Raw genomic sequence first — 144,179 nt, 5'->3', positions numbered from 1 at the left:
GGTAGCCATGAAGATCTTGGCAAAGAAATCTGCAGGCACAAGAGCCTACACGTGGAGTGTCCTAGTGGCTGGAAAAGGCTTTCTGGGTCAGAGGAAAGAAAATTTGGCCTTTAAGTATTGAAACCTGAAAGCATGTGGCTTTCTGTATATCAGAATTGCTATAGACCTCTGGTTACTATGTGTTTCTTTTTATAAAAAGAATAATTTATTTTAATTGGAGGCTAATTACTTCACAATATTGTAGTGTTTTTTTGCCATACGTTGACATGAATCAGCCATGGGTGTACATGTGTTCCACATCCTGAACCCCCCTCCCACCTCCCTCCCCATCCCATCCCTCAGGGTCATCCCAGTGCACCAGCCCTGAGCACCCTGTCTCATGCATCGAACATGGACTGGCAATCTGTTTCACATATGATAATATACTATGTGTTCCTTATTCCTTCCTCTTTTGAACAGAGTGTTACTGAAGTTGTATTATCTCTTTATTGCATGCTGGGTGCTTGAGAGTTAGCTCACTTGTCTTTTAACCCCACAGGTCTCTAGATCAAGAGGACCCACCATGAGCTACTATACTTGTGGATCCTCATCCACATTTAGACCTGATTCAATCCTGGTGTCATAATTGGATACAAAGTGATTAGAAGCAGTGTGTTAGAAGGAGAGAATGTATTTTGTAAGTAGGAAAGATGCAAACATGCAAACATCTGTGCTCCAAAGGCAGATAGATTTTTTTTTTAATAGCCATAATAATTCCTGCTATGCCCCTTTCTGACTTTACCATTCTTATAAAACTTTAGAGCCTATTTCCTCTGCTCTTGAATTACGTCTGACATCCTGACTTGTTTTAATGGAGAGAAGCTTGCAGAAGTGACTGAGACTACCTTGGATGTTGGTCTCTTTGAAGATGAGAGTCCACATGGAAATGAAGTGGAGGATGCAAGTAAAACAGAAGAGGTGGAGAGACAGAGAGAGACAAAGGGAAGGAGAAGAAAAAACCTCCAGCTACTGGCCATCTGAGAAATCCCACTTATAGCACCAAATATGTGAGTGAGGTCATCTGGTATCCACTCACTATAGTTGAGCTGTCAGATGACTACAGTTTCATAAATGATTTCAGAAAAGACTGGCAGAAAAACTGCCCAGATCTGAACATGAGAAGTATGAAAATGTCATTTTAGCCATTATGTTCTGAGGCTTCTTACTCAGTAACAGATAAATTTTAAAATTCAGTTGATGACTGAATTTAGTAAAAGTCCAAGAAATGATACTACATTAAGGCTTATCAGAACCCTTAATTATGTCAAAAACATTTTTTTTCAAACTTCAGAAGTGTCTAAAAACATATGAAATGCTCATTATGTAAACTTCAAGTTGTAAGACTAAAAACTGATTTAACGGTCATCTGACCAATGAATTTTATAGCCATTTTATAGAAATTATAAGAAGAAGAAATATTAACACTTTAGGGAAGAAATAACATCTTAATTATATTATTGAACATTTAATTACATAACACTATATGACTGGTACTATTTTACATGCCTTAGGTAAATACATTAATTTATTAAACCTATTGAAACTCTATAAAGTACCTAATATAATCCCTCTAAGAAGTTGACTGAGAATTTAGGAAATGTGTCCAAATTTACATGGCTAATAAGTGAAGGAGTCATGTGTCTAAGCCAGAGGGCCTAATGTCAGAGTCTGGGTCTTTCCCCCAAACTCTGCTAAGTTATATTAGATTTTATCACCAACACTATCAGGTGCAGTAAAAGTGCAGCTTAAAATGAAGTCAGTTGGTATCACTACTCTCAGTAAATTCCATGGATCTGAACTTTGCCTTAAAATAGAGGCAGGTATCTAGTGTGATATATACTCTCATCATATATTATTTGAGGCTTTTGACAGTGACACAAAAATTGCTTTGACAGATTGACAGCAAAGATTCATTTTGCTGATAGTCTACTTAAATATTTAAACTGGAAGACTATCATGGCCTGGATTAAAATATGAGCAAAGAATTTTGAGTAAGGGATTTGGAAGCATTTATAAATGGAAACAAAGGATTTAATATCAGATGCAGTTGCAAGAAAAGACTATTTTTTTGTTTCTTGTTTCCAGTGGCAAATTGCACCTGAGAAGTCTACTTACCATCCTTGACACATTTCATAACTGGAATCTCATTAGATTATCACTATGTCATTATTAGAATCTCAGGCACTTAAAAATACATTTGCCTATTTTCTTAACTCTGCTAATCTTAAATGTTTGCTCCCTCTTTAGGGAACAGAATGATATGTATAATTTAATGAAGTAGTTCATTTCTTGATGCTTTAGTAAAGTAACGATATAGTATCCTTTAACTGTCAGCAGAATACGTACCAGCTTTTCTTCAAAAAACCGTTGGTTTATTACAATTAGGGGCTTCCCTGATAGCACAGTTGGTAAAGAATCCACCTGCGATGCAGGAGACCCGGGTTCAATTCCTGGGTTGGGAAGATCCCCCGGAGAAGGGATAGCCTACCCACTCCAATATTCTTGGGCTTCCCTTGTGGCTCAGTTGGTAAAGAATCTGCCTGCGATATGAAAGACCTGAGTTCGATCCCCGGGTTGGGAAGATCCCCTGGAGAAGGGAAAGGCTACTCACTCCAGGGTTCTGGCCTGGAGAATTCCATGGAATGTATAGCCCATGGGGTTGCAAAGAATCAGACGACTGAGTGACTTTCACTTTATTACAGTTATGATCACAGTCAAATTTTCATATTTAATTGGCACAAGTAAACAATCCATTGGCTGACCTAATATCAAGCCACTGATATTGAGAAAAAGCTGGAACCAACTGAATGTGATTCAATTTTAAATTGAGCAATTCAACATTATCAACCTGAAGTTATGATTCTTATTTACTATGCCTAGGAAATCTTGGTTTTAAAAAGAGTTTCAACTTTGTGGAAGAAACTCTTGGAATATACAAAGTATCATTACAGTACCATAAGTGACCAATGAAACAGCCTACTCACTTGTACTTACCTCAGCAATTTTGAATATATCAACATAAATTTATTTAGTATCTATGAATATATTATAATATATTATATATCAATATATTAGAGTTTCTGAGGATTATTATAAAGTAAAATATATATTTTGAATCCAATTCTCCCAGCCATGTTCTTAGCACATATCTATACAACTTTCAACACCAGTAATCCATGCATTCTTTGGTCCTCTTTAATTTTAATTTCTAATCTGCAGAGCTATAATTTTACTATGAAACAGCTGTAAGCAAATGATAGCATTCTCTTTTATCTAGTATGTGATATCACCTCCTTGATGTTTTTATACTAAAGAAGGGGATAAGCCAATATGGAATCAATGTGTAACAAAAGGTGGCATTTCAAAAAATCATCAGTAGAAATTATTTACATTCATTGTACACTCACCACTTTATTAAAAATTCAACAATTATTTCTTGAACCCATATTGAGCAGTTGTTGTGCTACACATGAAGTTAACAGGGGAAAAGAAAGACCCAAGTGGCAAGATATTCCCAGTCTACTATGAGAGAAGGGTGATGCCTTTCTTTGTGAATTGATACTGATGTACAGCTCATGTGGTAAGAGACAATCAGTTCTACATATGGAAATCCTAGATCAGTCTAGTCTTAAACTACAGCAGGCACTTCCATCGTGTAAGATGATGGCTGAGCTTTAGGACAGAAATTTAGAAGTCATTTTCACACACCTTTCTTCCTTTGATAGGACAGATATCACAAGCTGTATTAGAGTTGAAATTATTTGCAAAGTAGCACTATACATGGGTTTTTATTACATGTGTAGTTAAGGCTAATGGTTACCAAATAAAAACCAGGGAAAAAATTAAAGGATGTAAATTGTTTCATTTTTATTTCACTGGCTAAGAAATTGATTAATAAGTGGTCATACTTCTTCAACCTTTAGCATATTTTATATGAAGGCCATAAACTAAATCCCTCCTTACACGTCTACAACTTTAAGCTTCAAATATCAGAGCTATTTCCTTTCATTAGATAGCTAATTACTTCTTTATGCAATTCCCATTAAAATCAGAAAGTTACACTTTGAAAATCTTTCACATTTCCGAGCCGGCACACTTAAGCGCGGCCTAGAGGAGCTACCCCACGTCTGAGGTCGGGGCAGCGGCCTAGAGTGCCAGGCTAGGACAGCGCAGGAATGCCCGAGAGGAGCTACCCTGCGTCCAAGGTCAGGGGCAGCGGCTGACAGGAGCTACGCCGTGTCCGAGGTCAGGGGCGGCAGTCGGGAGGAGACACCCCGCATCCGAGGTCAGAGGGGGTGGCCGGGAGGAGCTACCCTGCGTCCAAGGTGAGTGGCAGCCAGGAGAAGCCACCTCGCGCCCGAGGCCAGGGGCAGCAGCTGGGAGGAGCAACCCAAGGAGCAGTGGCTGCCCAGGCACAGGAGGGCCTAGAGGAGCTATCCCACACTGAAGGTCAGGAATGGTGGCGGTAAGGAGATACCCCTCGTTGAAGGTAAGGAACAGCGGCTGTGCCTTGCTGGAGCAGCCGTGAAGAGATACCCCACGCCCAAGGTAAGAGAAACCCAAGTAAGAGGGTAGGTGTGGTAAGAGGGCATCAGAGGGCAGACACACTGAAACCATACTCACAGAAAACTAGCCAATCTAATCACACTAGGACCACAGCCTTGTCTAACTCAATGAAACCAAGCCATGCCTGCGGGGCAACCCAAGATGGGCGGGTCATGGTGGAGAGGTCTGACAGAATGTGGTCCACTGGAGAAGGGAATGGCAGGCCACTTCAGTATTCTTGCCTTGAGAACCCCATGAACAATATGAAAAGGCAAAATGATAGGATACCTAAAGAGGAACTCCCCAGGTCAGTAGGTGCCCAATATGCTACTGGAGATCAGTGGAGAAATAACTCCAGAAAGAATGAAGGGATGGAGCCAAAGCAAAAACAATACCCAGTTGTGGATGTGACTGGTGATAGAAGCAAGATCCGATGCTGTAAAGAGCAATATTGCATAGGAACCTGGAATGTCAGGTCCATGAATCAAGGCAAATTGGAAATGGTCAAACAAGAGATGGCAAGGGTGAATGTTGACATTCTAGGAATCAGTGAACTAAAATGGACTGGAATGGGTGAATTTAACTCAGATGACCATTATATCTACTACTGCGGGCAGGAATCCCTCAGAAGAAATGGAATAGCCATCATGGTCAACAAAAGAGTCCGAAATGCAGTACTTGGATGCAATCTCAGAAACAACAGAATGATCTCTGTTCGTCTCCAAGGCAAACCATTCAATATCACAGTAATCCAAGTCTATGCCCCAACCAGTAACGCTGAAGAAACTGAAGTTGAACGGTTTTATGAAGACCAACATGACCTTTTAGAACTAACACCCAAAAAAGATGTCCTTTTCATTATAGGGGACTGGAATGCGAAAGTAGGAAGTCAAGAAACACCTGGAGTAACAGGCAAATTTGGCCTTGGAATGCGGAATGAAGCAGGGCAAAGACTAATAGAGTTTTGCCAAGAAAATGCACTGGTCATAGCAAACACCCTCTTCCAACAACACAAGAGAAGACTCTACATATGGATATGACCAGATGGTCAACACCAAAATCAGATTGATTATACTCTTTGCAGCCAAAGATGGAGAAGCTCTATACAGTCAACAAAAACAAGACCAGGAGCTGACTGTGGCTCAGATCATGAACTCCTTATTGCCAAATTCAGACTCCAATTGAAGAAAGTAGGGAAGACTGCTAGACCATTCAGTTATGACTTAAATCAAATCCCTTATGATTATACAGTGGAAGTGAGAAATAGATTTAAGGGACTAGATCTGATAGATAGAGTGACTGATGAACTTTGGAATGAGGCTTGTGACATTATACAAGAGACAGGGATCAAGATCATCCCCAAGGAAAAGAAATGCAAGAAAGCAAAATGGCTGTCTGGGGAGGCCTTACAAATAGCTGTGAAAAGAAGAGAAGTGAAAAACAAAGGAGAAAAGGAAAGATAAAAGCATTTGAATGCAGAGTTCCAAAGAATAGCAAGAAGAGATAAGAAAGCCTTCAGCGATCAATGCAAAGAAATAGAGGAAAACAACAGAATAGGAAAGACTAGAGATCTCTTCAAGAAAATTAGAGATACCAAGGGAACATTTCATGCACAGATGGGCTCGATAAAGGACGGAAATGGTCTGGACCTAACAGAAGCAGAAGATATTAAGAGGTGGCAAGAATCCACGGAAGAACTGTACAAAAAAGATCTTCACAACCCAGATAATCATGATGATGTGATTACTAATCTCGAGCCAAACATCTTGGAATGTGAAGTCAAGTGGGCCTTGAAAAGCATCGCTACAAACAAAGGGAGTGGAGGTGATGGAATTCCAGTAGAGCTGTTTCAAATCCTGAAAGATAATGCTGTGAAAGTGCTGCACTCAATATGCCAGCAAATTTGGAAAACTCAGCAGTGGCCACAGGACTGGAAAAGGTCAGTTTTCATTCCAATTCCAAAGAAAGGCAATGCCAAAGAATGCTCAAACTACCACACAATTGCACTCATCTCACACGCTATTAAAGTAATGCTCAAAATTCTCCAAGCCAGGCTTCAGCGAAACGTTCACGTGGGGATTGGTTCATGTGAACCATGAACTTGCAGATGTTCAAGCTGGTTTTAGAAAAGGCAGAGGAACCAGAGATCAAATTGCCAGCATCTGCTGGATCATGGAAAAAGCAAGAGAGTTCCAAAAAAAACATCTATTTCTGCTTTATTGACTATGCCAAAGTCTTTGACTGTGTGGATCACAATAAATTGGAAAATTCTGAAAGAGATGGGTATACCAGACCACCTGACCTGCCTCTTGAGAAATCTGTATGCAAGTCAGGAAGCAACAGTTAGAACTGGACACAGAACAACAGACTGGTTCCAAATAGGAAAAGGATTACGTCAAGGCTGTATATTGTCACCCTGCCTTATTAACTTATATGCAGAGTACACCATGAGAAACACTGGGCTGGAAGAAGCACAAGCTGGAATCAAGATTGCCCAGAGAAATATCAATAACCTCAGATAATGCAGATAACACCACCCTTATGGCACGAAGTGAAGAGGACCTAAAAAGCCTCTTGATGAAAGTGAAAGAGGAAAGTGAAAAAGTTGGCTTAAAGCTCAACATTCAGACAACTAAAATCATGGCAACTGGTCCCTTCACTTCATGGGAAATAGATGGAGAAACAGTGGAAACAGTGTCAGACTTTATTTTTCTTGGCTCCAAAATCACTGCAGATGGTGAATGCAGCCATGAAATTAAAAGACGCTTACTCCTTGGAAGGAAAGTTATGACCAACCTAGATAGCATATGAAAAGCAGAGACATTACTTTGCCAACAAAGGTGTGTCTGGTCAAAGCTATGGTTTTTCCAATAGTCATGTATGGATATGAGAGTTGGACTATAAAGAGAATTGATGCTTTTGAACTGTGGTGTTGGAGAAGACTCCTGAGAGTCCCATAGACTGCAAGGAGATCCAACCAGTCCATCCTAAAGGAGATCAGTCCTGGGTGTTCATTTGAAGGACTGATACTGAGGCTGAAACTCCAATACTTGGCCACCTCATGCGAAAAGTTGACTAATTGGAAAAGACCCTGATGCTGAGAGGGATTGGGGGCAGGAGGAGAAGGGGACGACAGAGGATGAGATAGCTGTATGGCATTACTGACTCGATGCACATGAGTTTGGGTGAACTCTTGGAGTTGGTGACGGACAGCGAGGCCTGCATGCTGTGATTCATGAGGTCGCAAAGAGTCAGACTGGACTGAGTGACTGAACTTAACTCAACTGAACTGAACTGAATGAGGTTGTTACGCATGACAAAATACCAGATAATTATTGCATAACAATTTGTTTTTAGAGCTCTTTATAAAAGCTTATTATTTAGATTAATATTCTAATTATATTTAAGTTATTCTCTCCCTAATATGATTACAAACTTCTGTAAAACAGAGACTGTGTTCTATTCTTTACCCCACATTTTAACAAGTACAGGGTCAAAAATGAAACAGTTATTATATGTCCTGGGCAACAAGTAAAATGCTACCACTGCAAGGAGATCCAAGCCATCCATCCTAAAGGAGACCAATCCTGGGTGGTCATTGGAAGGACTGATGCTGAGGCTGAAACTCCAATACTTTGGCCATGTCATACGAAGAGTTGACTCATTGGAAAAGACCCTGATGCTGGGAGGGATTGGGGGCAGGAGGTGAAGGGGACAACAGAGGATGAGATGGCTGGATGGTGTCACCGACTGTGCATGTGAGTTTGGGTAAACTCCAAGAGTTGGTGATGGACAGGGAGGACTGACGTGCTGTGGTTCATGGGGTCACAAAGAGTTGGGCACGACTGAGTGACTGAACTGAACTGAACTGATACTCTGAAACATCCTGCCTCTCTTGAAAGTATTGAATTCTTAGCTGTCTTGTTTCTTTCATGGTAAAAGTCCCCCTTGCTATGACTGATGAATCCAGAGGATGACATATAACACAAACTGGGCTTGCCAGCATTATTCTCTAGGACATTATCTGAGATAGATAAAAGATCAGGCACTCTCCAGACAGTGTAAATAGTTACAAGTAACTCAGGCACTCAAAACAGTCTCTCATAGTAGCCCAATGACTGTGTATTGGTTAATTGATTTATATCTTTAGAATAATGAAAAAGATATACCATGTTTTTGGATTGGAAGACTCAATATTGTGAAAATGACTACACTACCAAAGGCGATCTACAGATTCAATGCAATCCCTATCACATTACCAATGACATTTTCCACAAAATTTTACAATTGACATAGAAATGCAAACTACCATAAATAGCTAAAGCAATCTTAAGAAAGAAAAATGGAGCTGGAGGAATCAGGCTCCTGATGTCAAACTGTACTACAAAGCTACAGTAATCAAAAGAGTATGGTACTGGTGTGATCAGCATGCCCACTCTCTAGGTCATGTGTGGCTCTTTGGAACCCCACGTACTATACCCACAAGGCTTCTCTGTCCATGAGATTTTCCAGGCAAGAATATCACCCTGGGTTGCCATTTCCTTCTCCAGGATATCTTGAACCCAGGATAGAACCTGTGTCCCTTGCATCTCCTGTTTTGGCAGGTGGGTTCTTTACCACTGAGCCACCAGGGAAGCTCACGATACTGGCACAAAATCAGAAATATAGTTCAATGCAATAGGATAGAAAGTCCAGAGATAAACCCACACACCTATAGTCAGCTAATCAATGACAGGAAAGAATATACAATGGAGAGAAGACAGTCTCTTTTATAAGTGATGCTCTAAAACTGGACAGCTGCATGTAAAATAATATAATTAAAACATTAACACCATAAACAAAAGTAAACTCCAAATGGATTACATACCTAAATATAAGTCTGAATACTATACAATTCTTACTGGAAAGCATAGCAGATTACTCTTTGACATAAATCACAGAAAGATCTTTGTTGATCAACTTCTGGAGCAAAGAAAAACAAAAATAAACAAATGGAACCAAATTAAAGTTAAAAGCTTTTGCATAGGTGGAGGAAACCATAAATGAAATGACAACTCTCAGAATGGGAGAAAATATTTGAAAACACAGCAATCAACAAGATATTAATTTCCAAAGTATACAAACAGCTCATGAAGCTCAACATAAAAAATCAAACAACCCAATCAAAAAATGGCTGGAAGATCTAAATAGGCATTTCTCAAGAGAAGACATACCATATAGATGGCTAAAAATCACATGAAAATATGCTCAGCATCACTAATTATTAGAGAAATGCAAATCAACAGTACAGTGAAATATCACCTCATAGTGATCAGAACGGGCCATCATCAAAAACCCTACAAGCAATACATGCTAGAGAGTGTGTGGGGAAAAGGAAAACTTCCTACACCCTTGGTAGGAATGTATATTGGTACAGTCACTATGGAGAATAGAAAAAAACTAAAAGTAAAACTACATTTGATCCAGAAATCCAATTTTGGAGCATATATCCAGAGAAAACCACGGTTCAAAAGAATTCATGCACCCCAAAATTCACTGCAGTGCTGTTTATAATATGCAGGACATGGAAGCAACCTAAATGTCCATCAATAGATGAATGGATGAAGAAGATGTGGTCCACATATATAGCGGAAATATTAATCAGGCATTAAAAAGAATGAAATATTGCCACTTGCAGCAACATGGATGGACCTAGAGTTTATCATACTGAGTGAAATAAGTCAGAAAAAGACAAGTTATCATGTGGTATCACTTATACATGGAATCTCAAACAATGATACAAATGAACTGATATATAAAGCAGAAACAGACTCACAGACAGAGAGTGAACTTATGGTTATGGCAGAGGAGGGGGAAAGGGGGGAGAAAAGATAGATTGGGAGTTAGAGAATGACATGTACACTCTGCTACATTCAAAATAGACAACCAACAAGCACCTACTGCATAGCACAGGGAACTTGGCTCAATGCTCTGTAATAACCTAAATGGGAAAAGAATTTTTAAAAGAATAGAAACATGTGTATGTAAAAAAATCATTAGAAAAAATACAGAGATTTTATAAATAAAGATTTCAAATGTTCAAAAACTGGAATTTTCTTTTTCCTCTCCGAAACTACTAATTTTAAAAATTAAATTAAAAATCAAAGTAGGTTTGTTCTTCCAATTATAGACATCCTAGAAAAACATAACATTTTCTAACAATATGCTATTATAAAAATTCAGTTAACACAGTACATGCTGAAAAATCTGAAAACAACCTATAACCATACTATGTAGAAATATACTATATTTTTTCCCTAGACATACACCACCACATTTTTAAGGGAAATGGGATTATGTACTACATGTTTTTGGTATAGGCTTCCCTGCCAGCTCAGCTGGCAAAGAATCTGCTTGCAAAGCAGGAGACCCCGGTTCCATCTCCGGGTCAGGAAGGCTCCCTGGAGAAGGGATAGGCTACCTACTCCAGTATTCTTGGGCTTTTCTGATGGTTCAGATGGTAAACAACCCACCTGCAATTAGGGAGACCTGGGTTCAATCCCTGGGTTGTGAAGATCCCCTGGAAAAGGGAACAGCTACCCATTCCATATTCTGGCCTGGAGAATACCATGGACAGAGGAGTCTGGCAGGCCCCAGTCCATGGGGTCACAAGGAGTTAAATACAACTGAACAACTTAGACTTTCAGTTGAACTTTTCCTTTATATTATTAAGAGAACATATTTTTAGGCCAGCAAATGTACATCTTCATCATTAATACCTAAATTTACGTTGCATTAAGTGGTTGATGTTATAATTAACTTATCAAACCCATATTTTGAATATTCAAGTAGTTTCAATATTCTAAGAGATTTCTAAAGGAAGCTGAGGATTACAACAAAAAAGAAAGGGAGGTACAGAGATTTCCAATATACTTCATGCTCCCACATATGCATAGCCTCTCCATTACCAAATCAATCACCATATGGGTACGTTTTCATTAAGACTTAGCCAACATTAACACATCATACTTAATCGAAGCCCACACTATTGGTGTTATACATTCTTTGGGTTTGAGTGATGTATAATGACATATATCCACCATTATAACATCATACAAAGTGTTTTTACTGCCCTCAAAATCCTCTGTGCTTTGCCTATGCACCTCTTCCCTCATTCTGATAACCAGCTATCTTTCTGTATTTCCATCATTTTGTCTTTTCCAGATTATGTGGTTGGAATCACAATTTGAGCCTTTTTAGATTGGCTTACTTCACTTAGTACTATGTATTTAAGTTTTTTTCAATGTCTTTTTATGACCTGATCAGTTCAGTTCAGTCGCTCAGTCGTGTCCGACTCTTTGCGACCCCATGGATCGCAGCACGCCAGGCCTCCCTGTCCATCATCAACTCCCGGAGTTCACTCAGACTCACGTCCATCGAGTCAGTGATGCCATCCAGCCATCTCATCCTTGGTCGTCCCCTTCTCCTCCTACCCGCAATCCCTCCCAGCATCAGAGTCTGTTCCAATGAGTCAACTCTTTGCATGAGGTGGCCAAAGTACTGGAGTTTCAGCTTTAGCATCATTCCTTCCAAAGAAATCCCAGGGCTGATCTCCTTCAGAATGGACTGGTTGGATCTCCTTGCAGTCCAAGGGACTCTCAAGAGTCTTCTCCACCACCACAGTTCAAAAGCATCGATACTTCAGCGCTCAGCCTTCTTCACAGTCCAACTCTCACATCCATACATGACCACAGGAAAAACCATAGCCTTGACTAGATGGACCTTAGTTGGCAAAGTAATGTCTCTGCTTTTGAATATACTATCTAGGTTGGTCATAACTTTTCTTCCAAGGAATAAGCGTCTTTTAATTTCATGGCTGCAGTCACCATCTGCAGTGATTTGGGAGCCCCCAAAAATAAAGCCTAACACTGTTTCCACTGTTTCCCTATCTATTTCCCATGAAGTGATGGGACCAGATGTCATGATCTTCGTTTTCTGAATGTTGAGCTTTAAGCCAACATTTTCACTCTCCTCTTTCACTTTCATCAAGAGGCTTTTTAGCTCCTCTTCACTTTCTGCCATAAGGGTGGTGTCATCTGCATATCTGAGGTTATTGATATTTCTCCCAGCAATCTTGATTCCAGCTTGTGCTTCTTCCAGTCCAGCGTTTCTCATGATGTACTCTGCAGATAAGTTAAATAAGCAGGGTGACAATATACAGCCTTGACGTAATCCTTTTCCTATTTGGAACCAGTCTGTTGTTCCATGTCCAGTTCTAACTGTTGCTTCCTGACCTGCATACAGATTTCTCAAGAGGCAGGTCAGGTGGTCTGGTATTCCCATCTCTTTCAGAATTTTCCAGTTTCTTGTGATCCACACAGTCAAAGGCTTTGGCATAGTCAACAAAGCAGAAATAGATGTTTTTCTGGAACTCTCTTGCCTTTTCCATGATCCAGCAGATGTTGGCAATTTGATCTGTGGTTCCTCTGCCTTTTCTAAAACCAGCTTGAACATCTGCAATTTCATGGTTCACATATTGCTGAAGCCTGGCTTGGAGAATTTTGAGTATTACTTTACTAGCGTGTGAGATGAGTGCAATTGTGTGGTAGTTTGAGCATTCTTTGGCATTGCCTTTCTTTGGGATTGGAATGAAAACTGACCTTTCCCAGTCCTGTGGCCACTGCTGAGTTTTCCAAATTTGCTGGCATATTGAGTGCAGCACTTTCACAGCATCATCTTTCTGGATTTGAAACAGCTCAACTGGCATTCCATCACCTCCACTAGCTTTGTTCGTAGTGATGCTTTCTAAGGCCCACTTGACTTCACATTCTAAGATGTCTGGCTCGAGATTAGTGATCATATCATCATGATTATCTGGGTCATGAAGATCTTTTTTGTACAGTTCTGTGTGTTCTTGCCACCTCTTCTTAATATCTTTTGCTTCTGTTAGGTCCATACCATTTCTGTCCTTTATCGAGCCCATCTTTGCATGGAATGTTCCCTTGGTATCTCTAATTTTCTTGAAGAGATCTCTAGTCTTTCCCATTCTGTTGTTTTCCTCTATTTCTTTGCATTGATCGCTGAAGAAGGCTTTCTTATCTCTTCTTGTTATTCTTTGGAACTCTGCATTCAGACGACTTGATAACTCATTTATTATATATATATATTTTTTTTAGTGCTGAATAGCATTCCAGTGTATGTATATCCCACTTTATGGGCTTCCTAGGTGGCTCAATGGTAAAGAATTTGCCTGCAATGCAGGAGACCTGGGTTAGGACCATCTGTGGGTTGGGAAGATCCCCTGGAGAAGGAAATAACAACCCACTCCAGTATTCTTGCTTGGAGAATTCCATGGCCAGAGGAGCCTGGTGAGCTACAGTCCATGGGGTCACAAAGAGTCAGATGTGACTGAGTGACTAACATTTCCACTTGCATTTATCTATTCACCTACTGAAGGCTATCTTAGTTGCATCCAAGTTTTGGCAATTATGAACAAACATCAGTGTGCAGGTTTTTGTGTAGACATGTTTTCAGCTTTTTCAGGTGAAATTTTCTTTTAAAATAAGGAATTCTCAAATTAATGTTGACAAATTCAACTCTTTTACATCAATTTATACCTTGACTTTAAGAATAAAAGCTGTAACAATCATTGAGAAAATACCATTGGCTCTCTTAAATCTCTTTTATTTGTCAGAACACGAGGTGTTCTAAAATTTGCCTTGTGTGGATTTAGTTTTACAAAAAACTTACTTTTGCCACAGCAAATTACTTTAAGCATTTGAACCTGTTCATCTTCAAGTTATTTAAATTCCTCTTTCCCTCTTTTGAACTTATTTTCTAAGCATCTGTGTCATGTTTCTTTGAACTCTGAGAGCAAATTCTAACTTACAAAATTGAATTCCTTTTGGTTTATTGAGAGACCACATAGAGATTATTGAGGGATTGTCAAAGCCTTTTGACTTTCAATATGTGGAACCTATCAAAGTATTATTTCTATTTACTAAACTCTGCTAGGCATTTTGGGAACAGGATGCTCTGGTGATATTTGTTTGGAGTGATTTCCTGTTTATTCTGGCACAGCGATAACTGAGTGAGTCAGACTGCAGTGGGGAAACATCACAGGCTGTGTGATCTAACAGCTCTTCCATGTTCTCAAACTCTTGCCAGTAACAGGATTGATGCCATGTTTACCACTCAGCTTTCGAGTTGTGACACAGTATACAGACTTCGGCATCAGATTGGCCATCTGAGCTTCTTCATGTGAGATGCAATGATCTTTTTTTTATTGCTATTTAATCACATTGACTATTCTAAGGAGTCTGTTTTTTGTCCACCTGAGGACCTTGCTTTTCTTTTTGCAGCACTTTTATTGTATTTTTTCAAAATTAATGTTATGGTAGACAGTTGGGCATATATCACAAAAGGACTAACTTTACCTCATGAAAATTGTAAACATTCAGAACAAAAGTACCATGTTGGCTGAGAAAAGATGGCTTGGGGGACTTAAGTAAGATATATTTTACAGCATTTTGAGTTTATAAATAGTTCTTATAAAAATTAAACTATAGGTATATGTACATTGAGGAAAGTCATATAAATATATATTATTTTAAGATACTTTATAGAGTTTTACAAGAAGGAAGACAGATGACTATTTGTTAGCTATGGTTTTAGACAAATTCCTACTCTTATCACCAACTTTTTAAAAGCTTCTATCCCCAGTATTAAAGATAACAAATTCTATGATCAGATTTTAGAACACTGAGTACAATCTGGTCTCTATGCCAAAGTGCAATACCACAAAGATGTATAAGACCCTATGTCTTACTAGTAATTTACTCTCCAGAGTAAATCAGATTAATATATCCTCTTATGACTTTGATAGAACCCATGAGGACTCTGAGTGCCTATTAAGAAGGGAAAGTCTGCCAATTAGAAATGGGATTGGAAGAGAAGGAGAAAAATGAAAGAAAGGGACTTTTTAAAAGAATACTTACCTAATTTGAGCTTTCCCCAGAAAGAATCTGAGACAAAGATTCATGTGTAAGCAGTTGATTTGGAAGGGAATAATTTGGGAGGCTTCAGAAAGAAAATAGGGAGTGAAAAATGAAAGAGAAAGTATATAAGACAGGAGGGCCAGAAACTAAAGCTTCCTTAAAGATACTTTGAGAAGTAATCACTAATAGCAGGCGTGAAGAACTGTGGGAGTGAAACAGGAAGGAGAAAATAATAACAGAATTTATTATTAAGGTGGACGGAAAACTGGGCTCAGCATCTCAGGACCTTCTAAGGAGTCTTCTTAGATGCACCGCGCATCTGTCCCTCTGTCTTTGTGAGAATAAAAAGAGGAAGCATTGATCTATTTACAAAACACAAAGCAATGTGGTGGGAAAATAAAAGTTTTGGAGTAAAATAAGCCTGGGTTTATAGCTTGGTACTGCTTGCTTACTAGCTATGTGGAATAGTTTTAAAACCTTCCTGAGAGTTTTATCTTATATGTTTAAAACAAGGGACAATACTCTTTTTTTTTTTTTTCTTGGTAAAATCCACAGAGCTACTTCAGAGTTTTCCAACAATGAAAAATTCTTCTAAATGTAGATCTCAAATTATGTTTGTCTAAGAATAGCAAAGAGGAAAATATTTTACTTTGAGATTCAAACTTTTCTCTTGTGACGCAAAACCTGAACTCAATTATTGAACACAGTCATTAACTTTATTACTGCTTTAGCCTTGTATCGTTTTGATGGAAGTAGGAATGTAGAAGAAAGCATGAAAAAAATGATACTAACTAATTACATTTCATTAGCTTCAGTGCTTTTTAAGATCTTCTCCATATACATTGACTGGTAAATATAAAACTAAATAGTGTTTTATTAATTATATAAAAGTAGTTGAACAACAATTTTAGAAAAAGCCAAATATAGTATTAAATATAGATATATTAATATATCTATAAATTCTATAAAGGAAATATGGTTAAGAGACCATGGCATTTGAGATTGGCTCTACAATAAGCTCTCTATTTCTGATGTCTGCATTCAAGATAAATAAAACCATTTAACTTTGCAGCAGGCTCTACAGAGCCTGTTAATCATTGTGAGTTGTTTTCTATGAGTCTGTGAAATGCTTTCCCTCACTTTGGACACTTTCTGGGAGGGTGACCATAGTCTACACGTGCATCATCAGTCGCATTTGCTCATTTTGACCCTATGGCCTCTATCCCACCAGCCTCCTCTGTCCATGAGGTTTTCCTGGCAATAATAGTGGAGTGTGTTGCCATTTCCTCCTCTAGGGGATCTTCCCAACCCAGGGATCTAACCTGTGTCTTGTGAGTCTCCTGCATTGGCAGGTGGATTTTTTACCACTGAGCCCCTGGATTAGCTCTGCAAACTGTAATATACATACAGCCATAATATACATACCTAAGAAATCAGACATCAACTTTGATAGTTAAACAACACAAATATTTAATTATTAAAGACTGCAGCCATGAAATTAAAAGACGCTTACTCCTTGGAAAGAAAGTTATGACTAACCTAGATAGCATATTGAAAAGCAGAGACATTACTTTGCCAACAAAGGTCTGTCTAGTCAAGGCTATGGCTTTTCCTGTGGTCATGTATGCATGTGAGAGTTGGACTGTGAGGAAAGCTGAGTGCCAAAGAATTGATGCTTTTGAACTGTGGTGTTGGAGAAGACTCTTGAGAGTCCCTTGGACTGCAAGGAGATCCAACGAGTCCATTCTGAAGGAGATCAGCCCGGGGATTTCTTTGGAATGAATGATGCTAAAGCTGAAACTCCAGTCCTTTGGACACCTCATTCAAAGAGTTGACTCACTGGAAAAGGCTTTGATGCTGGGAGGGATTGGGGGCAGGAGGAGAAGGGGACAACAGAGGATGAGATGGCTGGATGGCATCACTTTCTCGATGGACGGGAATCTGAGTGAACTCCGGGGGTTGGTGATGGACAGGGAGGCCCGGTGTGCTGCGATTCATGGGGTCACAAAGAGTCGGACACGACTGAGCGACTGAACTGAACTGAACTGAATAAAACAACTATCCACAACAGAGTGCTTTAAATTTCTCATTCTTTTAGTCTGCTTCTTTTAAATACGAAGAATTTCATTTATGTGCAAATAGATGTTCAACCATTTTACAAAACTTAGTGGCTAAGGAGAGAGAGTGAAAACAAAACTCTGTGAGTGTTAAGTCTTAGATGTAATTACTGCCTTTTCCACATCTCACACTAGGGAGGAAAAGTCCACTCCCAAGGGGCACATCATCTTCACTACACTGTCTCACTCATTGCAGAGATTTTTGTAATATAACAAAAATCTTTGCTCCAGGGTAAAGCAGCTGTTCTGGGTGCTTGCCAACTGAAGTGATGGTCTAACAAAATCTGTCATCAGAGAAAACACACCACATCTCCTTCCTTGTGTGGCTGCTTTCTCTTTCCTCTTTCAGCATACCCCTTGGGACACTAACTTATACAGAAGGCCAAAATGGGTGACATATGTGTGAACATGAGGCACTGCCTTCCTGGGGTAATGTACATGGAAGCATATGGTGCTGCCCTCTTACTCGGCAACACAGGAAAAACTGCCATAGTTACCTTGTTGATTTTCCATATGGTTCTGAATTGTCCTTGCAAGTGGATAGTTTGTGTTCATTTTCCTCCAAAATCCTCTAGCTATAAAGGAATGTTTCAGCTGTATAAAATTCAGTGAGTATTCATCTAAATGTATATATTTCTAAAGCCATAGATGACTATAGTCATATATATTCATATATATGAGCATGTATATGTATGTGGAGATATATACACATGCACATATATGATGTGTACTGCATGCACACACACAACCCTAGAAGAAAAAAATGACATTACTTTTATTTTTATATTTCATTTTTTAAGGTTTTTATTTTGACATATACTATAAAATAATTTTTAGTTCATTGCTCTTTCTCACACAATATTCTACATTCAGGTATTTTCATCCTCTGTAATTTACTGTGGCCTTCTGATTTTCATTTAGAACCAGTTCTAAGAATCCTGATAACCTAATAGATGACTCTTGCAGGGACTGTGATAAGACTGTTCTTCATCACCATTGTACTCATTGCCTAAGCATTAAATGTTGTTAACCACAACACATAATCATCATGGTGAAGAGATGGTGTCTACCAATTTTCATCATAGTGCTCCTTTCATGACTACTGTGGGTCCAAACAAGAGTTAGGTGATCAAAAAATATTAGCGGATGAATGAAGGAATGTATTCATATAGGTTAGAGATTATAAAGACCTGAACAAATAGTAATTAAGATAGAGACACAGATGTATAGAACAGTCTTTTGGACTCTGTGGGAGAAGGAGAGGGTGGGATTATTTGGGAGAACGGCATGGAAACATGTATAATATCGTATAAGAAACGAATCGCCAGTCCAGGTTCGATGCAGGATACAGGATGCTTGGGGCTGGTGCACTGGGATGACCCAATGGGATAGTACGGGGAGGGATAGGGGAGAGGGGTTCAGGATGGGGAACACGTGTACACCCGTGGTGGACTCATGTTGATGTATGGCAAAACCAATACAATATTGTAAAGTAAAAAAATAAAAGAAGAAGAAGAAGAAGTTAGGACATTTTGTATAAAGTTTAGCATCTAGAAACTGGTTGGATATGGAGATTAATTTTTAAAAAAGCAGAATCAAAAAGAAATCTGTTTCCTAGCATATTATAATGAAGAAAAGAAATACAGAGATCTGTATTTTTCTTGTATGGTGAGGAGAGAAGTGAGGCTGATATTTCCCCTTTCTTCTGCCTCCAGAGGCTAAATATGCTCACTTTCTTTCTTTCCAGCATTTGGTATAAGTGACCTCATATTATAAGAAAATGATTTGTTGTCCTGTCTCCTCATTTCCTGCTGGTATGATGATCTGTGGTCCCTTGTTGACCTGATTCAATCTCAAGGTTATGCCAATCCAAAATCTGATGCTGACAAACCAAACACCCTAAAGATTACACAAAGTTGAGACTCTCCACTGATGTGTACTTTCTGTCTCTAGTAGATAATGTTGTTCTTTCAACTTCATGGAGCTGTCCTAGAACATTACTCAGTGCAACATCATTCTCGTTGCCAAGTGAAACTGGAAGTCCTCAGTCATGCCCTATTCTCTGTGACTCCATGGACTGTAGCCTGCCAGGCTCCTCTGTCCATGGAATTCTCCTGGCAAGATTACTGCCGTGGGTTGCCCTTCCCTTCTCCAGGGATCTTCCCAACCCAAGGATTGAACCCAGGTCACCTGCATTGCAGGTAGATCCTATACCATGGAGGAACTGTATTATTTGTTGCTGCTTTGACAGTATTTTTGACTGCACTTTAAAAAAAAAAAAAAGTAAACAGGTCATTTGTTATTCATTGATTTCCCAAAAGAAACTTTAGTTCAGGAAACAATATGATGATATATTTAAAATATTGAAAGAGAAAAAACTGTCAACCAAGAATAATATACATGACACAACTGTCCTTGAGAAATGAAGACAAGATAAAACCCTCTCAAACAAAAGCTTAGGGAGTTTATCACCACTAGACCTGCCTTACCAGAAATGCTAAAGAGATTTCTTCAAGTGGAAATAAAAAGATGATAATTAATATTGTAAAAGCAGATGAAGATTGATATAAATAGTAATGGTGAATATGTAGTCAAAGATGGATTTTCTAATATTTTAATAGTGCTGTATAACTTATATCTCTAGTTTAAAATAAGAAACACATGGATTAAAAATAGCAAAAATTTATTATTAGATACATGATATAAATATGTAATTTGTGACATCAATAACCTAAAATATGAAGGGAGACAAATAAAAGTGTGAAGTTTTAAAATGCTATAGAACTTAATGTTATTGAAGTAAAATAGGGTGCTATAAATATAATATATTTTATATAAGCCTTTGGTAACCGCAAAGGAAAAACATGTAGTAGTGTTGCAGGGAAGACCCAGTTTTGACTCCTTACTGGATCTGTGTCTTTGACTTTAACATTTGCTTTTTGTTGGTTTTTGTTACTATAATTAAACATAATGGTCTGCCTCAGATGTTCATGTCTGACTCTTGCAACCCCATGGACTGTAACCTCCCAATCTCCTCTATCCATGGGGTTCTTCAGGCAAGAATACTGGAGTGGGTTGCCATTTCCTTCTCCAGAGCATCTTCCTGACCCAGGAATTGAGCCTGGGTCTCTTTCATTGCAGGCAGATTATCTACCTACTCAGCTATGAGGGAACTATTAAAATAAAAGTGCCTTTTATCAGCTCATATCAGATAATCTGACCCTGCCCACCTGTGAATGGCTGCAAATATGAAGAGATTAACATATTCCCTCCCTGAGACTGAGATATTTGTAAGATAGTGGCCTTTTTACTTTACTTCCTCAACTCTCCCCTACCCCACCCACTCTCTGTTCTATAAAACAACCTGGCATCCAACAAAATGGTTATTTTGAGACATTAGTCTCAGTCAGCTGGCTTTCTGAATAAAGTCATATTCCTTTCCTCAACACCTCATATTGGTTAATTCTTTTGTTGTGTGGTGAGCAGAGTGAGCTTGTACAGTAGGTAAACAAAAAATTATAATAAATAAGTCAAAGCCTACACTATCAATGTCATCATTTATAGGCAGACTCTATATCTATGGAATACGTAAAAGGACATTGACAGCTCCCACAAATGCAAATGCACTAGTTCTGATAGCTATGCACATTGGAGGCAAGAATACACAGGAGTAAGATCAGATTAGAATCTGAGATGGCCACACAGCAGGTCCAGAGATAGGAAGAGTTTTGGAGGGCATCCCAGGAAAGTGAGGTGGACTGTGACTCCCAGGGAGGGAAGGACTCTGACAGCAATGACTCAAGAAAGCATTTATTATTCTTAATTTTGACTAGTTCTGTAGATTCTTTTGAATATTCCCCCCCCCCACACACTTTTGTTGTAGTTGTTGATTTTATTAGCAGTATGAAATCTAATTAAGCTTTTGAGCTTTATTTTTTTTTCTAAGTCACATTTTTTTATTGTTGCTGTAAACCTCTGCCTCTTTGGGGGCTTTTGCAGTCCTGTGGCCATTGCTGAGTTTTCCAAATTTGCTGGCATATTGAGTGCAGCACTTTCACAGCATCGTCTTCCAGGATTTAAAATAGCACAACTGGAATTCCATCACCTCCACTCCCTTTGTTCGTAGTGATCATTTCTAAGGCCCACTTGACTTCACATTCCAAGATATCTGGCTCTAGGTAAGTGATCACACCATCATGATTATCTGGATCATGGAGATCTTTTTTGTACAGTTCTTCTGTGTATTCTTACCACTTCTTCTTAATATCTTCTGCTTCTTTTAGGTCCATACCATTTCTGTCCTTTATTGAGCCCATCTTTGCATGAAATGTTCCCTTAGTATCTCTAATTTTCTTAAAGAGATCTCTAGTCTTTCCTATTCTGTTGTTTCCCTCTATTTCCTTGCATTGATCGCTGAAGAAGGCTTTCTTATCTCTTCTTTCTATTCTTTGGAACTCTGTGTTCAGATGTTTATATCTTCCCTTTTCTCTTTTGCTTTTCACTTCTCTTCTTTTCACAGCTATTTATAAGGCCTCCTCAGACAACCATTTTGCTTTTTTGCATTTCTTTTCCATGCAGTTGCTCTTTAATATATATAAATCTTATCTATATTTAACTTTGCATATCTATAATTTCTTTCTTTCCTTCCTCTCAACATATTTGTTAGTTTTATTTTCATTGCTTTATTCCCTAATTGGCACCTTGCTTTAGTTTTGTTTTCCTGTTTGTGGTTTAGTTGGCTTTGTTCTTAACTGGTAGATATAGTTTTTGGTTTTATTTGTTTGCAGGGTTAATCTATTCTACTTTATTTATTTTTTTGGACTGTTTTTATTTTGCTTATGGGTGTATATGTATAGTGCATATTCAGTCACACTTTTTATTGTTATTATAAAACTCTCTTCTACATTGGGCTTTTGCAGTTTTGTGAAGTTTTCTTTCTTTCTTTCATTCTTTTTTTTTTTTTTTTGGTTTCTTTTTTCTTTTTCTTTTCTCTTTTTATAATTTTAATTTTTTAAACCTATTATTTTTCTTCACTTATTTCTTTGTTTGCCTTTCCTACTGTTTTTTCCCTTGCAGTTAATCTTTAATGTATATAAATCTTCTTTATCTACCTCTATTGAATGTTGCATATCTATTCTTTCTTCCTTTTCTTTCTTACCTTTCCTTTCCACATATTTGTTAGTTTTGTTTTAATTGCTTTATTTCCCACTTGGCACCCTGCTTTAGTTTTGTTTTCCACTTTGTGCTTTAGTTAGTTTTGTTCTTAACTGGTAAATATAATTTTTGATTCCCTTTGTTCCCTAGGTCAATCTACTGTGCTTAATCTTTTTTATACTGTTTTGAGTTTGCTTATGACTGTATGTGTATATCGGAGAAGGCGATGGCACCCCACTCCAGTACTCTTGCCTGGAAAACCCCATGGTATTATCTGACTGATTTTGTAACTTCCATTTGTCTGGGGTTCATCTTTGGCTTCTCACTTTTGGGTTTTTGTTTTAATCTCATGTAATGCTGTAACAAACCACATGTGAAATCTTAGTTCCTGACCAGAGTTCAAGCCCTGTGTCTTAGGAGTGAGAGCACTGACTCCAAGACCCTAGGCTACCAGAGAACTAGCCCTAGGAAGTATCAAATAGTGAGAACTCACACAAAGGAAACCACTTGAATACAAGACATGCCATCACTCAGTCACCATTAGCACCCTGTGTATTGGCATCTAAACAACAAACAAAATAATACAAACTCAATCATCATCAGACAGGATTACCATCTCACTCAGGCTTGCCCATCAATGAAAAACAAGCAAACAAACAAACAAAAAACTCAGCACAAATCTCACCCTATATGAAGCTTTCACAAACCAATGGGCCAACCTTAGGAAGGTAGAAACCAAAAGGAAGAAGGAATCAACCTTGAAGCCTTGGAAAGGGAGACCTCAAACACAATAAGTTAAAATATATATATAATGAAAACACAGAGAAATACTACACAAATGAAGGAACAAACTAGAAGCACAGAAATCCAAATAAATGAAGAGGAAATAGGAAAGCTACCTGAAAAATATTTCAGAATAATGATAGTAAAGATGATAAAAAACCTTGAAAGCAAAATGAAGAAAATGCAAGAATCAATTAACAAAGAGCTAGACAAATTAAGGAATAAACATACAGAGACAAACAACACAATTACTGAAATTAAAAATACTCTAGAAGGAATCAATAGCAGAATATCTGAAGCAGAAAAATGAATAAGTGAGCTGGAAGATAAAATGGTGAAAGTAACTTCTGAAGAGCAGAATAAAGTAAAAAGAATGAAAAGAACTGAGGATAGTCTCAGAGACCTCTGGGAAAATATCAAATGCACCAATGTTCAAATTATAGGGGTCCCAGAAAAAGAAGAGGAAAAGAAAGAGTATGAGAATTTTTTTTGAAGAGATTATAGTTGAAAATTTCCCCAACATGGAAAAGGAAATATTCAGTCAAGTCCGGGAGGCACAAAGAGTCACATAGAGAATAAACCCAAGGAGAAACATGACAAGATACATACTAATCAAACTAACAAAGACTAAACACAAAGAAAGAATATTAAAAGCAGCAAGGGAAAAGCAACAAGTTACATACAAGGGAAACCCCATATGCTTAACAGCTGATCTTTCAGCAGAAATTCTGCAGACCAGAAGGGAATGGAATGATATATATTTAAAGTATTGAAAGGGAAAAACCCACAACCAAGGTTATTGTGCCTAGCAAGGATATCATTCAGAATTGATGGAGAAAAAAAAGGTTTTCAGACAAGCAAAAGTCAAGAGAATTCAGTACCACCAAAGCAGTTTTACAACAAATGTTAGACAGACTTATATAGTCAAGAAATATAAGAGAAGAAAAAAGATCTACAAAATCAACCCCAAACAATTAAGAAAACAGTAACAGGAATATATATATCAATAATTACTTTAAATGTAAATGGATTAAATGCTCCAATCAAAAGACACAGACTGACTGAATGGATACAAAAACAAGACCCATATATATGCTGTCTACAAGAAACCCACTTGAGACCTCCAGACAACTAGACTGAAAGTGAGAGGATGGAAAAATATATTCCATTCAAATGGGAAGCAAAAGAAAGTTGGAGTAGCAATCCTCATATCAGACAAAATAGATCTTAAAATAAAGAAGATTACAAGAGATAAGGAAGGACACTACATGATGTTCAAGGGATTAATCCTAGAGGAAGACATAACACTTGTAAATATCTATGCACCCAACATAGGAGCACCTCAATACACAAGACAAACACTAACAGACATAAAAGGAGAAATTGACAGTAACACAGTAATAGTAGGAGACTTAACACCCCACTCACACCAACGGACAGATCATCCAAACAGAAAATTAATAAGGAAACACAAGTCTTAAATGATACATTGATGAGAAGGATTTCATTAATCTTTGGGACATTCCATCCAATGCAGAAGAATACACCTTCTTCTCAAGTTCACATGGAACATTGTCCAGGATAGACCACATCCTGGGTCACAAATCAAACCTCAGTAAATTTTTAAAAAAATTGAAATTATATCAAGCATCTTCTCAGACCACAAAGCTATGAGACTAGTTATCAATTACAAGAAAAAAAAATTGTAAGAAACACAAACACATGGAGACTAAACAATACATTTTTAAATAACCAACAGGTTACTGAAGAAATCAGAAGGGAGATCAAAAAATTTCTAGAAACAAATGACAATGAAAACACGGCTGCTCAAAACCTATGGGATGTAACAAAAGCAGTTCTAAGAGGGAAGTTTATAGCAATACAATCCTACTTCAAGAAACAAGAGAAACATCAAATAGACAACCTAACTTTACACTTAAAACAACTGGAAAAAAGAAGTACAAGAAACCCCACCAAAATTAGTAGAAGGAAAGAAATCATAAAGATCTGAGCAGAAATAAATGAAAAAGAAATGAAAGAAGCAATAGTAAAGATTAATGAAACTAAAAGCTAGTTCTTTGAGAAGATAAACAAAATTGACAAACATTTAGCCTGACTCATCAAGAAAAAAAGAGAGAAGAATCAATCAACAAAATTAGAAATGAAATAGGAGAGACAATTCAGAGATACAAAGGATGATAAGAGACTATTATAAACAACTATATGGCAATAAAATGGATAACCTGGAAGAAATGGACAGACTCTTAGAAAAGTTCAATCCTCCAAGACTGAACCAGGAAGAGATAGAAATTATGAACAACCCAATTACAAGCACTTAAATTGAAGCTATGATTTTAAAAATCTCTCAAAAAACAAAAGCCCAGGACAAGATGGCTTCAAGGAGAATCCTATCAAATATTTAGAGAAGAGCTGACGCCTATCCTTCTAAAACTCTTTCAAAACATTGCAGAAGGAACACTTCAAATTCATTCTTGGAGGCCACCATCACCATGATACCAAAACCAGAGAAAGACAACACAAAAAAAGAAAACTATAGGCCAACATCACTGATGAACATAGATGCAAACATCTTCAACAAAATTTTAGCAAACATATTTCAGCAACATATCAAAAAGCTCATACACTCTGATAAGTTGGGTTTATTCCAGGAATGCAAGGATTCTTCAATATATGCAAATCAATCAATGTGATATACCATATTAACAAAATGAAAGATAAAAACCATATGGTAATCTCAGTAGATGCAGAATAAGCCTTTGACAAAATTCAGCACCCATTTATGATTAAAGCTCTTCAAAAAATGGGCATAGAAGGAATCTACCTCAACAGATTTAAGGCCATATATGATAAGCCTACAGCAAACATTATTCTCAATGGTGAAAAACTGAAAGCTTTACCTCTAAGATCAGGAACAAGACAAGGGTGTCCATTTATACCACTATTATTCAAATAATTCTGGAAGTCCTAGCTACAGTAGTCAGAGAAGAAAAATAAATAAAAGGAATCCAGATTGGAAAAGAAGAAATAAAGCTCTCACTGTTTGCAGATGACATGATACTGTACATAGAAAACCCTAAGGATAGTATCAGAAAACTATTAGAGCTAATCAGTGAATTTAGCAAAGTTGCAGGATACAAAATCAATACACAGAAATCACTTGCATTTCTGTATACTAACAATGAAAAATCAGAAAGAGAAATTAAGGAATCAACCCCATTTACCATTGCAATAAAATGAATTAAATATCTAGGAATAAACTTACCTAAGGAGACAAAAGAACTGTACACAGAAAATTATGACACTAATGAAAGAAATCAAAGATGGCATAAACAGATGGAGAGATATTCCATGTTCCTGGGTTGGAAAGACTCAGTATTTTGAAAATGACTATACTACCAAGTGCAATCTACAGATACAATGTGATCCCTATCAAATGACCAATGACATTTCTCACAGAACTAGAATAAAAAATTTCACAATTCATATGGAAACACAAAAGACCCCAAATAGCCAAAGCAGTCTTGAGAAGGAAGAATGGAGCTGGAGGAATCAACTTTCCTGACTTTCAATTATACTACAAAGCTACAGTCTTCAAGACAGTATCGTACTGGCACAAAAACAGAAATATAGACCAATGGAACAAGATAGAAAGCCCAGAAATAAACCCAAGCATTTATGGGTACCTTATTTTTGACAAAGGAGTCAAGAATATATAATGGGGCAAAGACAGCCTCTTCAATAAATGGTGCTGGGAAATCTGGACAGCTACATGTAAATGAATGAAATTAGAACACTTCCTAACACTATACACAAAGATAAACCCAAAATGCATTAAAGGCCTAAATATAAGACCAAAAACTATAAAACTCTTAGAGAAAAACATAGGCAGAACACTTGATGACATAAATCAAAGCAAGATCCTCTCTGACCCACCTCCTAGAGTAATGGAAATAAAAACAAAAGTAAACAAGTGGGACCTGATTAAACTTAAAATTTTTGCACAGCAAAGGAAACTATAAGCAAGGTGAAAAGACAACCCTCAGAATGGGAGAAAATAATAGCAAATGGAACAACCGACATAGGATTAATTTCCAAAACATGCAAGCAGCTCATACAACTCAATACCAGAAAAACAAACCACCCAATCAAAAAGTGGGAAAATTATCTAAACAGACATTGTAAGAAGACTTACAATGGCTAACAAATGAAAAGATGCTCAACATTGCTCATTATTAGAGAAATGCAAATCAAAACTGCAATAAGATATCACCACACACTGATCAGAATGACTATCATCAAAAAGTCTACAAACAATAAATGCTGGAGAGGGTGTGGGAAAAAGGGAACACTCTTGCAGTGTTGGTGGGAATGTAAATTGATACAGCCACTATGGAAAATGGTTGGATATTCCTTAAAAAACTAGGAATAAAACCACCATGTTACCCAGCAATCCCACTCCTAGGCATATACCCTGAGGAAACCAAAATTGAAAGACGCATGCATCCCATTGTTCATTGTAGCACAATTTACAATAGCTAGAACCTGGAAGCAACCTAGATATCCATTGCAGATGAATGGATAAAGAAGTTATGGTATATATACACAATGGAATATTACTCAACCATAAAAAGGAACACATTTGAGTCAGTTCTAATGAGGTAGATGAATCTAGACCCTATTATACAGAATGAAGTAGGTCAGAAAGAGAAAGATAAATATCATATTCTAATGCGTATATACAGAATCTAGAAAAATGGTGCTGAAGAATTTATTTCAGAGAAGGCAATGGCACCCTACTCCAGTACTCTTGCGTAGAAAATCCCATGGACGGAGGATCCTGGTAGGCTGCAGTCCATGGGGTCGCTAAGAGTTGGACACGACTGAGCGACTTCACTTTCACTTTTCACTTTCATGCATTGGAGAAGGAAATGGCAACCCAGTCTAGTGTTCTTGCCAGGCAGCAATGGATAAACAGACATAGAGATAGCCTTATGGACCTGGAGAGAGTGGAGGATAAGGTGAGATGTATGGAAAGAGTAACATGGAAATTTACATAACCATTTGTAAAATAAATAGCCAACAGGAATTTGCTGTATGGCTCAGGAAACTCAAACAGGGGCTCTGTATCAAGCTAGAGGGATGGAATGGGGAGGGAGATGGGAGGGAGGTTCAAAAGGGAGGGGATATATGCATAACTATGGCTGATTCATGTTGAGGTTTGACAGAAAACAAAATTCTGTAAAGCAATTATCCTTCAATAAATAAATAATAAAAAAAGAATCCTGGAGTGGTTTGTTGTGCCCTCCTCCAGGGATTGAACCCGACCCAAGGATCAAACCCATGTCTCTTATGTCTCCTACACTGGCAGGCAGGTTCTTTACCACTAGTACCACCTGGGAAACCCTAAAAAGCATTAGAGAAACTGAACAGATGTTTTTCTAAAGGAGACATTCAAATGGGGAACAGAAACATGTAAAGATGTCTAACATTACTAATCATCAGCTAAAAGCAAATCAAAGCTATAATATGATACCACCCAATTTTTAGAATGGCTCTTCACTAAAAAGATAGGAAAAAACAAATGCTGGTGAGGATGTATAGAAAAGCGAACACTTGTACATTGTTAGTCAATATGTAAATTGGTATAGCCTATATAGAAATATATATGGAAATTGCTTAAAAAATTAAAAATGGAGCTACCATATCATCTAGAAATTCCACTTGTGTGTGTGTGTGTGTATATATATATATATGAAGGAAACAAAATGGATATCCTGAGAGGCATCTGCACTTTCATTTTCATTCTGGCATTCTTTGCAATACCCAAGACATGGAAACAACCTAAACGTCCATCACTGGACAACTAAATGAAGGAAATGTCACACACACATACATACACATGCAAAAATATTAGTTAGCCATAAAAAATAAGGAAATCCTAACATTTGAGAGGACAAGCATGGACCTGAAGGGCATTATGCTATGCTAAGTCATACAGAAAAAGACAAATATGACATGATTTCATTTACATGTGAAATATAAACAAACCATACTTATAGGAACAGAGATCAGATTTGTGGCCACCAGAAGTAGTGGGGCTGATGTCGGGGGTTGGGTGAAGGAGGTCAAAGGTGCATAATATGATAATAAGTTTTAAGATTGCAATGTACACCATGATGACTATTGCTGCTGCTGCTGCTGCTGCTAAGACCCTTCAGTTGTGTCTGACTCTGTGCGACCTCTTAAATGGCAGCCCACCAGGTTCCTCTGTGTCTGGGATTCTCCAGGCAAGAATACAGGAGTGGGTTGCCATTTCCTTCTCCATTCTATAGCTAACAATACGTTTTAAAATATATATTTAAAGTTTGCTATGAAAGTTATTCTCACCATAAGAAAAAAAATTTTGTAACTGTGTGAGGTGATGTATGTTAACTGAACTTACTGTGGTAATCAATTCACTGTAAATTCTAATATATCAAATCACTTATATGTTATGTCAATTATACCTTAGTAAATTGGATGAAAATTTTCAAAAAGAAAATCTTCATATTTTATTACATTCTTTATGTACTTTTAACATAATCATTGATATGCCTGGGTTAAATCTATTATCCTGCTATTATTATTTAATTTTGGAAACATATGGTCTTTCTTACTTTTCATGCTTGCTTTTGTCTGTTGTATTAGTTATTTTTTTAAAATGATGTACAACTTTACTTTTAATGTAGGGACATTACAATAGCATACTTCCTTTTCCTTCTTCCTTTACTTAATGCTGTTGTCATACATGTTATTTCTTCATATTTGTAAACCCAACAAGACACTGTCATACTTTTAAATAAACCTTAATTTTAGAACAGTTTTAGATTTACAAAAGTATTGTGATGATAGAACAGAGTTCCCATATAGCACAAATCTAGTTACCCTGTTATTAACATATTAGTATGATTCATTTGTCAGAATGTGCTTTAAATCAGATATTTCTAATATTTTAAATCATAATTAGAAAGAGGTAATGTCTAGTCAGGGACTTCCCTGGTGGCTCAGATGGTAAAGCGTCTGTCTACAATGTAGGAGACCCGGGTTTGGTCCTGGGTCGGGAACATCTCCTGGAGAAGGAAATGGCAATCCACTCCAGTACTATTGCCTGGAAAATCCCATGGACAGAGGAGCCTGGTAGGCTACAGTCCATGGGGTCGCAAAGAGTCGGACACGATTGAGCGACTTCACTTTCACTTAATGTCTAGTCAAGGCTATGGTTTTCCCTGTGGTCATGTATGGATGTGAGAGTTGGACTGTGAAGAAGGCTGAGCACCGAAGAATTGATGCTTTTGAACTGTGGTGTTGGAGAAGACTCCTGAGAGTTCCTTGGACTGCAAGGAGATCCAACCAGTCCATTCTGAAGGAGATCAGCCCTGGGATTTCTTTGGAAGGAATGATGCTAAAGCTGAAACTCCAGTACTTTGGCCACCTCATGCAAAGAGTTGACTCATTGGAAAAGACTCTGATGCTGGGAGGGATTGGGGGCAGGAGGAGAAGGGGACAACAGAGGATGAGATGGCTGGATGGCATCACTGACTCGATGGATGCGAGTCTGAGTGAACTCCAGGAGTTGATGATGGACAGGGAGGACTGGCGTGCTGCAATTCATGGGGTCGCAAACAGTCAGACATGACTGAGTGACTGAACTGAAATGAACTGAACTGAATGTGTTATTGGGAGAATGTTCCCAGAGATAAAGTGTCAACCTTCTTACATCATATGAAGAGTTCATAGCATCTCTATAACTTACTTCTGTTGATGTTAACCTTGATCACCACACTTCAGATATGTTTTTAGGTGTCTCCTCTGTAAACCTACTTTTTTCCCTCCCTCTCCATACTGTGCTCTTTGAAGGAAAACACTACAGGCAGCCAAAACTAAGCAGTGAGGAATTCTGTTTACCTCCTTGAAGGTGGTTAGGTGAAATTCTTCTGCTAGGATGTTTGCTTCACCCATATATTAATTCAACATTTATTATTTATTCAATAATTTATATCAGTATAGCTTCACAGGTATTTCATATTTTGAGCTATAATTTAATATTACTTTATATATCTTGGAGCTTCCTAATGGTTCAGATGGTAAAGAGTCTGCCTGCAATGCAGGAAACCTGGGTTCAATCCCTGGGTTGCGGAGATCCCCTGGGGAAGGAAATGGCAACTCATTCCTGCCTGGAAAATCCTATGGATGGAGGAGCCTGGCAGACTATAGTCCATGGGGTGGCAAAGAGTATATTTTGAGTATACTTTATATATCTTGAGATATATAAAGAGGATACTTTATATATTTTGTTGATAGATGTCCACATTTGACCACTCATAGCCTTTTTCAGTTGTCTCCTGTATCCCTTTGATATATCCTCATAATTGCAGTTCTGATTTTTTTTTTTTTTTTTTTTTTTGCAATTTCTTATTTTCTGGCTTATTTTATTTCCTACCATAATCCTGGAATCAGGACTAGTATAATATATCTCTACTAAGTCCTACTTTAAAAAAATTGGAACATAATAATAGAAATTAAATCTGAGCACTAGGTGTGTGTCTTGCTACTGGGGTGTCATTCCTTCCAGGTCCTTTCAGCTGACAGATGAGAGACAGAGATGTATCCATATGTATGTGCATGTGTGCTAAGTAGTTTCAGTCGTGTCTGACTCAGAGACCCCATGACTGTAGCCCACCAGGCTCCTCTGTCCATGGAATTCTCCATGCAAGGATACTCGAGTGGGCTGTCATGCCCTCCTCTAGGCAATCCGCCTGACACAGGGATGGAACCCTCATCTCCCTTGGGCCTGCATTACAAGGATTCATTACTGCTGAGACACTGGGAATATTCATATGTATATTAACCCACATATATATCCTTCATAATTGTCCCTCATTTTCAACTAAGTCTTTTGATTCTGGATGATGAAAACTTAAATTATACATAAGTAATTATGGGAATTATTATAGTTGTCTTAAACTTGTAATTGCTCTTTCCACAGAAGTTAATTCTTTGATCAGTTAGCATCGTGGAATTTTACCCTATGCATATTCATTTTGGCAGGTGATCAAAATTAAATGAAACTCCATAAAGCTTTCTAGAATATTTCTGTGTTTAGCTGTGTTCTCTCTGGTATACCACTATCAAAATTCTAGTCCCACAGTCTAGCCCACCCTGCCCAAATTACAGTATGTCTCCTGAAATACTCAAGAATGTTCTCTTTTGACTGGTGTCTAATTTTTGAGCAGGAGTTTAGAAATTGCCACCATGCATAAAGCTAGGGTGAGCATATGACTCTCACCATTTGTTTGCCTTTTCTTCAGTTCAGTTCAGTCACTCAGTCATATCTGACTCTTTGCAACCCCATGGACTGCAGCATGCCAGGCTCCGCCGTCCCTGGGATTCTCCAGGCAAGAACATTGGAGTGGATTGCCATTTCCTTCTCCAATGCATGAAAGTGAAAAGTGAAAGTGAAGTCACTCAGTAGTTTCCGACTCTTCGCAACCCCATGGATTGTAGCCTACCAGGCCCTTCCGTCCATGGGATTTTCCAGGCAAGAGTACTGGAGTGGGTTGCCATTGCCTTCTCCAGCTGCCCTATTGATCATCAACTCCTGGAGCTTGCTCAAACTCATGTCCATTGAGTCAGTGATGACATCCAACCATCTCATCCTCTGTTGTCCCCTTCTTCTCCTGCCTTCAATCTTTCCCATCACCAGGGTCTTTTCCAATGAGTCAGTTCTTTGCATCAGGAGGCTAAAGTGTTGGAGTTTCAGCTTCAGTATCAGTCCTTCCAATGAGTATGCAGAATTGATTTCCTTTAAGATTGACTGATTGGATCTCCTTGCAGTCCATGGGACTCTCAAGAGTCTCCTCTAACACTACAATTCAAAAGCATCTTTCTTCAATGCTCAGCTTTCTCTATAGTCCAACTCTCACATCCATACATGACTATTGGAAAAACCGTAGCTTTGACTAGATGGACCTTTGTCAGTAAAATAATGTCTCTGCTTTTTAATATGTTGTCTAGGTTTGTCATAGCTTTTCTTCCAAAGAGAAAGTGTCTTTTAATTTCATGGCTGCAGTCACTATTGACAGTGATTTTGGAGCCCTCCCCCCCCCCCCCAAATAAAATCTCTCACTATTTTAATTATTTCCCCATCTATTTGCCATGAAGATATGGGACTGGATGCCATGATCTTAGGTTTTTGAATGTTGAGCTTTAACCAGCTATTTCACTTTCCTCTTTCACTTTCATCCAGAGGCCCTTCAGTTTCTCTTCACTTTCTGCCATAAGGGTGGTATCATCTGCGTATCTAAGGTTGTTGATATTTCTCCCGGCAATCTTGTATCCAGCTTGTGCTTCATTCAGTCTGGCATTTCACATGATGTACTCTGCATATAAGTTATACAATGTACATCCTTGATGTACTCCTTTCCCAATTTGGAACCAGTCTCTTGTTCCATATCTGGTTCTATCTTGACCTGCATACAAATTTCTCAGGAGGCAGGTAAGATGGTCTGGTATTCTCATCTCTTAAAGAATTTTCCAGTTTGTTGTGATCTACACAGTCAAAGGCTTTGGCATAATCAATGAAGCAGAAGTAAATGTTTTTCTGAAATTCTCTTGCTTTTTCTATTATCCAATGGATATTGGCGACTTGATCTCTGGTTCTTCTGCCTTTTCTAAAACCAGCTTGATCATCTGGAAGTTCACTGTTCATGTACTGTTGAAGCATGGCTTGGAGCATTTTGAACATTATTTTGCTAGTGTGTGGGATGAGTGCAATTGTGCAGTAATTTGAACATTTTTTGGCATTGCTCTTCTTTGGGATTGGAATGAAAACTGACTTTTTCCAGTCCTGTAGCCACAGCTGAGTTTTCCAAATTTGCTGGCACTTTGAGTGCAGTACTTTAACAGCATTATCTTTTAGGATTTGAAATAGCTCAACTAGAATTCCATCTCCTCCACTAGCTTCGTTTGTAGTGATGTGTCCTAAGGCCCACTTGACTTTGCATTCCAGGATGTCTGGCTCTAAGTGAGTGATCACACCACTGTGGTTATCTGGGTCATGAAGATCTTTTTTGTATAGCTCTGTGCTTTGTTATCACCTCTTCTTAATATCTTCTGCTTCTCTAAGGTCTGTACAATTTCTGTCCTTTATTGTGCCTATCTTTGCATGAAATGTTCCCTTGGTATCTCTAATTCTTTTGAAGAGATCTAATCTTTCCCATTCTATTTTTGTTTTTCCTCTATTTCTTTGCACTGGTCACTGAGGAAGGCTTTTTTATCTCTGAAATGTTGCTGAACCACAAAAAGACACAGAGATTCTTGGCCTCTGGAGAAGAATTCAATCCAGGGCCAGAGACAAGGCTTGATCGCTCAGAGCTTTTGTGTAATAAAGTTTTATTAAAGTGTAAAAGAGATAGAGAAAGCTTCTGACATAGACATCAGAAGGGGGCAGAAAGAATACCCCCCTGTTAGTCTTTAGCTGGATGTTATACAGCTATTAGCAGTCTGCTAATTGAAGAAAGGAAATGTCTCAAAACTCAGAGAATGGCACCAGGCCCCTCACCCACAAGATGCATTCTGAGATAATCTTGGCACCAGGTGAGTCATCCCGGGCCATAAAACGATTGACATGAATCTTAAAGAAAGGCAGATTCCCGTACAAAGATATAGTTTCATTAACAGAGATTAAGACAACAATGTATGAGCATAACATATGGTTTGTCAAGTCAGTTCTGAGCCTTTAGGTGAACGGACTTGAAGACAGAGTCTGCGGTAAAGGCCTAGTACATTAACATAGCTTAAGACAAACATTTCCATAAGAAAAATGCAATGGTTAACTCGAGGTTTGAGAAAAGTTAAGTTCAGGTGAAACCAGGTGTCATTATGGCAACACAGTATTTTAAGAGAAACCTCTTTTTAAATTTGTATAGAGAAGGAAAAAAAAATATATAGATATATATATCACGAGTTTGTTTCTTCCTGCTGTGTAAGAGAGAGATTAAAAATTGTCTGACACCTGCAGCCTATTTCCTCCATTTGGAGACCCCTGGCCTTCCTGCCTGTTTCCCTCTCATCTCCTTGCTATTCTTTGGAACTCTGCAGTCAAATGGGTATATCTTTCCTTTTCTCCTTTGCCTTTAGCTTCTCTTCTTTTTTCAGCTATTTGTAAGGCCTTCTCAGACAACCATTTTGTCTTTTTGCACTTCTTTTTTGGGGGACAGTCTTGATCACTGCCTCCTGTACAATATCACAAACCTCTGCCCATAGTTCTTCAGGCATTTTGTCTATTAGATCTAATCACTTGAATTTATTTGTCACTTCCACTGTATAATCATAAGGGATTTGACTTAGATCGTACCTTAATGTGGTTTTCCCTACTTTCTTCAATTTAAATTCTGAGTTTGGCAATAAGGAGTTCATGATCCGAGCCACAGTCAGCTCCCTGTCTTGTTTTTGCTGACTGTATAGAGCTTCTCCATCTGTGGCTGCAAAGAATATAATGAATCTAATTTTGGTATTAACCATATGGTGATGTCCATGTGTAGAGTCTTCTCTTGTGTTGTTGGAAGAGGGTGTTTGCTATGACCAGAGGTATGACCAACAAAGCCAGAGTTTTGTTGGCAAACTCTGTTAGCCTCTGCCCTGCTTCATGTTGTACTCCAAGGCCAAATTTACTTATTACTCCAGGCATCTATTGACCTCCTATTTTTGCATCCCAGTCCCCTATGATGAAAAGGACATCTTTTTTGCCTTTTCTTAGTAATCATGTATTATGTTGCACTATGTGCAGTCTGAAATGTCAAAACATTTGTATAGTTTTCTAGATATTTATGGTAGGAAATCTATTTTTCCTCATTACCTGCTTATAACGTTTTGACTTTTAAAAATTGCTCCTTCAAAAGAATAGATCAATTAAAAATTTTTATAGACTTTCCTAACCTAGCATTATTAAAACATCCTAGTGTTTCTTGAGATTCAGCAAATTTTCAAAATGGGAACTTTGTCCAAATACTTTTGGGAAACTGTAGATTAAACCAGATTTTAAAACTCCTTTATAATTAATTCTTTTTAGAGTAAATCTCTAAAGTGAATATGCAGAATTCATTGTGTTCCTACTGACTTACTTAGGGAACCTTATCTATATAATGGGAAATCTCATGACATCAGTATTTAGTACACATAAGATGGGTAACACTTGTCACCATTCCCCTGCATGGTGAATCAAAGGCAAAGGTTTCACAGATTATAAAGATGTGACTTTAGGAATTGAAAATTAATCATAAGAAAATATTTACTAAAATTTCTAAAATTTTATTATTCTTCCTGCAAGGAAAATTTTAATAATCAATTGTGTTTTATTTCCTTCTTTTTTCCCCATTGTGTATGTCACTTTCATATACCAAAATCATGGATTTCTTTTCTCTCCATTTCACTTCCTTGCTTCTCTAATATATTTTTCTAACTTGAATGGGCAAACACATTCATTTTTCTGAACTCTGTCTTCATCTCTCTACAACACTGAAGATTATTTTGATTAAGTTTGCTGCTTTGACTGTTTCCTTTCTCTAGTCATTCTCCTTTGTGTTGAGCAATGAGACTCCAATGTTTTTCTTTGACCCTAAGATTCTGTCTTTCACTTGATGTATTCAAGTATCAAGCAACTTAAATACTACTTAGATATACATTTATCACAGGAATTTGACAGCTCACTATCTCCTCAGTGGCCTTTCTGTACTCTCAGACACAAGACTCTGTGAAAATATTATATCTACAAGAATACTGTTTCACATTTATATTCATTTATTCTTGCCCCTAGAGCTAACTTTGTTGACTCCAAATGGCTTAGTGTCTCCTTAACATACAACTATATCCTTTTAGATAGTCACTTCATTTCCAAATAATACTTAAAGGCTCTTTATTCTTGGCCTACTGACTGGTATAACTGCAAAAACAAGCCAGAGAATATCGCAATTTTGTCTAGCAAGCTCTTTCGAAATAAATTACAAGTGGCTACATATCTAAAAGCACACAGAGTATTCTTTTGTTGCTCATGTCTGAATAACTGTTCAATATATCTGTTGCCAAGGTCTTTATAATCATGGTTCCAAAAAACATACATGTAGTTTTTACTGACTTTGCCTTTGAATTTGATTCTTAAAATGGAATTGCTCTTCACTGGATTGTCCCTGAGCTCAATTGCAAACCACATAGAGTTTATCTTGGGCACACCTGTCCTCCCCTATTCTCATTCTAGTTCTCCTACTGTGAAATACAGCCTTCTCTCTGTGTGTTCACTTTTTGTTCCTCGTTATCCATCGTAATCTCCTCTCTGGAAAGTAGCCCTCCTGCCATTCATAAAAAAGGATAGATAATTCAATATTTTAGATGTATTGGAGGCTCTTAAATGTAAAGCAGTGATTCTAGTCATATAATAAATGGTTTTGTTCCATGGGAGTTATAGTTCAAGTGGAATAAGTGGTAGAAAACAGTGGTGATGGTGGGACTTCTGACTAACTTGATAAACACGTCATCTCTTGAGCAAACACATCTCTGATTCCAAGCTAGTTTGGTCCTCTGCTTTTCAACAAAGGCTGAGACAATATCCTTTATCTCATCCTATGGCTCTCTTTCTAGGCATTGTCACAGTGCCAAAATTCTAGTGAGAACACTTTCTTAGGAAAGAAATATTGTTAAGAGCACAGATTCTAGAATCAGCTGATCTGAATTTCTGCTTTTTATTTACTCTTTCCCAGAAGCATATTCTTTGGTGAGATATTTAACTTTTGAAAGTTGCAGTTTCCCTATCCCCAAATGGATAAATTACTTGAAATACCCCATAGAGTTCTCTCAAAATTTAATGAGACAATTTATGTAAAGCAGTTAGCAGAAAAATCTCACAATATGTGCTTAACACATCATAATTATTATTTTCATTCTTTTTTAGTCATATATTGATGGTAATAATTTCTTGTACTTTCTTTTGAAAAATGAATTGCAAGTCTTCAACTAACACTGGGTAGACTTTGACTAATTACCATCAAGGGGAAATATCAGAGCTATATTTTTGTCCTCTATGTTTTCTTCTTCACACTATGATGTTATGGGTTCTATGTTTGTAACTTAAATATTAACCTAAATTTATGCTCAGCATTGCTGGAAAATGGACCAGTCACAATTCAGATGCGATTTCAAGGGCACCATGGAGTCTCATACTAAAATTATTACTGTCCCCCAACCACAAAAGTGATGTCTGAAAGATGACACTAGTAAATGCATAGATTTATAAAAGTTTCAGATTGTAAGAAATGTCCAAATCCTAAAGAGATTTCAACCCTATAGGGAAGAAGAGACATGGTTAAGTAGTATATCTATTAGTGTCTGTGTTTGACAAGAAAGCAGATGTCATGAATCCAGTTTGGTATTTTTTCTATCATGCTATTCTTTTGCTCAAGGCTTATCAATGTATGTCTCTTGGGTGGGTGTTGGGAAAGAGGGTGTTTCATTGTCAGTGAAAGTGAAAGTGAAAGTGTAGTCATGTCTGACTCTTTGCAACCCCATGGACTGCAGCCTACCAGGCTCCTCTGTCCATGGGATTCTCCAGGCAAGAATACTGGAGTCGGTTGCCATTTCCTTCTCCAGGGGATCCTCCTTGTCAGTGAGGGATGCCAAAATCTAACACTTCAACAATTTAGAATACTAATAACAAAAAGAATTAATTTTACAATTTGCCTAAATCCTCTACTTGTGATCTTTTTTCTTACTTCTTATTTCTTAGCACTCTTTGGCTCCCTCCATGATACCTACACCTTGCTACCCAAACACATATCTCTTTTCATGACTTAACTTATTGCTATCTGACCTTTTGTTTGGTCTTGACATATTTTTCCTTAATCATTTCCCCACTTTCCACTCCTTTCACAAAGTAGCTACATCTTTTGTTTCTTTGACTGAAGTTGTTAGAGTGGTATAGGGCTTGGTATGTTGTTTGTGATTGTTTGTGGGTGTATAGAAATGGGAGGAAATTGTTTTACCAAAATCTTCAGGAAAATTTGCCTACAGGGAGCTAATCTTTATTATTGTTTTTTTTTTTTTTCAAATAATAAGTTCAGTAAAGGAACTATTCAAAAGAAAGAGGGTTAAAAAAGTGAATGACTCCCTCATACTATTTTATCTTAACTGTTCATCTTGATAATTCCTATTGTCCTTTCTGCAAGTTCACTGATCCTTTCCTGTGTTCTCTCTATTCTGCTATTTAAGTCATCCACTGAGTTTCTCATTTTGTGCGTGTGTGTGTTTCAATTCTATAATTTCTGTATAGTTCTTTATGTCTCCTATTTCTGTGCTGAAATTTTCCATTGTTTTGTGGATATTTGCTCATTTATTTTATGAAGGCTGAGTTAAAATATCTGTCAGATAATTAAAAATCTGTGTCATCATAATGTTGGTATATTTTATTGTCTTTTCTTACTCAAGTTATGATTTTGCCAGTTCTTGGTGTGATAACTGATTTTTTATTGTATCATGGGGGCATTTTGGTTGTTTTGTTAAGAGAATTTGAGAATCCATTATCTTTGTTTTTCCCCTTGCCTCACCAAAAATGTACCTCTACACTTTCTCATTTCTTTTCTGCCCCCACACTCCAATATGAATATTGCCTATGTGAGAAAATCACCACACAAAGCTTCCTTTCAACCCCTACTGTAGCACTCCTAGTCCTTGATTTTAGTCTATAGTTTCTCACCAAGCTTTCCGTTCCAATATTCATGTAGAAACCAATCATCTCTTTCCTGTCAACCTCCCCCCCAAAAAAGTCTTTCAAAATACTAAAAATTGGACTAAATATTTGTAATAATGGTTTCCACATTATTAGACTTCAAGCAGTAAAGGACTGATTCCTGCAAGATGTGCAACAAATATAGTGATTCCTACAACTGCTCAAACTACTGCTTGAGAAAGTTTTCAGGTCACAAAAAATGCAGGAAGAACCAAGGAGGATCCTAGGCGTTTCCCTGAGCTGTGGAGACAGACCTCAGACTCCAGTGGTCTGATATGACTACAGTTTACAGGACAGAAAACTGGAGAGAAGAGAGGTGAACAGAGGTAATGCTCCGGAGACATGCAGAGAGTCTTCTTGAGTTCTCAGCTGAAAGCTGGTCCATTCTTGCATCAGAGGAAATCGAACTAAACTACACTAAACTAGAAGGTAAAGCAATCAAAAAGGATTAGAAGGGGCAATCTGTATTGCTCATTACATGAGCCAAACCAACCAAAATGCCTTTTAAATTTAGGGTGACATTGCATAGAGTACTCAACAAGATCATTTAGCAAAAATAGGGGAAAATTGACTGTAGGCTAAACCTGTTTTTGTCCATCCATTAAAAAAAAGAAAAGACAAAACAAAGTATTCTTGCATAATAACCTCACCACACAAAAAAGTTCAAGGGTATTTAGAGGAAATCAAAATTAGGAAGCACTCAACAAGATAAAATTCAATACATCTGATACCTAATTTTTTAAAAAAGGAATAAGTAGCTTATTGTGAAGACAAACTATCAATTAAAAAATAACAAATCAATAAAGACAAATCAATTATTGATACATGAAATAAAAACAAGAAAAGAGCCAGACAAACTAGGTATGCACTGTTTGATTTCATTACTATATATTTTTAGAAAATATAAGATAACTTATACTGAAAAACAAATTAGTCATTTCCTGTGTACTGGGCTTTAGGGAAGGAGATATTGCTGTTGGGTGGAGGAGACTTCTTTGGAGAGTGATGTTTGTTGAGTTGACTGTATTGACGTTTACGTGTATATATATACATAAAAACATATCAAATTGTATACTTTAAATATGCGCAGTTCACTCTTTTTCTGTTATAACTCAATAAAGTTTTTTTTTTTTCTTAAAAGCAATAAAGGCAATAATTAGAAATTTCAGCCAAACTCAGAACATAACAAAGGGCAAAAAGTAACAATGCATTTTCCTGAAAATTGCAAGGATTCCCACCACATACACCAAGGAACATTGTAGAGTCATAAGGGTTGCCTCACCAGATGACAGGAGCATTTTTTATTCACTAAGTCTGGCCATCGTAGTTGTATGCCTACCTCACTCAGGTAGAAATGGACTACTCAGATTAACTGAGAAGTGTCCCATTTATGAATTATATATTGTATTAGTGAGCCACAGTATTAGTTTATTTTAGTGTGCAAACAGTAGATAGACCTTCTGAATAAGCAAAGAGTAGAGGGCTATGGAATTACATGAATTATAAGAATTAAATAGAAGTCTGGTAAACAAAGGGCTTCCCAGGCAGTTCAGCAGTAAAGAATTCACCTGCCAATGCATGAGACACCAGAGATGCAGATTCAATCCCTGGGTCAGGAAGATCCCCTGGAGAAGGAAATGGCAACCAACTTCAGTATTTTTGCCTGGGAAATTCCATGGACACGAGTCTAGTTGGCTCAAGTCCACGAGGTTGCAAAGAGTCAGACATGACTGAGTGCACAAACACACACACACACACACACACAGAGTAATCACATAGCAGAATCTTTGACAAGCATTTTTCTTACTATTTTCTTACTTGTCCCTTTCATTACAAATTAATAAATTATATTTTGTATTGCAATACATATAAGTTTTCTTAAACACTAGAGTACAAAAAATGACTATTTACTACAAATAAATATAAATTTGTACCAAAATGTGACAGTTAATTTCATTTTGTATGCTTTACAAATTAATTGGTCAAATCTATTTACTAAAGCTTTTTAGCAAAACCTATATTTAGAATTTTAAAGAGAAGATACTATACAGAAATATATGTATTTGGCACTGGTGATTTTTTTTCTCTTTAGCTCATTAGATTATTTTTTGTAGGTATTTGTAGTGATTACAGTGGTGACCTCAATGGAAGTTGAAAAAAAAATTCCTAAATTGGGTTCACTTTTTATTCTATTTCACTATTTATTCTATTTAAAACAACAAGCAAAAATGTCTAACTGATTGTAAATTTATTAAGTGAATCAAGTGTATAAATGCTTTCTGAAGAATTAATCTATTTGATGATTCAATTGAAATTTCAGTATTTTTGAATTTCCACTAAGATGTAACAAATATCATCATGTAATAACTTATGCCACTGGGATCAATATCTTAAAGTTTAGGTTCAGGTGTATCCAAGTAAGCAAACACAAATAGGCTTGAATTTCATGATGGAATTATTAAGAGTCATCTTCAGCTCATTGTGACCTTGCCAGATTTTCATTTTTTATTTTCTGTAAAAATGTCTATAGTGCATACAGCTATTTATAATATGAAAAGTCATGGTCACCATGTAGTTGATGGTCTTTAGTTGTTATAAAGGATTTGACATATGCTCCAATCAGTTAGCAGTGATAATTGTCAGTAAATCCAAATGTTACTGGATTGTAATATGACTATTCCTAAGAGATCCTCAAATCTTATATACATTAGTGATTGATATTCAAAACAGGAAGCAAAATGACAACACATTAGATGATGTAGTAAAGCACTGCTGTCATAAGTCATCTTGTTATATAAAACATATTTTTCCCTTTAGTTAAGAAAATAAATAGGGGATGATGATTTTTTTTCCCAAAGTCAAGAAATGAAATGGTGCTAGTTAGTGGTAAATAAAGAACCTGCCTGCCAATGCAGGAGATGTAAAAACCACAGGTTGGATCCCTGGGTCAGGAAGATCCCCTGGAGAAGGGCATGACAACCCACTCCAGTACTCTTGCCTGGAGAATGCCATGTACAGAGGAGCCTGGAGGGCTGCAGTTCATAAGGTTACAAAGAGTTGGACATGACTGAAGCAACTCAGCACACAATATCTTCATAAGTGATCATGGATAAATGTGCTGACATTGCTCAGATCAACATTTTGAAAATCTAGTTACAATTTCTAAACTTATAAAATGCTTAAAATTATAGATTTAAAAATGTATAGCAAAATTACATATAAGAATAAGCAAGCTAACTTCAAAAACACAAATATTTTTCATTCACTGATTTTGCTGCATATAGATCTCTCAAATTTATAGTGGGATATAATGTAGTATGTCATTGCATAGCTTTATGCATAAATATATATCTTTCAAAACTAAGTTTCCTTATTAAGGAATAGTTTTATTTGAAACATAACTTAATAGTTTGTGTTTTCAATTACTCTTATTAAGGTTTTAAGTGTATGTATGTGAAAATGTTGGTTGCTCAGTTATGTCTGACTCTTTGCCACCCTGTGGACTTGAGTCTGCCAGGCTCCTCTGTCCATGGGATTCTCTAGGCAAGAATACTGGAGTGGGTGGCTGTGCTCTCCTCCAGGGGATCTTCTGAACCAGGGATTGAACCCACATCTCTTAAAGTCTCCGGCATTGGCAGGTGGGTTCATTACCATTAGTGCCACCGCTAGAAGCTCATAAACATGTATACACAAATATAAATACATGCTTATATATGAATGCATTATAATGTATTGTAATATATGATACATATTAAAAGTACTAAAATTATATATGGCTAGCAAATAAAAGTATAGGTTGATGCTGCTTCAGAGCCAACAAATGAATTTTGAAATGACCATATATATAGCTGAAGGGATCAGTGAAAAAGACTAAGTAATTAGATGAAAGATACTGATAACAATGTCATCAATTAAATTCTGATTGAAGAAACCTTCTGTGCATAATAAATATGTGTGTTCCCATATCCTTGACAATACACAAGGTAAATTTATCTATTGAAGTCTTCAAGGGAAGAAGCAGACTGAATTAATAAGCAATTATGCACAGTAACAGAAGAGTTTGGTATGATATTAGATTGAAGTCAAAATTTAACTTGAATAAGAATTTAGCATTTGTGATAGTCTTCCTTTTTTTTTTTAATTTTATTTTTACTTTATTTTACTTTACAATACTGTATTGGTTTTGCCATACATTGACATGAATCCTCCACGGGTGTATACGAGCCCCCAATCCTGAATCCCCCTCCCACCTCCCACCCCATATCATCTCTCTGGATCATCCCTGTGCACCAGCCCCAAGCATCCTGTATCTTGTATCGAACATAGACTGGCGCTTCGTTTCTTACATGATAGTATACATGTTTCAGTGCCATTCTCCCAAATCATCCCACCCTCTCCCTCTTCTTTAAGGGCTTCCCATGTGGCTCAATGGGTAGAAAATCTGCCTGCACTGCTGGAGACTTAGGAGGTGAGGGTTTGATCCCTGGGTCAGGAAGATACCCTGGAGAAGGGAGTGGCAACCCACGCCAGTATTCCTGCCTGGAAAAACCCATGGACAGAGGAGCCTGGTGGGCTACAGTCCATAGACTGGCAAAGAGTCGGACCTGACTGAAGCTATTGAGCATAGCACAGCAACAACTAAATCATATAACTAACATGTTTTGTTGAATGAGTGAAAGTGGAAATGAGCTGAAGCAACATATGAAAAATGCAACTGATTTGTAATCTGGTAAGAAATTATTTTCTAATGTACAACGATTACAAATGGACAAGGTCCCAGTGGCGTTATCACATGCAATGTTAGATACTATGTTACCTGGACAAAATAGCATCTTTCTTAGGGATATTATGATGGAGCAATAACGTTTTGTGCTTAGTTATCATTACTGACATTATATTTTTAGCAGGAAATTTTAAACATGAAAAAAAATCACTAAGAGTATAGGGAAGCAAACCTCTTTTCACATAGATAGCATTTTATAACAGGAAACAATGATAGGATATTGTAAACATCTTCTTTTGCCTACCTTTGTATTTTAGTAGTTCAATATAACCACATTTCTCCAAAGACTCATTCTGTTATTGAAAGGTAATGGTGGGAACCAACTTAAGAACATGTAAAATGCAAGATTTTTTAATCAATGAGGAGCTATTAATTTAACCAATCCTTCCTGTAATAATATTGAGACAGACTGTCTGCCTGTTTTTACATTATAGCAAGCTTTGCAATCTACATAGAATTTAATGAGGTGTGTAATTTTGTGAACTTATTGATTCAGAGAGATTCAAAGATTTTAATGCTACTGAACTTTAGTATTTTTATCTTTCATTTATCTTGTATAAAGATGATAATGTTTTAGTGCCAGCTGTTGATCGCTTTGCATTGCTCTTATTATACATTAATTACTTTTCTCTAAACATACATGAAATATGTATTTGGAAGAATATATAATTTAGTTTGTCCCTCTTCCTATTAAAAGTCTTCCATATTCTATATTCAAATATTTCATAGTTCAGTTAATTTCATTTGAGATACATTATCTAGAACTACTGGGCTTGTATATAGACCTATTCAGTTCAGTTCAGTTCAGTTCAGTTCAGTCGCTCAGTCATGTCCGACTCTTTGCAACCCCATGAATCGCAGCACGCCAGGCCTCCCTGTCCATCACCAACTCCCGGAGTTCACTCAAACTCATTATATATTACTTATTCATTTATATAAGAACTACACAGCTTGTCTTTCAATAGTATTTTCATGTTCTGGAAAATTAAGACAGTGTCTGGGTCACTTAAGGTGGCATGCAGTTCACAAGTATATGAACTAGTGTACCACTGACTCTTTTTACTGGTTCCAGGAGCCCAAGCAGATATCAAAGTTCATAAATTTTCAAGTTCTTTATATAAAATAGGGTCAAACAGTCAGCCCTCTATACAGAAGGGAACTGCATTGCAGATTAAACCAAAATTCAATTTCTGATTGGATGAATCCATGGATGTATTAACCAAGGATACAGAGGGCTGACTATTCTCATCTGGTAGTGTAAGAAGTCTGATTTGGCGAAACACTTCAATAAATTACATGAAAAAAATATGTATGTTGAAAATCAGCTTTACACAGTGTATTTAACCACAACACAATATTAATGGTAATTTATCCATAAAAACTAGAGAATGTTGTGGTGGTTTGCTTTATTTTACAAAGTATTATTTGAATAATGCAAGTATGATATCTGTGATATTTGCAAAATGATAATGTTCAGTTTTTAATATACTCATTAAAGTATTCAAAGAAAGGTTGCTCAAATTCTACTCATAGGCTGCCAGAATTAAAGTTAGTGACTGCATGGCATGTTTTCTTGTCATGCTAACCCTGAAATTCCCCAAAGAGAAGAGATCTTGCTGGTAATTATAGGCAGAGATCAAAACTATTTTGCTTTAATTTTTATTTAGAGCAATTCTTGGTAAATTTTCATTTTAAGGAAAATAACGTGGCAGAGAAAAGGTAGGTCCCCTGCTTAAGAGATTTAAAAATCTTTCATTTAGTGACTGTTGATACCTATACTTTAATTCCTTGGGGATCCATAAATTAAAAGTTGAATAAGTAGTCCAGAATTTCTAGTTTGATATACAAGTCCAACAAACAAGAAAACCCACATATACCTAATGGAGGGTTGATGGGTTTAATGTCTGTTTCTTACTGATAACCAAACATCCCCTCTGTCCCTTATTGACTCGATCTGATCAATAGCCTTTAGTGTAGAACCTTATCTAAGGCATTTTAAACATCAGAGTAAGTTACATCTCCTCTTCACTGTTTATGTGTCCAATTGTATAATTTTCCAATGTTACTTAGGCATATTTTCCCTTATAGAAATTAGATTGCCTTTTCTACTAAAACAATTTTCTGTGATCTTACCTATTGTATTCTTTGTCAGGTGTTCATTATGAAGAATGTCTTTGGTTGCCCAAATTCCTTTTGGGAACTGATAGGTTAGGATTCACAATGACTAGTCAAACATATCATGAATATTTTATCAAATTATTCCCCCAATAAGTATAAGTTTCAAGTATGCAAAAAGAAGGTGTATATGTAAAGGCTCTGGGAATTCAGAGGTAAGAAATATTGTTTTCATTTTGGGAGATCAGAAATGCTTCATGAAGGAGGTGGCCTGTCACTGTTTAGTTACTATCTTACCCAAATAATAAATAATAAATTTATAAAAATAATAAATTTTACTAATTTAGTTACTATTTTACCCAAATGAATAGGTGGTACTTGTTTATAGGTTCTCCATCTTTAATATGAAGCTGAATCCCTTCAGGGGAGATTCCTGGGCTCAACCTGCAGAATTTGTTATTTGGCATTTTTGGGGGGGCAGTTCTGGAAATTCCCTTTTTTGTCCAGTTCTCATGTGGTGCTGATGCTGCTCATCTGGCTAACATTTTGAGAACATTCAGTATAGAGCTAGATAGTCCATCAATTGGACTAAGCTATCTGTCTTTAATTCTTGAAGAAATCTTAGGCTTAATATTCCCATATGATCCCCAATTCATTTCCATCTTTTCCCTTTATTATATTAAAAAACTGAATATTTACTATGAATTTTTTTGAAATCAGACATTAGTTCTCTTTTGGCTAAAGAGATGCTTTTTCTTGGTTTCAACTTACTCTAATATTTGCTAATTATTATGTTTTTCTAAATGCAGTTTGTATTGTTTGTTTCATGGCAACCTATTTATTAATTTGTGTTTTTAAAAATAGGATTCCTTATACTAGGTTAAGAAGAAGAGAGAAAAGAAATAATTTCCATTTTGTGGTATTAAATTACATGAAATACCTACACTTAAAACATATTTTTTCTGACTACAACAGGGATATATACATATCTATATATGCATACATATGCATATATATAGTCTTAGCCTGGTTTTCCCAGAAAGCAGAGCCTTAAGTGAAGGATTATGGTTCAGGGGTAAAAGAAAAAAGAATGTGGAAGAGAAGGAGAAAGAGCCAATAAGAAGATGTGTTTTTAACCTGGCCAGCACTTGGATATCAAGGACAAACACTCAATTTTCTGGGAGGTCTTATAAATGACTGCTTTTTACAACAATTCATCAAAAAGAGGAGAAAAAAATAAATTCACCAGCTCCTTTCTTTCAAAGGTGAGCCCCACAGAGTACTAAGTTCCCCTGTACTTCCTGATTTTGTACATGTGATCTCCATGGGACTTGGTGTTCAATGCCTCACTATCAAGGGAAGCTCCATAATTTGTACCCACAAAAAGATGCTCAGAAATCATGGAGAAACAAGCTTGCCCAGGCTGGAACAGTTAAAAATGGTCAAATTCCCAAGAAACTGTTTTGAGGCCAAAAGAATCATAAAGTGGTTTATAACAGATGCTATGAATACTCATTGTAGAATATTATCCTCCTTGTTCCATCTGCTGTTTCATGAGGGAATCGAACAGTTTCTGTTTATCAAATTCACTGTTGCCCTGCTCTATGGGAAAGCAATCTCTCTTGATTCTGCTCTTAAATCTTGAAGACTCCTTATCAGTCTTTAATGTGAGCACCCTTTATGTGGGTGACTTTTCTTTCACATAGCTCTTAAACATTTTTGGGGTTTCTATACCTGATAATCTCTTCTCACTTCTACTTTCTCTTGATAATTTCATCTACTCATACCTTTAACTGACAACTATATGCTTGAAAAGTGAAAGTTAGTCACTAGTTGTGTCCGACTCTTTGAGATCCCATGGACTGTAGCCCCCCACCCCAGGTTCCTCTGTCCATGGAATTCTCCAGGCAAGAGAACTGGAGTGGGTTGCCATTTCCTCCTCCAGGGAATCTTCCCAACCCAACTATGTGTTTAATGCTCCAAAATATATCTCATGCTGAGATCTTGTTAATGAGCTGTGGACCCATGTATCTCATGGCATGCTCTCTGTTCCTACCTGGATGTTTTGCAGACATTTCAACATTTTGAAGTTTAACAAATTAACTTCCACCCCAGGATTTCTACCATTTCTCTTGAATTTCTTAATGTACCATCAGCCTTCACCTTCCCCATCCAAACTTCATATAGTGGGGACAGTGTTCTGTTGGTTGGTTGGTTTTTAATTTCTTGAATCTGTCCAGCCCTCCCCATCTGTATTACTACTATGCTTATGTGGGTCACTGTCATCTCTAGCTGGGATTACTGCCCACACTTCTAATGGAAATTGATAACTCCTATTTAAATTTTCCTCTTACTCTACTGCTCAACATTCTTCAAATGCTCCCCATTGCCATTAGGATAAAGAGCAAACATCTTGGCATGTCTTTACATGATTTGCTTTTTACTTCCTTATTCAGTTTAAATATTCACTACTCCTAGAGAGTTGCCCTAAGTATCACACCAGGTCAAACTAAGTCATTTTCAGTTCCCTGAATCTGCTATACTCTGACTTACCTTCAGGTCTTTTGATTCCTTTTACATGAAGCAATATTAAATTCACTGTGACTCATGTTTAAAGATTTTTTTCAATATTCAGCTTTTGTAGGAGGTCTTATCTTAACAGTCCTACCACCAACCTGGAATAGTCATGGTTCTTGTATATTTAATGTTTTTGAACTGGTTGTTCTGTGTCTACTCTCATCAAAGTATATAGAAAGGCAATCTGTATTCTACTCTGCTGTTTACTTGCACAGTCCCTTATTTACATTTTGAGTTTGAGGGCTAGAATTGCCTTGAATAGATCATGACCCATATTAAAAAGCCAAAACATGCTTGAATAAGTTAATAAATAATATTATTTTAATGACAAAGTAATTTGCTGCATATGTTCTGTAAGTTATCTCATATTATTCTTTTTTTTTTTTTTTGGCTAAAGAAATTGAGTTAATAAATACATTGCCCAGAGTCAAACCACCAGTAAGTGACAAAGCCTGATTCCCCTTCAGGCATATCTGATTCCAGAACATTTGTCTTTACCACAGAGCTACACTGAAGGTGCTAGGGTTCAAGTTCTAACTCTGCTCCTTGCCACACTAAGAGTTTACTTGGCCCTTTACAAAGCTGTGTTTCAATTTGCCATCAATGGAAAGTGACACATGTGACAGATTCTTTAGATAAATAAGAAAACATTCCATAGTGTCATAGAGTTAATAGTAAACATTTGCTATCATTCTTATTATTTAACTTTTTTACTTAAATTTTAAAAGAGCAAGTATGGGGAATATAGATCACTTAATAGGTACAGATCACTTAGTAATCATGAATGGACTTAAAAATTCATAGTTCATTTAAATTTAATAAAATAAGAACGTTCTACTTTCCTAAAAATATGAGAATTAAAAGCAATTATATTATGAATACTACACATATCAGTGAAATCTTTGAAACTTATAGGAAATTACTGTAGAGAAATAATACTAAGATGAAGAATCCTCAAAGGCAATGCATCAAGTTATTGTAAATTTACACCTTCAGATGAACTGACAAAAGCAAAATTGTGTTACATTTACCTAGGTTGAACACCAAGGGGGACCAGTAGAATAACATTTAACATTGAAGACCTAAGGAAAGCCACCTGAGGATCGCTTGCTGTTGATCTTTATTTTTGATATATTTTTCCTGGGAGAGCTGAAGAATAATATCTTTACTGATGCTGATTTTTAATGGTCTCTGTTGAAAGATTAAGATGTGTATATATATATATATATAAATATAAAATTATATATATTTGTATATATACATATACATACATACCATCCAACAGTATATAAGTGAAACATTTAACAATCCTTCTAATTTTCCTTCTAATTTAATAGAGTTCAATAAATGGAAAACTGAGTGGTCAGAATAATGAAAAGAGGACACACTTTATCTTATTTTGTTGTGTCCTTTCTATGTTCTTTTGTCCTTTGATTGCACTGGTAGATAATATTATTTTGTTCCCAAGGAAATATGTCCCTTTGATTAGGTTGTAGATATTCCCTCATTTGTCACTGTTCTATCAAGCTATGCCATGTAACAGCAGGAACTCTTGATTATTTAATTGCTTGTAAGAACTCATTAAATCTGACTATCAATCATGGGACATATGGTAAACATCACCCAATGGCGTGAGAGGTTGTAGCAATGATCTGTCACCAGGGCAAACCCTCTTTTCAGCAGTACAGACTTGGTTTACTTATCTGATCATGGTTAATTTTAATAGATATTGATTTATAAGTCAGGGTTCATCCAGTTGTCTTAATCCACACTTTGAAGTTAATAACATAAGCATTTGTAATTTTATTAGAAACATACTCAAATGAATCTTTTCTGCTCCATACCTTATTTTCTCCTGAGTAATTGAATTTATCCTTTTTCAAACAGTGCATAATAACTTTTGAAATCTATTATTTTTCTCTTGATACAATTCAAGTAGTATTCCTTAATAAATAGAGTTTACAAAGTCAATATCAATACTTGGTTATAATCCACTGTGGGGAAGCAGCATCTGTGATTATTTCTGAAATTGTCCTTTTCAAATCAGAGAACATCAAAACAGCTATTTTTCTAGAACTGAAATTGTATAGCTTAAAATTAGTGTATTTTTCATTAAGTGAGCTTAATTTTTAAAAATGTGTGTTTACAGTGAGGTTTAGATGCATCCAGCTCTCCATGTATTCAAGACCAGTGTATTCAGATGTCTTTAGGAATCCGGTGTAAAGCTAAATTTAAAGTAAAATTCCAAGCCATTAACCCATTTTCTAGAACACTATTCATCTATTGGTTAGCTAAATCATGTGCACTTAGAGCTAAGAAAAAATAAAGTCCCCATCTCTCTCTTCACATGGATTAATATGCACTGCAGCCATTAGGGAATCCTCATGTAGCAGCCTTTAAAATTATATACCAAAAAGAGGAGCACATACATGTGGAAGAATTAGTTTAGATTCTAGTTGTGAACTTCCTCAGTACCTCCTGTAACAAATCTCTGATGGTTGCTTCAACTGCAGAAATGGATGAAGCACGAGCTAGAGTCAAGATTGCCAGGAGAGATATCAATAATCTCAGACAGGCAGATGATACCACCCTATGGCAGAAAGTGAAGAGGAACTAAAGAGCTTCTGGATGAAAGTGAAAAAGGAGAGTGATACTAACACATATATATGGAATTTAGAAAGATGGTAACGATGACCCTATATGCGAGACAGCAAGAGAGACACAGATGTATAGAACAGTCTTTTGGACTCTGTGGGAGAAAGCGGGTGGGATGATTTGAGAGAATACCATTGAAATATGTATATTATCATATGTGAAACAGATCGCCAGTCCAGGTTTGATGCATGAGACAGAGTGCTCAGGGCTGGTGCATTGGAATGACCCTGAGCGATGGCATGAGGAGGGAGGTGGGAGGGGGGTTCATGATGGGGAACACATGTACACACATGGCTGGTTTATGTCAATGTATGGCAAAAACCACTACAATATTGTAAAGTAATCAGCCTCCAATTAAAATAAATAAGTAAATTTTTTAAAAAAGGAAGAGGAGAGTGAAAAAGCTAGCTTAAAACTCAACATTCAAAAAACTAAGATCATGGCATCCAGTCCCATCACTTCGTGGCAAAGAGATGGAGAAACAATGGAAACAGTGACAGACTTTATTTTCTTGGGCTCCAAAATCACTGCAGATGGTGACTGCAGCCATGAAATTAAAAGATGCTTACTCCTTGGAAGAAAAGTTATGATCAACCTAGATAGCATATTCAAAAGCAGAGACATTACTTTGCCAACCAAGGTCCATCTAGTCAAAGCTATGGTTTTTCCAGTAGTCATGTATGGATGTGAGAGTTGGACTATAAGGAAAGCTGAGCACTGAAGAATTGATGCTTTTGAACTGTGGTGTTGGAGAAGACTCTTGAGAGTCTCTTGTACTGCAAGAAGATCAAATCAATCAATCCTAAGGGAAATCAATCCTGAATATTCATTGGAAGGACTGATACTGAAGCTGAAACTTCAATACTTTGGCCACCTGATGTGAAGAACTGACTCAATGGGAAAAAACCCTGATGCCAGGAAAGATTGAAGCAGGATGGCAAGGTTGGATGGCATCACAGACTCGGTGGACATAGTTTGAGCAAGCTCCAGGAGTTGGTGATGGACAGGGCAGCCTAGTGTGCTGGGGGTCCATGGAGTCACAAAGGGTGAGACATGTCTGAACAATTGAACTGAATTGAACTGAACTGAACTGATTTACTGTGTTTACAGGTATAGAAGAAAAAGAATAGAAGCACCACAAGGGTGAAAGCTGGTCACATGATTTTAGCCATAAAGAGTAGAATAAACATCATCAAGGCTGTATACTGTCACCTTGCTTATTTAACTTATATGCAGAGTGCACCATAAGAATGCTGGGCTGGAAGAAGCACAAGCTGGAATCAAGATTGCTGGGAGAAATATCAATAACCTCAGATATGCAGATGACACTACCCTTACGGCAGAAAGTGAAGAGGAACTATAAAGCCTCTTGATGAAAGTGAAAGAGGAGAGAGAAAAAGTTGGCGTAAAGCTCAACATTCAGAAAACAAAGATCATGGCATCAGGTCCCATCACTTCATGGGAAATATATGAGGAAACAGTGGAAACACTGTCAGACTTTATTCTAGGGGGGGGGCTCCAAAATCACTGCAGATGTTGATTGCAGCCATGAAATTAAAAGATGCTTACTCCTTGGAAGGAAAGTTATGACCAACCTAGATAACATATTGAAAAGCAAAGACATTACTTTGCCAACAAAGGTCCGTCTAGTCAGGGCTGCGGTTTTTCCAGTGGTCATGTATGGATGTGAGAGTTGGACTGTGAAGAAATCTGAGCCCTGGAGAATTGATGCTTTAGAACTGTGGTGTTGGAGAAGACTCTTGAGAGTCCCTTGGACTGCAAGGAGATCCAGCCAGTCCATTCTGAAGGAGATCAGCCCTGGGATTTCTTTGGAAGGACTGATGCTAAAGCTGAAACTCCAGTACTTTGGCCACCTCATGTGAAGTGTTGATTCATTGGAAAAGACCCTGATGCTGGGAGAAATTGGGGGCAGGAGAAAAAGGGGACAACAGAGGATGAGATGGCTGGATGGCATCACCGACTCAATGGACGTGAGTTTGAGTGAACTCCAGGAGTTGGTGATGGACAGGGAGGCCTGGCATGCTGCAATTAATGGGGTCGCAAAGAGTTGGACACGACTGAGTGACTGAACTGAACTGAACTGAAACATGCAAGTACCTTCAGTAGAATGAGTGAATGAATGAGTGAATTTTATGTCAAAGTGTTTCTTTGGAAAAATAATGTGCTTTTTTTGTTTTTAAGTTTCTGCTGAATACTAGGTTAATACTAAGGCTGTTAACCAGTTTGTTCTATAATATGCCAATATTTTACAAATAGTACTTCATTTAATCATGTAGGAAGTTAACATTAACATATATGGTTATATGTGGCAGGCACATATATTATTATTATTCAGTTCAGTTCAGTCACTCATTTGTGTCTGACTCTTTGCAATCCCATAGACTGCAGCATGTCAGGCCCCCCTGTTCATCACCAACTCCCAGAGTTTACATCAGGGTCTTTTCAAATGAACTTTTCAAGTGAATTATAAATAATATAATTATTAGCATAAGCATATATGAAGTAGGTACTGTAGCTTCATTTACGGTAAAGCAAACTATAGTTTAGTGAGCTTAAGCAAAGAGATACAACTAGCAAGTGAGAGAGTCCATACTGGAATCCAGGGTTGTTTCACTCTGGGGTCTACACTCAGTTCTAATCTAGAGCCATTAATTATGGGGCCTTGTATTGCTATTCTGTTTCTAGGTTATAAGCATGTCCTCAGAATCCTCAGCTTGGGGCTCCCTGTAGGCACTGCCCTTTGGTGTGGGAGTTAAACCATTTCACTATTCATGTGTTCTAAACCAGTAGTAACCACTAACAATACAGGTACAATTACATTTATGTCAGTTACATAGAAACAAAGCAATTATGAGCTGAAAATGAGAAGCAAAGATAGTAAGCTATGATACTGTGTGCAAAACTATGAATGGTTGAATTTCTTCCACTTTCTCTGTAACATTAAAATCCTGAATTGCATACAACAAACAATGATCATTCCTCATTTCACACCAGGCAAGGGTTGAACCTAGAGAAGAGTTTATAACCCTGAAGCTCACTCAATCTTTATTTTTGTTGGTGAGATGTGACTAAACACACCCGAAGAGCTTATTTTGCTGGGAAAACCAGTATGATTTTTCTTCCTAGGAGTTAATTCTTGAGTTACATTTTTTCTTTAATATTAATCCATATAAGAACTGGACATGGAAAAACAGACTGGTTTCAAATAGGAAAAGGAGTATGTCAAGGCTGTATATTGTCACCCTGTTGATTTAACTTACATGCAGAGTACATCATGAGAAATGCTGGGCTGGAGGAAGCACAAGCTGGAATCAAGATTGCCAGGAGAAATATCAGTGACCTCAGATATGCAGATGACACCACCATTATGGCAGAAAGTGAAGAGGAACTAAATAGCCTCTTGCTGAAAGTGAAAGAGGAGAGTGAAAAAGTTGGCTTAAAGCTCAAATTCAGAAAACTAAGATCATGGCATCTGGTCCCATCATTTCATGGGAAATAGATGGGGAAACAGTGTCAGACTTTATTTTTTTGGGCTCCAAAATCACTGCAGATGGTGATTGCAGCCATGAAATTAAAAGGTGCTTACTGCTTGGAAGGAAAGTTATGACCAACCTAGACAGCATATTAAAAAGCAGAGACATTACTGTGTCAACAAAGGTCCATCTAGTCAAGGCTATGGTTTTTCCAGTGTTCATGTATGGATGTGAGGGTTGCAATATAAAGAAAGCTGAGTGCCAAAGAATTGATGCTTTTGAACTGGGGTGTTGGAGAAGACTCTTGAGAGTCCTTTGGACTGCAAGGAGATCCAACCAGTCCATCCTAAAGGAGATCAGTCCTGGGTGTTCATTGGAAGATCTGATGTTGAGGCTGAAACTCCAATACTCTGGCCACCTGATGCTAAGAGCTGACTCATTTGAAAAGACCCTGATGCTGGGAAAGATTGAGGGCAGGATGAGAAGGGGATGACAGAGGATGAGATGGTTGGATGGCATCACCAACTCAATGGACATGGGTTTGGGTGAACTCTGGGAGTTGGTAATGGACAGGGAGGCCTGGCATACTGCGGTCCATGGGGTTGCAAAGAGTTGGACACGACTGAGCAGCTGAACTGAACTGAACTGAAGATCTTATCACTTGGACTACAGGATTTAATGTCCCTTGTTTATGAAGAATGGCCTAGTTCCTCACTTGGTGATCCTATAATACTTTGATCTTCAAACAATTATATCACTTATACTTGTATATACAAATTATACCTTATATTTCTATCACCCCTCAGAGGCTCTGAACTCCCTAAATTAATTTTTTTAAAGTCATGTCCTATCTATATTTACACAAGTTTTGCAGTGTTAATTTCACCTTATCAATTCTAATGTTCCCTTATTGAATGGATGGATCAGTGACAATCTTAATACACTTCTGTTCTAGAATAGGCTGTACTACACTTTTTATTTCATCCTCTAATTATCAGTTTCCATGCTTGATTTTCTTCTCTCATCTTCAGATTGCCTACAGGCACATATATTAAAGAGGCAACAATCAAGTGTTTATTACATTGAATAAAACCCATTTTCTCATCATTAACCCACATATTATCAAACTTAGGATATGTTACCTAAGCCAGTCATGCATATTGCCCACAGTTCCTAGATATGCAATTTCTTGTTGATTGTTTAGAAATATTATGAAGATAAAATCAAAAGTACTTGAATTGTTAGGGTAAATAATAAGTAGTAGATCCTAATAAATCTATATGGGTTTTTCTACTCAAAACATGTTTATGGTTTACTGTATTAAGAAACCAATGCTGCTATAGGGAATCAGTGAAAATTACAGAAATAATACAAGGTGGTCCTGTATTTATAGCACAGGCACCCTGAGATGCACTTGTCTTTTTATGATTAATTTAGATATTTTCACTAATAGATTCAGAGATAATTGCAGATAAACAGCTGTGCTATCCATATAACAGGAGAGGAAATGAGTAAGGGATATTAAATACGGAAAAATGTTGCTCAGGTGCATTAATCTGGAATATGAAGCTCATTGTAAGATGTTCTGTCTTCCTCGGTATTTGAATTTAAAAACTGAAGTATTAAGGCATAACGACATGACAGGGCATCAAGAAAACAAATAATCTCCTTATGAAACCAAGTGACTATAATAATATAATTGTTCATGGGTGAAAGAGTCTTGCCTTTTCATTATTCAGTCTTTTACTAAATCTTACAATATACATAAAAGGAAATGTTTAAAATATTTTTTCCCAAAGTGTATAAAGCCTGAGTCAAGCATGTTTCAGAGAATGCTAAAAATATAAGAATATTTGCAGTAGATGTTCTCTTGTTTAACTCATTTTTATTTGCAGATAGGAGTATTTGTGATTGTCCAAGTTATAAAGTCCGAAACCATCAAGGACTTCAAAATTGTCTATTTGTATTTTACAATCAAACTCCTAGAAAGTACATATCCTATTTGTAAATCTGGAAGAGACAATCAGTCAGTATCATCAAATTTACTAAATTTGATTTGATGCCAAACGTAAATAGAAAATTGAATTCAGTAGTTGCCTTAATAAGTTAAGTAATATCATAGATGTTTGGTAACATTTGTATGAAATTGTTTTCCTGTTCTGTTTGCTTGCTGGACTTTTCATGAGTTAGTGCACCACTGTACTTTTAAAAAAATCTTTGCACATGTAAACTATTAACTCAGGCCTTTATAGACTTAGTATATTGATGGGAACTGCATTATACTAATTTTATGACTTTCAGATAGCTTAGTGCCAGTGAGGTCAGCCCAAGAGTAATGAATGCCATTTTAAAAATACCAAGAAGCATGATCATCTTCATGCTGATATTGCTGTGGAAAAATACCAAAGAGGCTGTGAGATTATGCCACAAAGTATAGAAATTGTTCCAGGAAGTAAGTGCATAAACTCGGCTGTGTAAGTGTACAGAAAAACACATTAAAACCCATTAAAAGGACCCAAACTATAGACAGAATATAAAAAAACGATTGATCAGCTGCATCCATGAAAGCAATAGATTGTCCATTTGTTAATTAAAAGTACATTTTTATATATTGTGATGTGATAAATAGTTTGGCTGTATAGGTTAATTTCCTCAGATCTGTACCAAGGGCTGTTAGCATTGATTAATTACGCACTATGACATTTAACATTTCTGATAGATGGTATAAAGGAGTGCTGTACCTGCAGCTTTGCTTCTGGTATTTACACAGCAGTTTTTTCTAGCTATAGTTAATTATGACGTGTTCTTAACGCAAGTGGGACCATACCTCAAATAAGCATGTGTTTTGTGGTTGTGTGATTCTATTCTAGAGCCAGAATTAAGTCTCTTGGAGCATAACTGTCCTGATCACCACAGAACACAAAATTTCTTTCCCAGGTATAAACATTATTGGGTATCATTGGCATAATGATGCTAAATATCCCAACACATAGGATGTAATACATAATACATAATGTGGAAATTTTATATATCTGTAATTTATATACTTTATTTTTCTGGGCTCCAAAATCTCTGCAGATGGTGATTGCAGCCATGAAATTAAAAGACGCTTACTCTTTGGAAGGAAAGTTATGACAAACTTAGACAGCATATTAAACAGTAAAACAGAGATATTACTTTGTCAACAAAGGTCCATCTAGTCAAGGCTATGGTTTTGCCAGTGGTCATGTATGGATGTGAGTTGGACTATAAAGAAAGCTGAGCACTGAAGAATTGATGCTTTTGAACTGTGGTGTTCGAGAAGACTCTTGAGAGTCCCTGGACTGCAAGGAGATCCAATCAGTCCATCCTAAAGGAGATCAGTCCTGGGTGTTCACTGGAAGGACTGATGCTGAAGCTGAAACTCCAATATTTTGGCCACCTGATGCTAAGAGCTGACTCATTTGAAAAGACCCTGATGCTGGGAAAGATTGAGAGCAGGAGAAGGGGACGACGGAGGATGAGATGGTTGGATGGTATCACCAACTCAATGGACATGGGTTTCAGTAGCCTCTGGGAGTTGGTGATGGACAGGGAGGGCTAGCATGCTGCAGTTCATGGGGTCACAAAGAATCAGACATGACTGAGCAACTGAACTAAACTGATATACTAGTTGATGGACAGAGGACCCTGGCAGGCTACAGTCCATAGGGTTGCAAAGAGATGGACACAACTGGAGCAACTTAGCAAATATGATGGTACCAGCTTATTTTTTATAATTTGCCATATGAATATTATCAAAAATTTCTTTGTTTTTCTTTTTTGTCTGAGTTTTTTTTTTTTTTAAGTCAGTATCTCTATTAACTTTTCTTAATTAAAAATACGAGTTTAATAGTCTGGTAACACAAGTTTTTTATTATTTTTTTTTTATTTTTTAAAAATATAAATTTATTTATTTTAATTGGAGGTTAATTATTCTACAATACTGTATTGGTTTTGCCATACATCAACATGAATCTGCCACAGGTATACACGTGTTCCCCATCCTGAACCCCCCTCCTTCCTCCCTCCCTGAACCATCCCTCTGGGTCAAAACAACCTACATGTTACAAGTATCTTTCATTGGTATTATATGTCACTTTAGTATTTCCATTAACTTTTAAAAAAGATGTTTGCATAAATTTTTGATCTAGATAAAGTTTGAAAAAAATCTATCCAAATATTTGTTTGAAGGGCCTTGCTTCAAAGACTTGGTAGATACAAATGATTCATTTGAAAAAAGTGAAACACATAGTAAAGAAGAATGAAAAAAAGAAAACCATCTACTAGAAAAAGAATGAAAATAATATATTTAAGACATTTTTCAATTTATAAAAGAAACTTCACCTTTAATATCTTAATCTTATAAACTATCCCCCAAGACATAAAAGTTTCTGCTTTCTTTGAATATATAGAAGAATAAGACTTCAAGAGTTTAAATGGTTTGCGAATGCTAGTAGGTAGGAAGCAAATAACCAGAATCCAGGTAAATCCAATTCTGTTTATGGCCTTTTCTATTGCAGTACACTGTCTTTTTAATGTCAAGGGTGAACAAAAAAAGATGAAAGGTAAATGATAGGTATTGAGTGTTAAGCATATGTTAGGAATAACTTGGAGATGGCAATGGCAACCCACTCCAGTACTCTTGCCTGGAAAATCCCATGGATGGAGGAGTCTGGTAGGTTGCAGTACATGGGGGCGTGAAGAGTCAGACACGACTGAGTAAGTTCACTTTCACTTTTCACTTTCATGAACTGGAGAAGGAAATGGCAACCCACTTCAGTGTTCTTGCCTGGAGAATCCCAGGGACAGCGGAGCCTAGTGGGCTACCATCTATGGGGTTGCACAGAGTGAGACATGACTGAAGCGACTTAGCTTATCAGGAATAGCTTTAAACATCCTCTTTTATTTAATCCCAATAAACCCAATCTCATTAGCTCTATGAATTATTCCATCTAAATGCAAACATAACTGTGGACATCTAGAATGATGGTTGTCAACTTGGCAACACAATACGTGACACATGGAATCATTAAACTTCAGTGATGTGGGGATATCAGTTGAATTCAGTTCAGTCGCGCAGTCATGTCCGACTCTTTGCGACCTCATAAATCGCAGCACTCCAGGCCTCCCTGTCCATCACCACTCCCAGAGTTCACCCAAACTCATGTCCATCAAATCTGTGATGCCATCCAGCCATCTCATCCTCCATCATTCCCTTCTCCTCCTGCCGCCAATCCCTCCCAGCATCAGGGACTTTTCCAATCAGTCAACTCTTCGCATGAGGCAGCCAAAGTATTGGAGTTTCAGCCTCAGCATCAGTCCTTCCAATGAACACCCAGGACTGGGCTCCTTTAGGATGGACTGGTTGGATCTCCTTGCAGTCCAAGGGACTAGCAAGAGTCTTCACCAGCACCATAGTTCAAGAGCATCAATTCTTCAGTGCTCAGCTTTCTACATAGTCCATTTCTCGCATCCATACATGACCACTGGAAAAATCATACCCTTGAATAGACAGATCTTTTTTGGCAAAGTAATGTCTCTGCTTTTAAATATGCTATCTAGGTTGGTCATAACTTCCCTTTCAAGGAGTAAGCGTCTTTTAATTTCATGGCCGCAATCAACATCTGCAGTGATTTTGGAGCCCCCAAAATAAAGTCTGACACTGTTTCCACTGTTTCCCCATCTATTTCCCATGAAGTGATGGGACCAGATACCATGATCTTCGTTTTCTGAATGTTGAGCTTTCAGCCAACTTTTTCTCTCTCCTCTTTCACTTTCATTAAGACACTTTTTAGTTCCTCTTCACTTTCTGCCATAAAGGTGGTGTCATCTGCATATCTGAGGTTATTGATATTTCACCTGGCAATCTTGATTCCAGATTGTGCTTTTTCCAGCCCAGTGTTTCTCATGATGTACTCTGCATATAAGTTAAATAAGCACGGTGACAATATACAGCCTTGATGGACTCTTTTTCCTATTGGGAACCAGTCTATTGTTCCATGTCCAGTTCTAACTGTTGCTTCCTGACCTGCATATAAGTTTCACAAGAGGCAGGTCAGGTGGTCTGGTATTCCCATCTCTTGAAGAATTTTCCAGTTTATTGTGATCCACACAGTCAAAGGCTTTGTCATAGTCAATAAAGCAGAAATAGATGTTTTTCTGGAATTCTCTTGCTTTTTCCATGATCCAGCGAATGTGGCAATTTGATCTCTGGTTCCTCTGCCTTTTCTAAAACCAGCTTGAACATCTGGAAGTTCATGGTTCACGTATTGCTGAAGCCTGGCTTGGAGAATTTTGAGCATTACTTTACTAGTGTGTGAGATGAGTGCAATTATGCAGTAGATTGAGCATTCTTTGGCATTGCCTTTCTTTGGGATTGGAATGAAAACTGACCTTTTCCAGTCCTGTGGCCACTGCTGAGTTTTCCAAATGAGCTGGCATATTGAGTGCAGTACTTTCACAGCATCGTCTACAAGATTTGAAATAGCTCACCTGTAATTCCATCACCTCCGCTAGCTTTGTTCATAGTGATTCTTTCTAAGGCCCACTTAACTTCACATTCTAGGATGTCTGGCTCTAGGTGAGTGATCACACCATTATGATTATCTGGGTCGTGAAGATCTTTTTTGTACAGTTCTTCTGTGGATTCTTGCCACCTCTTCTTAATATCTTCTGCTTCTGTTAGGTCCATACCATTCCTGTCCTTTGTCGAGCCCATCTTTGCATGAAATGGTCCCTTGGTATCTCTAATTTTCTTGAAGACATCTCTAGTCTTTCCCATTTTGTTGTTTTCCTCTATTCCTTTGCATTGATCACTGAGGAAGCCTTTCTTATCTCTCCTTGCTATTCTTTGGAACTCTGCATTCAGATGTTTATATGTTTCCTTTTCTCCTTTGCTTTTTGCTTCTCTTCTTTTCACAGCTATTTGTAAGACCTCCCCAGACAGCCATTTTGCTTTTTTGCATGTCTTTTCCATGGGGATGGTCTTGATCTCTGTTTCCTATACAATGTTATGAACCTCAGTCCATAGTTCATCAGGCACTCTATCTATCAGATGTAGTCCCTTAAATCTATTTCTCATTTCTACTGTATAATCATAAGAGATTTATTTAGGTCATACCTTAATGGTTTAGTGGTTTTCCCTACTTTCTTTAATTTAAGTCTGAATTTGGCAATAAGGAGTTCATGATCTGAGCCACATTCAGCTCCTGGTCTTGTTTTTCTGACTGTATAGAGCTTCTTCATCTTTGGCTACAAAGAATATAATCAATCTGAATTCGGTGTTGACCATCTGGTGATGTCCATGTGTAGAGTTCTCTCTTGTGTTGTTGGAAGAGGGTATGCGCTATGACCATTGGGTTCTCTTGGCAAAACTCTGTTAGCCTTTGCCCTACTTTATTCTGTATTCCAAGGCCAAATATGCCTGTTACTCCAGGTGTTTCTTGACTTCCTACTTTTGCATTCCAGTCCTCCACAATGGAAAGGACATCTCTTTTAGGTGTTAGTTCTAAAAGGATATATATGCTTATATATAACCCCAAGCATAAGAAACATGAAAAGAAGTACTTCTAAGCAAATTATAAGCAAATTTCATGAAACAAACTGTAAAGAGAAAAATCATAAAACCATCAAGAGAAACAAGAAACATTACACAGAAAATACCTCCTTAACTTCTCATTGAAACACAAGAACACTTGTTAAAGACCTGAAAACAAACTCATCAAAACATTATAAATGTACAATTTGTCATCTAGCAATAGTCTGTTTAAAAATAATGATTAACACACAGAAATCCCTTGCATTCCTATACACTAATAATGAGAAAATAGAAAGAGAAATTAACAATCCCATTCACCATTGCAACGAAAAGAATAAAATACTTAGGAATATATCTACCTAAAGAAACTAAAGACCTATATATAGAAAACTATAAAACACTGATGAAAGAAATCAAAGAGGACACTAATAGATGGAGAAATATACCATGTTCATGTATCAGAAGAATCAATACAGTGAAAATGAGTATACTACCCAAAGCAATCTATAGATTCAATGCAATCCCTGTCAAGCTACCAACGGTATTTCTCACAGAGCTAGAACAAATAATTTCACAACTTGTATGGAAATACAAAAAAGCTCGAATAACCAAAGCAATCTTGAGAAAGAAGAATGGAACTGGAGGAATCAACTTGCTTGACTTCAGGCTCTAATACAAAGCCACAGTCATCAAGACAGTATGGTACTGGCACAGAGACAGAAATATAGATAAATGGAACAAAGTAGAAAGCCCAGAGAAAAATCCACGCACCTTTGGACACATTATCTTTGACAAAGGAGGCAAGAATATACAATGGAGAAAAGACAATCTCTTTAACAAGTGGTGCTGAGAAAACTGGTCAATCACTTGTAAAAGAATGAAACTAGAACACTTTCTAACACCATACACAAAAATAAACTCAAAATGGATTAAAGATCTAAACGTAAGACCAGAAACTACAAAACTCTTAGAGGAGAACATTGGAAAAAACACTCTGACATAAATCACAGCAGGATCCTCTATGACCCACCTCCCAGAATATTGGAAATAAAAGCAAAAATAAACAAATGTGACCTATTTAAAATTAAAAGCTTCTTCACAACAAAATAAACTATAAGCAAGGTGAAAAGACAGCCTTCAGAATGGGAGAAAATAATAGCAAATGAAGCAACTGACAAAGGACTAATCTCAAAAATATACAAGCAACTTATGCAGCTCAATTCCAGAAAAATAAACGACCCAATCAAAAAATGGGCCAAAGAACTAAATAGACATTTCTCCAAAGAAGACATACAGATGGCTAACAAACACATGAAAAGATGCTCAACATCACTCTTTCTCAGAGAAATGCAAATCAAAACCACAATGAGTTACCAATTCATGCTAGTCAGAATGGCTGTTATCCAAAAGTCTACAAGCAATAAATGCTGGAAAGGGTGTGGAGCAAAGGGAACCCTCTTACACTGTTGGTGGGAATGCAAACTAGTACAGCCACTATGGAGAACAGTGTGGAGATTCCCTAAAAAACTGGAAATAGAACTGCCTTATGACCCAGCAATCCCACTGCTGGGCATACGCACTGAGGAAATCAGAATTGAAAGAGACACGTGTACCCCAATGTTCATCACAGCACTGTTTATAATAGCCAGGGCATGGAAGCAACCTAGATGTCCATCAGCAGATGAATGGATAAGAAAGCTGTGATACATATACACAATGGAGTATTACTCAGCCATTAAAAAGAATGCATTTGAATCAGTTCTGATGAGGCAGATGAAACTGGAGCCGATTATACAGAGTGAAGTAAGCCAGAAAGAAAACCAGCAATACAGTATACTAACGCATATATATGGAATTTAGAAAGATGGTAACGATAACCCTGTATGCAAGACAGCAAAAGAGACACAAATGTATAGAACAGTCTTTTGGACTCTGTGGGAGAGGGAGAGGGTGGGGTGATTTGGGAGAATGGCATTGAAACATGTATAATATCATATAAGAAACGAATCGCCAGTCCCGGTTCGATGCAAGATACAGGATGCTTGGGGCTGGTGCACTGGGATGATCCAGAGGGATGGTATGGGGAGGGAGGTGAGAGGGGTTTCAGGATTGGGAACACGTGTACACCTGTGGTGGATCATGTTGATGTATGGCAAAACCATTACAATATTGTAAAGTTAAAAAATAAATAAATAAAAATCAAAACACAAAGATATAGAGATATATAAACTGTTCTATCACATCAAGAAAATGGAATTGCCTTTAAAACATTCAGTTTTATTAAGTAAACTGAAAACTGCTAGTAATTGAATAAAAACTTTGAAACATTAAAAAAAATAATGATCATTATACAGAGTGAAGTAAGCCAGAAAGAAAACACCAATACAGTATACTAGCACATATATATGGAATTTAGAAAGATGGTAACAATAACCCTGTATGCAAGACAGCAAAAGAGACACAGATGTTTAGGGTAGTCTTTTGGACTCTGTGGGAGAGGGAGAGGGTGGGATGATTTGGAAGAATGGTATTGAAACATGTATAATATCATATATGAAATGAATCATCAGTCCAGGTTCGATGCAGGATACAGGATGCTTGGGGCTGGTGCACTGGGATGACCCAGAGGGATGGGATGGGGAGTGAGGTGGGAGGGGGTTGAGAATGGGGAACACGTGTACACCAGTGGCGGATTCATGTTGATATATGGCAAAAAGAATACAATATTGTAAATTAATTAGCCTCCAATTAAAATAAATAAATTTATATTAAAAAATAATGATCAAAGAAAGATTGTTTTCAGATATACAGAAGTTGAACTAATTCATAACCATTAGAAATGTATCCAAATAAGTATCAAAGAAAGTCCTTCAAGCACAAAGAAAAGGAATATATGGATCAATAAAAGGACCAAACAGCATCAAAAATGGTGATTGCATTGGAAAATGTATAATATCTAAAATATTTAAATATCATTCGTAGCTAGCTTATTTTTACAACAAATATAATGCTAATTTGGTTTATAACTTATGTAAATGTAAAATGTATCACAAATTGATTCAAAGGCTAGGAAGGGAGAAGAGGAAGGATACAGTCTTGAGGTGCTTTATATCAGAAATGAAATGGTTCGGATATACTTGAGAGTAGACTGTGATAAGTTAAAGACATGCCCTATAATCTTAAAAGAACTACTAAAATGACAAAGATCTATAGTTAATAAGCAAATGCAAGACAGAAAAGGAATCATAAATAATAAAACAGGAAAAAAGGAAAAAAGTCAACAAATGAAACATATTGTAAAATTACAGATTTAACAGTAACCATATCAATAATCATATTAAATGTCAATATTCTAAGTTCCCCAAATAAAAGCTGGAAATTGTCAAACTGGATGGAAAAAATAATATCCAACCACTGTTAATATGTATTTACAAGTAGAGCACACTCACAAACAGGCCAAAAGTAAAAGGATGGAAATATAAATTCCAAGTTAACACTAATATAAAGAAAGCTAGAATGATTATAATATTAGACAAAGGCAAATTTCAGAGCAAAGAAAAAAAAAAAACCTAAGCATTTATGCATCTAGTAAAAGTGCTGCAAAATACATCAAATACTGACAGAACTTCAAGGAAAATAGACATATTCATAATTATAGTGAGAGAATATCCCTCTCTCATAAAAGACAGAAGTAAGCAAAAAAAGAAATGAAAAAATCAGTAAGTATATGTTAGTTTTCAGCAGTACTATCAGCCAACTTGACCTAAGGGATATTTATAGAACAGTCTTCCCAACAACAGTAGAACACCCACTTCTGTCAAGCACATAGATAATTTACCAAGATAAACTCTATTCTAAGCCATAAAACAGGTCTTGTATTTCAAATAATCAAGTCAACTAAAGTATATTCTCTAGTCACAATAGAATTAGAAATTGAAACAGAATGATATCTGGAAAGTCACAAATGTTGGAAACTGAAACTATTTTTAAATAGCCTGTAAGTTAAAGGGGGGAGAAAGAAGTAAAATGAGCATTTGTAAATAAATGAAGCCACAATGCATCAAAAATTGTGAAATGTAGCTAGACCAGTACATATAAGAAAACAATACATTTAATGCCAATACTAGAAAAGAAGGAAGGTCTCAAATCAATGAAAAACTAGAAAAGGACAAATCAAAACTGAAGTGAAGAAATCAGGGAAATCAATAGATATAAAAATAAACCTTTATGAAATAGAAAGAAACAGTCAAACCAAAGGTTGAAAATTTGGGGAGATGAATAAAATCCATATACTTGTACTCAACTATTAAGAAAAAATAGAGAGAAGATGATGAAATTTAAACAATATAATAATGAGACAGGTTATATCACAATAGGTTCTATAGTTATAAAAAAGATCAGAAAATATTATAAACAACTTTATGTTAATAAATTCTATTTAGATGACAAACTGCTTCAAATTCAGGCACAAGTGAATACAGCTTATTCAAAACAAAATAGATAGCTTGAGTTGCCTTAAAGTTATTAGAGATTAAATTTATGGTTAAAAATTTTCCCACAAAGATAACTCTATACCTCAATGACTTAATTCATAAATTCTACCAAACATTTAATGAATAGTACTAAATTTGTATAAAAATCTTCTAGAAAGCTCAAGAAGGAAATGTTTTCTGATTCATCCCATTAAGCTAGCTTACTCTGATACCAAAAATAAATAAATAAATAAAATAAAAGAAAGAAAACTATAAGAAAAGAAAACCACAGACAACCTTCTGAAAATACACGCAGTAATTCTACACAAAATTCTAACAAATCAAATCCAACATTATGTAAGAAGGATAATATATCATGGTGAAGTAAATTTTATGGAATGCACATTTGGCTTAATATTAAAAATTTAAAATGATTCACATCAATAAACAACAAAAAAAGATAATCTCAGCAAATTTAAATACTCAACAGATGAATGAATAAAATCTGTGTTATAGCCATACAATGAAATACTACTCAGAGATAAAAAGCTATGTGAACTTTTGATTCATAAGCACATATTAAAATAAATGTGCTAGAAGAAAGCCTGCCAAAAGAGAATGCTGTGTGATTTTACATACATAAATTCCCGGGAAATTCAGATATCTTTAGTGACAGAATGCATATTAGTGGAACCGCAGGGAAAAGTTAGGTGAGGGAGCAAGAGGAGGGGTTAACGGAAGAGCTAGAAAAGATGAGTTACACATAAGCACAGAGACACTTTTGCGGGTGATGGATATACTCTTTATCTTGACTGTAGTGATATTTTCATGGGTATGCACATGTCATGTGTTAAATTGTACACTTAATACATGCAATGTATTGTATATTGATTATATCTCAATAAAGCCGTTTACAAAAGAAAATCTAGAATTTCTAATCCATCTGACATCTCGAATCAGAATCTCCAGAATCAATGTTAGTCCCACCTGGCGGATGGAAGGTAGTCTTTAGTACTAGCCTCTGCCACCCCCTTTCCCCCGCATTTTCAACACTCTTACTTGATTCTGGGGAGAGGGACAATTTTAATATTTTCTTTAAAGTTCTTTTAAAGTGCTATGTGAGTCAAACTTCAAGAGAATCCTTTGTGCTACCGTTGACCTGTTACTTGTAAGAATCACTTGTGAAAAATTCAGGAATCACCAATTTATCAACAAATGTATACTTGAAACCCATGGCAGGAAATTCTGCCTTGTCAACAAGATTGACACAGTGTCAAAGAAATTTCACCCCACATAAATATGTAGCATGACAATGAAAAAATTAATGAGCATATTCATAGAAACATTATTATAGTAAACCCAATGCTAAATGACCAGTGTCCAATTTAGAGCATAAGTAAATAGTGACATATTTATTTAACAGAATACTATACAATAATGAAATGTTATACAGCTACACTAAAAAAAAAATGGATGAATTCTATAAATATAATATTGAGGGAAATGAACTAAACACAAATATTATATAATTCCATTTTTTATATACTCCAAAAATGAGAAAATTAATAATGTTAAAAATTGAGTATTCACTTTTGGATAGGGAAAAAGAAAGTGACTGGGAATGGGGCTTAAAGTAGCCTTCTGGTGTGATCAGCAATGCTCTATACTTTTGCTAATTAGTGATTACATAGTTTGTTCATTTTATTATTCATTTAACCCTGTGCTTAATGACACTTGTTCAGTTCAGTTCAGTCGCTCAGTCATGTCCAGCTCTTAGTTCACTAAAGATAAAAACATTGTAAAAAGTCATATAAAATTGGCCTATGAAAAAGAGTTACTAAGGGATATGACTAAATCAAGGTTTCATATTTTTTAAATCAAATTTTAACTCAGGTTGTGTGTGTGTTCAGTCACTTCAGTCATGTCAGACTTTTCGTGCCCCTGTGGACTGTAGCCTGCCAGGCTCCTCTATCCATGGGATTCTCCAGGCAAGAATACTGGAAGGAGTAGCCATGCCCTGTTTCAGGGTATCTTCCCAATCCAGGGATCAAACCTGCTTCTCCTGTATCTCCTGCACTGCAGGCAGATTCTCTACCGCTGACCCACTGGGGAAGCCCCCTAAGTCAAGTTAAAATATGGGAATTAATAATCAGTTCAGGTGTTATGTTATGATCCAGATTAGTTACAGATGTTACCTAGAATCATGGAATTCTACTTGTGAAAAACATTACAGGTTAACAGAAATGTGTATCAATTGCTTTGATCCCGTTAGCTATGCCAGTCAGGTGGTTGCTATATAACTGGGAATAATTTACTGGATTTCCAGGCTAAGACTTTTATAAAATGAAAACCAACATAACGTATAGATTATGGGCCTTTGTTTTTGCATGAACACTATGATATCTAAGTTATATCTAAATCTTATCATTGACACATATTATATTTATATAAACAACTATGCACCGTCATTCCTTGGCTCACATGAATGGGGACACACACAAGAGAAGTGTGTTCCCTGTGACACTGATGATATCATTTTGAAAACTTTTATTTCCTTTGTACATCTCCATTTTTTATTTCTTCAGTGTGGTGAACAGACTTCTGTTGTTGCTTCTATTTATTTGCTAAGTCATGTCCAACTCTGTATTATCCTATGTACTGTGCCCACCAAGCTCCTCTGTCCACGAGATTTTCCAGGCAAGAAACCTGGAGTTGGTTGTCATTTCCTTCTCCAGGGAATCTTCCTGACCCAGGATTTGAACTTGTATTTCCTGCATTGGCAGAGAGTTTCTTTTCTACTAAGTCACCAGGGAAGCCTGAAGAGATATCCAGCTTGATTCATATTAATGGCTCAATCTCTTAGAGGCTCACACTTCTCAGCTTAAAAATAAAGATTATAAAATCTTCATATGATTTTAAGGAATGTACATGGTATCATGTATAAGTTATCTAGTTAAATAATTGGCAAGTAATAAGTACATAACCAATGTTTAGAACTTCTAAAGGTAGGGGAGGCACAGGAAAGGAGGAAGGAGAAGCGGATAAGGGGGTAATAGAAAATATTATATAAATAGTATAGCTTACTAATAACCTCAATAACCTCATATATGCAGATGACACCACCCTTATGGCAGAAAGTGAAGAAGAACTAAAGAGCCTCTTGATGGAAGTGAAAGAGGAGAGCGAAAAAGTTGGCCTAAAGCTCAACATTCAGAAAACTAAGAATATGGCATCCGGTCCCGTCACTCATGGCAAATAGATGGGGAAACAGTGGAAACAGTGGCAGAATTTATTTCAAGGGGGGGTGCGGGGGGGCTCCAAAATCACTGCAGATGGTGACTGCAGCCATGAAGTTAATAGATGCTTACTCCTTGGAAGGAAAGTTATGATCAATCTAGACAGCATATTGAAAAGCAGAGACATTACTTTGTCAACAAAGGTCTGTTTAGTCAAGGCTATGGTTTTTCCAGTAGTCATGTATGGATGTGAGAGTTGGACTATAAAGAAAGCTGAGTGCCAAAGAATTGATGCTTTTGAACTGTGGTGTTGGAAAAGACTCTTGAGAGTCTCTTGGACTGCAAGGAGATCCAACCAGTCCATTCTAAAGGAGGTCAGGCCTGAGTTTTCATTGGAAGGACTGCTGTTGAAACTGAAACTCCAATACTCTGGCCACCTGATGCGAAGAGCTGACTCATTTGAAAAGACCCTGATGCTGGGAAAGATTGAGGGAAGGAGGAGAAGGGGACGACAGAGGATGAGATGGTTGGATGGGATCACTGACTCAATGGACATGAGCTTGGGTAAACTCCGGGAATTGGTGATGGACAGGGAGGCCTGGCGTACTGCGGTTCATGGGGTCGCAAAGAATTGGACACGACTGAGCAACTGAACTGAACTGAATATGGAGGAAATGATTAATACAAAATAAGGAATATAAAGCATTATTTCAAGAATTTAATAGCTTGTCTTTTTACCCAGGTTGATTATAAGAGGGGAGTTTTTTGTACTACTATGTGACAATACCTAGAACATGGGGCTTCCCAGGTGGCTCAGTGGTAAAGAATCCACCTGCCAATGCAGGAGACACAAAAGATGCAGATGTGATATTTGAATCAGGAAGATCCCCTGGAGAAGAAAATGGCAATCTACTTCAGTATTCTTGCTTGAAAAATCCCATGGGCAGAGGACCCTGGCGGGCTACAGTCCATGGGGTCACAAAGGGTCGGAACCTACTGAGTGACTAACCATGCATGTGTCCAGAACATACTTTTATAATAGATATATAAGTTCTTTTCACATGTCATAGAACTAATCCCTAAGATAGTTTTAAATATTTCATAAATATTTTTAGCATCTTAGGGTAATAGAAAAATGATACCTTGGAATTATTATGTTGGTAGAGACAGAATATGGGAAAGTGATGAGCAGAACAGAGCTAAATTATGTTTATTATTTTAAAACTAAATTATATTTACAAAAGGCTAGAATTATATAAGAGGAGAAGAAAAAGGAAATAGTGGAGGAGGAGGAAGGGAGAGGCGAGGGAGAGGAGCATTCACAATAAAAAACAACAGGATGAAAGGAGTATACTAGCTTGTAGTTCACATCAGAAAAGGAAGCTGTGGAAATCTTGTTTGTGCTCATTGTTCTTTTCACAAACCCTGTCTCTTTTGTTGATAAGCAGGTAATTAATTCTGTTTGATTTTCATACCAAGCTTGATGAAAAATGACTCTATTGGTGACAGGAAAATTTTTCTGAATATTTCCTGGTTCTCATAAGGTCTTTTCTGTGTATTATTACTTGACATATCTTGATATCTGTAAAAGTTACCATTCTGTTTCGGTGTTGTGAGAAAGTTACCTTGAAAATTTGTTACATCTATTAACCTCAACCCCAGGTTCAGTCTTTTATTACTTTATAAATGCAAAAAAATCCTTATGGATTTTATTTTATTTTTAGATCTAAAGATTGGTGAGAAACCATGAAGTGAGAAACCACTTACTGCAAACCCATGTGCAGTAAGTTGCCTGGATATTCCAGTTTCTTACTATTGGACTTTACATTATTGGTTTAGAAAAGGCAACATAAATTTGCTATAGAAGCATATACCTCAAATAAGTGCTTATAAAAAGTGTACCTTCTATTTGCTGAAACTACATGTCGAAGGTAGCTTTTACTTTTGAAAATGAAGAATATTTTAAAAATAAAGAACTGAAAGAGAACAGAGCTGTGTAGCTGCTACAATGAGCTCAGAGTCATATCTTTCATCCATTTTTCCAGAAGGGCAACATAAAGCTATATATACAAATCAGATCCTTAAATAGAAGGACTTTAATGAACACATAAGATTTCTCCTTGTTCCATTATAAATTATACATTAAATTTAGAGCATACATCTGGAATTTTAGTTGAGAATATACACATAAAACAGTTTTAAGGTAAAGCAGAAATGGGAAAATGTTATACACAATATAAAAAGGAAAGTAAAAATATAAAATGTAGGTGATTTACTTCATGATGAATTTCTCTCAGATTGTATCTTGCCTTGAATGTATGTCTAAATATAAAATTTAATAAACCATTTAAAAATCTTGTTAAAATATAATTTTAAAAGATTATGGAAAAAGTATGAAGATTAGTAAAGTCTCACCCTGTCACTTTTGAACTGTGTAAACATGAGCCTATGATTTCCAATGGGATTAGCAATATCACACTTGCCAGATTGTTCTGCAAAGTGAAAGAGGTAGCATGAGAAAGCCTAAGATATCAAAACGATGCTAGATAGATTTCTGAATGACTTCTCTTTTTGAATAATTTCCTCAGGTTAATTTCTGGCATATGTTATGTTGTTTTAGTCACTAAGTCATGTCTGACTCTTTTGTGACCCCATGGATTGTATCTTACCAGGCTCCTCTGTCCTTGCGATTTCCCAGGCAAGAATACCTGAGTGGGTTGCCATTTCTTTTGCCAGGGTATCTTCTTAACCCAGGGACTGAACCTGCATCTCCTTCATTGGCAGATAGATTCTTTAACCACTGAACCACCTGGAAATCTGATATGTGTACATGCATGCTAAGTCACTTCAGTCACGTCCAACTCTTTGCGACCTTATGTACTATAGCCTGCCAGGCTCCTCTGCCCATGGGATTCTCCAGGCAAGAATACTGGAGAGGCTTGTCATGCCCTCCTCCAGGGTGATAGTCTGGAGGAAGACTATAGTCTGGAGGAATTAATTCCTAAAATCCTGATACAAAAAAGTCCCTCCAGCATAGATCGCATCTTGTGTATGGATTCTGATGGCACTTGATATCATCAGGCCATTAAGACATGTGGGAGTAAGATTTAAACAGAGCTGGACAGAGTTAAAAAAAAGAGAGAGAGATGCAGAGAGAGAGTGAATTAGCCTCAGAGTGAATATTAGGACAAAGACCCTGATAAAAAGGACACTAAGAGCTAGCATTTTTCATATGCATTATGAACAACTGAAATAAATATTCAAGTTTTATTTGGCACATTTTTGGCATCATTTCTCTGTACACTATCTCTAATGGGTACAGGGCATGGCCTTATTAGAATCCCACAAGATGTTTTCATAGCACTGGGCTGAAACTCAAGTAGGTTTTGAGTGTGGGTGAGAAGGATGTTGTCAGCCAAGAAATAAAATAAAGAATTTACTTTCCGTGAACTCATCAAGGAGTTTAAAATAGATCAACATTTATCTTTAATTCACTTTCCATTATTTTTATTCACTTTATGTTTCTTATTTGGTGGAATGTCACTTAAAATGATATGACTACTTTTGATCATGATGATAGACGGTATAAAGGAAACTAGACAAAATAATAGTATTCTATATCTAGTACATTTTAAATTGCATTATTTTAAGAAAATTAGTTATATTTATAGCCGGTAATATGAGATAAATGAAGGCTTTTCACAGTATCATTAAAACTAACATTACTTGATTAACAATAATTTTTGTGAATATGAATTGAGTAATAGTTAAGACTTAATATGTGCACTTTTTATTGCTTATTAACTATTTTGCACTATTTTATCATGATCTTGACATTCAATAGTCTATTAAAGGAAAGCTAGCTTATTTTAATGTCTTCAGGGACATTCTCAGAATTGTAATATATATGGAAAATATAATAAAGATTTATTTATTTACTCTAGGGTATGTAGTGATTAAAAAGACAAAGAATAACCAAGTCTCAAACCTTAAATCTGATCTATAGTAATTCATTGAGAAAGAAAATTTGAAAGAAAGGAACAGGCAAGAAAGAAAGGGGAAAATGGTGTACACTGGTGCCCCATGTCTGATAAAGCATGGGAGTGGAGTGGAGTGGAAGTAAGGTCACTTTTCTGGCACTGATTTAATCTAATCTTCCTTTCTATTGCAATTGAATATATGTTTTAGTCAAGGAAGTTTGACTCAGAATTTACTATAACTGGACTATATCTATAATAACTGAATAGTGCCAGCAAATCATTAGTGTTATAAATATTGCTCTGGAAATTATGGGTAGGAAGCCTTAACCCAGTGGAAATACATCCACACATATTAACAGAGTAGGTACTTAAACTTTTTGATTGCAAAGCTTTCTATTTTGGCCTAAAACTATGACATCCAATTGAATAGTCTCTGCATCAGTGTTGCAAGATATTAAATTTTTATTAAGACACATCATGCAACATAAGGCAGGTAAAATACAGGTTAAAAAAATGGAATTCAGTACATATATGGTCAATAAATGCTTCAAAGTAGAAAAAATTACCTGTTTAGGAGAATTGGAAATTTCTCAGTGATTTTTTGTACTCATAAAATTACTTCATACTAATAGTTCTCATCAATGAAACAAATTCCCATTGAATACTAAGTCATAAAAACTTTCACATGTATATATTTCCATCAGTTTCATCAAATAGGCTATCCATTGGGTATAAAATTTGATTTTACCTTAGTTATCTAGTTAGAAAGCTGATTTGAATGGTTTAATGTATGCTGGCAAAACTTCTAACTAGCTAAGAGGCAAAGATTTTGTACTCATGGTGCAGAAATCAGCATGAACATCAGCATCTTTAGATTTATCTCTTTTCCTCCAGTCCCTAATGTGTGACATGATTTGGCCCAAATAAATGCTATGTGCAAGTCACTATCTGTCACAGGCTCAGGGACCTTGAACTTGGAGAATCTATGTCTTGCTATTATGCAGTAAGCAAGCCTGCTCCTGGTTGGGGGATGGGAGGTAGAGGGTGAGATCAACATTTCTTAAGGGTAGCAGCAGTGTGGACAACATTGAGAAGAGCTGTAGGTGAAAGAAAAGGCATCTAACTTTACCAGTTCACAAGAGCCAGTCATGCACATCTTGTCCCAAACCCACACTCAGTAAGGTCACTTCAATAGCTGGAAATCAGACATAGTAAGAGTTTTACACTAGGGAAACCAGGAAACATTAAATACCAGGGCTTTTTTTTTTTTCTAACAGAGAGAGTTGTTAAACATTCAAGAGCATATCAGTCTACCTCCATCTCAGTTGTTGATATTTTTTGGACAATAGTTTAAAGGAGCATATACTGTACATTCAGTTCAGTTCAGTTGCTCAGTTGTGTCTGACTCTTTGTGACCCCATGGACTGCTGAACACCATGCGTCCTTGTCCATCACCAACTTCCAGAGTTTACACAAACTCATGTCCATTGAGTCAGTGATGCTATCCAACCATCTTATCCTCTGTCATCCCCTTCTCCTCATGCCTTCAATCCTTCCCAGCATCGGGGTCTTTTCAAATGAGTCAGCTCTTCCCATCACATGGCCAAAGTATTGGAGTTTCACCTTCAATAGCAGTCCTTCCAATGAACACTCAAGACTGATCTCCTTTAGGATGGACTGGTTGGATCTCCTTGCAGTCCGAGGAACTCTCAAGAGTCTTCTCCAACGCCACAGTTCAAAAGCTTCAATTCTTCAGCACTCAGCTTTCTTTATAGTCTGACTCTCACTCCTATACATGACCACTGGAAAAACCATAACCTTGACTAGACGGTCCTTGGTTGGCAAAGTAATGTCATTGTTTTTTAATACGCAGTCTCGGTTGGTCATAACCTTCCTTCCAAGGAGATAGTGTATTTTAATTTCATGGCTGAGGTCACCATCTGCAGTGATTTTGGAGCCCAAAAAAATAAAGTCTGACACTGTTTCCACTGTTTCCCCATCTATTTGCCATGAAGTGATAGGACCGGATGCCATGATCTTAGTTTTCTGAATGTTGAGCTTTAAGCCAACTTTTTCGCTCTCCTCTTTCACTTCCATCAAGAGGCTCTTTAGTTCCTCTTCACTTTCTGCCATAAGGGTGGTGTCTTCTGCATATCTGAGATTATTGATATTTCTCCTGGCAATCTTGATTCCAGATTGTGCTTCTTCCAGCCCAGTGTTTTTCATGATGTACTCTGCATATAAGTTAAGTAAGCAAGGTGACAATATACAGCCTTGACGTACTCCTTTTCCTATTGGGAACCAGTCTGTTGTTTCATGCCCTGTTCTAACTGTTGCTTCCTGACCTGCATATAGTTTTCTCAAGAGGCAGGTCAGGTGATCTTGTATTCCCATCTCTTTCAGAATTCTCCACAGTAATCCACACAGTCAAAGGTTTTGGCATAGTCAATAAAGTAGAAATAGATGTTTTTCTGGAACTCTCTTGCTTTTTCCATGATCCAGTGGATGTTGGCCATTTGATCTCTGGTTCCTCTGCCTTTTCTAAAATCGGCTTGAACATTGGAAGTTCATGGTTCACGTACTGTTGAAGCCTGGCTTGGAGAATTTTGAGCATTACTTTACTAGCATGTGAGATGAGTGCAATTGTGTGGTAGTTTGAGCATTCTTTGGCATTGCCTTTCTTTGGGATTGGAATGAAAACTGATCTTTTCCAGTCCCATGGCCATGCTGTTTTCCAAATTTGCTGGCATACTGAGTGTAGCACTTTCACAGCATCATCTTTCAGGATGTGAAATAGCTCAACTGGAATTCCATCACCTCCACTAGCTTTGTTCATAGTGATGCTTCCTCAGGCCCACTTGACTTCACATTCCAGGATGTCTGGCTCTAGGTGAGTGATCACACCATCGTGATCATCTGGGTCATGAAGATCTTTTTTGTACAGTTCTTCTGTGTATTCTTGCCACTTCTTTTTAATATCTTCTCCTTCAGTTAGGTCCCTACAATTTCTGTCCTTCTGAGCCCATCTTTGCATGAAATGTTCCCTTGGTATCTTTAATTTTCTTTTAGAGATCTCTAGGCTTTGCAATTCTATTGTGTTCCTCTTGTTTCTTTGCACTGATTATTGAGGAAGTCTTTCTTATCTCTCCTTGCTATTCTTTGGAACTCTGCATTCAAATGGGTATATCTTTGCTTTTCTCCTTTGTTTTTCTCATCTCTTCTTTTCATAGCTATTTGTAAGGCCTCCTCAGACAGCTATTTTGCTTTTTTCCATTTCTATTTCTTGGGGATGGTCTTGCTCCCTTTCTCCTGTACAATGTCATGAACCTCCATCCATAGTTCTTCAGGCACTCTATCATATCTAGCCCCTTACATCTATTTCGCACTTCCACTGTATAATCGTAAGGGATTTGATTTAGATTATACCTGCATGATCTAGTGGTTTTCCTACTTTCTTCAGTTTAAGTCTGAATTTGGCAATAAGGAGTTCATGATCTGAGCCATAGTCAGCTCCTGGTCTTGTTTTTGCTGATTGTATAGAGCGTCTTCTTTGGCTGCAAAGAATATAATCAATCTAATTTTGGTGTTGATCATCTGGTGATGTCCATGTGTAGAGTCTTCTCTTGTGTTTGAAAAGGTAGGTGCTAATTCTAGTTAATTATCAAAAGATGTGTGTGTGTGTCTGTGTGTGTGAGAGAGAGACAAAGAGAGCGAGAGAGAGAAAGAAAAAAAGTTCCAGTTGAAAAATAACCTGATGGTTGACACAAAACCTCACATCTCAGAGGGACTCCAGGGATATTCTACATACTGAAACTAAAGAACAAAGATTCTGAAATTGCATGGGATGTTTACCAAAAAGCAACAAACTATTATGGAAATTGAGGAAAAGAAAAATGTGTCTTCAAACATGTGTTATAGAAATCAAACTTAGACCAAATGAATTAATAAGGGAAACTTATAACTCTGTAGATTTTTTGGTTTAATACATTCATTAAAACTTAGGGAGGGACTCCTAACCTTCATTAACTTTTGAGGACATTTGGAAGAGTCCCAAACAGTGGAAACTGGTTTTTAAAACTGAATTATTTTTTCTGATAAAGGATACTGTTGTTGTTGTTGAGTTACCAAGTCATGTCTGATTCTTTTGCAACCCGATGGATTGTAGCCTGCCAGGCTCCTCTGTCCATGGGATTTCCCAGGCAAGAATTTGCCACTTCCTCCTCCAGGGAATCTTGGCAACCCAGGAATCTAACCTGAGTCTCCAGCATTGGCAGGCAGATTCTTTACCACTGAGCCATGAGGGAAGTTCAATAAACGATATAGGTGCAATAAAAATGTTAAGCAAAAAGTTAGCATTATCTCCCAATTATGTTAATGAGTAATCAACAAAATATTCTGAAGAGCTAAGAAAAGTCATTTAGAAAGGTCATTTAGACCTTTTCTTTTCAACAGTCTCAAAAATCTTTGTCTTGGGTAACCCTACTTAATCTCCTTACCAAGACTTTAGCATTTATATTTCATTGACTACACCCCCTCATCACCATCTACTTGTCTCTAATAGCTTCTCATTAGATTAGTTTACAAAAATCATTTAGGTTTCTTTAGAAAATGCATCAGGATGCAATGAATCTAAGCGAGTTTTATTTCTCAGTTGATCAGACTGCTGGCACTTTAGGAGTTCAAGAAAGACCAGAAAAATCTTGAAAACCTAAAATCCTTGAACTTTACAAAGAAAAATGTGATTTAGTAGTGCATGCTATTAGGAACAGAATTGTACTAAGAACTCAAGTCTCTCAGCAGAAAAGCCAGCCCTCCTTCCTTTCAATACACTTCTTTGAAGACCAGCTTGCATTTCTGAGGTCCTGGGGCTGTGAGCACGTGGACAGCAGCCTGCTGGTGTCTATTTCTAAAATCAATATTATCTCAATTTATGAACAGTTTAAGAAAATAAATTTCCAAGTGTGACCTGATTCACTTTCTTGGAAGAATTTGCATTCTTGTAAATTCTGCAGTGAGTCACTCAGGGCAAGAAAACTGACTGACATCTACTGGCCTTAGTTTTGAACCAAGGGGGGGGGGGACTCCGAGGTAAATTCCAATTCTTTAGACTGCATTAATAAATGTAAACAGGATGTTTTAGCACAGAAAGCATAAAACTGCCTGATACATGCAAGGCATACTTTTAATAATGTTTAAAAAGGAGCTAAACATGTCCCTGGGAATTCTTAAAACATTTATCTTTTAGGCAGTTATTTAGTTTCACAAGTCTTTGTTGTTTAACAAGCTGGAGAAAATAGGTCAGCTAATGTTATATTAATCAGTAAATTAATATTTTAATTTGATTTTCTTTCTAGTTAAAATGCTTGCAGCTCTTCCTTTTTTTTTTTATCCCCCTTACTTCGGCACTGATGCTAAATGGTATCATTATCATATCGTACCTTGGGGTTGTGAGATAACAGGGTCCAGTGATAGCTCTATTCTTAGAAGAGTGGGAGGTTTATCATGCCACTTACACATTTAAAATGACACTCCATGTCTCCCGTGCAACAAAGTGTCTTAGAGCTGAGTCATAGAATTCTCCAAGTTGTGCTTTTCAAGTCACAGTCTAAGATTGTACCTTTCAAATCTAACTAGAAAATAAATTTGTGCTTAATAGAAATTCTGTCTTTAGTCAAAGGAAAAAAATATTGCTCAGAATATCTGAAGGATATAAGTGTGAGTTTCAGAGTCTAGTTTCTTGTATTAACTGACAATTCAACAGATACTTAGATTCAAAGGATTTGGTGGTGTATTCTTTGAAAATGAATAAAGACCTATTCAAGTTTTACATTAGAAATTTAACATAGGCTAGGTATTTTTATTTTCAATTTCTCAAAAACAAACAAACTCTGTCTTTGTTTTTGTTTAATATATATTGAGGAGCTAAAACATGCTAGGAGCTGTGTAATTTTGTATGACATTATTTCTGTGGTGATATTAACTTTCTTTTCATAGCCATCACCATAAAATTTTATTTATTTCTAAGAACCCAAATTTAGTATGATTAAGGGAGATTAGCCATGCTGCCTCAGAAGAGATTAGCTGAGGTTAGCAATAGAGAATGTTCTTGAAACATTTATGTTAGTTCACTGTACACTTTAATATTTCTAATGAAAAGTATCATACTCACCCAATGTTTTGCACACTTCCTGAATTTCAGCTGGAGTTTTGCAGAAAGAATGCTAAACTAATTTACTGGTATTCAAAAATACATATATATTAATACTAAAAAAAATTAAAGTAGCACAATAAAATATCACAATGTAATTTTATCTAAGATGTATAGCTAAATCTATCAATAGGAAGCTTGCCTATAATTGATCTATTTTCACCTTATGGTCCTTTTCCATTGACATAAAACTTTAAGTCCTCGATGTATAGATCCACAAAGTTGTTTACATAAATTTAAACATAATCTAATTGTAGAAAACTCAAATCCAGTTAGCAAACTCTATTTAATTTTCTTAAATTAATGCCAAACTCATTACTTCCATTTTGTCCATTTTTGTTCCATGATTTTCTTGTCTACCAGGGAGAAAAATGCCAATCATTTTGCTTATATGGACAACTGCTGCTGCTGCTGCTGCTAAGTTAGCTGCTGCTAAGTTAGCTGCTGCTAAGTTAGCTGCTGCTAAGTGCGACCCCATAGACGGCAGCCCACCAGGCTCCCCCATCCCTGGGATTCTCCAGGCAAGAACACTGGAGTGGGTTGCCATTTCCTTCTCCAATGCATGAAAGTGAAAAGTGAAAGTGAAGTCGCTCAGTCATATATGGACAAAGCCATATGCAATTCTCAGAGAAATATTCATTTATATTCTAAAATGAAGTATGTTCACTTATCTTACATAAATCTGTTATATATATTATCTATATATAGATTTATCTGTATAAATCTGTAATATACATTATTACTATTGTTATTTATACTATTGATATAAACAAATATTAGAAATTACAAGAATGTTAACTATGCAGAACTCACGAGAAATAGATTTGATCAGTTACTTTGTTCAGTCTGGTTAAGTGAAAACTTTTTTTACAGGAAAGTTTTCAATGAAAAGAGAAAGTTTATGTATAGAAAATCAAAGATTGTTGTTTGAAAAAAAGCATAGAAAAATAGATTCATATACATTGACCAAAAATGATAAATAGCTTAGAGAAAAGATAGAGAAGATAATCTGTATTTAAGCTTTCCCTGGTAGCTCAGCTGGTAAAGAATCCACTGGCAATGCAGGAGACCTTGGTTTGATCCCTGGGTCAGGAAGATTCCCTGGAGAAAGGATAGGCTACCTACTCCAGAATTCTTGGGCTTCCCTTGTGGCTCAGATGGTAAAGAATCTGCCCACAATGTGAGAAACCTGGGTTCGATCCCTGGGTTGGGAGATCCCCTGGAGAAAGGGAATGGCTACCCATTCCAATATTCTGGCCTGGAGACTTCCATGGACAGAGGAGCCTGACTTGCTATAGTCCATGGGGTCACAAAGAGTTGTACACAACTGAGTGACTTTCACTTTCAATCTCTATTTGTGAACCATGAACTGGAGACCACGTCCTTTACTAAACACAATGTTTGAAAACAACAATATATCTTACGTTTACTGAATGCTTAGATCCCCTGGATCTCAGGAAATGGCAACCCACTCCAGTATTCTTGTCTGGGGAAATTCCATGAACAAAGGTGCTTGGCAGGCTATAGTCCATGGGGTCAAAAAAGAGTTGGACACAATTTAGCAACAAACAACAACAACATATGCAAACTGCTGTCCAAGTGTTTTATGTATTAGTTTATTTAATCCTTACAATCCCATGGATGAAGTTACTATTCGTTATCCTTGTCATACAAATTAATAAATCAAAGTCAAGAGGTTAAACAACCTGTCTAAAGTCTAAACAAGTGTAAGATGTAGTTGAGACTAGATCAAAGTTCTTATTCTTGGTTAATACTCTTAATCACTAGGATTTCACTCAACTGCTTATTTTTCTTCATTTTAAAATAATATAACTAGTCAGGTAAACGGAGAAGAAAGAAAAGTTAAAGACATGATTGCTCATTTCTAAACCTTTACAATTTTCTTACAATATCAAGACTACCTCTGCATCCAAATTTTAACTACAAGCTTTGACTCAGTTTATTCAGGGCTAGAATTCTTTCTACCCATGAGCCCCCCAAAATATCTAGTGGAAACCTTAATTTACAGTAGTCCTGGGTTGAGAGCAGCCTATTCCGAAATAACTCAGCATAAATTCTCCATAGAAAAATGCACCCTCAACCTCAAGAGCAAAGTTTACCTGTAGTTAAAACTCCAAGAAACATGAGTTCACAAAAATTGTGAACAGATTATATGGTCTCAAACCATGTAAGTGAGAATTCGTGAACTCTTCAAACTGCATGTTCAAACTCACAAAGCATACAAACAATTGCACCATCAAATACAAAATGTAAAATATATTTTTACATATGGGGAAAGAAAAGAAAGCCCTAAAAATATTAGGAAAGACAAGTCATTATCAAAAGTGAGACAGAGTTTTAAAAGATCCGTTTATAATAATCACAGACGAAGTCCACAATAATTGAAATTAGAAACACAGTGGATGGGTTAAGTAGATCAAACATGGTTGAAGGAAAAGTTACTGGATTTGAGTAAATGTTCAGAATAGAACTTTAAACCAAAAAGTATCATGGCTTTGGAAAAAAACATACTTTTAATTGGGTATGAATTGCTGGGATTGAAAGAAGTAAGGGAAATTTCCAAGGATAACTCAACTAAACCAAATCCTGAATTGAAACTAGAACAGAGTTTGGAGATGTGAAAAACATGGCAGCTGATTAAAAGAGCCCATATTACCCCTGCAATAGAGAGAGTCAGCCTTGATGCAATTGCAAGAAGGAAGAGATAAAGTGAGATGCCCACAAACCAGTGCCCTTGAAGAGAACTAGCATGCTCGTATGTTGGCAGCCTCCTTTCGGTTCCTGACAGAGCTAAGTGTAAATGTAAACCTGGAAATATCTCCCTCCATTCTATACATTTCCTTTTTGTTTTGTTGATAGTTTCCTTTGCTGAGTAAAGCCTTTTTTTTTTTTTTTAATGTAATCCCACTTATGTATTTTTGCTTTTCTTGCTGTTCCTTTTTGTGTAAAAAATCATTGCCTAGAGTGCTGTCAAGGATCTCATGTCTATTTATGTATGATATTCACTCTTTTTTATATATCTCACAATATATAAGCTGAAGCATTGAAGTATAAATAAAAATTGGTTGTATGAAAATTAGAGAGACAGACTTGAAGACACATATTTGCAGGAAATAAACCCAACAATAATTAAATATTATAAACAGAAATGTTCTAAAATAATTCATATATTACATCATTTAATCCTATCAACAGCCCAAAGACCTGCTTCTCAGATGAGGTAATGGAAGAATTAAAAAGATCAACTAATTATCCTGAGGATATACAGTATTTAGATGGTACAACAAGAATGAGAAGTCAGGTGGTCTGGTACCAGAATCTATTTTCTTTATCTGCAAGATATGTTACCTATCATAGGAGAGGTCAGTCTCTATGGCATCTGATAGTGAAATTAGAAAACAGAGAAAGTGAAAGTGAGCCATGCTGGCTGCTTAATTCTCCTCAGGATCTGCATAGAATATTGTCTCTGCAGAACATATTTCTGGTTCTCACTTAACTAACAAGTTATGGTACCTAGGGATTTCCCTGGTAGCTCAGCTAGTAAAGAATCTGCCTGCAATGCAGGAGACCCCTGATCAATTGGGGAAGATCCACTGAAGAAGGGAGAGGCTGCCCACTCCAATATCCTTGGGCTTCGCTTGTGGCTCAGCTGGTAAAGAATCCACCCACAATCAGGGAGACCTGGGTTTGATCCCTGGGTTGGGAAGATCCCCTGGAGAAGGGAAAGGTTACACACTCCAGTATTCTGGCTTGGAGAATTCCATGGACTGTATAGTCCATGGGGTTGCAAGGAGATGGACATGACAGAGCAAATTTCACTTTCACTTTATGATACATAAGTCAGCATGTTAATTTATTAACTATAAAAAATATATAATTCTACTAATATTTGTGTTGTGGTCTGAAGTATCTGCTTTCTAATTTATGGTACCTTGGGGGATAATTATGTGGTTGTTTGGTAATCATAAAATCAAAGTAAATGCAGTTAGATATTTTTGAGAGATATTTTATCCAAAATGTGGATGAATATATGAAAATCTATTGTAGAAAACATGGATCCATCCATCGAATCCTTATCAATGTGTCTACATGTTAGCTTAGAATTTTAACACTTAAGGTTAAATTCCATGACTATTTATTCTGTATCTACAGGACATAACTTAGGGCCTAGTATAAAGTAGGTTCTTCAAAATTAATTGTTGAATTTACTTTTGTGTTCTCTCTCTTTGTCTTCTGATTTTTAGATTTCTAGATTCCATTCAACCTTGTCTTTCCTTATCCTACTTTTTAATTGAGTAACATCTTTTCCCCTACTGAGCACATGTCTGTCATTTCTGTTTTAGGATAAGTCCTTCTTATCCACCAAGTATTCACACTTTTGAAGTTATGCCTTAAAATGCAGCCTAATCATTTGGTAGCCAGTCTTACGGCTCTTTAGTGAACCAAAGAGGAAATGAAAATAAGATTCATGAGCCAAGGAAGAAGTTTGAGAAGGTGGTCATGGCAGTTGGGAATAAGAGGAGGAAAAGTCAATGTAAGAACTGGATGGAAGCGGTGAAACAGAATTTTGCATTCAAAATAGAAATGGGATTGAACCAGAAAAGCAAACATTTCTTGAGGTTGAGGGACTTGTTCTGGGCCTGGAAAGGGAAACATTGTTAATATAATGCCTACTACCTAGTTAGCAGTCATAAATACTTTTCTAATAAATTAACAATTAATATAAATTGGAGGGTTGAACACAGAAAAAGTGCATTGTAGTCAGGCATAAGCATTTAGAGGCATAGAGAAGCAGAGAAAAATGACACAGCATTTGATCCAGAGAGAAATCCCGAATCATCAAGAGCTGAAAAGTGTACTGCACATTATCTAGGATGAAATACCATTCATTGACCAAATTCCCTTGTGGGTAGCAATATAAGGTTACTTAACATTACAGGTAACCTGATTGAAACATAAATGTGAACTGACTTTCCAAGATCAATCAGAGGTCAAGAGTTTAGTTCCATCTCTTAGGCTCCCAAACTTGTTCTTAAGTCACAGGGACAGGTGTTTCTAAATTCTACATTGACTCTTTGATCTGAACCAGGATAAGCTCAGCAGGTCCTTACACCCCCATGGTGAGAAAATGTATCCTTTACTGTGTTTGAATTCAAGGCAGAGTAAAAGTTGAGTGGGGCAAAATGAAAAGATCTTCCAGATTCACAGTGATGTGGAAGACCCATATTCGAGAGAGATATACCAAAGCTCAGTCAATAGGCAGCTAGAAACATAGAAAGATAAAGTATCTGTTTAAGTTCATGGTCTCCATGTAATCTAAAATCCTCTATTTGGAAGCTATGTTTTGATATGATAAATTTGTTCTCAAACAAAAGAACTACTGTTGTGATTGCCATTTAAACAAATAATATTTATTAAAGTTGCTGTTAAAATCCCCAATTTCCTGACTTCTGGATCACCCTTGGAATAATATTTTTAAAAATATATCCTTGTAGTTTCATTTGTGGTCTAAAAAGTGTTTGACTTACGAAGGTTGAATGTCAGGTAATTTTATTTAATGTTCACATTTAAAAGAGAAAAGGCGGAGAAAGATTTAGATGAAATGTAGAGTGTGTGACCTTAGAAATATATTTATAAGGTCTGACTGCAGCAGCCAAAAATAATAACCATTGAACCTAGTGAATAATTTAAGGCCAATGAGCTAACAGTGATCTTTGCAATGGGATATTAATACGTAAATATTTTAGTCAGCTTTTTCACACCCAGCATAAAAATGCCTTGTATTTTATCTACAGTCTCACTCTAGGTAAAATTTCAGAGAGATTCTTGAGTTCTCACTGAAGTCTTTATATACATATTCACACATTATAATTAAATGATTTTACTACCCAAATACATTCAAGAAAAAAAAAGAGATTTTATTTTCTAAAATATGCAGTGATGATTCCCAAGGCCATGTATCATTTTACACTTTGGGACAGTGCTATACAAGAGTTTGGTTCTTTTATCTGTATATACTTGCTATAATATTGTGATTTATTGAAGATTAGGATCATTCGGTTTTCTAACCAATACTTAACCTTGAAATATAATGCTAAAATTGATGAAAATAATAAATATTTGTGAGTTTTTCAAAATGCATTTGCTCTTCACATACCTATTGAGTCACTCAGTCGTGCCCAACTCTTTTGCAACCCAATGGTCTGTAGCCTCTCCAGGCTCCTCTGTTCATGGGATGGTCCAGGCAAGAATGCTGGAGTGGGTTGCCATTTTCTTCTCCATCACATACATATAATATATAGATAAATGTTCATATAATTATGTGCTTAGTTGCTAAGGCATGTCTGACTTTTTGTGACTCCATTGACTTTAGCCCACTAGGCTCCCCTGTCCGTGGATTTCTCAGGCAGTAATACTGGAATTGGTTGCCATTTCCTTCTCCATCATATAATTATATCCATATTAAACTAGAATGTGTTGTTAACCTCTTTGTGTTTCTTTGATGTTAGTAAGCTTGGAATGCAAGGATATCCAACCAGTCCATTCTAAAGGAGATCAGTCCTGGGTGTTCATTGGAAAGACCGATGCTAAAGCTGAAACTCCAATACTTTGGCCACCTCATGCGAAGAGTTGACTCATTGGAAAAGTCTCTGATGCTGGGAGGGGTTGGGGGCAGGAGGAGAAGGGGATGACAGATGGCTGGATGGCATCACCGACTCGATGGACATGAGTTTGAGTGAACTCCGGGAGTTGGTGATGGACAGGGAGGCCTGGGGTGCTGCTATTCATGGGGTCGCAAAGAGTCAGACACGACTAAGCAGCTGAACTGAACTGAACTGAACTGAGCTGAGGCCAAAGAAATGGCTCTGCTTTTCAAACAAATTATTTATTTTTGCCAATTTTTTAACTCAGTAGTTGTATTAAGGTAGGGCTATTTGCTAGAAACTTAAGATGAATTTTGAACTTAACATGGGAAAGTGAAAGAAAACTAGAAAGAGCATTAGGTCTTAATGTAGCAGCTTAGGTTCTGCTTACCCACAAATTGAGCAAGTTACTTCACCTGCTCAATTCATTTTTCTCACCTTACTTGTGAAGATATATTTGGCTAATTGGAACTTGAAAAATAAAATCATGTTTTAATGACTAATAAAAATCAATGTGGTGAATTTGAGTAATACTCTACAGGTCACTCTTCTGCCATGTTTTACATATCCTTTCATAGAGTATGGATTTTCATAGGCCACAAACTTGGATTTTAAACACAACTACTTTCATTTAAATCTATTAGTAAAATTTAAGACTATCTGAAGCCTAAATAGAGGAATTTGTCATAGATTTAGAATTTCACAGTCAAATGGATTTCTCTATACCCATCTAAATTCTTCTTGACAAAAATAAGGTTCAGGCACTAGAGGAGGGAACCATCTGTTGAGTTGTTTTTATACTTGAGCTCTAAACCAACTAGAATTGCTCAAGCAATCTGCAGGTGTTTAGTCTTTAAATCCTTAGAGGTTACAGTCCCTTTTTCAGTCTTTCACACCTCCTCATTTCCAGCAGCTATCTCTTTTTCTGTTCCCATTTGATGTCTCCCTCAGAGTCTCAGAAAATATTTGGAATACCCTGTAAAAATGTTGGTAGTTGCGGGAAATTAGGGGGTCTATTTCAACCCACTTGTGAGGAGGTACTTCATCACCATGTCAATCCAATAGCTGCTGTATTGCATCTGGATGTTCTCATAACTCTGCAAGGCTTGTCACACCCCTATGCTTGCTTGGGAAGCCAAGATAGAAGTTTTCATTCTTTTCCAGTTCAGTCACTCGTTGTGTCTGACTCTTTGAGACCCCATGGACTGCAGCATGCCAGGCTCCTTTGTCCATGGGATTTTCCAGGCAAGAATACTGGAGTGGGTTGCGAACTCCTCCTCCAGGGGATCTTCCTGACCCAGGGATCAAACCTGCATCTCCTGTGGCTATTGCAAGCAGATTCTTTACCTCTGATCCACCTTGAAAGCCCATCCAATTATCTACATTTGGTCAAAGCAAGGTCAACTTGCTACTGTAATCCAAGCAGTAGCATAATGTGATTTGAAATATGATTAAGAAAAGTAAACCATGTCATACAAAACAAAACAAAAAAAATAATAAGGCTTCAGTTCATTTTAATGAATGGTTCCAGAAAGAGGTTAATTGATGTAAATCATACACAGTTGATTGCTTAAATCCATTAACTACATATAGTCAAATTTCAATGGAGAAAAGAAAATTATTTCCCTGTCCTCTTTTGTCCTCTCCCATCATTTAAGAATTCTTCAGGTCTGATTTGGCCACACTTGCAAAACCCATGCACCAATGGTCATTAGATAAAAAACAAAACAAAACAAGACAGCAAAAAATTATTTTCATTATTTTTTCATGTATGTGTTGTTAACATCTGGGATATGTGTATCACTAAGAAGGCATCTAATATGATTAAGCAAGGAATTCTGAAGCCAGGCATAAGCCATATTTACAATTCAGTATAAAGTTATGCACCTCATAAATATATCACAAACTCTGTCTTACTTTCCTAATGTACAGTTTTATAAAATGAAACATGGGTTTCAGATATGCTCTTTGAGAGTGTGCTATTAGGACAAATACTTAAACCAATATATAGATCAAAATAATTCATATAGGATTTTCTTTTATTGATTATCAATCCATTTTATTTGAACAGTCCTGACTAAGATAAAAATCACTTTGCAAAAATGACTGTGAACCTGATAAAGTAGTAATACTAGAGCACAGCCCTAATTTGAAAGTATATTTGAAAAGTGAAAGCAAATCAAATCGTAATTATACAAACTAACATGTTGTATTTTCCTATTAATACCATAATTGTGAGAAATATCATGCAGTTAGGAAGAATTTCTGAAAGGACACAATAGTCTATTAACTAAATTTGTTTAAGGTATGCTATTCCACTAATTTTCAGAAGCCAACTTCAACCTTTGGTAAGTGAAGGAAGGGTTGTGGAAATAAAGCAGAAGACATAAAAATGAAAAATTACTAACTTTTCTCCTAGCATTTCATTTATTTTTTATTTATTAATTTATTACCAGAGGTAATAACATATGTATTTTGAATAGGACATTAATTATAGGATATAAATAAAGGTCCATCAGTAGGTGAATCTATTGAGGACATATCAAACTTCTCCAGAGAGTGGATTACTGTCATTTAACTTTCTTGAAAATTTCTAAACCGTCTATTTCTACATCCTTACTAGCATTGATTGCAATCAGTTGAATCAGTAGTTTATGTTTCATTTCCTTTCATTTGCTGTTATTTTACACAGGGGAATATTTGCATTTGTATTGTATTCCTGACATAAGTAAAACCCATTTCAAAATTCATACCTGCTCTAATGTACTAGCAAATTTCAGCCCTTCCTTCAATAAGTCATCCTTTTCATAGGAAAGTTGACTGCAAGAATTTTGCTTTAACAGTAATCCAAGGATAATTCTTTTAAAAATTAATAGCTAACTAAGGGAATTAAAAATAAAACCTGGCAGTTAAAAGAATTGCATTGTTTCTTACTTAAATATTAATCGGTAGGTGAGAGAAAACAAGAAACAGAGAAACTATGGATTAAGAAGTGCATTTAGGTATTCATTAAAAAGCATTTAGTGAAACAACCAGAATTTCAAACTTGAAACCACTAAATAATTCTAGTCTTACTGCCTGGTCTAATGCAATGCTGTGGACAGGACTGAGGTGATAAAAAGGAAGTGTCTACACCGCATGCTGAGCAAGAGGAAAGCACCCAGCCTTCACTTGCATTCACTTAAGATCTTCCAGAACATAGTAGATGTTTGTTGATCTAATCAACTGTTTTATTATTTGCTTCTAATTTTTTTGTTATATTTAATGGAGATATCATTTTCTTATGCATGAAATATGAGAGTAAAATATTTTATGGCTAATAAAAACATATTTATTGTTCCGGGTTTCTGGAGCCAGGGGCACTTTTCTTTTAATGTCAAGATTCTTATAACAAAGAGATCTAAAAGTTACTATGTTCTATGGAGGGAGAGTTACTTTTCTTTGTGTGCATTTGTTAATGAAAATAAACAAAATTCTTGTCTTCCAATTAACTTATAACATGGCAATGTTCAATTCCTATTTTTGAATTGAACTGGTTTACACAAAAAATTTACTCCAGAATCATTTTCTATCCTCAGTTTGTCATGTGTCTATACATTAGCACACAAAATGAACATTGCAAGTCTTTAGATTTATGTTTCAACAGTCTTGCTTATTTTGAACATGTTTTTCTGTTGCGTGTTACTGAGGAATTACTTATAAGATGAATTGGCAAGTCTGGATTTTCTTAAAGTCCATCTAGGTTGGCCACCTTGCTCAGGTTTTCCTCTCTAGTAAACTTAGCTTTAAAGCCACTTTTCAGCCTCTGCTTGGACATCTTCAGGGAGAAGCAGCTCACCATACTAGGTTCTGAAGCATCAAGTTCCTACTTTGAATATTTGGGATTATGAGTAAATGTGCTGTCATATACTGAACAATAATCTTGACATTTGAAACTTTTAGGCAATGTCTCTTATTCCTTCACTTAGATTCCTAAAGGGCAAGTTTAAGCTCTTTTTCAGATGGTATACTTTTAGGTGTTTAAAAAATTTTGTTTGCCTTCTCTAAATCTTTTCTTGATCTATTTCAGTATTCCCTGATCCTTCAAAATTTCTTCATATGACTTTTAAAAATTTTCCTTCATCATCCACTCCATCTATCACATTGTTTTTCCCTATACTTGCTTTACTTTAGTTTCTCAATGTGCTGATAAAAATGTACACGGGATACTACAGATGAGAATTAAGATATTGACTACAACACCAGCTTCATTTTTCTAGTTACTCCATAATAGTTAATGGCATTATAAAACCATAATATGGTTTTCTGAATTCTTATCATTCAGTTGGATTTCTGTGATCTTTCTAAACTACCACCCGGTTTAATGACTGTTAGCACTAAACCACTTTTCCCATATCTTATTTAAAGTATTTTGTACTTAGGAAGCTCATGGTTTTTCTGCGGGCAGTTATTGCTCATTAAGAGAGTTTTTACTTTTATTCCTACTAAATAGCATGAAAAGAGGCTCAGGCAGTATGGTGGGTTCAAATGAAGTGATGCCTAGTGACAATGCTACTAAAGAAGTGTTGAGTAGCTAGGAAGCACTTGTTAAATTTTTCTCATTTCTCAAACTCTGTCAATTCAGTCTGAGGAAGTCCACATGGAGGGAAATAATTCTTGCCACACAAAACTAGACAGTTTGTTATCCTGTTTCATTAAAGATAGAAGAATTTTAATTCAGTTTCTTTACAGAAGTACATTTTTACTATGTGAATGTCAATTAGCTTACATCCATTAGAAAGCTAGAGATAACAAGGAATCATCAACTAAAATGGGTACAGAACAAAATGAAATGTCCTCTTACTTCCTACTCCTTCTGCCTTAAAGGAACAAAAAGGTTATTCTACTTCTTCAGTGAGGGAGGGAAGTATGTCTGATAAAAGATATAGGATCCTGGGTGAAGCCCTGGGAAGAAAAGGGTGAACAAGCATTTAACCTGGAGAGTTGAAGCATGTTTACTCAATATGTCTCAGACATTTAGGTAACATAATTTTTATAGCTTTAGTGCTTTCCCAGAAGTTTAAGGTGGGTTGAACAGAGCCTGTGGGTGCTCTCACTCTGGGCCAGTAACAAGATATAAGCTAAATTAGCTTCATCTTCCCCAGTAATTAGATCTCATTTTTCAGCTCAGTTCAGTTCAGTAACTCAGTCGTGTCCGACTCTTTGTGACCCTATGGACTGCTGCACACCAGGCCTCCCTGTCCATCACCAACTCCTGGAGTTTACATAAACTCATGTCCATTGAGTCAGTGATGCTATCCAACCATCTCATCCTCTGTCATCCCCTTCTCCTCCTGCCCTCAATCTTTCCCAGCATCAGGGTCTTCTCAAATGAGTTAGCTCTTCCCATCACATGGCCAAAGTACTGAAGTTTCAGCTTCAGCATCAGTCCTTCCAATGGACACCCAACACTGATCTCCCTTAGGAGGGACTGGTTGGATTTCCTTGCAGCCCAAGGGACTCTCAAAAGTCTTCTCCAATACCACAGTTCAAAAGCATCAGTTCTTTGGTGCTCAGCTTTCTTTACAGTCCAACTCTCACATCCATACATGACTACTGGAAAAACCATAGCCTTGACTAGAGGGACCTTTGTTGGCAAAGTAATGTCTCTGATTTTTAGTATGTTGTCTAGTTTGGTCATAACTTTTCTTCAAAGGAGTAAGCGTCTTTTAATTTCATGGCTGCAGTCACCATCTGCAGTAATCTCATTTTTAGGCTTAATTAAAGCTGTGCCTGTGTATGTATGTTTTAGTGAAGTGAAAGTGAAGTCGCTCAGTTGTGTTCAACTCTTTGCAACCCCATGGACTGTAGCCTACCAGGGTCTTCTGTCCATTGGATTTTCTAGGCAAGAATACTGGAATGGGGTGCTATTTCCTTCTCCAGGGGATATTCCCAACCCAGGGACCGAACTTGGGTCTGCCTCATTGTGGGCAGATACTTTATCTTCTGAGCCACCAGGGATGCCCTATGTATGTTTTAAACAGATTAAAATGAAATCTCCATTTAGCTATTTCAATAATCCAATTACACTTTTACTAAATTCTAGAACTAAACTTTGGGGAGAAAGCTTGCATTTCTTTCCCTTTCTTGGAAAGATTGGGGTCTAGTGAAGTAATTTCTCAAAGATCTTGCTCCTGCTTCAGACAATGTGTAAAGACACTAGTGTGTGTGTGTGTATGTGCATGTGCTAAGTTGCTTCAGTTGTGTCTGACTCTTTGTGATCCCATGGACTGTAGCCTGCCAGGCCCCTCTGTCTATGGAATTGTCTAGGCAAGAATATTGAAACATGTAGCCATTCCTTTCTTCAAGGGATCTTCTGGACCCAGCGTCAAATCTGGGTCTCCTGCATTGTAGGCAGATTCCTTACTGTCTGAGGCACCAAAGAAACCAGGAGGTTTACTACTAGATTTACTCTAAAGAGGATATCAGATGACTGACTCAGGCTTAGAGGCCTGAAGTTATATTGTGTTCTCTGTGTCTTCAGGAGAAAGCAAGTTATGTAAATTTTTCCTTTAAGAACTAGTTAAAGGAGACTTCCTATAGGTCTATTTTGAGTAATAGACAGACATGGATGCTTATTACTTCAGTGTGACCTCCCTCTAGACAGTGACTCCTCATACCACCTAAGATATGCTTTCTTTGAAGATGCTCAACTTAATTTATTGATGATTTTTTAGACCACCATATTTTTCATAGATGCAAAAATGTGTTTTATACCTCAGTCAGTCAGTTCAGTTCCGTCGCTCAGTCGTGTCCTACTCTTTGCGACCCCATGAATCGCAGCATGCCAGGCCTCCCTGTCCATCACCATCTCCTGGAGTTCACCCAGACTCACGTACATCGAGTCCATGATGCCATCCAGCCATCTCATCCTCGGTTGTCCCCTTCTCCTCCTAACCCCCAATCCCTCCCAGCATCAGAGACTTTTCCAATGAGTCAACTCTTCGCATGAGGTGGCCAAAGTACTGGAGCTTCAGCTTTAGCATCATTCCTTCCAAAGAAATCCCAGGGTTGATCTCCTTCAGAATGGACTGGTTGGTATACCTAGCATTATAGAAGATTAAATATTACAGAAAAGAATGAGATATATATTTATATAAATTGAATAACCTGAAGGAAACTGTATATTTCAAAGATTTCCAAATTTATATTCCATTATAATCTTTAGTGTTGAAAGATACTTACAAATTTACTCTTAAGAACTGTGCTGAGCAAGATTCGTTATTTTTAACTTTCTTTTTCATATAGTTTCTAACTTGTCTTAAATGGTATATGAATAAATTAGCTATTTGGGAGTGCATAGCTCAGTTAGTAAAGAATCTGCCTGCAATGCAGGAAACCTGGCTTTGATCCCTAGGTTGGGAAGATTACCTGGAGAAGGGAAAGGCTACCCACTTCAGTATTCTGGCCTGGAGAATTCCATGGACTGTATAGTCCACGGGGTCAAAAAGGGTCAGACACGACTGAGTGACTTTCACTTCTTTCACACAAGGAGAATGCTAACTTTTGATATTGTGAACATAGTCCTTTGATAATTGAGTCTTATTAGGTTTAAGAGGATAATGCTATTTGCAATATAATAATTAGAAATCAAAGTTGCATTTCAAGCATTAGCAAACATTTTCTGTAAAGAGCCAGAGTGACTCTGCGATGTCTGTTGCAACTACTCATTTCTGCCTTTGTTTCTGCTCAAAATCCTCCAGGCTAGGCTTCAACAGGGCTTCCCTGGTAGCTCAGGTGGTAAAGAATCTGCCTGCAGTGTGGGAGACCTGGGTTCAATCCCTGAGTTGGGAAGATCGCCTGGAGGAGGAAATGGCAACCCACTCCAGTATTCTTTCCTGGAGAATCCCAGGGACAGAGGAACCTGGCAGGCTACAGTCCATTGAGTCACAAAGAGTTGGACATCACTGAGTGACTAGGAACAGCACAGCACAGGCTTCACCAGAACATGAACTGACAATTTCCAGATATACAAGCTGAATTTAGAAAAGGCAGAGGAACCAGACATCAAACTGCCAACAACCATTGGAACATAGAAAAAGCAAGAGAATTCAAGAAAAATATATACTTCTGCTTCATTGACTATGCTAAAGTCTTTGACTATGTGGATCACAACAAACTGTGGAAAATTCTTAAAGAGATAAGAATGCCAGACCACCTTACCTACCTCCTGAGGAATCTATATCCAGGTCAAGAAGTAACTGTTAGAACCTGACATGGAAAATTGAACTGGTTCCAAACTGGGAAAGGAGTATGTCAAGGCTATATATTGTCACCCTGCTTTTTTAACTTGTATGCAGAGTACATCATGCAAAATGCTGGGCTGGATTAATCTCAGATTGGAATCAAGATTACTGGGAGAAATAAGAACAACCTCAGATATACAGATGATACCACCCTAATGGCAGAAAGCAAAGAGCAACTAAAGAGCCTCTTGAAAGTGAAAAAGGAGAGTAAAAAAGCTGGCTTCGAACTCAAGATTCAAAAAACTAAGAACATGGCATCTGTTCCCATCACTTCATGGCAAATAGGTGGGGAAACAATGGAAATGGTGAGAGACTTTGTTTTCTTGGTCTCCAAAGTCACTGTGGATGGTGACTGCTGCCATGAAATTAACAGACGCTTGCTCCTTGGAAGAAAAGCCATGACAAACCTAGACAGCATATTAAAAAGCAGAGACATTAATTGGCTGACAAAGGTCTATATATTCAAAGCTATAAGTTTTCCAGTAGTCATTTAGGGATGTGAGAGTTGGACCATAAAATAGGCTGAGTGCTGAAGAATTTATGCTTTCAAACTGTGGTGCTTGAGAAGACTCTCGAGAGTCCCTTGGACAGCAAGGAAATCAAACTAGTCAATCCCAAAGGATATCAGTCCTGAATATTCACTGGAAGGACTAATGCTAAAGCTGAAGTTCCAATACTTTGACAGCCTGATACGAAGAGCCGACTCATTAGAAAAGACCCTGAAGCTGGAAAAGATTGAAGGCAGGAGAAGAAGGGGATGACAGAGGATGAGATGGTTGGATGGCATCGCTGACTCAAAGGACATGTGTTTGAGCAAACTCCAGGAAATGGTGAAGGACAAGGAAGCCTGGTATGCTGCAGTCCATGGAGTCGCTAAGAGTCAGACATGACTTACCAACTGAACAACAACAACTTCAATAAAGCAGCCATACACAGTACTTAAAGAAATGGGTGCAGCTGTATTTCAATAAAGTTTTATTTACAACAGGCATGAGTTAGATATGGTCTTGGGGTTATAGTTTGTTGATTGATGTAGCTGTTTTTATTAACAGAAAAAGTTTCAACACTTTCAAGCATAGCCTCAAGTATAGAACTTCATTGTATCTGAATACAGTTTTAATTCCATAAAAGGCAAGAGAACCTTTGGCTCATCAATAATGCCAGCTGATAAGAGATAGCCATGTGTCTTACATGTGACTTTTGTTCCTCAAATGAAGCTTGAGCTGAATACTCTTTTGAAAAATAGAACTCAATGTATGCTCTTTTCTTTCCTTAATGAAACCTCTTTCAGTTTCGTTTTTATTACATTTCCTCTTTTCTATTCTCAGTGGAATCATTAATTTTCTTCATTATAAGAGGACCAGGTGAATAATAATCCTTAAATTATTCTTAAAGAGGTTTCTTAAAAACAACTGATTAAATTGTTTTATTCTAGGGGAGGCAGGATAGCAGTTGATAGGAATACAGCTGACCCTTGAACAACACAAAGGTTAGGGAGGCTGACAATCTGTACAGTAGAAAATTTGCATAAAACTTCACAGTCAGCTCTCTGCATTTGCAGTTCTACATCTGCAGATTTAACAAACCTTAGAGACTGGAGTGCTGTAACACATACTTACTGAAAAAAATTTGCCTATAAGTAGAACCATGCAGTTCAAAATACAGCATGTGCTATTGAAAGGTCAAGTGCATTTTAACATCTTTAATAGGAAGAGTATTTTTTAATTTTAATCCCACATTTAGTTTCTAGAAAACATGCATCAAAATATAAAGAATATATTGATCAAATTGATTTTCCTTTTCTATACATAAATAATGTAGTATTTGAATAATTAGAATAATAAATGTCTATAGCATTGCTGCAAATCCCAAGAAAAGGGAACATAGTTCAGGTAACTCTTTCTTCCCACTAGATCATCATCAAATATCCTGAAATGTGACTTTAGTGACAGCACAAACAAAAATCTGAAATGTCTGAAAACAAATGCCTATAGGATATGACCAGTGGTGTAATTAAATTTAATGTGGGCACTTTTCTGTAGAAGGGCATTGGAAGCTCTTTTCTGATTGACTTTCCTTACTGACTTAGATTCAAGGAAATTAAATTCTGCTTGTTTTTGAGGATTACATATTCTAAAATTTGGTTAATTACCCATCTTTTGCATTTATGCTTATCTTTTATGCAAACAAGCTTACAAAAACTATTTTTATTTTTTGGAATTTCTTGAGAAATAATACTCAAAGTTCTGTAGAAAATCTACAATTCCTTAATTGTTAGGAAATTTTACATTAAGAAATTTATAGAAGAAAATATTTGCAAATCTGATAAAAGGTTAATATCCCATATATCAAAAACTTACACAATTCAAGAAAAACCAAACAATCCAATTAAAAAGCTGATAATGAATCTAAATTGACATTGTTCCAAAGAATCCATGCAGATAGATAACAGGCACATGGAAAGATATTACAGATCACTAATTATTAGGGAAATGCAAATCAAAAACCACAGTAGATCTCACCCCACACCTGTTAGGAAGGCTACTACTAAATAAAACAACAACAACAACAATAAATAGCAAAAGCTGGAGAGAATGTAGAGAAAAAGGAACCTTCATACACTGTGGGTGGGGCTGGAAACTGGTGTAGCCACTTTGGAAAGTATTATGGAGAGTCCTCAGAAATTTAAGAATAAGACTACCATATGCCTCACCTATTCCACTTCTAGATATTTATCCAAAGAACACAGAAACACAACCCAAAAGACCCATGCACCCCTGTGTTCACTGCAACATTATTTGTAGCCAAGATAAAGACAGTCAAAGTATTTGTCAGTGGATAAATGGATAAAGAAGATGTGATACATAAAAATGTGTGCACACACACATACACACACATACACGCAGTGAAATGCTACCCATCCATAAAAAAAATGAAATCCTGCCATTTGTGATAACATGAATGGAATTTGATAGTATTATGAAAAGAAAAATACCATATTATTTCACTTATATGCAAAGTCTAAAAAAGACTTCAAACAAATGAGCAAACAAAATAATGAAAACAAATTCATAGATCCAGAGAACAGGTGAGTGGTTACCAGAGAGGGAAAGGGGTGGGGGGTGAACAGAATTAGTGAAGGGATCAGCTATATGGTGATGCATGGTAATGAGACTTGTGGTGGAGATCATTTAGTAGTGTATACAGATGTCAAATTAGAACGATGTACATCTAAGCCTTTTATGGGCTTCCCCTTGTGGCTCAGCTGGTAAAGAATCTGCCTGCAACATGGGAGACCTGGGTTTGATCCCTGGGTTGGGAAGATCCCCTGGAGAAGGGAAAGGCTACCCACTCCAGTATTCTGGCCTGGAGAAAGCCTTTTATAATTAAAACAAAAGAACAAATAAAAAAAGAAAGTACCTTTTCTAAAGTATTTAATCCACATTTCCCCAAGGTACTAACTTACAGTCTTGAGCATAAACACTGAAGAACTGGGACCATTCCCTCAGTAGTATTTTCTTCATTCTTTGCAGCACCCCAGGGCTGCACTCACAGAGAATTCCTATAAGTCTGTGCTATTTGATTGGCCTGGAGAAGGGCTATTGATTTGGAATCTCTTTTTTTTCTTTTATTCAAATGAGAACATATGTTCTGACTTTAAATAAAAAGGTGGTGATAGACCAAAGTGGAATCAGGTGTTATTACAGGATAACAGATGTGTTTTGACTCCCTTTTATTATGCTTGCAAATATGTCCTTTACACCAAGTGTTAAATCTCATGCATGGGGTAGTTCTTGAAAAGATATTCTGTATTATAGTATATGGAAATAATCTCACTTTTTGAGAAAGGTGAATGACTCAATCAAAAGTTGTAGCTGATCCTTCTTGAAATTTCTGTAGTCATAGTACAGTAATAAGGACCATTTTTAAACTGGTGTCAGACTCAGATGACATATGATCACTGCCAGCTGCATCAAGAGGTAGTCTGGGTAAAAATAAGTTATTTGACCAGAACAGCAGAACAAAGCTGAAAATCTTCTGACACCTGATCCCTTCAGCAGCTGTGGAAATCTATTGAAAGGGTTCTCCTTCTAATGCATTTGTCAGAATGCTAATTGGAAAAATGACTTCATGTCATGAGTCATACAGTCACCTCTGTGGACCTCATTAGACTTAAATGAGTGCACTCAAGTCCAACACCATCATTCAGATATAGCCATATGTTGGTAAAAAAGATAGCTCAGTAACCAGGCTCCTGGCCAGTTGTGAACATTGTCAAGTAAAGAAATGGGGTAAAAATCAAATAGAAATGTTTAAGGGCAGATGTAGACATAAGGCATTATAGCTTTCTGAGAAAAAGCTATACAAGCGTGGGACTTTTAAGAAGTTCAACCAAGTTAAGCAAAAAAAAGTTTAGCCAAATTTTATCCTTAAATGCACCTTAGAAGTACTCTGGAGCAGGGGGAAAAAGAAAGAGAACTAACATAATTCTTAAGAGTTCACAATTTAGAAACACAGGCAGCCATTTGTATAAGTCGGCTTCCCAGTGGCTCAGCAGTAAAGAATGCCTGCAATAAAGGAGACATGAGTTTGAGGGAAGATCCCCTGGAGAAGAAGATGGCAACCCTCTCCAGTATTCTTGCTGGGAAAATCCCATGAGTCTTGTTGATTATGGTCCATAGGGTTGCCAAGAGTCAGATACAGCTTAAGTGACTGAGGACACTTATATATGTAACTTCAGTAAAAGAAAAGCTATGAAAAAAAATTATAAAATATCAGTTAAGTTCCTAGAGGAAAGTGTGAAAGGAGTATATCAATTATGATTTATTAAGTAAGGTTGAGGAGAAGATGGAGGAACGAGAGAGCCGCCTGGGGCAGGCAGAATTGGACATATGTAGAAACAGGCAGCCAAGAGGGAAGCAAATGGGAAGACCTTTGATGTAGCAGATATGACCTGGGAAACGGAATCCCGGCTAACACAGTATAGACAGAATTTCTCAGGTGTTGCTAGTGATAAAGAACCTGCTTGCCAATGAAGGAGACATAAGCGATGCAGATTCCATCCCTGGGTCAGTAAGATCTCCTGGAGGAGGGCATGGCAACCGATTGCAGTATTCTTGCCTGGAGAATCCCATGGACAGAGGAGTCCGGCAGGCTACAGTCCATAACGTCGCAAAGAGCTGGGCATGACTGAAACAACTTAGTAAACTCACACACATACGCAGTATAGACAACTTCAACTACAGGGGGAATCATGGGTTTGAAACTGGGCATTTGGTGCTGGCAGGGCTAGAAATGCAGGATAATCTTTGAATATCAGCCAAGAGATCACTAGGATGAAACTACATAACTTCAAAAGACTTAACACATGATTTTAAATAACAAGTGATTGTCTTTAAGAGTATGGAAATAGCATTATTTTTTTTAAACAGGTAAAATAATACACATAATGCCTTCAGATGTGTGCACCTTTACAATAGAAAAGTACCAAGTCATCCAAACAATTAAATATTTTGTTTTCCCCTTAGAAAAAAAAAAGTATCTCTTCATCTAAACTTTCTATACTTCATCTGGTTGTCTGAAAAGACAACCGTGATAGACCTGAAAATTCTAGAAAGAACTGATATTTCTTTTAAAAGCAAAACTCAAATGAACAAATATTTGCTGAAAATCAAGTACAGTCAAGAAACTTAGATGCCATGAAAGTAAAGATGCTGTGATGGGAAATCACAGGCTTAACCTAAGGTCTAGTTCAACCTGGTCACTGCTAACAGGACAGGTGAGAATTACTGCCAGAATGGAGTTACTGTCTGTTTCTGAAACTTATGGTTCTCATCATTAGCCTCAAAATCAAGATGCATCAGACTTTATCCCATCTCTGGAATAACCCTGGAATAATCCTGGAATGACCCTCTGGAATAACCCTGACCTCCTGGCTTTTCTGGAACACTGATCATTTAGGCAGTGAAAATACCAATGTTGTTTGGCAACTGTTGATGGCCTATGTACTACAGGTTAACACTGGATGAAGGGAGATGAATTTCTTACATGATAAATTTGAAAAGCTAATTTTATATCAAACTGTATATATCCATGATAGGTCTATATATATATATACATAGAGATATGCCATTCTTTTCTTTCCAACTTTACTTTCTCTAAAAAAAATTTAAACAAATATAGGTGTGAAAAAACTATCACATAGATGAAATTTCATGCAGTAAACAAGGCCATGTGTCAATCTCTAAATCTGAAAATAGAAAATATTCCATACTCTGGAAGTTCTCTCTCCCCTATGCTGTTTCCACACCTTTTTTTCTCCCAACAATCTTCTCTGTCTCACACATCACCAACTCAGTGAACATGAATATGAGCAAACTCCAAGAGACAGCAAAGGACAAGGAAGCCTGGTGTGCTGCAGTCCATGGGGTTGCAAAGAGTTGAACACAGCTTAGTGTCTGAACAACAACAATAACAACAAAATCTCACCCGTATGGTAGTCCTTAGCTTGACTTTTATCCCTTCAGTCAAAGTTTTACTATTTTTGAGATTTTCACAAATGGAATCATATTGTATGCATTCTTTGGTGTCTGTTATATTTTGTTCAGCCTTACGTTTGTAAGATTCATTTACGCTGTAAGATTCATTGATAGCTGTAGTTTGTTCAGATTTATTGTATATGTATATGATCATATGAATATGTCATCATTTGGGGTTGTTTAAACTCTGTGGCCTTTATGAGCTGTGCTGCAAAACGCAGTCTTTTTTTTTTTTAATTTATTTTTTATTTTTATTTTATTTTTTTGTAATAATTTTTTTCCTTTATTTTAATTTACAATACTGTATTGGTTTTGCCATACATTGACATGAATCAACCACGGGTGTACATGCGTTCCCAAACATGAACCCCCCACCCACCTCCCTCCCCATAACTTCTCTCTGGGTCATCACCGTGCAGTCTTGTATGTCTTTTGGTGCATGTATGCAGTCTTATATACACAGGCATTGAATTGTTGGGTGAAAACTAACTAGGTATATAGTTTTCATTAGTGGATGTGTACACTCTTACTCAGTCTTGCCCAACTCTTTGCCTTAGTGGGTACTGCCAAACAATTGGGGTGTTGATCACAGTTGTACTCATTTACACCCACACCATTCTGCATGATAATTTCACTTGCTGTAAAGCACATTCTCATCAAATATTGTCAGTCTTTAATCTTAGAAGTTTTAGTGTGGTCTGGTGGTGTGTCATTGGAAATACAATTTGCATTTTCTCAATGATTAACGATATTGAGTATTCCTTTAGAATTAAATTACTTAATAGTGTATTATTTAATTGTGATTTTCTAATGCTCTTTTTGTTACTTAGTTCTGGACTAATTTATCTGGGGTCAAAGAGCATATTCTAATACATAAATTGCATCATATGAAATGTGTTTCCTTTAATAAACTAGTATAGGATCAATTTTGGTAAATGTTCCATGTCTACTAGGAAAAATATGCTTTCTCTAGATGTTAACTGTAGTTTTCTATGTATCTCCATTTGGTCCAGATTTTCAATGATCCTCAAATTTCTAATTGCCTTTGTGACTTTGTATATACGTAACATTAACTGAGAAAAATGTTGGAAATTACATAAGTGTGATTTAAAGATTTAGTTCTTTGATGTTAAGCTTAGCTTTATATATTTTAAGAGTAATTCATTTTATCATCCTGGTTTTATTGAAACCTTTATCGTGGTGGAACACCTTTTATACATCATGACTATTCAGAAAGGACATCTCTGTAGTATTTATATATTAAAGTGTTCTTGATTTCATCTGGGCACTTCAAGTTGCAAAATATATACACACACATACACACACACCCTTATGCTGTCTGGTCTCATTTTCATGCATGACAGCAATCTTAAGCTGTCCCAAAATGTCCATAACAATTCTACTATCATTACTTCTCAAATTCTTGAGTTGACTATTTTCTACTTTCTTCCTCTAACCTTCTACACCCATTCTTCCCATCGTCAAATCACAGCTTCACTCTTCATTTCAAAGATAAATCAGTAACAACCAGAAGAGACATACCTTCTTCTTTCTACCTTCAGGTCAAGTTTCCATTTCTCTTGTTGCAATGAATGTGTGTGTTCTGCTTCTGTATCTGGCCACTGTGTGTTAAATTTCCTCTTGACTACTTAAACATTTTCTTTGTTTTTTCTTGTCCTACTATGATCATCTCCATCAAAATGTGCCTCAATATATCTTTTTACTAAAACCCAAACAATAACAATAAAAACTTTTCTGAGCCCATATGTTGGAATCCTCTTTAGCTCCCATCTGTTTATCTACCTCCCTCTATAGCCAAGCTCCTTAGAAGAGTTTCATATACTGCTCTATCCACTTGCTTTTTTCACTTTCCCTTTAGTTCAATTCCAATTAGGTTTCCTCCTCTACAGCTCTAATGAAATTGCTCCAGTCAAATTATAAAGCTCAATCTGTGTTTCTTCCCTTCCACAATTTAACTGATTCAGTTGATTATTCTCTCTTTGAAATGTTTTTTTATGCTTGTTTTCTAGAGAAATCATGCTCAGTTTTCTGCAGCCTCATTTCCTTCAATTTCTTCATCTCTTGCTAGATCTTCCTAGTAAGTTGGGTCACTGAAGGGTGGAGTGGCCCTTTGCTCAGTTCTTAGGATTATCCCCTTCTCTAGTTACATTCCCCCACTGGTGATCTCATCTAGCTTCAAGGATGCAAATATCATCCACATCTCAGTGAGTCTCTCCAATATATCTTTAGTTCTGAGTTAATCCTTGAGTTTCAGATTCACACAATAAATACCTATGGGACATAACCCACTCCATCTCTAGTATTCCCAGTTCTGGAAACAGCACTATAATTTTTCGAGTTGTTCACACTGAACTTAGAACGTTTTCTCCATAATCTTATAATCATCCATTAGTGAGTCCCTGGCAACTCTGCTTTTGAGATTATTTCTGACAACACCTTTATCATCTCTCATCTGCAAGAGCTTCCTAAGTAATATATCAGGTTTTACATGTTTCCTTACAATCTATTATCTCCATTATAGTCAGAAACATCTTGAAATATTCTAGTTCGGATCTGACCACTTCTCTTTTCATGAATCTCCTATGTTTTCCCAACACAGATATAGTAAGTTGAAGCAAAATTGAAGCTTCTCCACATGGCCCATGGGAACTTAGATGAAATCACCAGGCCGACTCTTTGGTGTCAGTTTTCATTATCCTTTCCCCTTACATTACTCCAGCAACACTGGGTTTATCCTGCTTCTTGGACAATCCACACTGATAGTTGCAGCTCCACTTGCCTTCTCATTCCTTCATATTCTTGGGTTGTCATCTGGAATATCACTCTTTAGAAAAAAATCCCTGACCATTCAATTAAAATATGGGATTATCTCTATAGTCCATTTACTTTTCTCAGGGCTCATGTCACTGTTGTGTTAATTTCTTCTTTACATTCTCTAGCATTAAAATATATTTACTCTAAGATTGTTATCCTCAACTGGGTATTGTTTTTGCTTTGGCTCCATCACTTCATTCTTTCTGGAGTTATTTCTCCACTGATCTCTACTAGCATATTGGGCACCTAATGACCTGGGAAGTTCCTCTTTTGGTATCCTATCATTTCGCCTTTTCATACTGTTCATGGGGTTCTCAGGGCAAGAATACTGAAGTGGCTTGCCATTCCCTTCTCCAGTGGACCTCGCTCAACACTGAAATCAGACTGATTATATTCTATGCAGCCAAAGATGGAGAAGCTCTACACAGTCAACAAAAACAAGACCAGGAGCTGACTGTGGCTCAGATCATGAACTCCTTATTACCAAATGCAGACTTAAATTGAAGAAAGTAGGGAAAACCGCTTGACCATTCAGGTATGACCTAAATCAAATCTCTTATGATTATACAGTGGAAGTGAGAAATAGATTTAAGGGCCTAGATCTGATAGATAGAGTGCCTGATGAACTATGGACTGAGGTTTGTGACATTGTAGAGGAGACAGGGATCAAGACCATCCCCATGGAAAAGAAATGCAAAAAAGCAAAATGGCTGTCTGGGGAGGCCTTACAAGTAGCTGTGGAAAGCAGAGAAGTGAAAAGCAAAGGAGAAAAGGAAAGATATAAGCATCTGAATGCAGAGTTCCAAAGAATAGCAAGAAGAGATAAGAAAGCCTTCTTCAGTGATTAATGCAAAGAAATAGAGGAAAACAACAGAATGGGAAAGACTAGAGATCTCTTCAAGAAAATTAGAGATACCAAGGGAACATTTCATGCAAAGATGGGCTCGATAAAGGACAGAAATTGTATGGACCTAACAGAAGCAGAAGATATTAAGAAGAGGTGGCAAGAATCCATGGAATAACTGTACAAAAAAGATCTTCACGACCCAGATAATCATGATGATGTGATTACTAATCTAGAGCCAGACATCTTGGAAAGTGAAGTCAAGTGGGCCTTAGAAAGCATCACTACAAACAAAGCTAGTGGAGGTGATGGAATTCCAGTTGAGCTGTTTCAAATCCTGAAAGATGATTCTGTGAAAGTGCTGCACTCAATACGCCAGCAAATCTGGAAAACTCAGCAGTGGCCACAGGACTGGAAAAGGTCCGTTTTCATTCCAATTCTAAAGAAAGGCAATGCCAAAGAATGCTCAAACTACCACACAATTGCACTCATCTCACATGCTAGTAAAGTAATGCTCAAAATTCTCCAAGCCAGGCTTCAGCAATACATGAACTATGAACTCCCTGATGTTCAAGCTGGTTTTAGAAAAGGCAGAGGAACCAGAGATCAAATTGCCAACATCCGCTGGATCATGGAAAAAGCAAGAGAGCTCCAGAAAAACATCTATTTCTGCTTTATTGACTATGCCAAAGGCTTTGACTGTGTGGATCACAAGAAACTGTGGAAAATTCTTCAAGAAATGGGAATACCAGACCATCTAACCTGCCTCTTCAGAAATCTGTATGCAGGTCAGGAAGCAACAGTTAGAACTGGACATGGAACAACAGACTGGTTCCAAATAGGAAAAGGAGTACGTCAAGGCTGTATATTGTCACCCTGCTTATTTAACTTATATGCAGAGAACATCATGAGAAACGCTGGGCTGGAAGAAACACAAGCTGGAATCAAGATTGCCGGGAGAAATATCAATAACCTCAGATATGCAGATGACACCACCCTTATGGTCAAAAGTGAAGAGGAGCTAAAAAGCCTCTTGATGAAAGTGAAAGAGGAGAGTGAAAATGTTGGCTTAAAGCTCAACATTCAGAAAACGAAGATCATGGCATCTGGTCCCATCACTTCATGGCAAATCGATGGGGAAACAGTGGAAACAGTGTCAGATGTTATTTTTTGGGGCTCCAAAATCACTGCAGATGGTGACTGTAGCCATGATATTAAAAGACGCTTACTCCTTGGAAGAAAAGTTATGACCAACCTAGACAGCATATTCAAAAGCAGAGACATTACTTTGCCAACTAAAGTCCGTCTAGTCATGGCTATGGTTTTTCCAGTGGTCATGTATGGATGTGAGAGTCGGACTGTGAAGAAACCTGAGTGCCGAAGAATTGATGCTTTTGAACTGTGGTGTTGGAGAAGACTCTTGAGAGTCCCTTGGACTGCAAGGAGATCCAACCAGTCCATTCTGAAGGAAATCAGCCCTGGGATTTCTTTGGAAGGACTGATGCTGAAGCTGAAACTCCAGTACTTTGGCCACCTCATGCGAAGAGTTGACTCATTGGAAAAGACTCTGATGCTGGGAGGGATTGGGGGCAGGAGGAGAAGGGGACGAAAGAGGATGAGATGGCTGGATGGCATCATGGACTCGATGGACGCGAGTCTGAGTGAACTCCGGGAGTTGGTGATGGACAGGGAGGCCTGGCATGCTGCGATTCATGGCGTCGCAAACAGTCAGACACAACTGAGCGACTGAACTGAACTGAACCGAAGATTGTTATGCTGTATTTTTCACTATGCAACCAACAGATTAAAAAGTTATTAGCACATGTGTATGTGTGTGTTGTCGCTCAGTCGTGTCCGACTCTTTGCGAGCCCATGGACTGTAGTCCACCAGGCTCCTTTGTCTGTGGGCTTCTCCAGGCAAGAATACTGGAGTGGGTTGCCATTTCCTTCTCCAAAAAGGCTGATGTAAGTTGTAAAATCAAGATGATAACTGTACTTAGCAGCACACATGGTGAATGCTAAATAAATATTTCAAATGAATTATAAAAAAGGAATAAATAGCTGGTTATCATAATTGAAATGTGAGGTTTAAAAATAAACCCAGTTAATTCTATGTTTAAGTGGCATAAAAACAATTTTCAATCTTTATTTTCCCTTTATATTCCTATGTTTGAAGGTCACATTGTCGAGCTTGATTTCTGCAGGAGTTTAATTATTATTAAAATATAATTTAATAATATGCTTACAAATTGGTATATGTGGCTTATAAAAGAAGATTTTTCTTTTATTCAATTTAAAACTATTCATTACAAAGGGATATGTACATAAAGAGAGGGAATCAAAAATTAGTAACAATTTATATATTCACCTAGATCTATGTTACCAAGACTTTAAAAGTAAAGCAAAATTCCTACTGCCTTGTAAATTGAAAATTAATTTAACTTGGAATGATATATAACATCCTAACTTTAGGAGGTTGACATTTATTTAACAATATTAATATAAGGCCCCTTTTTGTGCTAGGTATTTTGGTAATTTCTGGGGACAATTATTTAACAATGTTAAAGGTTAAAACTTATTTAACAATGTTAATATAAGGCCCATTTTGTGCTAGGTACTTTTGTAGTCTCTGGGGACACAATTGTCTACCAAACAGATCTGATCCTTAATTTCTTAGAGTTCCTTAGTTTATTGTTGCTGGGAGACCATCATCAATAAGTAAAATAAACCAGTTATTTTAAAAAAGTGCTATGAAAATAAAAAGGCATGAGGTATCATGATACTTTGATTATAAAATTGGGAAATCTTTAACTTACAGAAATTCTTAGGGTCTTAAGTTCAGTATTTTGTGTGTTGACATTTTCTTAATAGTTAAAGAACAATCATTTAGATTCAGTGATGTGCTGGAGACTAGCAAGTACTAGCTCCCAAGGGCAGACTGTGTACATCTCTTGTTAATTATGCACAATAGTAGCTATAACTTGAAATTAGCTACAGTACAAGTATTTATACCACAGAACCTGTAAAAATGCTAAAAAATCTGGACTTCCCTTTCTTACAGAATTGGTTGTTACACACACACACACCAAACACCACTGACAATGTCACTCTCCCTACAGAAGAAAGCATATCTACTAACGCTGAAATGCAACAATTTAAAATAAAGAGAAAGTTATAGGTTTTCACAAAGTAATATCAACCCCAAGAACCTTCCTGATGAAGGATATTATGTGAACTAGTAGCTGAGTCAGATCCACAAATGGATTATTTAGGTAATAAAGCCATAGCTCCAAATCTGAGATAGCTAAACACTTTAACTTGACATAATTAAGAATCTCTCATCATCTGAAAGACAATTTTTCTTTATACAGTTTATCAGGTACAATTTAATGTTTTTGGCTTGAATTAAAATTAGTATAACATCTGAAGAAATTATACCAGATGGTCAAATAATTCTTTTAAGGACTTATGATTAGATGGCCAAGTAATTCTTTAGAAAACTTTTAATTTTCTTAATCTGTTCTGCTTGGCTCTTATGCAATAGAAGCCATTAGCTTCTACAGATAAAGTCACATTGTAAATTATTATTTGCAGTTAGATTTCTGATTGTTTGCCTTGACTCTTGTTCAGCTTTAAATGTTTTCAAGGAGATTTAAAGTTTTAGAAGCTAGATTGCTATTATCTTATAAAAAACATTGGAATCATATTCATGGAACATGAACTCTGTTTCTCTGACACAGCTTTTCTAATTTTTGAGGAAACCGTAATCATTGTTCAATAAATGTATGCCTAATTTTAATATTTAACTTTTTTTGTTTGTTTTTACAAGTGGGAATTGTCTTTATTCTTTTCTTCAGATTCAACTTGTACAAAAATCTTGAAGAAAACTGAACTTTCAAAACCTCTATTAGGACTGTAATTCTAGAAGGCAAAATCTTCAGACCTTCCAAAAATGGTGATATAAAGTACAAATAGTCTATGAATTAGAGGGGAGATTTTTAAGTTGACTAGTCACAAAAGATGTGATAGCAACCATGGCAAGCAAGAGAAATTCTACTTTGGAATGGAAAGATTTTGGCAGAGGTGTCAGCCTTACTTAGGAAAATTACTTCAACTCTAACGGTTGTCATCCAACAACCAGCCCACAGATTTCATCCACTTCCTTCTACTAAGAGTATCAATTGCTGAACATTTCAAGCTCACAAAGAGGTGTAATTCTGAATCACAAAAACTAAAAAATGTAGTTAAGCCAGTGGCAATATTGAGGGCCACAAAACAAACACCTGAAGCTGATTAAATTAAGAAAACCTTACTTGAATTTGTGCAGAAGCAGACAACCTATGAGTTACCAGATCATTCAAAGATCACAGTGAAAAAGAAAGCTAACAATTTGAGATTTTTCATTAATAAGTCATACTAGGCTAATTTTTCTAGATAAAAATGTGTGCAATTTATATGAATCATTATGTTCATTGGTATTTTTTCAAAGAACAAGTGTGCTTAACAGTTTCCATTTTATGTGCTTTATTTTTGAAACTGTAGACCATAATTCAGAACTCTTACACCAAGCAGTGCTTCTCTGTCCTTCATGTGGCACAAATCTAGAATAACAAGCAATTGATTCTAGGAGATATAATGCACACACATTCATGTATACCTATAAATACATCTCTCACTCTTCCCATTTGTGTCTAATAGTAGCAGTAGCTAGAAATTATCTGTGGTGCTAATATTTACAACATGGAAACTGGAAAAATGCTATAAAATGGATCTCCTTTTCATAGTGTTGGTAATCTCACACACATAGACATAGACACACACACATCTACACACCTTTGATTATATTCCTCTTCCTGTAGAAGAAAATATCTCTCTCTATATATACATATGTGTGCATGTATTCCCACATGTATATAGATACATACATAAATGCATACACAAGTGTATATGCCTATATTTATGCATAATGTTACTTGTTGACCTGCATACAGATTTGTCAGGAGGCAGGTAAGGTGGTCTGGTATTCCTATCTCTTGTAGAATTTTCCTACAGTTCATTGCAATCCACACTGCCAAAGGTTTTGGCATAGTCAATAGTGGATGCTTTCCTGGAACTCTCGTGCTTTTTCTGTGATCCAACAGATGTTGGCAATTTGGGAAACTGGTTCCAAATAGGAAAAGGAGTACATCAAGACTGTATAATGTCACCCTGCTTATTTAACTTACATGCAGAGTACATCATGCAAAATGCTGGGCTGGATGAAGCACAAGCTGGAATCAAGATTGCCAGGAGAAATATCAATAATCTCAGCTATGCAGATGACACCACCCTTATGGCAGAAAACAAAGAAGAACTAAGAGCTTTTTGATGAAGTTAATAAAAGTTGGCTTAAAACTCAACATTCAAAAAACTAAGATCATAGCATATGGTCCCATCACTTCATGGCAAATATTTAGGGAAACAATGGAAACAGTAACAGACTATTTTTGGGGGCTCCAAATTCACTGCAAATGGTGACTGCAGCCATGAAATTAAAAGACACTTGCTCCTTGGAAGAAAAGCTATGACAAACCTAGACGGCATTTTAAAAAGCAGAGACATTACTTTGCTGACAAAGGTCCTTTATAATCAGAGCTATCATTTTTCCAGTAGTTGTGTATGGATGTGAGAGCTGGACCATAAAGAAAGCTTGCTGCTGCTGCTGCTGCTAAGTTGCTTCAGTCGTGTCCGACTCTGTGCGACCCCATAGACGGCAGCCCACCAGACTCCCCCATCCCTGGGATTCTCCGGGCAAGAACACATGAGTGGGTTGCCAAGTCCTTCTTCAATGCATGAAAGTGAAAAGTGAAAGTAAAGTCGCTCAGTAGTGTCCGACTAGTAGCTTAGCCCTGAAGAATTGATATTTTTGAACTGTGGTGTTGGAAAAGCCTCTTGAGAGTCCCTTGGGGTGTAAGATCAAACCAATCAATCTAAAAGAAATCAGTCCTGAATATTCATTGGAAGAATTGATCCTGAAGCTGAAACTCCAATATTTTGGCCACGTGATGCAAAGAACTGACTCATTGGAAAAGACTCTGATGCTGGGAAAGTTTGAAGGCAGGAGAAGTGGATGACAGAGGATGAGATGGTTGGATGGCATCACCAACTCAATGGACATGAGTCTGAACAAGCTCCAGGAGTTGGTGATGGACAGGGAAGCCTGGCAGGCTGCAGTCCATGGAGTCGCAGTGGCAAAGAGTAGAACACGAGTGAGTGACTGAACTGAACTGAACTGATGCATAATGTATACTTATATCTATAATTTAACATTCCTGAAATCTAGATACATCAATAATATGCTCATTTATTATAATTTTTCCCTAAACAGCTGTTACTAAATTGTTACATCTCATAATTAATGCTGCTGTAAAAATGAAGGAAATGTGTTAAATTCTCTTATCTGCATCTTAACTTTTCAACTCATGTTTTAGTGACACAAAACCAAAATTATGAACTGATTCTTTGTATTTGAGTATAATCATATCAAAATCATTTTCAGTTCAGTTCAATTCAGTTCAGTTGCTCACTCACTGCTGAAAAAAATAGTAAAAAAAAATTTTACATTTTTCCAATATTCCTGGGTATTAAAGAGCATTTTTTTTAAAGTTATTACCTTTGTTAGACAATTAAAATGTATCTGGAAGAATACTTTGATTTTTTTAAAATTTAAAAACTGTTTACCTTGTGACGAATAAGGTTAAACTTTCAAGAAATTGTCTAAAATTAGAAACACTTATTGAATCATTTTTGTTAGCATTCCTTTTTAAGAAATTATTTTTCTAATTATGATGAAAAGTTAACTAGCTTGATCTTTAACAATCATATGTGACATATTATGAGTAAATCTTCAAAGCTACATTTTTGTATCTTTACCTATTAAATCACTCAATACACAGATTTCCTTCTGTGACCCTAGTTTTAATAATGAAGAGAACAGCTACCTAACTGACAAGTACAAAAATAGAACCAGGAGATTAAGAAAGCATAAATTTCTGCATTATTACTCTGCTCTTTGAGCCAGCAGAAGAGCTATCATACTATAATGTCCCTCCAAAAGTCCCTTAGATCATGAGTTTTCACAGATACAACACGAAAAAAAGAGAATTGGTTTAATTAGAGTATGTTTTAAAATAAGTATATTTAATACACACTCTGAAAAGTTAGCTTTGATAAAACTAAGACACAGGTTTTCTAACCCCTGGTAAAATGGAGGAGAAAAGATGTTTGACGTTTTTAAAAACATAGGTAGTAATGTTCACAGTCCATAATATCAAATCTCAAAACAGAAAAGTCCCATAAAAATATGAAATAGTCGGTAAAGTTTTAATTACCCAGATTGTTTTTATCCAGTATTACGGCCATATGCAGTTCAAGGCGGAGAAGGCAATGGCACCCCACTCCAGCACATCTTGCCTGGAAAATCTCATGGATGGAGGAGCCTGGTAGGCTGCAATCCATGGGGTCTCACAGAGTCGGACATAGTAGCAGCAGCAGTTCAAGGAACAGAGAGATGAAAGGAATTCTCTGTATCTAAAATACTTAGATAAGAAAGTTACAATTTGTCTATGCTCAAATGACTGCTCTTTGTGGCATTTTCTGACAATGAATGGATCTTCCTCACATTATTCTAAAATCAAAAAATTTCTTTACTACCTTAAGAATGAGGTTATTTCTCTTGATTCATTTCTGTTTTTATTTCATCTGTAGATATTTACAAAATGTGATAAAGCTGACCTAATATATCATCTTTCATTAATACATTTCCATCAGAAAATGCACACCAGGTAATGACTGCACTTATATTTTATCAATTTTACAAGTTCAGAACTTTAAGAAATCGCCACAGCCCCACATTAATCTAGGAAATCCTCTTGAGTGCACTTAGCTATTAAACCAAAATTTTAGCTGTGTGCATTGAATTAAATGATAAGAATGATAAATCAATTACCACAGAAGAGCTTTTAGTAGATCACATGGTTATGCCACTTGGAATGAGAAGACAAATCACTGACTTTATAAAGCACTAATCAAATCTGAGACAGTTACAGGGGGGAAAAGGTGAGAAGGACAAATGTAGGTAGACATGGTAGGCAAATGTGATCTCCTGGCAGATGAAGATCTCAAAGTATGAGATAAAACACTAAGGTTGGTGATACCTACCAGTTTTACAAATTCAGGTTTCAATGTGATAATTATGTAAACACATCAGGCAGTGCTTGGAATTTAGTAGGCATGACAGTGACTGTGAATCCTTGTGGTTGGAATGAGAGAAAATCGTGTAAAAATCTAATCTGAAGTGATTGGAAAAGTCTAATTTCCCCTCCAATGGGCCCACTTCAACTACTAAAGTCCCAATTGTCTTCAGAGGAAAAGAGTCAGAATTTAAATGAATTTAAATGTGCTACTGGGGTTGGGGGTGGGGAGCTACATTCCAAACATTATTCAAGATGGCACCAGTTAGGCCATCTACAGAGTTGAACTTGAGGAAATGATAGAGAGAGGAGCTTATACAGAAATTTTCTGTAAGAAAATCCTAGAGGCATTCTGTAAACATCCTGCCTTAATAACATGCAATAGTCCTAAGTGCTCTGTCACACACAATCTTTTCATTTTGGTATGATGCTTTCCCTCCAACTACATGTCTTCTGTAACCCCAAAGTCCTTCTCAAATGACAGTGGGACTTTAAATTACAAGTGAATTGTGTGAAATGTAAATAGGAGGAAAGGATGAAACCAGAGGAAAGATTAGTGGAGAAAAGATGGAAGGAGAGTGGAAGAGCCTAGAGATTTTGGGTGTGCATGCTCTATCACTCAAGAAGTTCTGACAACAGAATACCTGAGAAAATCTACATATAGGACCATCCTTAGCCCAAAGGAATATGGGAAAACAAAACAAAAGGTGAAAGTTAACACAGGTATTTTCAGGAGCTTTTTTTTTTTTTTTCCCGCTTCTCCCTCCTTTTTGTTTGTTAGTTTTAACAAATTTGCTTTGTGTTACACAAAACAATTTTCTCACCTCTTGTTCAAGAGACTTTAGTAAGTGCTTATATTTGTGATCCAAGGGAATTGGAACTTGACTTGTGATTCTCTTTGAATGTGTGCCTGTAGAAGATGAACCTTGTGGAAGTAACAGAGGCAGGAGTTTGATTAAATGTACTTATGTAACTCCTTGACCAAACTAACACCAGCTATAGAATGGAAGGAAGAAGAGAAAGGAGATAAGAACCTGAATTAAGTGCTGAATTAAAGTGGTTGTTGTTTAGTCACTAAGTTATGTCTGACTCTTGTGACTCCTTGGACTGTAACCCACCAGGCTTCTCTGTCCATGGGATGTCCCAGGCAGAACTTCTGTAGTGGCTTGCCAGTTCCTTCTCCAGGGGGTCTTTCTGATCCAGGGATCAAACCCACATCTCCTGCATTGGCAGGTAGATTCTATACCGCTGATCCACCAGGGAAGCCCAGTTTCTTTCTTTAGGCAACTACCTTCAAAAAGGAATAGCAGAGAAAGCAAATAGTATATTCTTTCACAAAATGACTTGAATCTTAGGAAATTAGAAACAGAGTCTTAGGATTAAAATAAATCTCTACAGGTAATAGAGTATGCTAGAAGAGTGATTAAGGTTGCTGTGGCAAATGCTAAACCTCAGTCCTCCAAAGTCTAGATTTTTAAGAGTGCAAGCTCTACTACTGGTATGAAATCCACAGTGAAATACATTCAGAAACTACTTAAATCCAACCACTTCAAAATTATCTATCCATCAAAACTTATTTGGAACATCAACATTACTTTTAATTTATTGCCAACAGTACTTATAACTCTTTGTACAGCACATTATAGATGTGATTCTCACAGTGCATCATCTACCGCATGAAACAGATCGATAAAAGTGGTTTCACTGCTTTAAATATCAATAAAAGTTGACTTTGGTTTAGACATTCTAGAACTGTGAACTTTGATGCAATTTTATTTTTTTGGTTCAATTAAACCATTTGCCTATATTCCCTCATGTGATATTAACTACTGTTATGCATCATTCCAAGTGCATTTTCATATGGCTATCATTCTAGTTAATTTATCTTATCCCCTAGACAAGAATTAAATATTTATCTACTTAATATTTCTGTTAACTTGCATTCTCAGAAAGGATATGTAAGGTTATTACAATGTCTACCTGTTTCTCAGAAATCTCTCATAAACTCTTTCCAGTATTGTACGAGTCATAATAGATAACATGCTCTTTTGGCCATCTAATATTGATAAAATCCTGTCATTTGAACAATTCCTCACAGCATTTCAGAATATTATAATCTATTACACTAATAGTAATATGACATATTAAATTTCATTAATGTTTATATGTTTTCAGTTCAGTTCAGTCACTCAGTCATGTCTGACTCTTTGCAACCCCAGGGACTGCAGCATACCGGGCTTCCCTGTCCATCACCAACTCCTGGAGCCTACTCAAACTCATGTCCATCACGTCAGTGATGCCATTCCAACCATTTCATCCTCTGTCATCCCCTTCTCCTCCCGTCTTCAATCTTTCTCAGCATCAGGGTCTTTTCCAATGAGTCAGTTCTTCACATCAGTTGGCCAAAATATTGGAGTTTCAGCTTCAGCATCAGTCCTTCCAATGAACATTCAGGACTGATCTCCTTTAGGATGGACTGGCTGGATCTCCTTGCAGTCCAAGGGACTCTCAAGAGTCTTCTCCAGCACCACAGTTCAAAAGCATCAATTCTTCAGCGCTCAGCTTTCTATATAGTCCAACTCTCACATCTATGCATGACCACTGGAAAAACCATAGCTTTAACTAGATGGACCTTTGTCAGCAAAGCAATGTCTCTGCTTTTTAATATGCTGTCTAGATTGGTCATAGCTTTTCTTCCAAGGAGCAAGCATCTTTTAAATTTCATGGTTGCAGACAACATCTGCGGTGATTTTGGAGCCCAAAATTATAAAGTCTCTCGCTATTTCCATTGTGTCCCCATCTATTTGCCATGAAGTGATGGGACTGGAAGCCATGATCATAGTTTTCTGTATGTTGAGTTTTAAGCAACTTTTTCACTCTCCTCTTTCATTTTCACCAAGAGGCTCTTTAGTTCTTCTTCACTGTTTACCATGAGGTTGGTGTCATCTGCATATCCATACATGTTTTATGGTTTATTAAAGTGCATTTGTATGATTGCATCTTCAACTTACTCAAGTATGAAAAGATTTTATGCAATCAATGTCAATCTTAAGGACCGGTAACTATTATATGATTTTTTTAAATTATAAGATTAACCAAATAAGAATGTTGTGATGATTATCACTTTGTCATCAGATAACAGACTTAATTCAAGAAGTGTAATAACTAACAAGAGATGGCAATACCAGACCACCTGACCTGCCTCTTGTGAAACCTGTATACAGGTCAGGAAGCAACAGCTAGAACTGGGCATGGAACAACAGACTTATTCCAAATAGGAAAAGGAGTACGTCAAGGCTGTATATTGTCACCCTGCTTATTCAACTTCTATGCAGAGTACATCATGAGAAATGCTGGGCTGGGAGAAATACAAGAAGAATCAAGATTGCCGGGAGAAATATCAATAACCTCAGACATGCAGATGACACCACCCTTATGGCAGAAAGTGAAGAGGAACTAAAAAGCCTCTTGATGAAAGTGAAAGAGAAGAGTAAAAAAGTTGGCTTAAAGCTCAACATTCAGAAAACGAAAATCATGGCATCTGGTCCCATCACTTCATGGGAAGTAGATGGGGAAACAGTGGAAACAGTGTCAGACTTTATTTTTGGGGGCTCCAAAATCACTGCAGATGATGACTGCAGCCATGATATTAAAAGACGCTTCCCCTTGGAAGGAAAGTTATGACCAACCAGATAGTATATTCAAAAGCAGAGACATTACTTTGCCAATAAAGGTCCATCTAGTCAAGGCTATGGTTTTTCCAGTGGTCATGTATGGATGTGAGAGTTGGACTGTGAAGAAAGCTGAGTGCCGAAGAATTGATGCTTTTGAACTGTGGTGTTGGAGAAGACTCTTGAGAGTCCCTTGGACTGCAAGGAGATCCAACCAGTCCATTCTGAAGAAGATCAGCCCTGGGATTTCCTCGGAAGGAATGATGCTAAAGCTGAAACTCCAGTACTTTGGTCACCTCATGCGAAGAGTTGACTCATTAGAAAAGACTCTGATGCTGGGAGGGATTGGGGCAGGAGAAGAAGGGGTGACCGAGGATGAGATGGCTGGATGGCATCACCGACTCGATGGACGTGAGTCTGAGTGAAATCCGGGAGTTGGTGATGGACAGGGAGGCCTGGCGTGCTGCAATTCACGGGGTCACAAAGAGTCGGACACGACTGAGCGATTGAACTGAACTGAATGACTAACCAAACTCATGGAGTGCTACACTCAGAATCAAATTCTAGACACATCTTTGATGGAAACATTGTAGCTTCCAAATGCAGTCTTGGTATTTTAGGAATTCTAGTTCAAGAATCTAATTTAACTTGGAAATTCAAACAAATCTGAGTATATATTGAGGGTCTGTATTACGCCTGTCTGAAGGTCCCTCCCAAGAGAACTGATCCCTTAAGGGTGATTTCTATTTCCAAGGATAAACATTCATCATTGGTAGGGAGGAATAATTTTAAATAATATTAATACAAATGTGTTTATTACTCAGATTGTCCCACACTCAAGCTTCCATTGATGTATACCTATTTTCTAAAATAGTAGTTTCCAAAAAATTTACCAAACATTTCCAGTAAAATTCAAATCAGGCTAAATTCCTCAAACTGACCATGAGTACTCACAGGACTATTGAAGTGTGTGGCTGGTGGCATCCTGGAGGAGTAGGTTATGACCACACACAAACGAAACTTAGAAATCAATGGCTGGAAATTGAGGGGTTGGCATTTAGGAGCCAAACGACTCTAATTGTTAAGTTTCAACATGGTCCTGATTTTCTATAAAGCTTATACAGCTCAGAGATACAGTGATTTCACTGATAATTGCAATAAGTTTTCTGAACTGTGGATGCAGTCAGAAGGATTGAGAAAACTTTGTTGTAAATGAGTTGTAACAATAGGTGCAGATTATATTTTTTATTTCATTATTATCCCTGAAGTGTTATCTTCTCATTAGAGTTAATGCTGTAAAACTGAACATCTATTATTGAGTTGTCATTCACTTATTTTATTTGACACCAGCATTGGGCTCATATCATGTACCAGGTATGGTGGGAAATTCTCCAAAAAGAAGATACACATCCAAACCCCAAAACAGAACAGAAATGCAAACTCTTGAATTCAGGCAGTTTACAGAAGGGATGTAGACCAGCCATCAGCCAAATTACACCTATGTAGAAGACAATGCTAATAATTGAGAAAAACTACAAGTGCATCTAAATTTCACATTCTCCTGGTTGAATTCAATGACAGAAACATCTCCTTGATAGGCCTCGCTATTTCTTAAGAAGAGCTCATGAACCACACACAAGCAAAAGGAAGATGCATACCTGCTGGTTAAGCATATTTTGTTTCCCACTGTTGGGAAATACTTATGAGGCTGTGCCATCGCGAAAGCTGTTGAGTTGCTCAAATATCTTTCATGACTTACTTGACAACAATCCTATTACCAGTACAGGAAATTAGTTGAAAACCATAACCTGGAATTGAATGTGTTGTGCTCTGCTTAGTCACTCAGTCATGTCTCAGGCTCCTCTGTCCATGGGGATTCTCCAGGCAAGAATACTGGAGTGGGTAGCCATTCCCTTCTCCAGGGGATCTTCCCAACCCAGGGATTGAATCCAGGTCTCCATTGCAGGTAGATCTTTTACCATCTGAGCCACCAGGAAAGCCCACAATTTAATAGGATTTAAAATTAATATAGAAGTTAGAAGATTTGGATTTGACTCCAAGTTCATTGTCAAATCGCCTTTTGATATTTGGTAAACACTTTTAATCTTTTTGGCTCCTAGTTTTCCAATTTTCTGTTTGGATGAGGTGATGTTTAGGAACTCCTAAGGCTGGAATTTCATAGCTAATTTAAGAAAGTTTCTGTAAAGATTGATTGTGCTGTGCTTAGTCGCTCAGTCATATCCAACTCTGTGACTCTGTGAACTGTAGCCCACCAGGCTCCTGTGTCCATGGAGATTACATGCTTAAATTTTGCAAAGTTCAGTCAATAACAGTCAACAATCAATCTACCTGATAAAAGCATGTTAAATATGTGTGAGTGTGTGCTAAGTTGCTTTGGTCATGTCTGACTCTTTGTGACCCTATGGACTGTTTGGTTCCTCTGTCCACTGGATTCTCCAGGCAAGAATACTGGAGTGAGTTGTCATGCTTCCTCCAGGGGATTTTCCCAACCCAGAAAGCCAACCTGCATTTCTCTTCTCTCCTGCAAAGGTGGGTTCTTTACTACTAGTGCCATCTGGGAAGCCCCCATGTTAACCATACCCAAGCCAAATGTATTTTAGTGCAGAACTTGTTTGAAAACAAATCTAGAGACAGGAGATTTTCTGGTTTTCTTACTGTTCAATTATAATGATCATGAAAAAAAAAAAAAACCACATATTTACCAAAGGAAGTGGTTCTCAAATTTTAACATGCATCAGAATCACCTAGAACTCTGTTTAAACACAGATCACTGAAGCCCAATCCCAGAATTTGTGTTTCAGGAGGTCTGAGACAAGAGGTCTGGGGCCAGACAGGAAACTAAAAAGTACTTGCTGCTGCTGCTGCTGCTGCTGCTAAGTCACTTCAGTTGTGTCCGACTCTGTGTGACCACATAGATGGCAGCCCACCAGGCTCCCCCGTCCCTGGGATTCTCCAGGCAAGAACACTGGAGTGGGTTGCCATTTCCTTCTCCAATGCATGAAAGTGAAAAGTGAAAGTGAAGTTACCCAGTCGTGTCTGACCCTCAGCGATCCCATGGACTGCAGCTTTCCGGGCTCTTCCATCCATGGGGTTTTCCAGGCAAGAGTACTGGAGTGGGGTGTCATTGCCTTCTCCAAAAAAGTGCTTAGGGGATACTAACTCTCATGGTCAAGGTATTACACTTTGGGAGCTGCCTACTAAGAGTCTTATTTCTAGATATTCAAATTACTCTGCACAATAAAGAACACAAACTTAAATATTATTTCCTCTCTTTCAATGATTCATAAATATACACATGAATATATATTATATATGCATATACTACACACATGTATGTATCTCCATATTTCTGTTTTAATAATACAGTTTTTAAAGTTTTAACCACACAAGGTCCTGTTCTGTAAATAATCCATCCTCAGCTAGTGTTTGCTGTTAATTAAAATAATTTCTAAATATAAGATTCATAAGGGATACTCACTTATCAAGCTATCAGGATATGCCACTCTGTGACTCAAGAAAGCACCAATTCTTAATTTTTACACTCACATGGCAGTCTAAATGTAATGGATCTCCTGAAAAATATTTCATCAAGAGGAGAAAGAGACAATTCTAATTTTACTTATGTTTCTGACTTTGTAACTTTTATATTTTATAAATCCAATCATCACTATGTCCCCCTAGATGATTTTTAAGATAAAACTGAAATAAGTCATACGTCAAAGTGAATTAGGGATAATTGTTCTCTTTAATGACCTATTTAGTATCTTTTAAATTTTGTATAGAGAGTGTTTTTAAGAGGCACTCATATATTGGATTGTTAGCATATCTAGATGTTTAATATACCCTCAAATGTATAGCATCAAATGCCCATTGTTAGTTGTTTCAAAATTTTTCTGGAGCACTGGTTATAAAATTCTTGTAGACCTCAAGATCTGTGTTTGTGTGTATGCATCTCATATTTAGAGTAGATGTATGCATGCATTTACATAATTACACAAATAAAATAGAAAAATGAAAAAAAAATTGAAATCTATCCAAGAAGTCTGTTTACACTGTAAAATAAAACAATACATCTGAAGTACCTCCTACCTTTATAATTTTCTTGGATTTGTACGTTTGTCCTGGTTTTCATACCAGCACCTCTGATGTATCCATTTAAAATTTTTATGTTATTTCGTTTTTTGTTGCTTGTTTATTATCAGCATGTATTTTTGGAAAATTTTCTTTGGATTTTTTTTTTAACTGACAAGATTTCATCCTGGTTTGTTAAAGAGAACCAGCTGTTTTCTTGAAAGATAATTTTCTAAAGCTGTGTGTGCCATAATTACACTGCAATTACACAGCAATATCCATAAAAGCAGATGAGGATTCTATGTGTCTTTTTACCTCATTAGAAGTTGCAAAAATGATAGATGCAGTCTATCTTAGTTTGGCTATTGCCCTCTATTGGCAAATTCAAGCTCTGGCGTAATCCAAAAGATTGCAATAAAAACAGATAGGTTTTGTTTTTTTTAAAACAATAGTAACATCTAGGGTCACAAGGCAAACCCATCAAAAGTTTTAAAAATTCTTTGACAATTAGAATTTAAAACAAATGCCTTCAAAATGTAGTTATTGAGAAAAAAGATTACTGAAGCTAGTGATGTGTGAATTGGGGCTTCTTTCCAGCATCAAATTGCAGTGCATGGGATCTTTTACTCCCTTATTTAAAATCTGCTTGAATCACATCCCTCTTTCAGCACAAAGTCAGTTGGATCTTTTCCTGTTCCCACCATGCATCCTCTTCTTTGAGGCAATCCTCTCTAAGACAATGGATATGTTTAAGTTTCTTATCACTTCTGAAATCGAACAACAGAATTAATATCTTTTTAAATCAGAGTGATTTAAAAAAACTTGAATATTTAGCCATGGGCATAAAAAAATCATTTCTAATAAACTGTTGAGGATTTTCATTTTCAATCAATAATATTTTACATATTGTGAGTGAGAAGGAAGATGAGAAAGCCAGCTTTAAAAAACCGCTAAAACTGTCTCTAGCATTGCAACATTTAATCTGAGTTCTGTGGTGAGAAAGGTGTACATGTACAAATAAACACCATCTTTTTATGTACCTTTGGTTCTGACTGGCAGCTGGGGAATATAATATTTTAATAATATTTATTTTGGCAGAAGTGGCAGGAAGTAATCTAGTTTTGTGGCCAGCTAGGCAACCAGAGAAAACAAATCTTCTATGAGTCCTTTTATGACTTTCTAGGAATCAGAACTTTTAACAGACTTGAACATTTTTAAAAGTCAAAATAAAATTTTTTTTCTCTAAATTTTACTTTTGCTATTTATACCAGGATAGGCTGCTATCTTTTTCTTTAGTATTTTTAATGTAATTGTTGGCTGGGCAGCAAACTTAGATGAGTTTAACTGCAAAGTTTCTGGAACAATGTGAGATTTAGGAGTTGAGAATTAAAATTAGTTCATTTCTTTGCCAACACTAACACAAATCTTGGAGCAAATTTTCTCAGATGCACTAAAATGGTGACAGCTTAGATAAGCACTGGGGAAGTTTTCTGTATGAGAGCTCAGATTCATTTAACAACTTTGGCTTAGCAGGATCCCACCTCTTGTGTCTTCCTTTGTTTAATTAATGACACTATTGCCTCTTTGAGAAGATTTATCTCACAAAACAAATTTCAGGCAGAACCCATAGTTTTACAGAAAAGAAAAAAAAAATTATATGCCTGTAATGGCTTGTGCTATTTCTTGTTCAACTTTTTGCCAAATGTCTGTTTGCACCTATAGAACACTCCTAAAGTGAACCAAGACTGCATAATTGACAGACCCTTTTCCTTTCTAGCAATTTTATTTACTGACTATGAACCAGTGTTGATTAGTCTTCAGCAGGTGACAAAACTATGTAGGTCACACATTTAGAAAACAGTCTGTCCAGTTGTTATGAGAAGCCCCGGGTAACAGACAGATCTGAACTCTTCACTATTTAACCTATGAGTAGAGAAAAAAAAAAATTTTTCCTTTTTCACTTTTGGATTGGTTTATTTTCATAATGTTAATACTTCTAAAACATATTTCATGCGTTTTACTTATCCCTGAACATTGTTACTCAGGGCATACTAATACTCTGAATAACCAAAAAACATTTCTTGTAAAATATACAATTATTATTTATCCATTCATTTATTTATTAAATAGGTATGAATTACCACTATGGACCAGGCACAGTTATACATGTTATAAATTTTGGCACAAATACAGCAAACTCTCTGCCTGCCCCTGCCCCTATGGGGCTTATCTTCTATTGGATATAGTCAGAAAATAAACCATTAAGCATTTATCATGTCAAGTGGTGCCCACTTTTACAAGAAAAAATAAAGCAGAGTATATTCTTTAGGATTCAAGCAAAGAAGGAAAATTGCTATACAGGATGTACAATCAAGGGGCTTATTATAGGGACTTACTTGAAATTCCTGACCTTACAAAACTGTACAGAATCTATTCCTGATAAGGAATCTATTCAAGGACATTGAATTTGTATCTGGTGGTGGGTCTAAAGCCTCCATTGGTCTTCAGTGCTGGCCGTCGGGAAGAAAATCTAGATATGAGGCAAAGGGAGCTAGGAAAAAACTGAAATTCCTCAGACACACAGGAACACATGAGAACATACTGAAACCCGAGTTTGTTTCTCAGTACTTTCATTCTGGGTCACCTGCAAAAAGAGGTGGCATTCTTTCCCAGAGCAGTGCCCAGCTGTCTGAGTCCAGGACATAGAGATTCTAAAGGTGGTGGTGACTGGTGAAGGCAGGGGAACCCTGTAACTCTGGCATCTGCTTCAGGCAAACAAGAAGAACCAGGCTATACACAGAAAGTACAGCAGGATTAGAAACATACACTGATTTTTCATGTGCAAAGGCTAATGATGCAGTTCCAATTTTCCAATTTCACAGTTTCTCTTGGGGCCAATCCTAACTCAGAATCATGCAGGTAAGGGAATTCTGAGAGATATAACACTAGCTTAGGTAACTGACACAGCACAAAACTGCATGCAGGAAGTGATTCAAATAAGTGCTTTGATTTATGAGTATGGACTTCAGCACAGCTCTCTGGTTAGACATATAAATGTGAAGGTCCTTAGCAGAGACACAGCAGGTAAAGTAAAAAATCTGGTTGTGATCACCTAGAGTTGGACTGAGGAAGAAAAATAACAACCTGGGTGATATTCCAATGTTGAGAATCAGGGAGCTGTATGGAATTAATAAAGACTCAAAACAATAACTGAATGGGTTACAGCAGAACCACAGAGTTTTCAGAAAGAAGAATGTGCTTTAAGAAACAAAGAGAAAAAGCACCCTCTCTGCTTCTGATGGGTTGAATCACATGAGGCTGGGACAACAGCATGGCTGGGTGACGTGCAGGTCACCCCACCTTGGCAGGGGCTCTTTCTGCCTAAGCTAAATCTTACTGAATTGGGTTCAAGAGGAAATATCACAGAATCGGGGTGCCTTATCAACTATTTTGAAGAATTTTGTTGCAAAACAGAACAGAGAAATGGAACAGCAGAGAGAGAAAGATGGAACCAGATTTTTGCCTGCATGTCTGTTTTAAGATTGGATAAATTGCATTAGTTGACAGCATTATTTATAGGCTGATGAGAATATACCTATAGATAGAAAAACATAGATGAAGTGGCTGAGAACAGGCAGTATTAATGGCCTATTCTAAAGGGATATTTTTCTAGAAAACAACACTTAGATAAAGTGAATTTAGCCTATGTCAGTTTATTTCCAATTCTGGGCCTACCAGGGAAAGAGTAGAAGAGACAAACAGAGTGCAAGAGAATGCAAAGAAGAGAAACAGAATACAGATACACTGAAAGAGACAGAGAGAAAAAGAGACACAGAGAAACACACACACGCTGGAAAATCTTGTTTCAAAAGGAACGTTTGGAGGAATAAGGCTGTCTTATGGAGGAAGAGCTAACTGAAAAAAAGAGCGTCCCAGAGGTGGTGGTGGTTTAGTCACTAAGTTGTGTCCAATGCTTGTGACCCCATGGACTGTAGCCTGCCATGCTCCTCTGTCCATGGGATTCTCCATTCATCCAGGCAAGAATACTGGAGTGGGTTGCCATTTCCTTCTTCAGATCTGGCTGACCCAGGGACTGAACCTGGATCTCATGCATTGCAGGCAGATACTTTACCGACTGTGCTAGGCCTGAAGTATGGCAAGGAACACGTGACCACGCATGCCCAGAACAGAAAGCAATCAAGAAAAGGAAGCTGAAAGGTGATGGTGAAGGAACAGCTGGTGATCAGCAAGGCATCTCCTATGAGCACCTCCCCCGAAAAGTGCACTACCACTCAGGAGAAACTATGTCCAGCATCGGACCAGCTACATCCCGGCCCCGATTCCATCAAGTTGTTTTCCTTTTTATATTTTCTTTTCCATTGCCAAGGTTGGACCTTCCATCACCTTTCCCCTAGACTCTGGCGCTAAATTATTAAATTCTGTTCCCTGTCTCCCTCCACCGCTCTCATGATTGGAAACATAGTTCTTATTTTGCCATCGCTCAGCTAAAATCTTGGCGGTGATCCTTCTTTATCTACAGCAAGGTTGACACATTTTCCTGATGGGCCAAAGGGTAAATGTCTGAGGCTTGTGAGACACGGGGACTCTGTCACCAGTCTCTGTCACTAGTGTTCAGCTTTCATGCTGTCACACAACAGCAGTGTAGACAATGCGTACATGAATCTGGTCTGTTCAATAAAATTCTAATTCCAAAACAGGAGGCCAACTCACAGACCATAGTTTGTAGACCCTACCCTGCAAAAAACATAATTTATGATGACGCTATCATAGGTATCTATTCAAGCTCACCATTTTACTCCATAATCAAAGAATTCACAACACTGGTGAAAATGCAATGATGCAATCTATGCCAAACTCCCACCTGGGTCCAAAAACATGTTCCCTGCTACATGAAATACTAAGATCAGCTTTTTTCCCCAAAATCATATGAGTACATAGTGATAAAATAATAGCAATATTCAGCATGAACATTTACAAACATTCATATATTCTCAGGGTATAATACCCCCCAAAGCTGTTTCAATATATAAACATAATATACTTGATGAGAAATAGTGATCCTTGATGCAGAGAATTCATAATCATGAGTAGTAATTAATTAATTACTTCAGTTGTATATTGAATTGTGTGTGTATTGTGTGTGTATGCATCTTGTGGCTAGAAACAGAATGGTCATTAAGGAAAATGAGGATTTTGTAACTATAGAAATTCAAGTTATTATCATAGGTCTGCTGCTGCTGCTGCTAAGTCACTTCAGTCGCGTCCAACTCTGTGAGACCCCATAGACGGCAGCCCACCAGGCTCCCCCGTCCCTGGGATTGTCCAGGCAAGAACACTGGAGTGGGTTGCCATTTCCTTCTCTAATGCAAGAAAGTGAAAAGTGAAAGTGAAGTTGCTCAGTCGTGTCCAACTCTCAGCAACCACATGGACTGTAGCCTACCAGGCTCCTCCGTCAATGGGATTTTCCAGGCAAGAGTACTGGAGTGGGGTGCCATCACCTTCTCCGATCATAGGTCTAGCCGTCCAATTATCTGTGATTTTGGCTAAGTTATTAACGATGATTTGATTTTCTATTCTCCATGAACTGCTGTGGTTTTAAATATTATAGGAATTAATTCATATAATTTACTTACATAGATTTTTGTTAGTAGCCTAATGTAAATTGTATAAAAATGCAAAAATGACAATATAGATATTCTATAGGTATATATGTAGCCATGCAATAAGTGCTTATTTCATTAATAAAATTGAATTTAAAAACTTCTATCAGTGCCCTTAGTGATGCCATAGTTATACTGTGATTAATAATGCTGCAATCCTTTAAATGAATATCCAGTGACTAATCTCTTCTCTCTGAAACCTCTAAACCTTCTCTCTGAGCCTGCTATTCCATTCACCAGACTAACTGACACAAGCTGCCAAAACATGCAAGCGCCACAACAGTGACTTTGAACAACCAGTGAGATGCCTGCACAGCCCCCCTCCAATCAGAGTCCAGGAACACAGGGTGCCCCATTTGCAACCCTGTCATCACCAAATCTTTCACTTTCAATCACATGCACAGAAAAGAGTGTGTGGAAGGAGCACACAGCTACTAACTGCATTCAACTGGATGTAACACATCATTTCCCCTTACATATCCCGAACTCAGTTACACACCAACACAATTACTGCTACAGAGAATGGGAAATGAAGTCTTCCTGTGTGCCCAGAAAGAGAGTAAAGAAGGTTTAGAATTTTCTTCCCAATATGACGCTTGAGAATAGAATTTCTAAAAGCAGGAAAAATCCATTACAACTAATAGCTGCAAACACAGTAAAATATGTGAAATTTTGGAAAGTCTTGTAATCCTGAAGATAATTTAATTTCTATGGGCAAAAGTTTTATTATAAATACTTCCTCTAGGGAAAGAAAAAAAAAAAAAACAAGAAAAAATGGGTAAAAAACTTTTCCTTAAAACTTACAATGTGGAACTAATACAAATAAAAAATGATTCTCCTTTATTCGGTAAATTGGGATAGATTTCAATGAAAGGTCCAATGAGCCACTTATAGGTCTTTCTGTGTATTCTTTTATTTAAATAGGCTTTAATAAGTTCCTCATCTCACAAATCCTTACTATATTTCTGATAATGATGGACTGCCACTGCCCAGTGCCCACAGAGTTTGAGGTTATTAGCCCTTAACCAATGAGACAGTACACGTGGGAAGCTGGTTCTGTGGTCTTTCTTGCATCCTGAGAACATGATCTTTGATATAACCTTCCTTGCAACATTAATTCAAGGAATCATTACAAGTATATAGGGTTCAAGTTAAATGCCATATGCATGCGTGTGTGCATGCTATGTCGCTTCGATCGTATCCGATTCTATGTAACCCTATGGACTGTAGCCTGCCATGGCATTCTCCAGGCAAGAATGCTGGAGAGGGTTGCCATACCTTCCTCTAGGGGATCTTCCCAACGCAGGGATCAAACCTGTGTTTCTTACATCTCCTGCATTGGCAGGCAGGTTCTTTACCACTAGCACCACTTTGGGAAAGATATACTGACATCCAATTTGGACCCTACTGTAAAGATCGGGTTTATGTAATCATCTCTAATTAATGCATACAGCTTCCCCAAAGAATGGGAACTAATCTATTCCTGAGAGGACATAGTTAGCAAGGAACAAAAGGGCTTGGAGCCAGTGGCTTCCTGAGCTGAGATTGTTCATACCCATTCAGTATCATCTTTCATGACCCTTTACATGCTAAGTAGAGAATGACAGTGGGCTTCCCTGGTAACTCAGAAGGTAAAGAGTCTGCCTGCAATGCAGAAAGCTGGGTTTCGATCCCTGGGTCAGGAAGATCCCCTGGAGAAGGGAGTGCAATCCACTCCAGTATTCTTGCCTGGAGAATTCCAAGGACAGAGGAGCCTAGTGGGGTACAGTCTATGGGGTGGCAAAAAGTTGGACACGACTGAGTGACAAACACACACAGAAAATAAAATGACAGAGCATTTGCAAACAACCTGAGAGTCAAAAGGGCTTTTCTATGTTGTTGCTGAACATGGTGATTTGCCTAGCATGTATGTTTTTGGTTTTTTTTTTCCCCCTAAAGTCTAAATAAGCATGGAGCTGGATAAAGTCTGCTGTGTCATGCAACTTTGAATTCCGTATCACTGCCCCTAGTGAGCAGAGCAAATAATGAACATGTTGTGTGAGCACGCAAGACACACACACACACACACACACACACACACACAATAAACAAGAGACAAATAGTATGTTACACAGTTTGTGCACACTCAATAGCTTCAGTTGTGCCCTACTCTTTGCAGTCCCATGGACTGTAGCCCACCAAACTCCTATTTCCATGTGATTCTCCAAGCAAGAACACTGGAGTGGGTTGCCAAACCCTCCTCCAGGGGATCTTCCCAACCCAGGGACTGAACCCCGTTCCCCTGCACTGCAGGCGGATTCTTTAACTCTGAGCCAGGGAGGAAGCCCATGTAACATAGTACTAAGTGCTGAAAAGACCAGCTAAAGCTGAGAATGGGAATATGGAAACATCAGTGTGCTGAACTTTTAGAGAGGTAAAAAGGAAAAGCCTCACTCCAGAAGAAAGACCTGGAAATATTGGGAATAAAAACCATGGCGGGGTGGGAGTGGGGAGATATCATTGTGGAAAAAGCGACTGGAAGTACAAAAGCCTTTGGGAGCCTGCATGTGTCTGCTCTCTTGCTCTTGCTCTCATGCTGGTTTTTCCCTGCTTACCCACCGCCCCCCCCGCCCCCCCCCCCCCCCACCCCGCCACCACCACACCGCCCTGCTCCAACTGAGTCAGCAGTTAAGTCCTCAAGCCGTTGAAAGTAAAGAATTTTTTCCTGTTCTTTTTTGCTTTGTTAGTTTAAGAAACCTCATGGAGAGTCAGAAATACCCTTCATTTTTTGAGCTTTCTAATTTCGCACTATACATATGTCCTAGTTATTCAGTTCAGAAGATATAATACATGGTCATGCCTAAACAATGAAAGCTTTCATGTTACTTTCAAAGCACTCCTGCAGATAATGTTCACCAATCACCCTTCTCTAAAACAATTACTTCACTTCAAAAGTAGCATCAAACTCATCCACACAGATCAGTAACATTTTAAGCCTCTTTTAGCCCACCTGTTATCCATCAACTAATAAAATGTAAAATATGCTGGTACATCTGAGGGAAAGTATTGACTCTAGAGACATTGTATCCAAGAGACAAAGGACAATTGAGTTAGAGAGTTAGATTCTTAGTTATTTGTATGATCAAGAAGCAAATCCTTAGAGCACCTTTTCCCTTGCTCCTCACCCTCCTCAGTCATCTATCTAATCGAACCAAAGAAAAAGACAAAGGTGATTCATTGACTAATAGAACACTTCATTAAGAATAATTTAAATTCATTTATCCTTAACTGGTCAACTCTGCATTTGTTCTGATATTTTGCTGTTGGACATTATATCAGCTTCCTACTGCTGCTCTAACAAATTGCCACAAACAGCATTTTGGAACAACATGAAATTATCATCTTATCATTCTGAAGATCAGAAGTCTAAAGTGAATTTCAGCATGCTTAAATCTACGTGTTCTCAGAGCTGCCTTCCTTTCTGGAGGTTCTCGGGTAGAATCTGTTTTCTTGCTTTTTCCTCTTTGCAGTGGATGCCTGCATTCCCTGGCTCATGACCCCATTTCTCTGTCTTCAAAGCTAACGAGACTTTTAGGATGAGTCTTTTCTGCAGCCATTTCTGTGGTTCTCTCTCTTCTGCCTTTCTGGTGCCTTTAGACAGACCCGTGATTACAGAGAACCCACCTGAGTAACCCAGCACATGCACTCTCTCAGTTGATTAACAACCTTAATTTCACCTCTAACCTTAATTCCCCTTTGTCCTGTAAGGTAGCACAGTCAGGCACAGGTGCTAGGGTTCAGAATGTAGATATTTCTTGAGAGTCCCTTCTTCTGTCTACCACTGACACCTTGATTCAAATAGTACTTACTAAAATAAAATAAAAAGCTCATAGGTCTATGCATTTGCTACAAAAGGCTAAGGTCTGTCTATTTTCTTACAGATTTCTCATAGTCAACCAACTTAGTGTTATTTATCTAATGTTTTCCTCCTTCCTAAGGCAGGGCCTTATGACCCTCACACAGGCATTCCACAAAAGCACATATAATTATATCAGCAGACTTTTTTCCTTCAAAGAGACTGTCTACTTTGCAGTAGCAAAAAAGCTGGCGCTAACTAGATTGCTTGACCAAGACACCTAGGTGCTGAGCCCATGGGTTGGCTCCCACTTAATCAACACATCAGATCTTAGCATGCGTAATATAGCATGATCACATTAAAACTTATTAAAAAGAAACTCTGGGAATTCATTTCTTTTACGCCTCGTAATCTGTATGTTTTTTTCCTGGAATGCTAGGACATAATGACTATTTTTATTGGCCCTCAGTATAGCCCCTTCAATAATGAACAAGCGAAAATTTTAGTGGAACTAAGGAAAGCAAAACATATTAAATTATGTAGACTTCCTAGGAATGTAAAAACAAGTAAGCCTTACATGAGTTTGGATTTTGCAGTTTCATTATCTGTACCACAAAAGATATGTTAAGGAAACTGAGGGTGCTTTGAAGATGCTCTCATTTTGGTTTCTTAAGCACAAGTCATTTTGGTTTATTTGTTTCATCCTTGTGCTGCCCTAATGCCTATGACACTTGACTGAAAATAGAGTAGTCTTTATAGGGTAAAGGCAGAGGATAGAAATCAATATCTGTCTGAAATGTAAATCATCAAAGAGATTCTGTACAAATGATAAGGAAAGAGAAAGTGAAGGACTTAGTTATTTTTAATCATCTGTTTTAAATAAATAGTTATTTGTGTTGCAACTTGAAAACCTGATTTTCAAAATTTCAAGAAGAGATCAGATGACAGCATGACATCTGGGTAAATGCTACTGAGTTTTCAACTACTGAATAATTTTAAATTACTTAAAATCATTTTGCTTAACATAATCATAAAGCATACATCCCGATTTATTTCAAATTACTCAGCAGATAGTACTGCACATGAATTTCTCAAAAAATTCCATCAAGTGGTTTTTGTGAGCCAGATAAAACAAAATGTATTATTTTGTAGTGTTCCTCTTTGTCAAAAATAGCATTTATATAAATTACGTTTTTTTATGAATTTCAACTCAGAGGCCTCATGAATATAAAGTATAAATACTTTATAGATAAAACTAAAACAACTTAAAAGCACTTAAAGGTACAGAATGGAGTAGGTCAGTTGACATTAGGAACATTTTCTCCAGATTCCTAAATAATATCTGGAACTCTGCCTTTTTTGTTTAATCTTTTTTTTTTTATTTTTTAAACATAAATTTATTTATTTTAATTGGAGGCTAATTACTTTACAATATTTTATTGGTTTTGCCATCCTTTAAAGCTATGGTTGCACCTTGAATGGTTGTCAGTGATCCATTCAGCATTCATTTATGCCCTCTCTAAGGAGATACTGAGAAAAATAAGAGTACCTAGTTTTAAAAGTTCAGAATTCTGTGAGGAAAGAAATAAATGGAAACAAAACATTAGATAAGAATATTGCATATAGTAGAGTGAAAGTGGACACACAGATATGAGACAAATCAGAAGAGCAGCAAATGGTAACATTTTAGGTCTACACAACTCAAAACTTACCAAAGTACTATGGGAATTTCTTTTTCCTAGCCCAAGACAATGGCAACCACTCCAGTACTCTTGCCTGGAAAATTCCATGGGAGGAGCCTGGTAGACCACAGTCAATGGGGTTGCTTAGAGTCAGACATGACTGAGCGGCTTTGCTTTCACTTTCCACTTTCATGCATTGGAGAAGGAAATGGCAACCCACTCCGGTGTTCTTGCCTGGAGAATCCCAGGAATGGGAGCCTGGTAGGCTGCCGTCTATGAGGTCGCACACAGTCGGACACGACTGAAGCGACTTAGCAGCAGCAGCAGCAGCCCTCAAAAGTGTTTTTCAAGTGAGGCTAGTGGTAAAAAATCTGCCTGCCAGTGCAGGAGACTTTAGAGACTCAGGTTTGATCCCTGGGTCGAGAAGATGCCCTGGAGGAGGGATGACAGCACGCTCCAGTATTCTTGCCTGGAGAATCCCATGGACAGAGGAGCCTGGTGGTTACAGTCCATAGGGTCGCAAAGAGTCAGACATGATTGAGCAACTGAGCATGCCTCCACTCCTCAAAAAAAGCCTAAGCAGCACAAGGCCTAAAGGTATTAATATTGAACATGTCTTTAATTTATGTTAATTGAATTAGATAAACTCCAGCTGATCTCACTGAGTGCTGTAATACAAAGTCATTCCAAAATTATTTTTATCACATAATACAATAAAAAATCTTGACAAGCAAACTGAGTACCTTTTAAAAAACTTTCATAAAGTATAGTTTTGCATAGGTAAATTGACCATGAGAATGTAAATTAGCATGAACCTCAGGTAGAAAATGAAAGCAGATCAACAAGAAACGCAATAAACGACATTTAAGCCTCCTTTTACTTGACTTTACAGAATGGGCATTTGTGAAGAAAATCACAGAGCACCAAATAACAGGTGAAAAAATGTGTGTTTTTAAGGCTACAGTAATATCAGGGTCAAAGAAGAAAAAGACTGGCTGTTAACAATAATTATAAAAGTTTAAAATGACAGATTTGAAAAATCAGTAGTTTTTTATTTGAGCCTTAGACTTCTATATCTGAGGAGACTACAGGTTTAAGCATGGTCTCTGGGGGAATATTGTGCACCCTTTAAAATGCTTTTATTTATTTATTTTAATTGGAAGATAATCGCTTTACAATGTTGTGTTAGTTTCTGTTCTACAACAAAGTGATTCAGCTTATGTGTGCTCAGTTGCGTCTCACTTTTTGTGACCCCAAGGACTGTAGCCTGCCAGGTTCCTCCCTCAGTGAAGTTCTCCAGACAAGAATACTGGAAAGGATAGCCATTCCCTTTGCAGAAGGCGATGGCAACCCACTCCGGACTCTTGCCTGGAAAATCCCATGGACGGAGTGCCTAGTAGGCTGCAGTCCATGGGGTCGCTAAGAGTCGGACGCGACTGAGCAACTTCACTTTCACTTTTCACTTTCATGCATTGGAGAAGGAAATGGCAACCCACTCCAGTGTTCTTGCCTGGACAATCCCAGGGATGGGGGAGCTTGGTGGGCTGCCGTCTATGGGATCGCACAGAGTTGGACACGACTGAAGCGACTTAGCAGCAGCAGCTATTCCCTTCTCCATGAGATCTTCCTGACCCAGGGATTGAACCTGAGTCTCCTGCATTGCGGCTTCCCTAGTGGCTCAGACTTTAAAGCGTCTGCCTGCAATGCGGGAGACCTGGGTTGGATCCCTGGGTCGGGAAGATCCCCTGGAGAAGGAAATGGCAACCCATTCCAGTACTCTTGCCTGGAAAATCCCATGGACAGCGGAGCCTGGTAGGCTACAGTCCATGGGGTCACAAAAAGTCAGACACGACTGAGTGACTTCACTTCACTCCTGCATTGCAGGCAGATCCTTTGCCACCTGAGCCACCCGGGAAGCCCAAATCAGCTATACATATATCTCCTCCCACTTGAGCCTCCCACCCCGCTCATCCACATTCCGTCCCTCTAGGGCATCACGGAGCACTGAGTTGAGCTCTCTGTGCTGGACAGCAGCTTCCCACTAGCTATCCGTTGTAGACTCGATAGTGTGTATATGTCAATGGCACTTTCCACATGCTGCAGAGCCATTATGTGCAGATGTGCAGGTTGTGCACCACACAACCCTAGAGGCTTCATTCACACTGTATCATTTACATCATCGAATAGTTTTCTAGAAGACAGCAGTAAAGTTTCATATTCTAACACACCACCATATTTCAACAGATGGAAGTAGTGTCTTGAGAAAGGCTCTTTCTATTTTGCGCATAGGCCCTTGGATTACTCTTCAAAGGAATCTCATAGTATGCAATAAATGCTAGGGGAAATTTTTTCTTTTATTATTTTTGCTTTGATGCCAAAGAGATAAAAATCTGAAAAACAGATTAGAAAACAGTGGACAGTTCAGCCTTGACTAGCACATATATTGGAAAGTGTGCCTTAGCACCAAGGAAAAAGTAGACATTGAAATTCCTCCAGCTTTTAATGTGGCATTCAAAGAAGAAGAATCAGGGGACATTTTTTTTTTTTAATAAAGGGTTAAAATATATGTATTGGACAAAAATAGAACAATACATGGTTTTAAGTTCCAGAAAATTCTATTGTTGAAAATTCTCAAAAAATATAGAGAGATTGTATTTAAACAAATAACCTATGGTTATATGGATAGATCTCTCTCTCTCTTTCTATGTATATATATATGTTTATGTTATATATATATATATATATATATGTGATGTAGTGTATAATATAACCAATTGAATGATTCAAAACTATACAGATTATTTGGTATATTTTAGACCTGGTAAAGTTTAACAACAAAGAAATCTTTAATAAACCACTATGGATGATATTATGTTGCCTTACAACTTTTTTTTCCTTCCAAAATTCACCTGTCCACATCCTATGGAAGGGATAATGTGTGGAATTTATTTTGGAAAGCACTGTTTTCTTGATATTCTACACATAAGTAGATTAAGAGGTATCTTAACTCTTTTTCCCCATTATATTGGCCACATTTATATTTTTTAAAAGTTATGACTAAAAATGTAACGAATATAATTAGTAAAAAGAAATTTGACTGGAGAGATGGAAAGAAGCCTGTGTTTTTAGCGTCCTGGACCCTTAGCCATCTTTTCTTTAGATCCTATATTAAAGAAGTTCCACTTAATTAACTGACATTGCTGACCTGAATTAATGATGAGATCCCCAGCACCTGTCTCCAGCTTTCTCCAGGGAGCCAGTTGAATGGATAAGGCAGATTGAGACAGTCTCACTGGGACAGTTGAATCCAGAAGATAGCATAGAGGCTAATTTCTGCTATAATACCTCATTAGTCATCTGTTGAACATCAGTTACTGAGTTGGGAATATTGCTCTAGTAAGAGGTAAAAATACCCTTCCTTTGAATAAATTTGTTCTACTGTGTATGATTTAAGATTTTCTTTGACAAGAACACAAGATTTCAGATACTTCAGTCATGAAATAATAACAATGAAATAAAAGTGAAGGTCAGAGGACTGTGCTCTCAGAAATTGCGCTGTGCAAAAAATTTACTAAAAGAAAATCAGTATCCTTAACTCTTATTTCCAGACTATTAACATGAGAAAGCCAAGACTCTGACACTGCTTTTCTTTTTATCCTGTAAAATTAATTAATTTTTTGGATAAGTGTGGACATACTTCCTTTCACAGTCACCTAATTCTTACATAGCCCAAAGAACTAATTCTTTACTCTCTTGGCAGTACTGAAAATAACCAAATATCCAAACAAAAATACCTTTATTGTATTCTGTAAACAAAATTAATTCTTAACTGCATCTCAAATTTAAGGATGGAACAACGAGAGATACTGATCTTTTATGTTCTTTGGAGCTTCCATAGGAATAGCTCATGGCATGTATTTCCACAATTAGTGGCATTTAATTTTTCTGAAAAGTAGAGCTTATGAGCATAGCTTGAGCTGCAAGTGAAAAATAAGTAATTAGGAGTGAAACTTTAAGAGCCCATGTAGATTTCAGTGTTTGAAGATTACTTGCCTTTACTAAGCATGGTTTTTCAAACTTTCACAACTGTTAAACTGTCCAAAAATAACTCTTCCATTTGATAATTCCATAGGAGACAAGAGAGTGTTAAAAAGTTAATAAAATATCAGGGAACACGTAAACTTTAATAGGGTAATATTTGTTGTTGTCCTTGTTCAGTCAATAAGGCATGTCCTATTCTTCGCCACCCATGGACTGCAGCATGACAGGCTCCCTTGTCCTTCACTATATCCTGGAATTTGTTCAAATTCATGTCCATTGAGTCAACGATATTATTTAACCATCTCATTCTGTGCTGCCCCCTTCTCCTTTTGCCTTCAATCTTTCCCAGCATCAGGGGCTTTTCCTATGAGCTGATTCTTCATATGAGGTGGCCAAAGTATTGGCGCTTCAGTTTCAGCATCAGTCCTTCCAGTGAATATTCAGAGTTGCTTTCCTTTTGGATTGACTGGTTTGATTTCCTTGTAGTCCAAGGGACTCTCAAGAGTCTTCTCCAGGTTCACAATTTGAAAACATTAATTCTTTGGTGCTTAGCCTTCTTTATGGTCCAACTCGCATATCTGTATATGACTACTAGAGAAACCACAGCTTTGACTATACTTTGCTGGCAAAGTGATAGCTCTGCTTTTTAATATCCTGCTTAGGTTTGTCATAGTTTTTCTTTCAAGAAGCAAGAGTCTTTTATTTTCATGGCTGCAGCTTCCACCCACAGTGATTTTGGATTCCAAGAAAATAAAATCTGTCTTTGTTTCCAACTTTTCCCCTTCTATTATCCATGAAGTGGTGGGACCAGATGCCATGATCTTAGTTTTTTAAATGTTGACTGTCAAGCCAACTTTTTCACTCTCCTCTTTCACCTTCATCAAGAGTCTCTTTCCTTCTTCTTCACTTTCTTCTGTTAGAGAGATATCATCTGCATATATGAGATTGTTGATATTTGTCCTGGCAATCTTGATTCTAGTTTGTGATTCATCCAGCCTGGCATTTCACATGATATATTCTGCATAGAAGTTAAATAAGCAAGGTGACAATATACAGCTTTGTCATATTCCTTTCACAATTTTGAACCAGTCAGTTGTTCCATGTCTCGTTCTAACTGTTGCTTCTTGATCCATATACAGATTTCTCAGGAGACAGTTAAGGTGGTCTGGTATTCACATCGCTTTAAGAACTTTCCACAGTTTGTTGTTATCCAGATAGTCAAAGACTTTGGCGTAGTAAATGAATCAGAAGTAGATGTTTTTCTGGAATTCTCTTGCTTTCTCTATTGTCCATTTAATTTTGGCAATTTGATCTCTGATTCCTCTGCTTTTTTAAACCAAGCTTATACTTTTGTAAATTCTCAGCATATTGCTGAAGGCTAGCTTGAAGGATTTTGAGCATAACATTACTAGCTTATGAAATGAGATCAACTGTATGGTAGTTTGAACATTCTTTGACATTGCCCTTCTTTGGGATTGTAATGAAAACTGACCTTTTGCAGTGTAATTTACAGCATTTTAGAGATTAGGGTAAATAAATAATGTATAACAAAATTCCTTATTTTGAGATGGCAATATTCAATTATTTTTTAACCAAAATATTAATTTAGAGGTCTCCCTAGTAGCTCAGTGGATAACGAATCTGCATATGAGGTAAGAAACCCAGGTTTGATTCCTGGGTCTGGAAGATTCCCTGGAGAAGGAGAAAGCAACCCATTCCAGTATTCTAGCCTGGATGAATGGAGAATCCCATAGATAGAGAAGCCTGGCAGGCTACAGTCCATGGGATCGCAAGAGTCAGACATGACTTAGCGACTAAACCACTACACCACTACTAGCAATGTGGTAGATAGATATTATAGCAAATGGTTCCTTACTAAAATAACTAGGGTCTACATATAATTTAGTTTACATCGTGTTGCTGGGTTGCTTATAGATGGAAAAATCATTTTAAGACTCTCTTCTTGCTCCTCACATAAAATAAGACACAGAGAAAGTTATGCACTGAAAACAAAGCAATAAGAACAGAAGTTTCTGTCAACGTCAGTTTCTCCTGAAGACCTTCCAGTACCAATCTGTTACCTGATTATTGTAGACGAAATGGAGCAGGCCTAAACCTGAAATTTCAAGATTAATTTGTGAACCTGAGAGGGGCCATATACTTTATGGTTCCCTGCAGAAGAAAAGGTAAATACACTCCATGAGAAAGCTTCTCTACGGTGAACACTCAAAACTCCCACTGATGAAAATAATCACCAAACAACCAAGGAAAAATTCAACATTAGTGAGACTAAGCAAAAGCGAACAATAGTAAACACTTACCCTCATGAATGAAGAAGGAAATGGCAACACACTCCAGTATTCTTGCCTGGAAAATCCCATGGGCAGAGGAGTGTGGCAGGCTTACAGTCCATGGGGTCATGAAGAGTCAGACATGACCGAGCGACTTCACAACCATTATGAAATGCAGATTTGAAATGTAAGCTATAGAATATAAAACAATTATACATGAAATGCTTAAAGAATTACAAATAGAAGTACATGATATGATTAAGCATATAAGGCAAATTTAAAAAAAAATCCGAATGGAAATGGTGAAAATTGAATACTACCTTGAGCTAAGAGGTGTCAGTGAATAAACTGAACACCAGATTAGACATAGCTCAAGAGAGAATAAATTAACAGGAAGATAGAGCAGAAGTGGACCAGAAAGTAGTACAGAGAAACATGTAGATGGAAAATAGAAGACTTTATAGAGATATGAAGTTCTAATGTATTTCAAATCCTGAAAGATGATGCTGGGAAAGTGCTGCAGTCAATATGTCAGCAAATTTGGAAAACACAGCAGTGGCCACAGGACTGGAAAAGGGCAGTTTTCATTCCAATCCCAAAGAAAGGCAATGCCAAAGAATGCTCAAACTACTGCACAATTGCACTCATCTCACATGCTAGTAAAGTAATGCTCAAAATTCTCCAAGCCAGGCTTCAGCAATACGTGAACCGTGAACTTCCTGATGTTCAAGCTGGTTTTAGAAAAGGCAGAGGGACCAGAGATCAAATTGTCAGCATCCACTGGATCACTGAAAAATCAAGAGAGTTCCAGAAAAACATCTATTTCTGCTTTATTGACTATGCCAAAGCCTTTGACTGTGTGGATCACAAGAAACTGTGAAAAATTCTTCAAGAGATGGGAATACCAGACCACTTGACCTGCCTCCTGAGAAACCTGTATGCAGCTCAGGAAGCAACAGTTAGAACTGGACATGGAACAACAGACTGGTTGCCAATAGGAAAAGGAGTACATCAAGGCTGTATATTGTCACCCTGCTGATTTAACTTATATGCAGAGTACATCATGAGAAACATTGGCCTGGAAGAAGCACAATCTGGAATCAGGATTGCCGGGAGAAATATCAATAACCTCAGATATGCAGATGACACAACCCTTATGGCAAACAGTCAAGAAGAACTTAAAAGCCTCTTGATGAAAGTGAAAGAGGAGAGTGAAAAAGTTGGCTTAAAGCTTAACATTCAGAAAATAAAGATCATGGCATCTGGTCCCATCACTTCATGGGAAATAGATGGGGAAACAGTGGAAACAGTGTTAGACTTAATTTTGGGGGGGGCTCCAAAATCACTGCAGATGGTGATTGCATCCATGAAACTAAAAGACGCTTACTCCTTGGAGGAAAAGTTATGACCAACCTAGACAGCATATTAAAAGCAGAGATATTACTTTGCCAACAAAGGTCCATCTAGTCAAGGCTATGGTCTTTCCAGTGGTCATGTATGGCTGTGAGAGTTGGACTGTAAAGAAAGCTGAGCACTGAAGAATTGATGCTTTTGAACTGTGGTGTTGGAGAAGACTCTTGAGAGTCCCTTGGACTGCAAGGAGATCCAATCAATCCATCCTAAAGAAGATCAGTCCTGGGTGTTCATTGGAAGGACTGATGCTAAACCTGAAACTCCAGTACTTTGGCCACCTCATGTGAAGAGTTGACTCATTGGAAAAGACCCTGACACTGGGAGGGATTGGGGGCAGGAGGAGAAGGGGACAACAGAGGATGAGATGGCTGGATGGCATCACTGACTCGATGGATGTGAGTTTGTATAAATCCTGAGAGTTGATGATGGACAGGGAGGCCTAGTGTGCTGCAATTCATGGGGTCGCAAAGAGTTGGACACGACTGAGCGAATGAACTGAACTGAACTGAATGTATATCTAATTGGGACACCAAAAGCAGAGAACAGAGAAAATAAAGAAGAGGCAAATTTGAAGAGAAAAATAGCAGAAGATTTCATAGAATTTGTGAAAGATAAGGAGCCATAGATATTGGAGACAGGGTAGAACAAACAAATAAAATTCACACTAGACAAAATTTAGTAAAAGTATACAAGGTCAATGTAAAGAGATTTTAGCTAGTTTACAGATAAAAGATAAGCTTTTATCTATGTTTAAATAAAGAACAGACTTTTAAAGAGGAGTAATAGGGACTTTCTTTCCTGGTGATCCAGTGGTTAAGAATCTGCCTGCCTGATACCGGTTTGGTCCATGGTTGGAGAAGATCCCACATGCTGTGGAGAAATTTAGCCCTTGCACCAAAACTACTAAGCCTGCACTCTAGAGCCTGTGTGTTGCAACTACTGAGCCTGAAAGCTGCAACAACTAAAGCCCACACATTTAGAGGCTATGGTCTGCAACGAGAGAAGCCACTGCAATTAGAAGCATGCGTATCGCAATGAAGAGTATTCCCCTCTTTTCACAACTAGAGAAGCCTGACATGCAGCAGTGAAGACACTGTGCAGCCAAAAATAAATTAATTAGTTTAATTAAATAAAAATAAAGAGTAGTTAGTAGCCAGCAGAATAAAGGAATGAGTATCATTATGAAAAATTCACTGTCAACTTAGAATTTCATGTCTAGCAAAACTAATTTCAAAAAAGATAAAATGAATAAATGTCCAAATACACCCAACATTAAGACAACATTACCAACAACAACAGATTTAAGGAATTTCTAGAGGACACTTTTAAATACAAATGAAAGGATTTTAGGAAAAAGATCTGATATTCAAGATGAAATGGTGAGTAAAGGCGTAAATAGGTAATCTGTAAACTAAACATAAAATAACTGCCTACTATAATAGTAGTTTCTAATATATTGGTTTACAACAACAGAAGACAGATAAAAATATTGGACAAGATAGCATGTAAATTCAGAGGCAGAATGATGCTATTAAAGTGTTCTATGGCATTAGAATTGTTTGGAATGGGGTTTATAACAATATCTTTTGACTTTCTTGAGTTAAGTATAGTTGATAAAATCCAAGGTTAGTTAAAAAATAACAGAAATGGGGTATATATTCAAAAGGAGTATATGCAAATAGGGCAGTTAAAATGAAAAACAATTAACTTAGTAGAGGCAATAAAAAGTTGTAGAAATCAGTGAAATAGAAATAAAAATATGACGAAGATGTTTATATATCCCATGAATTATAATTAACATAAGCTAAGCTAAGCTAAGCTAAGCTAAGTCGCTCAGTCGTGTCCGACTCTTTGCGACCCCATGGACTGTAGCCCACCAGGCTCCTCCGTCCATGGGATTCTCCAGGCAAGAATACTGGAGTGGGTTGCCATTTCCTTCTCCAGGGGATCTTCCTGACCCAGGGATCGAACCCAGGTCTCCCGTATTAGAGGCAGATGCTTTAACCTCTGAGCCACCAGGGAAGCATAATTAACATACATATGCTAAAATTATATTTCAGGATAATTAAATAACTCTAGCTAATGAGAAGTTCTAGTATATAGAAGAATATCAAGCTAACTGCACTGTGTGCTCAGTTGTGTCTGATCTTTGTGACTTCCTGCATTTCCCACATTGGAAGGCAGATTCTTTACCACTGCACCATCTGGGAAGCCCTTACACTAAAAAGAGAATAGGACATACTTTTAATGTCAAATTAACACTGTAATACCACATAGATTATTTTTGGATTAAAAGAGGAAAGATGTAACTTTACCTAAAGATATTAGTCTGTCATTACTCTCACTAGTTAGGCATCTAATGTTGGGACACACATATTATATGTCTCCTGATGTGATCTAATTCAAAATTTTAAACATTATTTATGAAAGAAATGGCAAACTACTCCAGTATTCTTGCCTGGGAAATCCCATGGACAGAGGAGCCTGGTGGGCTACAGTCCATGGGGTTGCAAAGAGTTGGACACAGCTGAGCAACTGAGCATGAATGATA

The sequence above is a fragment of the Budorcas taxicolor genome, chromosome 4 (assembly GCF_023091745.1).
Source record: "Budorcas taxicolor isolate Tak-1 chromosome 4, Takin1.1, whole genome shotgun sequence".
Lineage (NCBI taxonomy): Eukaryota > Metazoa > Chordata > Mammalia > Artiodactyla > Bovidae > Budorcas > Budorcas taxicolor.
This window is presented reverse-complemented; position numbering follows the sequence as displayed.